The sequence below is a fragment of the Macaca mulatta genome, chromosome 13, assembly GCF_049350105.2.
Source record: "Macaca mulatta isolate MMU2019108-1 chromosome 13, T2T-MMU8v2.0, whole genome shotgun sequence".
Taxonomy (NCBI): domain Eukaryota; kingdom Metazoa; phylum Chordata; class Mammalia; order Primates; family Cercopithecidae; genus Macaca; species Macaca mulatta.
The window spans coordinates 93,345,458-93,489,636 of NC_133418.1; the positions used below are offsets into that span (position 1 = coordinate 93,345,458).

The following is a 144,179-nucleotide window of genomic DNA, read 5'->3' on the forward strand; positions in this document are numbered from 1 at the left end:
GGACGCGTGCGGGGATGCAGAGAGAAACCGCTGAGGAATTAGGGCCGGGAGAGACTGGTACCTGCCGGGGGCGCGCGGTGGGGCAGAGCTGGCACTGATGCTGAGAGTGGCTAAGGAGCGCGGCGCCCCAGAGCAGACCAGAGCAGAGGGGCTGGCAGACGCTTAGAGAGCCAGGATGGTTCAGGGTCCAAGGAAGATCATATGCTGTTGGGTGGGAGCTGTAGGGGAGTGAAGGTGCATAAGGAACGGGAGGAGTTGGAAAGACCCTGGCTTGGGTGTTCGAGGGTGGGGCTGCGTGGCAACGGACGGCACAGTGGGTGTGTGTTGGGGCGGAAGAACCACACCAGCTGAATCGTCCCCGTGGGGTTTTCTTCCAGTGTCTTAGTTCCAGAAGTTGCCGCATCAGAGGCTGAGGATTGAGGAACAAGTTATCGAAGGACAGCCTAAGGGGGAGATGAATGTGAAGCGGTGGAGAGGGCGAGCGCGAGGGCGCAGACACCTTGTGGAACTAAGAAGGCCTTCGTTCTCCTCCCGCCCCCCGCGGCTACATCCCTGAGAAAGGGGTATTGCTGAGAAGCCGCGCCAGGGCTGGCCGCGCCGAGGTGGGAGGCAGGATGGAGGGGCGGGAGCCAAGGCCGAGGGGGCGGACATGGGGTGGCGTCTGGCGCTCCATAAAGGGGTTGCGGGGGCCGCGCTCTCTTCTGCTAGGGCAGCGGCCACCGGCGAGGAACACGGCGCGATGCAGGTTCAGTGCCAGCAGAGCCCAGTGCTGGCAGGCAGCGCCACTTTGGTCGCCCTTGGGGCACTGGTCTTGTACGTCGCGAAGCCCTCCGGCTACGGGAAGCACACGGAGAGCCTGAAGCCCGCGGCTACCCGCCTGCCAGCCCGCGCAGCCTGGTTCCTGCAGGAGCTGCCCTCCTTCGCGGTGCCCGCGGGGATCCTCGCTCGGCAGCCCCTCTCCCTCTTCGGGCCACCTGGGACGGTGCTTCTGGGCCTCTTCTGCGTACATTACTTCCACAGGTAGCGTTTTTCCCCTGCGGGCGCCCAGTGCAGCGCACTGCCCTGCTCCCGGCGTCCAGGAGCACAGCGTGGGGCGCGCACCGAGGAACGCCAAGGAGGCAGCGCGCAGCGCTGTGAGAAACGCCAGGCCAGCCTGCGGGGCGCATCTGGCGGGGGCCGGGGCAGGGGCCGGGGCCTGGACACTAGAGAGTTGACAAGCGGCCGCGGGACAGATGCCACCTTCACTCCCCGGACCTCATCCGCTCTCAGCCTCTCCAAATCCTCTGGCTGCTCGAGAGAAAGAGGTCCTGCGGGCGGGAGGCGAGCTGGAAAGCTCAGGTTGGGCAGATCTATTGGACGGGACTGTTCCTTAATCAACTGCGTGCAGTCGGCGGTTACCTGTGGCATCTCGCGCCCCGTCCCGCTTCTCTTTCTTCCTTCACCTTTTCCTTGCAGGGTGGGGACAGGTCAGTTCTGGGATCTTGGGAGAGTCTTACGCGTTTGGCATCTCCCGAGGGAAACTCAGCTCAGAGGTTCTCATCGATTTAGTCTTTGCAGGTCTAAGGAGGAAGGTGGGTAGAGCCCAAATCCAGACTTCACAGATGGGGAAGAGAATATCGTGAGATCCCACTGACTTAAGCGAGGGTCCCGGCTTCTTAGGCCCCTCCCAAAAGCGACCAAGCACACCACCAATTCATCTGCCTTTCTAATTTCCCTGGGACTTTAATTGTGAGTGGGTAACTTAGAGCAAACTGTTCTTCTAGATTTAAAAAATCCGGGTTCAGAAGAACTTTGCCTTCTGCTCTGGGAAGGAAAGACAGGAAAGAGACCAAGGGATGTCAGAGAAAGACCGTCCAGCCTCAGTAAAGTCTCACAGGGAAAGGGAAGAACGAACAGATTGTTAAATTGCCTACCATGCCCAATCGTTTAGTATCTATGGTCTCACTTAACTCTATTGTAACCTTCTGGGAGATATTTATTATATCCACGTTATAAAGAAACTGAGGCTGAGTAAGGTTATGGGACTGAAAAAAGACAATACAGCTGGTGCCTGCTAAGATTCAAATCTGAGCCTGTGAATCTGAAGTTTAAGACCTTTTAGCCTTTTTGAGTAGTCGGATATTCCATGCGAGAACAGAGCCCATAAACAGAGAAAGGTTATCAAACAAAATCAAAATCTCGAAGAAGCACTGCCTTATTCTGAGTAGAAGATTCCTAGGGTCAAAAGATCTAGGAAGTTTGGATTAGAAATTAGGATAAAAATGCCTCTGGCATAATCTCTCTCATAAAAAGAAAGTGATGCCTCATTTCGAGAGGTGTCAGAGACAAATTTCAAACTGTCTTTCTTAATTCCCTCTTATCCTCTGAATCTTCTTTATTGGTCGAGATTTAATATTTATGCAATCTTAACCGAATTCTCACTCTTTTAAAAAGGCAAATGTTGTCAAGTAATAAGAACTAAACTGTATCCTTTCAACAAATATTTACTCAAAGCCTATTGTGAACAAGATTCTTTATTTTACACAGATTTTATTTTACTCAGATTTAGATGGTTTAATTTGCACAGAAAGAAGGATGTTGGATACAGGAGATAAGATATTAGTTCTTTATTTCACTGATTTTTGAACAGACATTTGACAGAGAAATGTGATTTTTATCAACAATTATTTTTATCTTCAAATTAAGTACCGTATGTTGGCAACATAAGCAATATTTTATGAGGTCATTTCATCTTAATGATTAGTGTTTTGTGACAATCCGATTAACATAACATTTAGGCTTGTTTTTGAAATCAAAAGGCACTTTGCACAATAAATTATGACCAGTGCATTAAAAAAAACCCCAAAGGAATAATTATGCATAAAATAAATACATACTGTCCTTCTTCAGAGGAAATTTTAAAGTATTAGCAAAGGACTTGGAGATTCATTCTGCCTGAGGGAAAACTGCCCACTGGAAGTACAACTCTGAGTTACTTGTCCCTGAGGCATCAGGACCTGAAGTTTGTCTTTCCTCTTGTTTGAATTTTTTCTTTGAGGCCACTGGAGTGTTTGATCTATTATTATTTGAGTGCTTACAGGGTGTTACACTCTGTGCCAAACACTCTGAGTAAATAATTTACTCATCCTCATACCAACCCATTTAGGTAGGCACACCCATTTTGCAGGTGGGAAACTGGAGCAAGAAAAGGTTAAATAACTTACTTGCCCAAGGTCACACAATAATGAGGAATCAGAGTTCAAACCCAGGCAGTACGAATCCAGATCTCAGGCGCTTCAGGTATGTTAATAAACTGTTTTATACTTGTTGGATAAATGAGACCTCATTCTTGCTTTTTAAAAACTATATTTATGCTTAAAATTATTCTTAAAAATTTTTTAAATTATAAAAACATTTTTTTTCTAATGAAAAATGGAAAAATACCAAAAGTAGAAAATACTCATAATTACATCTAAGTATATTAAATATTAATGTTTTAGAGAATTTCTATCAAATCTTTTTCCTTAAATTTTCACACATGCTTGTTATGTTGAATACATGGTTTTTTGTTCTGTTTAATTACCTAACATTTTATAGTAAGTATTTTCCCACATTATCATAGATTTCTTAATATCTGCTTATTTCATCTACTGTAAAAATAATAATTTACCTATATATTCATTTTTAGTTGGACAGTTAATTTGTCTTGGGGTGAGGCTAGGTTCATTGAAGCTGTGATGTACATTTTTTGCATCTAAATTCTTTTCAAAGGTTAGGTCTATTTTCTTAGTCAGGATTCCCAGAAGTGGTTCAAAGGTTATGAGCATTCTTTAGGGTCTTGATATAATCATACATGTCTGTTTTGAGGCTTAAGGTGTCATTTGGCTTGATACTGAGGGTGCATTAAGGAACAAACTTCAGGCTGTCTTGGTTTTATCTTGTCTTGTGTGTTGCTAAGACAGAGAAAAAGACGGAGAGAAAAGGAGGAAGGATGGCTCAGGTTTGGCTCAGACTCTTTTGCAAAATGTCCATTGGGGACTGTTCAAAGCAGCAATATGTCCCATCAAATAGAAGTTAAAACTCATTGCACTTTTCTCAATACAAGGATGGCACTCAAGAATGTAGATTCCACAGGGTCAAGGGTTTTTGTCTCACTTTTTTATGGCTGTATCCCCATTGTATACAAAGAGCTGGTACATAGTTGGTACTCACTAGAATTTGTTGAATGCATGAATGAACTCTACTTACAACAACAGTACAGATAGAATTGTAGGAGAGCTAGCAATTACTTGGGAATCATAATTGCTGAGATTGCATAGTTAGGTCAATTCAGATAACTTTCCTCCCTTCCGAATCTATTGTTATGGCTGTTTGGATTCTTTAGCCACATGAAAATGACTGCTGCCTAAGCACTGTTGCCTAATCCCACTGCCAAAGTCATTTGAAGTCAAGAGTTATCTCACCTCTTGTTGACTGTGATTACAGCTGTGGAATGACCCCTTGTCTAAACTCTCTGATTGATCTTCACTTTGCCAAGAAGTCTTGGTGTTCCATACAGTGGTCGGTCACACAACTTCTGCATGTGGTGGCTGATGCCTTTTTCAAGACTTTGATGGGACCTTGATAACTGAATGAACAAGATAAATAAACATTTTTTTTTTTCCCAGAGAAAAAGTGACTACATTGTGAAAAGGTTTAGGGCAGTGTAACTTCCATGATACATATCTAGAAGCAGAGTATAATGCACACATTAGAGTCTGCTTGAATTCAGAGAGATATTCTCTGAGGTTTAGATGCTGACACATTTTTTTAAATTAGCCAAATAAAATGATGGCTTCAATAAGATGCCTATTTGCTTTATTAGTCAGTTGTTCTCCAGCGGAATTTCTCCTCATCCTTCAAGATTCAGGTCAGGCATCATTTCCTCCAAGAAGCCTTGTCTGAGTCTTTTCTTCTCTCTAAATCCAGTTTGTGATGCTGTTCCTTGGGCTTTCATAGTAGCCAGTGTGGCTTTCCATGAGGCATTTCACACACTGGACCACAATTATCTGTTCTAAGGAAACGTAGTTCTCACCTGCCCAGCCTCTTCATTTTACAGAAGCAAAGCACAAAAGGTTGGGTCAGTTAGGGGCAAATCAAGGAGTTGGAACTTGAGTCTCCTCATGAGCCCCTGCCAATGCTTCTCTTATTTCATGAGAGGTGCAGATGTCTCAACTATTCAGAAGTAATCAGATCTCACTAAGGCAACTACTCATTTGCTGAGAATCAGAATGAGAAGTAATGGCTACATTGGAAGCAATAGACAAATCCCTCCTCTTACAGATTAAGAAAAAAAAGCCCAAACAAGATAAGCAACATTCCTGTGATCACTTAATCATGTGTTAAGGATGTTCCTGAGGCATAATTTGAATCAATTAAGATTAACTGAAGGATTTTTTTAGAACGAGAGTCAGCAAACTTTTTCTGTAAAAAGTCAGGTCATAATCTCTATTGCAACAACTCACCCCTACTGCTATAGCAGGAAAGCAGCTACAGACATTATGTAAACAGATGAATGTGGTTGTATTCCAATAAAGCTTTATTTACAAAAACAAGCAGTGGGCCATATTTGGCCTATGGGCCATAGTTTACCAATCCCTTCTTAAGAAAACTATGAATGGCATAGGTTTACATTCAGTGCCCTGGTAATTCTATAATAAAATTTGGTTAAATTCTGTAGCAAAGCAGTGGGCATATTTTAGAAAATTTCTGCTACATGTAAGTGGGGACTTGGTAGTAAATATTGTTTTCTGAGAATTCTTGGGTTCCAAGTTTTTTATTTGATCCTTTATGGGAAAATAGTAGGAGTCTTGGAATTTTCATTCTAAATGGAATGACATCATAAGCACATCTGAAAAATATATAGCTATGTTTGCCAAAAATATAAACCAGCTTTGGAGATCGTGACCATTTCACTTTTACCACATTGAAGAAAGGACCAACTTTTTGCCCATTTAGAATCTAATTTAATGTCTTAAAAAGAACAAACAAAATAAGTAATTACGATTGGAATTCAAGGATTCAGATTGACCAAGTGACAAGTGCCAAGTTACACGGCAAGAAAGGGCAGAGTGAAGCTTGAAGCCAGGTCTCCTGATCTTTATCAGAGTTCTATAAGCTCAGAACTGTGCTAGGTCTCATGGGAGTCATAGGAGTACAATGCCTAGTGCTTGCCCTCTAGGAAGAAGGCAGGAAAGAACCTTCATTGTGTGCTTCTCACTCTTTCTGTTGTGAAACTTGGGTGGCAGCAATGTCAGTCTGAGAGTATCAGGCAGGTGGGAAAATGTAAATGAAGAGGAAAGAGGCCTGGTTAGCACAGGTCCCAGCCAGGCCACTGAACATTCATCTGAGCGGGCCCTAGTGCCTGTCTATGTTTGAATGTGCATGGGACATGCGGCAGATAGGTGGGTAGGTGTTGAGGGGGCCTCAAAATGGCACCCTTCTTCTCCATTCAAGTTCAGAACTAACTGAGAGATCCAGGAATTAGGTAACTGGAGACACATTATCACCTTTTATTACTGGTAAAGCTGGTTTGGGGGAATGTGGCTTTGATTTTTGGATTATGTGGGCCTTCTAACACAGTACCTTAGAAATACTTAGCTATGATCATGGCTGGGCAACCACAGGCCTCTCACAGTGGTGCCTGTTTTGAAAAGACAGCAGAAGGGCTGAGCTGTACACATCCTTTGGCAGGTCCTGCTCCCAGATTGACCCATCAGGTAATTCACGTTTCCTTGCCTGAGGAGCAATGGGTGAGGGACAGTGGAAAGACTTGCAGTGATGCTCTGTGAGGGGCCCTCAGCCAGCTGGAGGGGGAGCATAAATATTTTTTGTTACTAGATGGAATACAGAAGTTGTCTACTTATTGAATTTTGCCACAGCCTGGCAACTTATTTCTGCAACTTGGTGTACCTCCCATTCTGCTGTTGACTCCCTGCCATGTATGGCAAACGGGGACATCAAAGTCTGCACTCAAGTTGTTTAAAAAGTTTCTGTGCTCAACCCAGGAGCCTTTAACGAGACTCAGCTCAACATAGGAGCTCTAAATTTTAAAAAACCCTGAACTAGGACCAACAGTGCAATTTGTCTTCCATTTGGTTATAGAAGGGAGAGAAAGGAAACCAATATTTATTGAGCTCTGGGTGTTCCAGGCATTATATTATGTTCTTTACATTGGCTATCTCATTTCATCCTTGAGGCAATCCCTGTTGTTAGTGCTATTTTACAAGTGCTTGCAGTGCAGAGCATTGGTGGAGTGAGTGGGAGTGAGGATGGGAGACTTGCCCTGGTCCTTGAAGAATGGCCTGTTCCCAGATTTTGGGTGGGGACATGATGTCTGTTGGGAAAAGGGGCCCATTTGATGATCTGTGACTTAAATTTGCCTTATACTCTGTAGACTCAGTCTTGGAATATCTCTCTACTTTTAGATTCCAAACATCTTCTGTAACTGTGCCATATTATCCAGTCCTACTACCCAAGTCTTAAATTAGGCTCTGGGCCACTTTCAATTTTCTTTTTTAATATTTGCTCCATATTGTTAAGGCTGATCCTAGAAGTTACTGTGAAGAAAATAGGGTAATTTGCTTTTGATATTTTTTCTTTCTAACCATGAAACATCCCAAGATCTTTTTGTCATGTACAAACTCTGGTTCTCTTTTGACTCTCTGCCTGCTCTCTTGTATCAGCAGTACATGATCTTACTTCTATCTTTTAAAACTTAACTCTGTGTCTCGTGCTCTCAGTCAATGCTCTTTACTTGCCAAAAGTTACTTATGTGATAAACAAATCTAAGTTCCAGTGTATTGGGTTGTTTGTTTTCTTATTATTGAGTTTTAAAAGTTGTTTATGTATTCTGGATAGAGGTATTTTGCCAGGTATAAACTTAGCAAATATTTTCTCTCAGTTTGTGACTCGTATTTTTTATTTTCTTAACTGTCTTTTGTTTAAAAAAATTATTTTTAGGTTCAAGTTTACATATGCAGTTTTGTTATACAGGTAAACTGCATGTCTCAGGAGTTTGGTGTACAGATTATTTTATCGCCCCAGTAATAAGCATACTACCTGATAGGTATTTTTTCAACCATCACCCTCCTTCCATTCTCTACCCTCAAGTAGACCCTAGTTCTGTTGTTCCTTTAGTATCCATATGTACTTGGTGTTCAGCTCCCATTTATAAGTGAGGATATGCAGTTGGTTTTCTGTTTCTGTGTTAGTTTGCTGAGGATAATGGCCTGCAAAGGACATGATCTCATTATTTTTTATGGCTGCATAATATTCCATGGTATATATGTACCACATTTTCTTTATCCAGTCCACCATTGATGATATTTAGGTTGATTTCATGTCTTTGCTCTTGTGAATACTGCTGCAATGAGCATACACATGCATGTGTCTTTATGGTAGAACAATATATATTCCTTTGGGGATATACCCAATAATGGGATTGCTGAGTTGAATGGTGAGTCTGTTTTAAATTATTTGAGAAATTCCCTCTAGCAGTGTATAGGCATTCCCTTTTCTCCACAACCTTGCCAGCATTTATTATTTTTGACTTTTTAATAGTAGCTATTCTGATTGATGTGAGATGATATTTTATGGTGGTTTTGATTTGCGTTTCTCTAATGATTAGTAATGCAGAGCAGTTTTTCATATCCTTGTTGGCCACATATATCTTCTTTTAAAAAGTATCTGTTGATGTCCTTTGCCCACTTTTAATTGGATTGTTTGGTTTTTGCTTGTAAATTAGTTTATGTTCCTTATAGATGTTGGATATTAGACCTTTGTCAAATGCACAGTTTGCAGATATTTTTTCCCATTCTGTAAGTTGCATGTTTACTCTCTTGGTAGTTTTTTTCCTATGCAGAAGCTCTTTAGTTTAATTAGGTCCTATTTGTCAATTTTTGGTTTCGTTGCAATTGCTTTTGCTGTCTTTGTCATGAAGTCTTTGCCAGGTCCTATGTCCAGAATGGCATTTTCTAGGTTTTCTTCTAGGGTGTTTATAGTTTTAGGTTTTGCACTTAAGTCTTTAATTCATCTTGCATTGATTTTTGTATATGGTATAAGGTAGAAGTCCAGTTCCAATTTTCTGCATATGGCTAGCCAGTTATCCCAGCACCATTTTGAATAGGGAGTCCTTTCCCTGTTACTTATTTTTGTCAACTTTGTTAAATATCAGATGGTTGTAGGTGTGCAGCGTTGTTTCTGGGCTCTCCATCCTGTTCCATTGGTCTATATGTCTGTTTTTGTACCAGTGTCATGCTGTTTTGATTACTGTAGCCTTGTAGTGTAGTTTGAAGTCAGGTAATGTGATGCCTCCAGCTTTGTTCTTTTTTCTTAGGATTGCCTGGCTATCCCAGCTCTTTTTTGATTTCATATGAATTTTAAAGTAGTTTTTTTCTAGTTCTGTGAAGAATGCCATCAGTAGTTTGATAGGAATAGTATTTAATCTGTAAATTGCTTTGGCAGTATAGCCATTTTAACAATATTGATTCTTTCTATCCATGAGCATGGAATGTTTTTCTGTTTGTGTCATCTCTGATTTCTTTCAGCAGTGTTTTGTCATTCTCATTGTAGAGCTCTTTCACCTCCCTGGTTAGTTGTATTCCTAGGTATTTTATTCTCTTTGCTGCAATCATGAATGGGATTACATTCTTGATTTGGCTGTCAGTTTGGATGTTGTTGGTGTATAGGAATGCTAGTAATTTTTGTACATTGATTTTGTGTCCTGAAACTTTATTGAACTTGTTTATCAGACCAAGAAGCTTTTGGGAAGAGACTACGGGGTGTTCCAGGTATAGAATTAAATCATCTGCAAACAGGGACAGTTTAACCTCTTCTCTTCCTGTTTGGATGCCTTTTATTTCTTTCTCTTATCTGATTGCTCTGGCCAGGATTTCCAGTACTACATTGAAAAGGAGTGGTGAGAGAGGGTGTCCTTATCTTGTTCTGGTTTTCAAGGGGAACGCTTCCAGCTTTTGCCTATTCAGTATGATGTTAGCTGTGGGTTTGTCACTGATGGCTCTTATTATTTTGAATATGTTTCTTCAGTGCCTCGTTTGTAGAGAGTTTTTAACATGATGAAGTGTTCAGTTGTATTGAAAGCTTTTTCTGCATCTATTAAGACAATCGTGTAGTTTTTGTTTTTAGTTCTGTTTATGTAAATCACATTTACTGATTTGCATATGTTGACTCAACCTTGTATCCCAGGGATAAAGCCTGCTTGATTGTGGTGGATTAGCTTTTTGATGTCCTACCAGATTCAGTTTGCCAGTGTTTTATTGAGGATTTTTGCCTCGATGTTCATCAGGGATATTGGCCTGAAGTTTTCTTTTTCTGTTTTGTCTCTGTGAGATTTTGGTATGAGGATGATGCTGGCCTCATAGAATGAGTTGGGGAGGAGTCCCTCTTCCTCAATTTTTTGGAGTTGTTTAAGTAGGAATGGTACCAGCTCTTCTTTACACATCTGGTATAATTTGTCTTAACTATGTTTTGAAAAACAGACATTTTTAATTTTGATTAAGTCTAAATTTTCCATTTTTCTTTGGCTTTTGATGTCATATCTAAAAAAGTTTTGCCTAATCTAAGGTCACAGTGATTTTCTCTTATATTTCCTTCTAGAAGATGTGTAGTTTTAGGTTTGAATTTCAAGTCTATGACACATTTTGAATTAATTTTTAAAGTAGGGTTCCAAGTATGAATCAATTTTTTTTTTTTTTGCATGTGGACAGCCAATTGTTTTAGTACCATTTGTTGAAAATACTACTTTTTCTCCAATGAATTGCCTTTGCACCTTAACTTTAAAAATGGGAGAATTATATGAATAGATACCTTGCCAAAGAAAACATATGACTGGCAAATAAGAACGTGAAAAGATGCTCATTGTTAGTGATTAGGGAAATGCAAATTAAACCACAATGGGGTATGACTATGTGTCTGATAGAATGGCTAAATTAAAAAATACTGACCATACCAAGTGTTTTTGAGGATGTGGAAGAACCAGAACTCTCATACCTTTGATGGGAAGTTAAAATGAAAACTACTTTGGAAAATGGTTTGATAGTTTCTTAAAAAGTGAAACATATGCCTATCATATAATCTAGCCATTGCGCTTCTGGTTATTTTTCCAAGAAAAATAAAAGCATGTGTTCATACAACTGATGGTAGCAGCAGCCTGAATGGAGTGGCTGCAGTGGAAGAGGCGCGGGTGGGGCCGCGCACTCCGCGGGGCTGGCAGGTCCAGGAACAGGCATGAACCCCATCCTCTATCAAGTTGGTGGGGCAGAAGCCCAGTGCTCCTGGGCACAGCTGCAGCCACTCAGCCATGGCTCTGGACCCGGGCTTCCCTTTGCTCTCAGGGGCCTGGGAAGCACCCCTGCCCCTGCAGGCTTGGAAGTACCTGCTCCCACTCCTTGGCTTCTTCCCACTCTAGGCACCTGCTCTGGGCAGAGCAAAGTTGTGGCTGAGCCAAGGTGCTGTTGCAACCCGGCCTGGCCTGTGCAAGCTCAGGGCGGCATTGACACACCAACCCCCTGCCTCCTCGGCCCCCTCCAGACTTTGGGTGCTGATGAGGATGGGAGGAGGGGCAAGTGGGGGCTGAGGGTGGCTTGGTGCAGGCCTGCAGGCACCCCTTGGCACTAACAGACTGGGCACCATGGGTGGCATGTGGATTGTGGCAGGAGGTAGACAGGCTCCTGGGTGGAAAGGGGCAGGTCTCGGGCGAAACAATACCTTCAAGCCAGGGATGGCCTGAAGCCTGGGTGCTGGGCTGTCAATTCTGGATGGAGTCAGTGGCCCAGAGTGACAATTTATGGTGCTTTTTCTGAACCTGCTCATGGTCGCCCATGGACCAATCAGCACGCACTTCCTTCTGAGGCTGTAAAAACTCTGGACTCATCCAGCCTTGGGCAGACATCAAGACTACCAGCTGTGGGAAGGAGCTGCCCACTTTGGGTCTCCCAAGAGCTGCTCTGTCACTCACTGAAGCTCCTCTCTGCCTTGCTCATCCTCCAGTTGTCTGGATACCTCATTGTTCCTGGACACAGGACAAGAAATCAGGACTTGCTGAATGTGGGGACTGAAAGAGCTGTAACACAAACAGGTCTGAAACATGCTCCCCTGCTTATCACATTGCAGGCAAAAAGAAGGAGAGAAGAGCTGGGGCCCTTTGGGGAGCCCAGAACTAGGGATGCCCTGAGCCAGGGCTATGACACCCTCTTTGGGGCTCGTGGTTCCTGGCATCTCCAAGCTTCCAGGCACTACCATGTTCCCCTCATCCAGATGTGGGTGCCAACAGTGGGAGCCACTTGGGGTACATCTGGTCCAACCACAGCCTCACATGGAGCCGGCACTTGTGCTATCATCTGGAGCTGCTTGCCCTGCCACAGCAAACGGTGTGCCCAGCTGTGTGCAGTGGCTGCACCCTGCACTCACTCACACACACACCCCTCATCGTTCTGTGCCTGGCTCACCCTTGGCAGGTGTGGGATCCAGGCTGGTAGCAAGAGCCAAGTGCAGCCTGCCAGGCTAAGTGGGCAGATTGAGCCCAGTGGGCATGAGCAATACTCAGGCAGACGGCACTGCTGGCCACAGAGGTTTCCAGCTGGTGAAGTGACACCCCAATGATCCCTTGACACAAAGACTTGTATACAAATGTTTGTAGTAGCTTTATTTGTAGAAGCCAAAAACTAGAAAGAGTACATGCTTTATGATTATGTTTATATAAAATTCTATGAAATTCAAACTAATCTCTGGTGACACAAAGTACACAAAGTGTGTGTGTGTATATATATATACACACACACGAAATTGTACCTTTTAAATATGTTCAGTTGACTATGTAGTAATTTACTTCAATAAAAATAAGAAAACTAGGTAGGCCTGTGAAAAAATTGTATGTATATGTGGCCCTGTGTCACTTAGAATTGTTCAAAGTTTCTGTGAAGTTCATCTGGAAATGTTCAACAAGTGCTGATAAACTGTTTCAGTTTTTTGAGAGGTGAGTAGGAGGAGAGCCAGGAATTCTACTCAAGGGAAATAATCCAAAAGGAAGAAATCAGTCTACACAAAGTTATAGTGTTACTATTCACAACTGTGAAACACTGGAAGTTACCTAAATGCTCTACAATTGGGGATTGGTTGTAATCCATATGATTAAATTACCATATGTACTCCAAAAATATTAGTTGCATGGACTATATCTGTGTATGGAAATAAATATATGAAGCCATTTAGTTAAAGAGTAGCACATAAAGAGTACACGCTAAATTAATCCATGTTGACATGTACAAATGAAAACTGACCATGACTGGAATATAAAGTGATATAAATAGCTGATACTTTAGGTTTGAAATAGCTGATACTTTAGGTTTGTATTTTTTTCTTGTAGTATTATTAAAACAGTTAATTATTTAACTCCTATTATAGCTAATAGAAGAAATAATACTGTATTACAAAATTTTAAGATGTATTTAACAAACTGACCATGCAATTAAATCTCAGCAGAGATACGACACCCCTTAAGTAGTTACTGTTCTGAGGGATTTTAAAAGTCACCCTTCGTGTGTGAGATCTCCCCCACTGAGCTGCTATTACACCACCCACTTATGAAATTGTCATCTTTCTATTTCTCCTTCATAGCAAGATGTGGAAGATCCCTTAACATGCAATCATGTAACCTGGCAAAGTCCAAACTATTATCCTTCTAATATTTTGAATCTGAGAGGATCTCATCTCTTTCATCCTTAATCATGGTAATTTATGTTTTCTCACTTTTTTTCCAGATCTTTTTGACGAGAGCTTTAGAAATTGTATTGATCATCTCAGAACTAGATTTTTATTTCATTGAGTTTCACTATTTATTTTGTTTTACATTTAATTGTTTTCTGTTTTGATCTTTATTATGTTTTTCCTTATGCTTGCTTTGAGTTTAATTTGCTGTCCTTTTTCTATTTTTCTTAAGATGGAAGCCAAGGTTATGAATGGAGACTTTCTCTTTCTTCTAATATGGGCACTTATTGCTTTGAATTTCATCCTCAATATTGTTTTATAGCACATCACAAATTCTAATATGTTGTTACCATTTTCATTTATTTCAAATATTTTAATTTCTCTTTTGATTTATTCTCATATCTAAGGGTTATTTAGAAGGATGTTATTTAGTTTCCAAATGTTTAGGAATTCTCCATACATGTATTCATTTCTAATTTAATTTCACTGTGGATAGAGAGGATACTTTGTATGACATACATCCTTTTAAACTTACTGAATTTAAAACTTGTTTTATGGCCCGGAATTGGGTCTATCAATCATAATAATTGTTTTGTGTAAATATTAAAAGAGCGTGTATACTGCCAAGAGGAGGAGTGTTCTAAAATTGTCCATAGGTTATTTTGATTGTTAGTGTGCTTCAAATTTCTATATCCTGATGATTTTCTCTCTACCTATTCTACCAATTATTGAGAGAAGAGTACTGAGATATCTGATCAAAATTGTAGACTTGCCTTTTTTTCTTACAGTTCTATCAGTTTTTGCTTCAGGTATTTTGAAGGTCTATTACTACATGCATAGAGACTTAGAACTGGTATGTCCTCTTGATGAACTGATCCTTTTATCATGATGAAACAATCTTCTTTATTCTTGGTAATATTTTGCTTTGAAATCTACTTTTGTCTGATATTAAGTTAGCCACTACAGATTTCTTTTTGCTAGGGTTAACATGGTATATGTATCTATGTTTATTCCAACATTGTACTTTTAATCTGTTTCTGTCTTTAGATTTAATGTGTGTGTCTCAAAGGCGGCATACTGTTGAATTTTTCTTCCCCTGCCCCCTGCCTTTCTGACAATCTCTGATTTTTGACTGGGATGTTAGAATGTTTATATTTAATGAGATTGTTTATGTAGTTTGAATTACGTCTATCATCTTGCTATTTGTTTCCATTTGTGTCTCTGTTATTTATTCCTATTTCCTATTTATATTCCATCTTTTGGATTGAGTGTTATTTCAATTTATATTGCTGTCAGTTTATTCATTATAACTCTTTTGTTAATTTGCTTAAAGGTTTATTGCATATATCTGAAATTTATCAGTCTACCTTAAGGTGATATTATACCACTTCAAGTATGGTATAAAAATCTGAAATAATATGCTTCCATGTCTTCCCTCTTGCCCTTATGTTATTGTTGTTTTACTTATATACATGTTGTAAAAGCCTCAACTTATTACTATTATTTTTGTTTAAATAGTCAATTATCTTTTAAACAGTTTTAAATAAAATAATAAAAAACATATATTTACTTATGTGGCTGCCATATTTGATGCTCTTCATTTTTGAGGGTTGATTTATATTTCTATGTGGTATCATTTTTTCCTTTTACCTGAAATCAGAATTTGTATTTCTGAAAGTATTTTTATGTCTTCTTTGTTTTCGAAGATATAAAATTCTAAGATATACCAATCCAGATTGACAGCTGCTTTCTTTCATTAAAGATGTTTCACTGTCATCTTGCTTGCATTGTTTCCAACAGGAAACCAGTTCTTGCCCTTATCCTTGTCCTTTGTATTTAATGTGTCTTCTTATCTTTGCCTACTTTTAACATTTTCATTTTATCACTGGATTTGAGATGTTTGGTTACTGTATTCCTTGGTGTATTTATATTTCTTATTCTGGGGTTCCTTAAACTTGAATCTGTGAGCTTAAGGCTTTCATCAAAATTGGACAATTTTCATACACTATTCTTCACTCCCCCCACCCCACCCCCTGCCCCACTTCTCCTTTTTTTATTCAGGAAAATATGTATGAGACCTACATGTGTATTAAACTGTCCTACAACTCACCGATGCTCTTTTCATTTTTGTGTATTCTTTTTTTTCTGTGTACTTCCTTTGGGTAATTTCTATTGCTATTCTTCAAGTTCATAATCTTTCATTCTACAACGTGTTATCTGTTGCTAATCCCATCTCTGGTATTTTTATCTCAGAGATTGTAGTTTCCATCTCTAGAATTTTGGATTTTGGACTTTTTTTCTATCTTCCACATCTCTACTTAATTTTGTGAACACATGGAATGCAATTATAACAGCTGTTTTAATATCATTGCTAACCTAATAGCTGTGTCATTTAGTGTCAGTTTTGATTGATTGATTATTTTTCCTATTATAGGAAGTGTTTTCACCCCTTTTTGCATGCCTGGCAATCTTTGATTGGAGGGTCAGAAATTGTACCTTGTTGGGTGTTGGATATTTTTGTATTTCTATAAATATTCTTGAGCTTTGTTCTGGGATGCAGTTAAGTTACTTGGAAACAATTTGATCCTTTCAGGTCTTGATCTGTTCAGTGGTTCCAGAAAAGTGTTAGTGCTAGGGCTAATCATCTCCTCTGAGGTAAGGCCTTTTTGAGTATTCTACCCAATGTCTCATATGACCTTTTCTATCTGGCTTTTGGGTACAGGCTCTATTTGTGGGCCATGTGTGATAACTGGATACTGTTCCCTTTAATTCTTTTGGGCAATTCTTTCTTCACACAAATGCACTAATTAACACTCTGCTAACACTTGAGGAAAATTCTCTGCAGGTCTCTGTGTGTCTCTCTCCTTTTCAGCACTCTGTCTTGAAAATTCTATATGTCTTGATTTCTTGAAATCTCAGGGTTTTTTTCCCTCAACTCAGGAAGTCTTTTAGCTTCTCCCTGGGATCCCCTTCCCTGTACCTCAGCCTGGAAGTTTTCTCAAACCAGGAAGCTGGGTCAGTTATGAAGTGGTGTGAGTCATTTTTTTTTCTTGTCACTCACTGTTTTTCATTGCCTAATATCCTGTGTTTTGTAAATAATTATTTCATATAACTTGTCTTTTATTTTCTAGCCTGGAGGAGAAATCCAACTCCTATTATTCCTCCTTGACTGGAAGCACACGTGTCTCCAATGGATTTTAGTATTTATCTTTGCTAATTTGAAAATTTGCAATAGTGGTTGATTTATTGGTTTTAGTGACCTTCACTTGTACTCAATGTCATGTTTTTTTTTCCCCAAACTTTCCATCTTCAGGCTTGACTTGTAATACTTTGGGAAGTATTTTACAAGTTTGTAAGTTTGTAGAAGACTAAGTGGGATAGGAGAATGATGATTTCCTTTACATGAGTCCTGTGGCTCCATGTAGCTGTAGCTGGGAAGGTGGCTGTGGGACTATGGAGTAGGAGATAAAGAGTGGGAGATACCAACAGATGCTTATGAATGATTGGTTTGAAACTTTCACATGGCAAATTCTGTTGCAGAAACCTCAGAATGTGCTTTTGTTCTTTTTTTGTTTGGTCCAAATGAACAATGGAATGGAGGTAGATGTAGGAGGGAGATATGCTGAGGTGGATCAGTCTTTGAATGTTGCCTTTGATCAGGGCTACTGAGTCCCTGGACATTTATTGATTTGTTTTAAAATTTTAATTCGGGGGGTACGTGTGCAGGTTTGTTGCATGGGTATATTGTGTGATGCTGAGGTTTGGGCTTCTAATGATCCCATCACCCAAGTTGTGAACATAGTACCCAATGGGTAGTTTTTCAACCCTTGTCCCTCTCCCTCCTTTCCCCTTTTGGAATCCCTGGTGTGTATTGTTCCCATCTTTGTATCAGGACAATATTTAAATGTAGGTGTAAACTCTTTAAAAGTTCTCAAATTGATGGCAATATCTAGGCTTCATTGCTGCAAAACTTTACAGAACTGTTTGCTTCCAAATAACATCAGAAGATTTGGGATTGTTAATGGGTACATTAATATGGTTAGATTGAATGAATAAGTTCTAGTATTTGATACAGGGTGACTACAGTCAATAATACTTTATTACACATTTAAAAAATAACTAAAATAGTATAATTGGATTGTTTGTAACAGTAAGGATAAATACTTGAGGTGGTAGATACCCCATTTTACCCTAATGTGATAATTACACATTGTATCCCTGTATCAAAATATCTCGCGTGCCACATAAATATATATATTAACTATGTACCCACAAATATTAAACATAAAAATTTTTTAAAAAGGAAAAAAAGACCTGTAAACCTGGGCTGCACCAAGAAGCTAAACAACTGAAATTAGAAAACCACAGTTTTCTTTTTGCAAACTTTGAGAAATAAAGGAGACAAAATTATAGCTCAGAGAAATGGCATATATTAATCCAACAGTGAAAGTGCCTGTTATGTCCTTAGCCTACCTTCATAGGCTTGCTGAGCTTTGTACTTCAAGCTGAAAACCACCCCATGTCAACATTTATATTTTACTGATTTGGTAATGATCAGTTAGCATGAGTGGCTGAGCAAATGCTGCTTCACGATGCCAAAATCCACCCCAAGTGGATCAGTTTATAGAAAAAGATAAACTAGTTATTCAAATAAGTTGATTCAGTTACTCAGGCCAAGAAGTTGATCTGATTCTCTTTGATTTTGATCTTCTGGGGTATTAAATGTTTTTTAAAAGTGGAGCCAGTGGTCAGTAGCATGTCTCTTATAGGAGGTTTCACTCCAATGATCATTATTCTTTCTATCATTCAGGGGACTCCTCAAAGTTTTTTAAAACCTTGGTAATTCATTAGATGTTTCGATTGAACATCTACTTTAATGTAGAGGCAGGAAGAAAGATACTGAGTGGACAGTTCCAAGGTCTCCCAATATTACCAGGACATGCCATAAATACTTAAAAACATAAACAGGGAACTTAAAAGTTTTCTGCTGTATTTTAGATCTTCACAAGCTAATCATCTCAAAGATTTTGCATGATTTAAATGGATCTGCCAGATTAGGACCATTAGATAATTCAAACCAGATAACATTTATTTGCATGGGGTTGACAATGGGATGTGGCTGCCCTGTCTTCCAGCATGGCAGAGTAAGATGGGAAGAAGTCTTAAGTCACTGGTGTTTGGGGAAAATATCATTATATGTCTATGAGCCTTAATATTTCTCTTACTAGAGAAAGTAATTAGGTTAATATTGCTGTGCTAATAGAGTCTTGGAGCCTGAAAACTGGGCTAATCCACACTGTAAATACTGGAGGCTGTGCGTTTCCCCAGTTAGGGCACACTTGGAGAGGAGTCAGGTGTGCTCTTTTACAAATCTCATTGCATTATTATTGAGCTCTTGGAAAGGTGCTGAGCCTTCATTTTAGAAAAAGGGATTAGATGTGGAGGGAATCACTTTGCTTTCCCCAGGGAGGCATTTCTCTATTGCTTTTCTAGGGATGGGATAGGTATATAGAAGGTTTGATTCTAGAATTTATAAAACAACATTCTGGGGACTTCGAGTAATATTTTAGGGAGGGCACCCATCCAGAAAACTAGATGACTTGCTGCCTTTCTCTGCAGCAGCCCTTAGGATACTATATCTTCTGATCTTCCCCCTAAACTTGGTATCCAGTTTATTTTGCTTGTCTTCCTGCAGGCCATTCTTGTGGAGAGACTGAGTAACAAAGTCTTGAAGTAATGTGTGACAAGCTCTGTAGGGCCACAGGATTATAGAGAAGCTACTCAGAGAGAGGGCAAGGGTATGAAGAAAAAGAGTAGGTGCATAAAAAGAACAGGGAAAGGGGAGTAAAAGGAAATGGGAAAAGAGGTTGAAAGGAGATACAACAGTAAAAAGAAGAAAAGCTGGGAAAGGAGAAAGGAAGTGCAGCAAAAAAGATGGAAAAAGAAGAGAGAGTGCTGATGCAGGTTTTCCAGGAGCCTATAAATTGGGGAAAGCATTGAACAAGTTACACCAAAGACCAGGAGCCTGAAATCAGGTGCCTGTTCTCAAATAACATGGGCTTATTAAGAATCAGTGCTACTGCCCAGGACAGTAAAATAGAGATACCAAAAGTGCTGGAGAAGTTCAGGGGAACTGTGAGATATAGAAGGAAAATCAGGGGAAGATGGACAGGAGATGGGAGCTCTAGACACCCTTAGGCATCTTGGTTTCAGGTTCATTGGTCAGAGCTCTCTCCCCATCCCCACAGTCTATCTAGAGGCTTACATCAAAGGCAGTGCTTGCTTGATAGATTTCTAAGTATCAGTAGCAACAAGATGGAAAGAAGAATGGAATGTCCCATTAGAGGATATAGGGCCAGGTCTTCAGAAAGAGTTCATATATATTAATCACGTGTCATAGAATATCCTGGAGCACCTGTCCTCTCACCTACCTAAAATACTTGATTCCCAGTGGTCAATGACTTTTTTTAAAAAAGGAGGGGATTGGTGTGTACATAGATATTGTAGGCACGTACAATTTTTTAAAAAAGTGATGATGAAGTTCTATAAGTACCTTCACAAACCACTCTGTTCTACTTAAATCCTAACAGTTCCCAGAGGAAACTTTGAGATTTCTCTTCAGAGCTGAGTTTGGTGGTTGGGGTGTGTTGTTTGACTTTGTGTGTGTGTGTGTGTGCTGGTTTGTTTACTTTTACTTATGGGCACTGACGTATTGGTTACTAGAAAGTTCATAGTTAAATTTTTGTCCTATTCAATAGACAAACATACCTGACTTTTTGACATAGAGTCTAGGTGCTAACTTCATTAGTCAATTAACTTTATTTTCATATCTTTATTTTCATTTGCCTCCTTTTTCTTTAAATTTTAGGCCATCTTGCAGCACTTTATATGTCTATGTTTATGGCCTTAAATCTCCTCTCTTTTTCTTTTTTTGGAGCAATTTGGGAATAACTAAAATAAAATTGAAATACAAATTAACATTTTTTTGTTTTATGCAAAGGTATGTTAAAATATTCAAAGAATAAAGAGGTTTTTTAAAGAATAATAGTAGGTTCTAGCATGACTCAGTTAAAATACGGTATCACTTAGTAAGAAACACGTTCTAAAAAACAATTTATATTAGCCATCATTAAGAAAAAGAGGGGTATTGAATGAGTCAAAGAGTGGTTTCCAGGGAAGTCTTTCTTTGTCTGGAAAGACACCATAGGATTTTCTGCAGACAGCTTGCTCATTTTTTCTTGATTGAAATCTAGAAAGGAAAACATGCAAGAAAACATTCCATTCTGGACTGGCAGCAGGTCAAGCCAGAGTGGCAACATTTGGAACCCAGAGACCAGTCTGGGTGCTCAAACATTTAGGCAATAGAAGCTGATGGAAGCCAAAAAGCCAAGCCACAGGTGTCTGGTGTCAGAGTAGCTGCTGGGGGAGATCTGGCCATGGTGGTGGGGCCCAGCCATATAAACAAGTTCAGAGGTAGGACTGGAGCTGTGTACTGGGTTGAAACGTGTGTCTCCTAAATTCATGTTTTTTCTAGAACCTTAGATTATGACCTTACTTGGAAATAGGTTCTTTGCGATAACACACATTGCTTAACATTGTGGATACATTCTGAGTAATGTCTTGTTAGGTGATTTCATGATTGTCCAAACATCATAGAGTGTACTCACACAAACCTAGATGGTATAGTCTACTACACACCTGGACTGTATAATATATCCTATTGTTCCTAGGCTACAAACCTGTACAGCATGTTACTGTATTGAATACTGCAGGCAATTACTGCAGGCAGTTACTGTACTGAATACTGCAGGCAATTGGGGCACAATAGTCTAATGAGACCATAATCATATATGTAGTCTGCCATTGACTGAAATGTCATTATCATCCATGACTAGTTAAGATGAGGCCATACTGGATTAGGTAGGTTCTAAATCCAATGTGACTGGTGTCCTCATAAGACGAGAGAAACAGGCACAAACACAGGGAAACACCGGGAAGATGGCCATCTGAAGACAGAGGCAAACATCGGAGTGATGCAATGACAACCAAGGAATGCCAAGGACTGCAAACCATTGCCAGAAGCTAGGAACACTCAAGGAAGGACTCCTCCCTAGAGCCTTTAGAGGAAGCATGACTCTGCCAGTCCCTTGATCTCATACTTCCAGCCTTCAAAACTGTGAGACAATACATTTCTATTGTTTTAAGCTATCCAGTCTATGGCAAATTTGTTACGGCAGCCTAGGAAATTAACACTAGGCACACTTCAGAGCAGGACAGGTCAAGGAATAACCAAACAGGTCTTCTATTATTAGAATTATTTATAATGTTGGAGTAGTTCTTGATATTTACTTGGCCCTCTCTTGGCAAAGGCTCTTTGTATTTTCCTACACTAAAGGTCTGGCCAAGTAGGGGTTCAGATTCTCTTCAAGTACATAAACTCTCCCCTGATTTTTATGTTTGCTGGCCTTCCAAGTAAGATTTCCATTGAAGAAAGTGGTCCATGGCTAAAAAGCTTTAAAATCCATTAGTATTATGGGCAGATTTAGACTCTGTAGAGCCTAGTTTTTTTAAATTATTATTTTTTTATTATTATACTTTAAGTTCTACGGTACATGTGCATAACGTGCAGATTTGTTACATATGTATACTTGTGCCATGTTGGTGTGCTGCATCCATCAACTCGTCAGCACCCATCAACTCGTCAGCACCCATCAACTCGTCATTTACATCAGGTATAACTCCCAATGCAATCCCTCCCCCTTACCCCCTCCCATAATAGGCCCCAGTGTGTGATGTTCCCCTTCCCAAGTCCAGGTGATCTCATTGTTCAGTTCCCACCTATGAGTGAGAACATGTGGTGTTCGGTTTTCTGTTCTTGCGATAGTTTGCTGAGAATGATGGTCTCCAGCTGCATCCATGTCCCTACAAAGGACACAAACTCATCCCTTTTAATGGCTGCATAGTATTCCATGGTGTATATGTGCCACATTTTCTTAATCCAGTCTGTCACTGATGGACATTTGGGTTGATTCCAAGTCTTTGCTATTGTGAATAGTGCCGCAGTGAACATACGTGTGCATGTGCCTTTATAGCAGCGTGATTTATAATCCTTTGGGTATATACCCAGTAATGGGATGGCTGGGTCATATGGTACTTCTAGTTCTAGATCCTTGAGGAATCGCCATACTGTTTTCCATAATGGTTGAACTAGTTTACAGTCCCACCAACAGTGTAAAAGTGTTCCTATTTCTCCACATCGTCTCCAGCACCTGTTGTTTCCTGACTTTTTAATGATTGACATTCTAACTGGTGTGAGATGGTATCTCATTGTGGTTTTGATTTGCATTTCTCTGATGGCCAGTGATGATGAGCATTTTTTCATGTGTCTGTTGGCTATATGCATGTCTTCTTTTGAGAAATGTCTGTTCATATCCTTTGCCCACTTTTTGATGGGGTTGTTTGGTTTTTTCTTGTAAATTTGTTTGAGTTCTTTGTAGGTTCTGGATATTAGCCCTTTGTCAGATGAGTAGATTGCAAAACTTTTCTCCCATTCTGTAGGTTGCCTGTTCACTCTGATGGTATTTTCTTTTGCTGTGCAGAAGCTCTTTAGTTTAATTAGATCCCATTTGTCAATTTTGGCTTTTGTTGCCGTTGCTTTTGGTGTTTTAGACAGGAAGTCCTTGCCCATGCCTATGTCCTGAATGGTATTACCTAGGTTTTCTTCTAGGGTTTTTATGGTATTAGGTCTAACATTTAAGTCTCTAATCCATCTTGAATGAATTTTCATATAAGGAGTAAGGAAGGGATCCAGTTTCAGCTTTCTACTTATGGCTAGCCAATTTTCCCAGCACCATTTATTAAATAGGGAATCCTTTCCCCATTTCTTGTTTTTGTCAGGTTTGTCAAAGATCAGATGGCTGTAGATGTATGGTATTATTTCTGAGGGCTCTGTTCTGTTCCACTGGTCTATATCTCTGTTTTGGTACTAGTACCATGCTGTTTTGGTTACTGTAGCCTTGTAATATAGTTTGAAGTCAGGTAGCGTGATGCCTCCAGCTTTGTTCTTTTGACTTAGGATTGTCTTGGCAATGCGGGGTCTTTTTTGGTTCCATATGAACTTTAAAGCAGTTTTTTCCAATTCTGTGAAGAAACTCATTGGTAGCTTGATGGGGATGGCATTGAATCTGTAAATGCCTAATTTCTAAAGTGCTTCATAGTGCTGATCTGAAAGTGAGATAGCACTAGCCCTATCAGAGGATCATTCAACCTGAGATTCTGTATCAGAAGGTCAGGTAGCACTGACCTGTGTCAGGCCTGGAGCAGGCTCTGGAAGGCTGCTTTTATGATGAGTTCCTTTTTGTTCAGGAGAATATAAGGAAGTTGGTCCTGTTTTAGAAGCAATAACACCCTTTGAGTTTGCTCTAGGGCATTCCAAAATCAAGCGTCCCCAAGGTGCTGTACTCTGGATTTCTAGATCACAGATACACAGACCAGAGTTGACCAGAAATTGTCCAGAATGGGTTCTGGGGATGTGGATGAATTTCCATTTCTCATCCATTCCTACTCCATCTCCATTTTATCATTTTCCATTCCTACTCCCTCAATACCAAAATTAAAACAACTTGTTGATTACTAGGTAGCCCTTACAATGAGTTTTTCCTATGGTATAACCCTTGAAAAAAATTGATCAACCAGACCATTATAAGAAAAAAAAAATTACAGTTTTACTGAGTTAAACCTTTTACTAGGTTTTGCAGTCCAATTTCTCTGTGTAGACATAGACTTTGGAAAAGCCAAAACATCTAAGCAGTGCACATTTAAACAAATTAATCAAATATGCCACTGGCAGTCATTATGTCATTGGCTTTTAATCTGGCTGCACATTAAAATCATCTGGGGGAACTCTTAAAAATGACTTCTGCTCAAAGTCATGTGTCCAAGGTGGTGATTAATTTGTCTTCAGGGTGATTCCTCCCCTTTAATATTTCTAAAGCCACTTAGGTGACTTGCTTGTGCAACCAGGGGTGTAATCCTCTGATGTGGACATTGACTGCAATAGAGGATAATGCTAGAGAGCAGAAACTCTGGAATCAGTGCCACCTGGATCCCAACTCTGATATCTCGTAACTATCTGACCTTGGGCTAACTTAATCTTGTTGTGCCTCAGGTTCCTTCTCTGTAGAATAGGAATACTAATACCTATCTCCTAGGGTTGTTATAAAGATTAAATGAGTTAATATGGGCATAGTACTTAGAACATTGCCTGGAGCATAGTAAGCAATATATAAATATTAGTTGTCTGTGGTCCTTTGCTGACATTTCCCTTACTGGATGTCTGAACTGAAATTGATCTCAATGGTCTAATATTACTCAAACAAGTTATATTAACTTCCTGTGGCTGCTTAAAACAAAATAAATCTTACTCTTACTATTCTGAAGGCCAGAAGTCTGAAATCAGGGTGTCAGCAGGGTCACACTTCCTCTAGAAGCTCTGAAGGAAAATCTGCTCCTTTTCTCTTTCAGCTTCTGGTGACTATTGCCATTCCTTGGCTTGTGGTCACATCTCTGTTTGCTCTATCTTCATATTACTTCCTCCTCTGTGTGTCTTTCTTCTCCTGGTCTTTCTTGTATAAGAATCCATGTGATTGCATCTAGGGCCCACATGGATTATACAGGATGAGCTCCTTTCCTAGGGATTCTTAATGTGATCACATCTTTTGCCATAGAAGATAATATTCACTTTTTTTTTTTTTTTTTTTGCTATCATAAGGTACTATTCATAAGTTCCTGGAATTAGGACACAGAGATATCTTTTTGGGGCTTACCATTCAACCCACTATACAAGATGGCATAATAAAAAGTAAGCTTGGATGGGATGCATCACTGACTCATTCTGTGTTTAGTGGACTTCACATTTGGCCTGCACATCCCATTCTCTAATATGTCCAAAACCATTACTTACACAACAGGTACTATCCAAATATACAAACAAGTGACTATTTATTGTAAGTGTTTGTGGTTACTTCTCAGCAAGGACCCACAGAAGTGGAGCAAGTGCTCAGAGGATTGGTTGGCCCAATGGCCTCTGGCATATGGAGAGCTCCAACAAGGAAAGGCCTCTTGGTAGTTTTGCTCCAAAGAGAACAATTTTTGAGAAACTCTATTTTGTGCTTCAATGTGTACCCAAAATCTCACCAGTGATGGCTGTTTTTGTTTTTGTTTTAGAGATAGGGTCTCACTATATTGCCCAGGCTGGCCTTGAACTCCTGGGCTCAATAGATCTTCCTGCCTTAGCCTCCCGAGTAGCTAGGACTACAGGCTGCAGGACCATGCTAATTTTGGGTTTACATTCGGAAAATTCTGATGCTTATTTTAAAAGAGAACAGGGTGATGCTACATTATCAGGACATTTTTATGTCCCAAGTGATAGAAAAATCAATCTGAGTAGGCTTAAGTGAAACTCTAATTTATTAACTCTCATAACTGGAAAATTCTAGTTTCAGGTCCAGATTGCAGTGGTTCCAAAGATAATATCAGGACCTAGTTTCTTTCTCCAGCTCTTGGCTCTATTTTTGCTGGCTGTAGTTTCAGAAAGACTGTCCTTAGGTACTGGCAAGACAGCTGTAGTATCTAAGACCTACATTCTCTCAGGTTCAAGGCACATGAAAATAAACAGTCCTAGAAATAAATGTAAGCAAAACCTTATCGAGATTTGTTGGGTTGAATGCTCATGCCTGAGACAACCAATGTGATAGCACCCCCTCCCGTTCTGTTTGGCTGAGGACCTTGGAGAAGATGACCCCTCTTAATACATGGGCTAGGATTGGGAAAGGAGGTAGGTCTGTTCTGAAGAACCAGTGTAGGTACCATCAGAAAGGATAATGAATATTGGGTGGCAAATACAACAGATGACCACTGTAGATGCAATTAGGTCCTTGGACTAAAATGTCTGAAATCCAAACCTTGGTTTTCTTGAAGGGCATGTGGGACTTTTTTTTTTTTTTTCTAATTGTGTATGTTGGTCACAATTTCCCTTTCCACCTGGAAATAAATGAGTTATTTTGAAGCAGAAGACCCACATTTAAATTCCATCTCTGCTGCCCCTTTGTGGCTGTGTGGCCTTGTGCACATTACCTTATCTCTGTGAGCTTTAAATTCTTCACTGGCCTGGCAGTAACATACACACACACACACACACACCCCCCCCTACACCCACACACACACACACACGAGCAGGATAGAGGCCATCTTATCAGGACCATTCATCACCAGGGCACATAAACAGAATAAGCCTACCTGAACACAGTCTAATTGGTACCAAAAAACCATCTGTCCCTGCATTTTTTTCATGGTCCTGAAACATGTTGGAAATTTCTACCATTCGAGTAATAGAAGGAATGTTTAAAGCAACATGTTTCCAGAGAGCCAGGTAAAAAATGCAAATCGAGAGAGAGGTTCCAAGATGGCTGAATAGGAACAGCTCCAGTCTGCAGCTCCCAGCATGAGTGACACAGAAGATGGGTGATTTCTACATTTCCAACTGAGGTACTGGGTTCATCTCACTAGGGCTTGTCAGACAGTGGGTGCAGCCCATGGAGCAGGGCAGGGCATCACCTCACCTGGGAAGTGCAAGGGGTCGGGGAATTCCCTTTCCTAGCAAAGGGAAGCCGTGACAGATGGTATCTGGAAAATCAGGACACTCCCACCCTAATACTGCACTTTTCCAATGCCTTATTAAATGACACACCAGGAGATTATATCCTGCACCTGGCTCAGAGGGTCCCACACCCACGGACCCTCGCTCACTGCTAGCACAGCAGTCTGAGATTGAACTGCAAGGTGGCAGCAAGGCTGGGGGAGGGGCATCCACTATTGCTGACACTTGATTAGGTAAACAAAGCAGCTAGGAAGCTCGAACTAGGTGGAGCCCACCACAGCTCAAGGAGGCCTGCCTGCCTCTGTAGACTCCACCTCTGGGGGCAGGGCATAGCTGAACAAAAGGCAGCAAAATCTTCTGCAGACTTAAACGTCCCTGTCTGACAACTTTGAAGGGAGTAGTGGTTCTCCCAGCACAGAATTTGAGATCTGAGAATGGACAGACTGCCTCCTCAAGTGGGTCCCTGACCCCAGAGTAGCCTAACTGGGAGACACCTCCAAGTAGGGGCTGACTGGCACCTCATACAGCCGGGTGCCCCTCTGAGACGAAGCTTCCAGAGGAAGGATCAGGCAGCAACATCTGCTGTTCTGCAATATTTGCTGTTCTGCAGACTCCGCTGGTGATACCCAGGCAAACAGGGTCTGGAGTGAACCTCCAGCAAACTCCAATAGACCTGCAGCTGAGGGTCCTGACTGTTAGAAGGAAAACTAACAAACAGAAAGGACATCCACACCAAAACCCCATCTGTACATCACCATCATCAAAGACCAAAGGTAGATAAAACCTCAAAGATGGGGAGAAACTAGAGCAGAAAAGCTGAAAATTCTAAAAATCAGAGCGCCTCTTCTCCTCCAAAGGAATGCAGCTCCTTACCAGCAACGGAACAAAGCTGGACAGAGAATGACTTTGATGAGTTGAGAGAATCCTTCAGACGACTGCTAATAACAAACTTTTCCGAGCTAATGGAGGATGTTTGAACCCATTGCAAAGAAGCTAAAAACCTTGAGAAAAGGTTAGATGAATGGCTAACTAGAATAAACCGTGTAGAGAGGACCTTAAATGACCTGATGAAGCTGAAAATCACAGTACAAGAACTTTGTGACACATGCACAAGCTTCAATAGCCGATTTGATCAAGTGGAAGAAAGGGTATCAGTGATTGAAGATCAAATGAATGAAATGAAGCAAGAAGAGAAGTTTAGAGAAAAAAGAGTAAAAAGAAATGAACAAAGCCTCCAAAAAATATGGGATTATGTGAAAAGACCTACGTCTTATTGGTGTACCTGAAAGTGATGGGGAGAATGGAACCAAGTTGGAAAACACTCTTCAGGATATTATCCAGGAGAACTTCCCCAACCTAGCAAGGCAGGCCAACATTCAAATTCAGGAACTACAGAGAACGCCACAAAGATACTCCTCGAGAAGAGCAACTCCAAGACACATAATTATCAGATTCACCAAAGTTGAAATGAAGGAGAAAATGTTAAGGGCAGCCAGACAGAAAGGTCAGGTACCCACAAACGGAAGCCCATCAGACTAACAGCGTATCTTTCGGCAGAAACTCTACAAGCCAGAAGAGAGTGGGGGCCAATATTCAACATTCTTAAAGAAAAGAATTTTAAACCCAGAATTTCATATCCAGCCAAACTAAGTTTCATAAGTGAAGGAGAAATAAAATCCTTTACAGACAAGCAAATGCTGAGAGATTTTGTCACCACCAGGCCTGCCTTACAAGAGCTCATGAAGGAAGCACTAAACATGGAAAGGAACAACCAGTATGAGCCACTGCAAAAACATGCCAAATTGTAAAGACCATCAATGCTAGGAAGAAACTGCATCAATTAATGAGCAAAATAACCAGCTAATATCATAATGACAGTATCACATTCACACATAACAGTATTAACCTTAAACGTAAATGTGCTAAATGCTCCCATTAAAAGACACAGACTGGCAAATTGGATAAAGAGTGAAGACCCATCAGTGTGCTGTATTCAGGAGACCCATCTCACATGCAGAGGCACACATAGGCTCAAAATAAAGGGAGGGTGAAAGATCTACTAAGCAAATGGAAAACAAAGAAAAGCAGGGGTTGCAATCCTAGTCTCTGATAAAACAGACTTTAAACCAAAAAAGATCAAAAGAGACAAAGAAGGCCATTACATAATGGTAAAGGGATCAATTTAACAAAAAGAGCTAACTATCCTAAATATATAAGCAGAAAAGAGAGAAGAATCAAATAGACACAATAAAAAATGATAAAGGGGATATCACCACTGATCCCACAGGAATACAGACTAACATCAGAGAATACTATAAACACCTCTACACAAATAAACTAGAAAATCTAGAAGAAATGGATAAATTCCCAGCCACATACACCCTCCCAAGACTAAACCACGAAGAAGTTGAATCCCTGAATAGATGAATAACAGATTCTGAAATTGAGGCAGTAATTAATAGCCTACCAACCAAAAAAAGTCCAGGACCAGATGGATTCACAACCAAATTCCACCAGAGGCACAAAGAGGAGCTGGTACCATTCCTTCTGAAACTATTCCAATCAATAGAAAAAGAGGGAATCCTCCCTCATTCATTTTATGAGGCCAACATCATCCTGATACCAAAGCCTGGCAGAGACACAACAAAAAAAGAGAATTTTAGACCAATATCCCTGATGAACATCGACGCAGAAATCTTCAATAACGTGCTGGCAAACCAAATCCAGCAGCACATCAAAAAGCTTATCTACCACTATCAAGTCAGCTTCATCCCTGGGATGCAAGGCTGGTTCAACATATGCAAATCAATAAACATAATCCATCACATAAACAGAAGCAAACACAAAAACCACATGATTATCTCAATGGATGCAGAAAAGGCCTTTGACAAAATTCAACAGCCCTTCATGCTAAAAACTCTCAATAAACTAGGTATTGATGGGACATATCTCAGAATAATAAGAGCTATTTATGACAAACCCACAGCCAATATCACACTGAATGGGCAAAAACTGGAAGCATTCCTTTTGAAAACTGGCACAAGACAGGGATGCCCTCTCTCACCACTCCTATTCAACATAGTGTTGGAAGTTCTGGCTAGGGCAATCAGGCAAGAGAAAGAAATAAAGGGTATTCAATTAGGAAAAGAGGAAGTCAAATTGTCCCTGTTTGCCAATGACATGATTGTATATTTAGAAAACCCCATCATCTCAGTGCAAAATCTCCTTAAGCTGATAAGCAACTTCAGCAAAGTCTCAGGATACAAAATCAATGTGCAAAAATCACAAGAATTCTTATACACCAATAACAGACAAACAGAGAGCCAAATCATGAGTGAACTCCCATTCACGATGACTACAAAGAGAATAAAATACCTAGGAATCCAACTTACGAGGGATGTGAATAGACCTCTTCAAGGAGGACTACAAACCACTGCTCAACAAAATAAAAGAGGACACAAACAAATGGAAGAACATTCCATGCTCATGGATAGGAAGAATCAATATGGTGAAATGGCCATACTGCCCAAGGTAATTTATAGATTCAATGCCATCCCCATCAAGCTACCAATGACTTTCTTCACAGAATTGGAAAAAACTACTTTAAAATTCACATGGAACTAAAAAAGAGCCTGCATTCCCAAGACAATCCTAAGCCAAAAGAACAAAGCTGGAGGCATCACGTTACGTGACTTCAAACCGTACTACAAGGCTACAGTAACCAAAACAGCATGGTACTGGTACCAAAACAGAGATATAGACCAATGGAACAGAATAGAGCCCTCAGAAATAATACCACACATCTACAACCATCTGATCTTTGACAAACCTGACAAAAATTAGAAATGGGGAAAAGATTCCCTATTTAATAAATGGTGCTGGGAAAACTGACTAGCAATATGCGGAAAGCTGAAACTGGATCCCTTCCTTACACCTTATACAAAAATTAATTCAAATGGAATGAAGACTTAAATGTTAGACTTAAACCATAAAAACCCCAGAAGAAAACCTAGGGAATACCATTCAGGCCATAGGCATGGGCAAGGACTTCATGTCTAAAACACCAAAAGCAACGGCAACAAAAGCCAAAATTGACAAATGGGATCTAATTAAACTAAAGAACTTCTGCACAGCAAAAGAAACTACCATCAGAGTGAACAGGCAATCTACAGAATGGGAGAAAATTTCTACAATCTACCCACCTGACAAAGGGCTAATATCCAGAATCTACAAAGAACTTAAATTTACGAGAAAAAAAATCAAACAACCCCATCAAAAAGTGGGCAAAGGATATGAACAGACACTTCTCAAAAGAAGACATTTATGCAGCCAACAGACACACGAAAAAATGCTCATCATCACTGGCCATCAGAGAAATGCAAATCAAAACCACCGTGAGATACCATCTCACACCAGTTAGAATGGTAATCATTAAAAAGTCAGGAAACAACAGGTGCTGGAGAGGATGTGGATAAATAGGAACGTTTTTACACTGTTGGTGGGACTGTAAACTAGTTCAAGCATTGTGGAAGACAGTGTGGCAATTCCTCAAGGATCTAGAACTAGAAATACCATTTGACCCAGCCATCCTAGTACTGGGCATATACCCAAAGGATTATAAATCATGCTGCTATAAAGACACATGCACACGTATATTTATTGTGACACTATTCACAATAGCAAAGACTTGGAACCAAGTCAAATGTCCATCAATGATAGACTGGATTAAGAAAATGTGGCACATATACACCATGGAATACTATGCAGCCATAAAAAAGGATGAGTTCATGTCCTTTGTAAGGACATGGATGCAGCTGGAAACCATCATTCTGAGCAAACTATTGCAAGGACAGAAAACCAAACACCGCATGTTCTCACTCGTAGGTGGGAATTGAACAATGAGAACACTTGGACACAGGGTGGGGAATATCACACACTGGGTCCTGTCATGGGGTGTGGGGAGGGGGGAGGGATAGCGTTAGGAGATATACCTAATGTAAATGACGAGTTAATGGGTGCAGCACACCAACATGGCACATGTATACATATGTAACAAACCTACACGTTGTACACATGTACCCTAGAACTTAAAGTATAATAATAAAATATGAAAATTATGAAATAAACTACCTAGTTTATTTTATAAAGTGGTTACAAAAAACAAAGATGAATGTAGTTTTAAATTTACCTTGAGACTTTGTCTTTGATCCATGAATTATTTAAAATTATGCTGTTTAGTTTCTAAATTTTGGAGAATTTCTTCTTATTTTTATGTCTGATCTCTGTTTTGATTCTATTATGGTCAGGTAACATATTCTATATAATTTTACTTTTAAAAAATTTGTCAAGGGTTGCCTTATGATATAAGATGTGGTCTACTGTGGTATATATCCCATGGCCCCTTGAAAAGAATGTGTATTCTGCTGTTGTTGGATGCTGTGTAATAGAAATGTTGATTATATCTTGTTGAGTTCTTTTATATCCTTGCTGATTTTCTAGTTTTTCTAGTTTTCTAGTTTTCCTATCTATTGTTTAGAAATGAGTGTTGAAGACTTCAGTTTTAATAGTGGATCAATTTATTTTTCCTTTTGGTTTTGCTTCATGTAATTTGCAACTTTGTTGCTTGATGCACACATATGTAAAACTTCTATATCTTCATGGTGAACTTACCATTTTATCATTACATAATGTACCTCTCTAATTCTGGTAATTTTATTTGCTCAGAGTCTACTTTATCTGAAATTAATATAGTAACCCTACTTCATTTTTACTTTTAACATTTATTATTTTTTACTGTGGTAAAATACACATAATAAAACAACATTTGAACAATTTTGAGTGACATTAAATACATTCTTAATGTTGTGCAACCATCACTTCTCTATTCAGCTCATGACTCTTCATCTTATAAAACTGAAACTCTGTAACTATTAAGAAAATAATTCACGCCTGTAATCCCAGCACTTTGGAAGGCTGAGGTTGGTTGATCACGAGGTCAGGAGATCGAGACCAACCTGGCTAATACGGCGAAACCCCGTCTCTACTAAAAATACAAAAAATTATCCTGGCGTGGTGGTGGGCACCTGTAGTCCCAGCTACTTGGGAGGCTGAGGCAGGGGAATCGCTTGAACCTGGGAGGCAGGGGTTGCAGTGTGCCGAGATTGTGCCACTGCCCTCCAACCTTGGTGGCAGAGTGAGACTCCATCTCAAATAATAATTAATAATAATAATAATAATAATTCCCTCTACTTCCAGCCCCTGGAAGCCACCATACCACTTTCTGTTTCTATGATTTTGACTACTTTTAACTACCTATATAAGTGAACCATGTGGAATTTGTCTTCTTGTGACTGGCTTATTTCACTTGCACATTGCTGTCAGGGTTCATCCATGTTATAGTACGTGACAGAATTTTCTTCCTTTATAAAGCCATTGTAAGTATATACCACATTTTGCTTATCCATTCATTCATCTGTCAATGGACACTTGGTTGCTTCCACATTTTAGATATTGTGAATAATGCGTCTATAAATGTGTGCACAAATACTGCTTCAAGACCCTGTTTTCAGTTCTTTTGGATGCATATTCAGAAGTAGATTTGCTGTATCATGTACTAATTCTATTTTTATTTTTGAGGAACCACCATATTGTTTTCCACAGTGGCTGCACCATTTTACATTTCTACTATCGGGGCACAATTTTCTCCACATCTTTGCCAAGACTTGTTATTTTTTGTTTACTTAATAGTAGCCATCTTAATTGGTTTGGTTTGAGATGGTATCTCATTGTAGTTTTGATTTTAATTTCCCTAATGATTAGTGATGTTGAGCATCTTTTCAGGTTCTTATGAGCCATTTGCATAGCTTCTTTGGAGAAACATTTATTCAAGTCCATTGCCCAATTTTGAATCTGGTTTTTGTTGTTGTTGTTGAGTTTTAGGAGAGCTTTATATATTCTGGATGTCAATCTCTTATCAGATATATGCTTTGCAAATATTTTGTGGGTTGCCTTTTTCCTCTGTTAATAGCGTCTTTGATGCACAATTTTAAAGATTCTTCACGAAGTCCAATTTTTCTGTTTTTTCTTTTGTTGCCTGCACTTTTGGTAACATATCCAAGAAATCACTGCCGGATACAGTATTATGATGCTTTTGTACTATGAGGTTTGGTGTACAAATGATCCCATCACCCAGTTAGTGAGCATAGTAGCCAACTGGTAGTTTTTCAGCCCTCAGCCCCCTCTCACCCTTCCCACTTTATTAGTCCCCAGTGTTTGTTATTTGTGTCTGTAGGTTCAGGTGTATTCAACGTTTAGCTCCTACTTATAAGTGAGAATGTGCAGTATTTGGTTTTCTGTTCCTATATTAATTTGCTTAGGATAAAGGCGTCTAGCTGCATCCATGTTGCTGCAAAGGACATAATTTAATTTTTTATGACTGCATAGTATTCCAAGATGTATATGTAACACATTTTCTTTGTCCAGTCCATCATTAATGGGCATCCAGGTTGATTGCATGTCTTTGTCTTTATAGACTTTCATTGTCTATATGCCAGTACTATATTGCTTTCATTACTATGGCTTGTAGTAAGATTTGAAATCAGGAAATGTGAATCCTCAATATTTTCTATTCTTTTTCAAAATTGTTTTGACTTTTTGATGTCTCCTGAGATTCCATATATATTTTAGAGTGGACTTTTATTTCTGCAAAAAAGGAAACGTCATTGGAATTTTGGTAGGGATTGCATTGAGTCAATAGATTGTGTTGGTAGTATGGACATTTGAAAAATATTGTCTTCCAGTCCATGAACATGGAATGTTTTCCATTTTCATATTCTTCTTTAACTTTTTTCAGCAATATTTTATAATTTTTTACTGTACAAGTCTTTCATGTCTTTAGTTAATTCCTAAGTGTTTTATTCCTTTTGATACTATTGTGAATGAGACTTTCTTAATATCCTTTTCACATTGTTTATTGTAAGTGTATAGAAATGCAACTGATTTTTCGGTGTCAACTCTATCCTGCTACTTTGTTTACTTCATCTATTAATTTAACACTTTTAAAAAAAATGTATGTGGACTCTTTAGAGTGTTCTAGACACATGACCATATCATATGTAAGCAGAGATAATTTTAGTTCCTCCTTTCTGATTTGTATCTCTTTGATTTCTTTTCCTTGTCTCATTGCTCTGGCTAAAACTTCTAGTACTATGTTGAATAGAAGTGGCAAAAGCCGGCACCCTTGCCTTGTTCTTGATCTTAAAAGAAGAGCTTTCATCTTTGAGTATGTTTGCTTTGGGTTTTTAATATACAGCTTTTATTATGTTGCGGAAGTTTCCTTCCATTCTCAGTTTGGTGGGTGCTTTTATCATGAAAGAGTGAATTTTTCAAATGCTTTTTCTGCATTAATTATTTGACCTTGTGTTTTACCCTCCTTAAGTCTGACAATGTTATGGATTGCATTGATTGATTTTTGTATGGTGACTTATCCTTGCATTCCAGAATTAAGTCTCACTTGATCATGGTCTATAATTCTGTTTATATGCTGCTGAATTTGGTTTGCTGGGATTTTGTTTAAAAAATTGCTTTGATGTTCACAAAAAATACTGCTGTATAATTTTTTTTTTTCTGGTAGTATCTGTGTCTAAATTTGATGTTGGGATAATGCTGACCTCATAGAATAAGTCAGGAAGTGTTCTCTCCTCTTCATTTTTTCTTTTTTTGGAAAAGTTTGAAAACAATTGGGGTTAGTTCTTTAAATGGTAGAAGTATTTCTACTATTGGTCGAATTCACCAGTGAAACTGTCAGATCAAGGGCTTTTTTTGTTTTCATTGTGAGATTTTGATTTTTGATTACTGATGTAATCTCCTTGCTAGTTATAGGTCTATTCAAATTTTCTATTTCTTCATGATTTAGTCTTGGTAGGCTTAGTATTTCTAGGAATTTGAACATTTCATGTAGGTTATCCAATTTTGGGGGGTACAGTTGTTCATAGTGTTCTCTTAGAATTCTTTTTATTCCTATAGAATAAGTAGTAATGTCCCACTTTTATTTCTGATTTTAGTAATTTGAGTCTTGTCTCTATTTTTCTTAGTCCATCTAGGTGTAGAATTGTCATTTAAAAAATTTTTTTAATGAAGGAGCATTTGAGTCTATTGGGTTTTCTCTTGTTTTTCTATTTATTTCTTTGATATTTGTTCTAATCTTAATTATTTCCTTCTTTCTGCTAGCTTTGGGTTTAGCTTGTTCTTTTCTAGTTCCTTAAGTTGTAAAGTTAAGTGGTTGATATGGGATCTTCCTTGTTTTTAATATAATCATTTGTAGTTTCAGATTTCATGCTTAACACTACTTTTGCTGCATCCTATAAGTTTTGGCATGTTGTGTTTTCATTGTCATTCATATCTAAGTATTTTCTAATTTCCCTTTGCTTTCTCCTTTGATCCATTGATTTTTTTCAAAGAATGTGTTTTAAAATTTTCACATATTTATAGATTTTTCAGTTTTACTTTTGATATTGATTTCTAACTTTATCCTGTTGTGGTCAGAGTTGTTTTGTATATTTCTGTTAGATCTAGTTGGTTTATTGTGTTAAATCCTCTATGTCATTACTTATACTCTGTGTAGTTATTCTGTTCATTTTTGACAGTGTGGTATTGAATTCTTTAACTATTATTGCAGAAATGTCTCTTTTTCCTTCAATTCTGAAGTTTTTGCTGTCTTTATTTTGATGGTCTGTCATTAGGTGCATAAATGCTTGTAAGTTTTCTATCTTCTTGCTATACTGAACCTTTTAATATTAATGTACTTTTTTCTTCCTGTAATCATTTTTAAAAAAATTTAAAGTCTATTTTGTCTGTTAGTACAGCCACATCTGCTCTTTTTTCATTTCCATTTGCATGAAATGTCATCTTCCATTTTTTCACTTTCAAGTTATTTGTCTTTGGATCCAAAGTGAGTCTCTTGTAGACAGTATATATTTGGACCATTTGAAAAATCCATTCTGCTCATCTATATTGGTTGAAGAGTTTAACACATTTTCATTTATGTTATTAGTGAAAAGGAGGAATTTACTTCTATAACTTTTATGTTTGTTTTCTATAGACCTTATAACTCCCCGTCCCTGTTCCCTTTTGTATATATTCTATAGCTATTTTCTTTGCAATTACCTTTGGAATTACATTTAACATCCTAAATTTATAACATTCTAACTTTTAAACCAGTTTAACTTCAATAACATAAAACTCTGCTACTTTAACAGCTCCCTTCCCATCTCTTTTGATTGTTAATGTCATAAAATTGCAACTTTATATATCATGTGTCACAAAACAGAAGTAAATTGAATTGCATTAAACTCTTATATGGAAAAAAATAATGAGTTAGAAACCATAGTTTCAGTGATATTAACTTTTAGACTTTTAAAAATTATTAGTTTCTTAAATCATGTAGAGAACACAAAGTCAAGAAACACTGTTATAATAATACCACCTTTTACAATGTCCCTATATTTACCTTCATTGATATTTTTATTTCTTTATATAGATTCTAGTTACTCTATATTATGCTTTCATTTTAACCTGCAGGACTCCATTTAGCAGTTTTTGCATGGCGGATGTAGGGTAGCAAACTCTCTCAGCTTTAGTTTATCTGGGAATGTCTTAAGTTTCTCCTCACTTTCAAGTTTTGCCAGATGTGGTATTCTTGCTTGACAGTTTCTTTTTTTATATTAGCACTTTGAAAATATCAGCCCACTGCCTTCTGATCTGTAAAGTTTCTGATGAGAAATTTGTAGATAATCTTATTGCAGATGCTTTGTATGTGACAAATCATTTCTATCTCTTGCTGCTTTCAAGATTTTCTCTTTGCCTTTGTATTTGGAAAGTTTGATTATAATGTATATCCATGTGGGTCTCTATGAATTCAGCTTACTTCGAGTTAATTGAGCTTCTTGGAGGTTTATATTCATGTCTTTTTTCAAATTTGAGAGTTTTTCCACCATTATTTCTTCCAATATTCTCTCTACTCCTTTCTTTCTCTCTGCTTCTTCTGGGACTCTCACAATGTGTATGTTGGGCCCCTTGATGATGTCTCACAGGTCTCTTGGGCTCTGCTCACTTTTCTTCAATTTTTTCTTCTTTTTGTTCCTCCGACCTGGTAATTTCCATTGCCTTATCTTTGAGTTCTCTGATTCTTTCTTTTGCCTACTCATATCTTCCCTCAAAGCCCTCTAGTAAATTTTTCATTTCCGTTATTTTAATTTTTAGCTCCAGATGTTCTTTTTAGGTTTTCAAAATCTTTATTTGTATTGTCATTTTGTTTTATATATTATTTTCTTGACTTTATCCACATTTTGTTTTGTTTTATTTATTTATTTATTTTTTAGACAGGGTCTTGCCCTGTCATCCAGGCTATAGTACATGGTTCAATTAACTCACTGCAGCCTCAACCTCCTTGGCTCAGGTGATCCTTCTGCCTCAGCCTGTTGAGCAGCTAGGACTACAGGTGCATGCCATCTATGCCTGGATAATTATATAAATAAATAAATTTAATAGAGATGAGGTCTCACTATGTTGCCTAGGCTTTTATATTTTATTTTTGTGGGTATGTAGTAGGTGTATATATTCATGAGATACATGAAGTATTTTGATACAGGCATAATGATCACTTCCAAGATTCAAGATAAAGCCCTCTTTACTCTTCACTCTAGTCTCCTTAAGCAGATGATGGGAATAAATTTTGTTTTTGTGAGCTGTACTGCCTGGTGTTGCAGGAGGAATGGCATAAACACTTCCTTAGTCACCCTGGCTGGTGTCCCATGTCCACTGACTCTAAGCCCAGCACAGCACTAGGACTTGCCTAGGAATTGCAGTCCTTGTGGCCTAGACTGCCTTTCAAGTTTGTTTAGGATCCCAGAGCACTTTAGCCCATGGTGGCAAGTCTTGTGAAAATTCAAGTTCCAACTGCTGGGATGGTGCTTCTCCTCTGGCTAGGGCTGATCTGTATGCTCCCTGTGCGTGTTGGCATTGGTTGAATTTAGCCCAGTTTTACTTTCCACTGTGACAGGCCAGCACTGAGTTCAGTGCAGAGCCCCACAATCACTGCACTTTCCCTTCCCCAGGTTTACAGATTCTCTCTCTGTGCTATGTGGCTGCTGCCAGAAGGATAGGGGAGGGGCATCACTGGCAATTCAACACTATGTTTCTTACCCTCTTCAGTGCCTCTTTCAGCAATACGAAGTTAAAACCAAGTACTGTGATTGCTTACCTGATTTTCTGCTTTTATGAAAGTGCTTTTTATGTGTGTAGATAGTTGTTAAATTGGTCTTCCTGCAGTGGGGATCATTGTTGAAGGCTTCTGTTTGGCCATCTTGCTCCACCCTCCCTTTTTCAGTTCTTAAAATATCTTCAAGACAGTTATTTTAAAGTCTTTTTTGAGTAGATCTGCTGTTAGGTCTTTTTCAGGGGCAGTTTCTGTTGACTGTTTTTTCCTTTGAATGGGCCATATTTTCCTCTTTTTTCAAATGCCTTGTGATTTTTTGTTGTTGTTTTTGTTGATACTTGGGCATTTGAATTTAATAATGTGATAACTCTGGAATGCAGATTCTTCTTTTTCCTCAAGGTTGTTTGTTTTTTGTTATTGTTTTGTTTGTTTATTAAAATTGCTTTAGTCTGTCTCTGTGCCAAGGATCAGCCTGAGGTGTAAACGTAAAGTCTTTACTGATATTCTCTGAGCTTGCATCCTTCTGTGTTAACTTTATAATTTTTCCCATATATTCAGTTGTTTGTGAATGTCCTTATTTTTAATATCTGGTTCCCAAAAGGAGAAAAAGAAAAAATGAAAAAGGGAGTGGAAATAGGGTGCCAGCCCTTTAAATCCCTGGAAGTCATTTCAGCTGGATGGAAAGGGGTTTGCAACAATGCAATAAAGTGTAACAGCAAAGACCCACCACCTCTTTGTCTGTACCTCTCTGATCAGAAGCAGTAATCATCAATCTAAGCACATATGCCTGATATTTAGAGGACAGGGTCCTTTCTGCTTATCCTGGCTCCTTCAAGCTGTGTGCAAACTGCTGCAGGAATACATGCACAGCTGCCTGCCACAGGGGTGGGGATAGGAAATGGGTAGCTGCTACTGTGCTAAGAGCTAAAATTGACTGAGCTGAAATCAAAATTAACTGCAATGTGCCATCCAAATGTTTCCCTGAAAGTTGCAAGCCTTCGGTAGACTCCAGATTTCCAAAATAGTTATATCAGACATACTCTGTCAGTGCAATTATTGCCTAGTCAGGGAGACAGATTCCTCATGTTTCTTACTCTTCCAGCTCTCCAGGATGTTCTACCTACCTTCCTCTATTTAATGTTTCTATGATACATCTTTTCCCATTTTATTACTTTTACCCAGCCTATATTGTTATATTTGAGTGAGTTTCTTGTCATCAACCTATTGTTTGTTTATATTTTAGTCGACTCTTGTCTTTTAATTGTCTTTAGCCAACCATTGTCTTTATAATGATTTGAATTATTTACATTTATTGTAATTATTAATGTATTAATGCTTAAGTCTGAAATTTTATTTTTTGTTTTATGTTTGTTCTCTCTGTTTTTCTAAGCCTGTTTTCTTTTTTTATGCTTCCTGGTGATTATATGAACATTGTTTAGAATTTCATTTTGATTCCTTCTTAGATTTGATACAAGAGAATCTCTTTCATATAGTTTTTTAGTGGTTGTTCTTGGTGTTAAATTATACATGCACAATTTTTCATAGTTTAAAAGTGTTGTCATTTTACCAGTTTGAGTGCAGAAAACATACTTCCCGCAATGCCACTTTTTTATTCCTCATTTATAGTATAATTGTCTTAAATATTTCTCCTTCGTACATTTAGAATTACATAACACAGTGTATTGGCATCTATTGATTTTTAAAAATTCAGTTTGAGACCTTCTTGGTTCTTGGTATGTTAAGTTATTTTCAGTTGAAACCTGGACATTTTGAAACCTGAATGTAGAGGCTCCTTGTTGCTTTTGTGTGGCGGTGGGAGTTTTGGCTCCCTGCTAGTCCTCCACTGATACTTGTTTGGCTGAGAGAGTTAAGAATGTTTCCTTTCACCTCCCAACTGGTTTCCACTGACACTATGGAATGCAGTGGAGGAGGGAAGGTGGCCTTGTTGTCACTGGGAAACGGTGAATATTCCAGCTCTCCACTAGGGCTTCTCTGATACTACCCAGGCCAGCAGGAGGATGTGGAGTTAAGAAGTCCTGGTTCCCCACGTGGTCTTTATTAACACTGTGCAGAAGTGGGATGAACTTGTTACTTCCCAGTAGGAATTCCTGACTCCCTACCCAGCCTTTTCTGACACCGCCTGGCAAGGGGTTAGAGTGCCTATCACAGCTTGGTAAGGGGGAAGTACAGAAAGTACAGGAGGAAGTCTGATGGAAGCACTTGCATCAGACTTTGCTAGTGGGGTGAGAGTGAGCCAGTTTTTCTGTGGTGTTTGCTATAGCAGAGCAACTATATTCTAAAAGTTTTTGTCTTTCTGGTTTTTCCCTTTTTCTCATTCCTTAGCTAGAGAAAGTAAGATTTTGTTTGGCTTTTTGATCTGTGACTATTCCATTTTATGGTTGCCAACTTCATCAGCTCTAAATCTGGAATATATGAGGCAAAATGAAAACCCAAGAACACACTGCTTTGTTTTTCTTCAAATCCTAAGGTCTCTAGCCCATGTGCCTTGTTCTCACCAACTGTTAGAATCTTCTCATGTTTGCTTTTTAAATAATGTCCAGAGACTCAGTTATATGTAGCAAGAGGAATGTGGGAAAGCATCTCTACTTCACAACCTCCTGGAAGTAAAAGTTATGATGCGTATACAATGAGATAAAATTTGGAGTTCTGCATGCATATGATGTGTGCCACTTATAGCACATGATAGACTTTCTTTCATTCAAAATTCATTCCAGGCCTACTGTGTGCCAGGCACTGTTCAAGGCATCGCACATATAGTGATGAACAAAATAGGTAACATTTCTCTCTTTATGGTGCATACATTCTTGTGGAAAGAAGTGGACAATAAACACAGAAAGTAGAATATGTTAGTAAAACGTGCTACTGGAAAAAGTAAAGTAGATTTATGAGGCTAGTGAGTGCTGGAGCCATTGGAGGTTATTTATTTTACATAAGGTGGTCAGGGAAGCTAACATTTGCGCAGAGTGGCTGCAGTAAGATGGACAAAGATAAAAGTGGTAGAAGAGAGCAGAGATGTAGTTAGGGAATCAGACTGTCTAGGGTCTTGAAGGCAGTCAAGAATTTGGGCTTTTGTTTAGTCACAAAGGAGGTTTTCAGAGGGAAGTAATATGATCCAGTTTACAGCTTTACTTGGTCTGCTGTATGGAGAATAGATTGCCGTGGAGTAAGTGCGGTGGTCAAATGAGGAGGCTTTTACAAATACCCAGGAGAGGTTTAATGAGAGATGAAACTCAGATGGAATAGTGGAGTTGGTGAGATGTGGCCAGATTCTGAAAATATTTTGCAGATAAAGATGACAGAAATTGCTAACAGATTTTATGTGGGGTATGAGAGAGAGAGAGAGAGATCAAAGATGGTCTAAGGTCTTTGGCTTAAGCAATTGGAAGAATCCACTTGGCATTTACTGAGATGGGGAAGACTGAGGGAAGTGCAAGTTTGGAGAAGAATGGGGAATCAGAGGTTTGGGTTTGACTGTGTTAAAATTGAAATATTCATTAAACTAGAGGTATAGTAGGAGGTTGCCCATGTGAGTCTGAGTTTAAGGACTGCAGATATCCTGTCTGGAGATATCAATTTGGGACTTGCTGTTCTATAGATGATTGTTTTTGTCCGTTTTGTGCTGCTCTAGCAGAATACCTGAGACTGGGTAATTTACAAAGAGCAGAAATCTATTTCACACAGTTCTAGAGGCTGGGATGTACAAGACCAAGGTGCCAGCATCTGATGGGGGCGTTCTTGGTGTATTCTCACATGGAGGAAGGCAGAAGGTGAAAGGGCAAGAATGAGCAAATCCACTTCCTCAAGTCCTATTTATAGCAGCATTAATCCATTCATGTTGGCAGAGCCCTCGTGACCTAAACACCTCCTAAAAGGCCCCACCTTTCAGCACTGTTGCATTGGGGATTAAATTTCCAGCACACAAATTTTGAGGGACGCATTCAGATTATAGGAATGATATTTAATGATATGTCTAGATGTGATCACATAGACAGAGACTGTAAATAAAGAAGAAAAAGAGTCCTGAGTTCTGGGGGCACTCTCATATTTAGAGGTCAGGAGGATGAGGAGAAACAAGCAAAGGAAAATGAGAAAAGATCAGTGAAGCAGAAGAACCAAGAGAGTGTGGTGTGCTGGAAGCTGAGTAAAGAAAGTGTTTCCAGAAAGAGGGAGTGATTAATTTGTCAAATAAGAAGAGAGTTGTAAATTGATTCTTGGGTTTGGGAATGTGATCGTCTCTGGTGGACTCACCATGATTTGTTTCCATGGAAGGAGGGGGAAGGAGGAAAGAAGTGGAGGAGAAGACAGAGATGGCAAGCATAGGCAGCTCTCTGGAGTTGCTATAAAGGAAAGCAGGAAAATGGAGTAGTAGATGAACAAGGTTACAGGGTCAAGAAAGGAGTAATTACTATACAGAATAATTAAATATATACATGGAAACTTTGTATTTATATATAGAGTTTGAATTTATTTTGATTGACAATGAGTCTAAAATTTCATATAGTGAAAAGTCTTCAATTGGCTTGATAATCTTAGCAATAGCATTTATATTTGAAGAAGACTTAGTTAAATATGAGTTGGTCTATGCAAGATGTGTAATTTTAAAGCTTTTTTCTTTGGTTTAATTTGGATTTGCAATTTCAGTTAACCCTTTCCAATGAATCCCCCCAAATGAATATTTACTTAGCGATGATAGAAAACTTTATATTTACAGAGTACTTATCAGTCTCTCTATAAGAACAAACCATAAAAGAATGAAAATTTACATTAGAGGTGTAGGAGGTAATTAAAGTGATGTGGTCCCAAACCAGGGAAACTGAGTCTCAGTCATAGGTGGAGCATGGGATCTGAAGGGGAAACTCATCTACAACTCTACAGCACCAACTGCCAGTCTCTTGGGCTAATAGACTCTCTCCCGCTTCTCGTCATTGTCTTTGTCTTTTTCTACAGTGCAACAAGCTTTGAACTACTTCCAGCTTTCCAATAGCAAAGTTATTCAGATTAGATGAACTTTATTTGTTCTCCAGGACTTCTAGCTCTCCAAAGCCTTCTGTCTGTACCCTGTGTTCACCAAACCTCCTTCTTTTTGCTGCTGGGAAACCCAATCAGCTACATTTCCCAGCCTCCCTTGCAGTTGGGTGGGGCCAAAAGAATGAGGGTGGAATTTATGCCACTTCCAGCCTGAAGCATGGTCATTAAGAAAACCTTCTACACAATCCTCCTTGTCCTCTCTCTTCCTTTGCCTGCTGGATAGATGCAGTAGATTCCTTGGAAGGGCCTGGGTCCTGAATGGCTGTGGAGCAGAAACTTGAATAGGATCTTACTGTGGCATGAGCAAGAAATGAGCTTTTATTATGTTGATCTTTTGATACTTCGTAGTTTTTTTGTTACAGTAGTGAGCCTGCCCTGATTAATACATACTTCTACTACAAGTATTACAAAAATACAACTTTTTTTTTTTTTTTAATACCTTTCTGTAGCCTTTCAGGATCCTTTTCTTCTAAGAAGTCACCTTCAGGCTCCCAAAGCGCTCATGGAGTGTGAATGCAAGGAGAAACAAATAGCAACAATCCTGTATCAGTTACTTTTTCCTGCATCATCTTATTTAATTTTTATAGGAATCCAAGGATTCTCATAAAATAGTAGTCCAATGAGTCCAACCTTATAGTCCAATGAGGTTAATAATTAACCTTAGTTTACAGATGAAGGAGTTTGTACAAGATCACAGAGTTATGAAATAGTAAAGTCCTTCAAGCCTGACCTTGTTAACCACAGAGCACTTGCTCTCCCACTACATCTTCACTCTGTTCTTTTTCCCTCTGGGGAAGGAAGAAAAGCTCATTAATCTAATTCACTTATGCACACTCTGGTATTAGAGACTCATTTTCCTTTGCCTTGTTGTGTGTATTTGTGTTTTGAAGGAGGTGAGAAACAGAGAAGGTAATTATTTACTGAAGACATGAATTGCAGGCACTGTTGTGATTGGGTGGGGTGGGAGGCATTCTGCAGATGACATAGTAGACCTGAGTCCAGGTGTGAAGGGGAGAGGGAGACAGCAGATAGCATTTAGTTTCTAGGGAGACAGCACAGGAAGCTAACCTTTCTTTCCCCTTCAACTTTTTAATACAAACACTTAAAGATCCTCATAGTCCATTAACTGGCCAGGAGAGCAGATGGTAGAGGTGAGGAGTTTCAGCATCCTGGGAACACCTGAGCAGCCTCCCTGTTCCAACAGAATTGTCGATGTTCAAGCCAAGAGGAAAGATGTGAAATTGCTGTTGCCAAGGGGGAAAGTGCAGGTCTTCAATACAACCTTGATGTTTTATGTTTATAAAATTTGGCTCAGCTGGGCACGGCGGCTCATGCTTGTAATCCCAGTGTTTTGGGAGGCCAAAGCAGGTGGATCACAAGGTCAAGAGTTCCACACCAGCCTGGCCAATATGGTGAAACTCTGTCTCTACTAAAAATACAAAAATTAGCTGGGCGTGGTGGCGGGCGCCTGTAGTCCCAGCTGCTTGGGAGGTTGAGACAGGAGAATTGCTTGAACCCTGGAGGTGGAGGTTGCAGTGAGCCGAGATCGCCCCACTGCACTCCAGCCTGGGCAACAGAATGACACTCTATCTCAAAAAAAATAAAATAAATAAATTGACTCACACATAGTACAACACCTGTCTGCATACTTTTGCCAGTCACTCCATAGTTTAAAATATGCTTCTTCATAGGAAGCATCAAATTAGATAATTTCATCCTCACAACAATTTTAGGAAGCAACGCTCACATATGATCTAGGTACAAAAAAATGGTGACCCACGTCCCTGACATGAAGCCCAGGGCATTTCTTAGACTTCCTGTTTTTGAGAAGGAGATCTAAGACAAACCTCCCAGACTTTGAAGGATAGGTGTTTCTATCCAAAATACAACTGTGATTATCTGTGGAATCTGCAGATCTTGTCTGGTCTTTCTTGTCTGCAAAAGATCAGATGAATGCTCTGGAGATGTGTGTGGTTGTCTAGCATGAGCGTGTGCGTGTGCATTTGTGCATGTGTGTGTGCGTGCATATGTGAGTGTGTGTGTGTGTAAGAGACAGAGAAAGAAAAATGAATATAAAATTTACAGAATCAAATATCAGTTTTCAAAGCTTCAGGACCCAATTGTCTACATAGGATTATCTGCCCTGCTTAGGAAAGTGTTTTCTGGAGTGGAGCTCCAGCTCTGTGATGAATGTGCCAAACTAGGGGTTCCTTCTCAGAGAGTCATCATGTCCTTAGCATGCCGTGGCTTGAAGAAATCCCACAATGAGTAAATATTAGGTCTTGTCTGATGTTATAGGTCCCAAACTTACTTAACTATGGATTCTCTTTTTTGAATCTGTCACTCATTCGCATACAGTGACAGTACCTCTTTTTGAAAATGCCAATTCTGGAGTAGTTAGAAAGGAATTAATTAAAAAGACAACTGGGATTATCAGAAGACCTAGATCTTGCTCTTACTCTATCACTAATAGGCTTTATAATTTTTGACAAATTATTTTTATTTAGTTCTTTTTCAAGTGAGTATTTTTTTCTGCTTTGAAGGAAACATTTCTTTAAGGATATTTATTGTGCTTATTTAAAATTGTTATTTTGTCGTGGTAATTTCACTTTGTGGAATTATGTACATGGTACATGTACAAGATGGTACATGTACCAACATGGTACATGTACAAGATGGTACATGTACCAACATGGTACATGTACAAGATGGTACATGTACCAACATGGTACATGTACAAGATGGTACATGTACCAACATGGTACATGTACAAGATGGTACATGTACCAACATGGTACATGTTATTCATTATTTATTATGCAAATTATTTATGTATTCTGTGTTGTTGATTATTTCTTAGTGGTTGTACTTTTCAGGTATGGAATTATTTTGGCCTGTGATACACATCCTCCTGGAGAAGATAATTTGTATTGAGTTAAGGCTAAATGGCTGTCTGGTCTTTGTACCTTCTGGTGTGAGCTTAAGAAAGAGGTGGGGATGAGACCATGTTCTTTTTTAACAGTGAATCCTAACCTTTCCTCCCCATGTGTCCCAGGACATTTGTGTACTCACTGCTCAATCGAGGGAGGCCTTATCCAGCTGTACTCATTTTCCGAGGCATTGCCTTCTGCGCTGGAAATGGATTCCTTCAAAGCTACTATCTGATTTACTGTGCTGAATACCCTGATGGGTGGTACACAGACATACGGTTTTGCTTGGGTAAGTGAATCTAGCCACTTCTCACCTACTCCCCAGTTAACAACCCTTCCCACAGTCTACGTCGCCATGGCCTCTCCCTACTGCAATAACCTGCTAATGATCCCATCTTCCCCTCCCTCACCCCTACCCTGGTCTTTTCTCTATATGGTAGCCAGAGAGATTGTTTAAACACATATCATGCCGTTTCCCATTGCAAAACTCTCCAGTAGATTTCCTTTACTCTCAAAATACAAATTCTTTCCCACTGCCTTTAAATTCTAAATGTTCTTGGTGTTTCCAATTTCCCAACCTCTTTTCCAGGCTCGCTGCACCTCCTTTTCTGTGCTCCAGTGCCAGTGGCCTTCCTGCTTTGCCACCAGCTGTCAGACTTGTCCGGCCCCAGTGTTTTTGTGTAGGACTGTTCCCTCTGCCTAGCACAGGGGTGTCCAGTCTTTTGGCTTCCCTGGGATACATTGGAATAAGAAGAATTGCCTCGGGCTACACATATAATACACTAACACCAATGATAGCTGATGAGCTAAAAAGAAATTTCATAATGTTTTAAGAAAGTGTACAAATTTGTGTTGGGCCACATCCAAAACTGTCCTGGGCTGCGGGCTGGACAAGCTTGGCCTAGAAGGCTTTGCCCCCATGTATTCATGGGGGTTGATTCCTCACGTTATTTAGTTCACCACCAATTTGCACCTCCTCAAAGGGACTTTCCCTGACCACCCTATCTAAAATAGTTGAAGACACTGCTGTGTGTGCTAACCCCCTTCCTTCCCCACTCCCCTGCCATCCCTCCCCAGATACCCTTTCTTCCAGGCCAATGATCGTTTGACTAGACAAGGTGGAAAATCCTTGTTTTATATTGTATCAGATAAGGTGAGAACAGACCTGATTGTTTTAACTAAACTATTCTTGCTTTTTGCCTGACGTATTTTGAAAAGCACTAATGTGCTTTGCTGAGAGGTTGGGTTGGACCTTTATGTGGGACGGTGAGTGTTTCTGGGCTATAGTAACACCCTTTGGGATGCAGGAACTAGCATCCCCGATCCTGGCTCTCCTCACCTCAGAACAGGGCCCTTTCTGTACCAGTGGATAGTGTACGTGGAGACACCACTGGGATATGTGGCTGAGTAAAACAAATAAAGATGTGAACAGTGTGTGTAGTATGCTACTTTTAATGTCAGAATGTGTATGTGTGGGGGTGTGTGTGTGAACTGGTAGTGGTGGAAGTCAGTTTGTTAGTGGCCATGCCTCCAAATGAGCTCACATTATTTTTATGAGAGTGGGTGTTTCAGTCAGGAATGCGCTCAGAAAACCAAATAATAGTGACTGGAAGAATTCAGAATTCCTAGTTCTTACATAACAACAAGTGTCGAAGCAGGTGGCTTCTGCGTTCCTGTGGTTGCTTACCGACACCATTAATAACTCAGGCACTTTCTGTCTCCTCTATTCTTAGCATGTTTACCTGTGGTCCTCTTGTTAGTCACTTCATGGTTGCAAGATGTTGACTGTAGCTCAAGGCATTACATCTGGCAATCAAGACAGGAAGAAGGAGGAAGTAGGGGCACCGGTCTTGCCTGCACCTTTTATCAGAAAAGCAAACGATTTCCAAGGAAGTCCCCCCACCAAGACTTCACTTTACATCTTATTGGCGGAACTGGCTCGTGTGACCACCTTTCTCAATTCAGCCTCTATAGTGGGAGATGGCAAAAGAAAAGGGGCTGGAATTGGCTGTTGAGATATGCAACCTCGATTTGACTCTTTGTGAATGAGCTAAAGGCTTACTATTATGATCCGTTCGTTTATTTGTTTATGTATTTAAATACTGGACAATGGTGCTGCCTCCTGCTGTCCTCTCTTTTCCGACCTGTCTCCATCGGTGGTGCCACTGTGCACTTTCAGCCTGAGTCTAGGAAACAGCCCACCCAGTGCTCCCCATTCAGGACCAGGACTCATTGCCCTCCCCACTTTCTGCCGTATCTTAGGACCATTCTTAGATTTAGAAATTAAATGCCCTTCCCTTCATTTTTAGGAATTAAATGGCCCTCCTTTCATTTTAGCTTAGCTTGTGAAAAAGGCACCAAAATCTGGACACATTTTTTAAAACATTTCTCCTTTCTCTCTTCTTTGTCAAGGTGTCTTCTTATTTATTTTGGGAATGGGAGTCAACATCCATAGTGACTATATATTGCGCCAGCTCAGGAAGCCTGGAGAAATCACCTACAGGATTCCACAAGGTAATGTCTCCCCTGCCCCCAGACTCACTCTTCCCTTGAGCCTGCTCCGGGGATGATGCTATGGTAGCAGATGGAGAGGGGACGGTGAGGGCACAGATGATACAATACCTCTCAGCTTGCTTTTGACTTCCCCTGCATACCCAGTCCCATCACAGTACGTCTGCATTTCTGACCTGAACCCAGAAGCTTAAGAGAGCTACCAGGGCCCTCAGTAAGGTGCGAGGCCACAATACCTGGAAGTGGGAGAGAGTGGGAGATTTGAGTAGGGTTAGAATCAGCTACCTACAACCTCATTGCAGTAGGTAAGATTGTCATGTACAGAGGACTGATCCTTTCTAGGTTTGCAAATGATGCTGAATGCTTGGCCAATAAATGTGTCCCCTCTAATTGATCTAGACTTATCTTGTGAGCAGTTAAGGCTAGAACTTGTGTATTTCCTGCCACTTGTATATACTTTTAAAGGTGTAGAGAACTATATTTACTTAATAGAAACTTAGGATGGGAGATCTTACAAGCACAAGTGCATTTTTGGAGATAAAGGTGAGCATGTTTGTAATCCTAACCGTTCCAAAGAAACCAGGGTATGAGAGGCCGGGCGCAGTGGCTCAAGCCTGTAATCCCAGCACTTTGGGAGGCCGAGACAGGTGGATCACGAGGTCAGGAGATTGAGACCATCCTGGCTAACACGGTGAAACCCCGTCTCTATTAAGAAATACAAAAAACTAGCCGGGCGAGGTGGCGGGTGCCTGTAGTCCCAGCTACTCGGGAGGCTGAGGCCAAAGAATGGCGCGAACCCGGGAGGCGGAGCTTGCAGTGAGCTGAGATCGGGCCACTGCACTCCAGCCTGGGTGACAGAGTGAGACTCCGTCTCAAAAAAAAAAAAAAAAAAAAAAAAAAGAAACCAGGGTATGAGAAGGACAAATATATGCAAATGGGAGTGAATCAGTCCAAGTCATCCTTCAATAGATTTAGATGGGTATTTGTGTAAGTCCTTGGTTTCTACCCTTTTTGATGTAAATACAACCCTTTATTTACATCAAAAAATTTCCTCAATTATGACATGATGTTAGTGCACATTAATAGTCATTGGTGTCAAAGTTACTATGAATTCAGTAACATATTCAAATGAATTTGAATGTTGTTAATATCCTAACAGTATCTACATCAAACAGAAATAATTTAGTAGGTTAGGATGTGCCATTTACTGTATTCATAGACAATTTATAGGCCCTTTGCATTAGATCTCTGGTTCCTCCCAGGTCCTAGAGAATCACAGGTTGGGAACCACTGATGCAATCTCATCTTCAAGAAAGATTCAACTCTAAGGGGCTTTGATTTTAAAAACATTCACTCCATAACTAGATAAATAAAGAAGAACAGAGAAAGCACTTAAAAACCAGTTGCCAAGATTAGTTTCCAACTTTTGAATTATAATAGAGAATGATTTAAACACAAAATATTTTTATATAACTATAGAAAGAACAAAATTGTTTTGGTTTAAACATCCCCAGTTTAATGTGGGTAATAAAATTTGAGTGTGGATATATTTAATATCATTAGAAATATGCTGATTTCTAGATACAGTCCTGAGAGAAGAAATACCTGGTTGGATAGAAAATGAAACATTTAAAATCAAGAAGCCGACTTCACCAGCCTCCAGCAGGACAAATACCTGCAGCTCCTACTCTCTAAACATGAACAGAGGAGAGTGCTTTGCAGAAGGGTGGGGAGGGGCAAATCCCATAAGAGAATCTAAATTCCTTCTCCTGTAAGTTCAGATTTTTATTATTTTAATGTAGTGTGCAGTTTCACATTTTGCGACTGTGAATGTGAAAGTGTGGGTGTCCAGGAAAGGAATGGGGAGGTAAGAAGTGGCCCCAAAACCTTTCTTAATAGAACGAAACAAAAGCCAGACCTCCTACACTTCTCCCTTGTCCTACCCAAAGCTAGTGGTCCAGCAGTTGTTAGAGATTTGGAGAGAGCCTGTTAAGCAGTTGAGGCCACTCTTCGTGACTCCAGAATGTTCTCCAGGCAACTGGCTGTTGTTGCTTTGTTTCCCCTTCTCCCCAAGAGGATTCCACCAGACTCCTACGACTATGGAGGGAGTCTCCAGCCCCACATTTGTTCTTGCTGCCTTTGTGTATTTTGGAACAACACAGATGAGTTTAATGTCACAATGATTCAGTTGCAATGATTGACCTTCTGATTCTTCTGCATGCAGGTGGCTTGTTTACGTATGTTTCTGGAGCCAATTTCCTTGGTGAGATCATTGAATGGATCGGCTATGCGCTGGCCACTTGGTCCCTCCCAGCACTTGCATTTGCATTTTTCTCAGTTTGTTTCCTTGGGCTGCGAGCTTTTCACCACCATAGGTAAACTTTTCAATAAAAGCGGCAGCATTCATGTAGCTTTCTTCTTCTCCAAACAGGCTTTTAACCCGCAGAGGAAGATTTAGAAACCGAAGATATTTATCTTTTTAAGGGAAGGTTGATACAATAATCTGGGTTAGCATATTCTGACTTACTGGGCTTGTATTGAAGTTGGAAGTTAGCTGGATGAGAGTAGCAGTAATAAAATTTTTTGAAGAACAAACATAAGTCCATGTAAACTGAGGTGATGGCCGGGAAGGTCCTGTGCCTGTCTTGCTGAAGAAGGCTGTCCAGCGAGAAGTGCCTTGCACCCACATGAGTTAGCTGACCCAGGCTCTGTGCCCACCAGGCAGGCTTACCTGGAGATGGTTAGAAAAAGCCTCAAGAAGCAGAAGAAGCTGCTTCCATTTCCATGCTTCAATTTCATCCCCTCCCACCACATTTCTGGAAATGTGTGCCATAGGTAGGACCATGGCCAGCACTTTCCAAAGCTCCACAGATATTTATTTATTTATTTATTTTTGAGTCAGAGTCTCACTCTGTTCCCAGGCTGAAGTGCAATGGGGCGATCTTGCCTCACTGCAGCCTCCACCTCCCAGGTTCAAGCGATTCTCCCACCTCAGCCTCCCAAATAGCCGAGACTACAGGCCCACCACCATGCCCAGCTAACTTTTTGTGTTTTTAGTAGAGACAGGGTTTCACCATGTTGGCCAGGCTGGCCTTGAACTCCTGACCTCAAGTGATCTGCCCGCTTCGGCCTCCCAAAGTGCTGGGATTACAGGCATAAGCCACCGCGCCTGGCCTCCACAGATGTTCTGAGGCACAGCAGGCTAGAGAGCCACAGGGAAAAAGTACTATTTTGGTGACTATGTGGCTGCTATTTTTAGCTACAAGATTTGGTGCTAACAGTTCAGGTAATCACAGAGCCCTGGAACTCCAGAAGGATTATTTCCCCTGGAATCTCTGCAATGCCAGGGTTTATTTTGGTACTGCCTTCCTTCCCTGACACCCACCCTCTATAAATCATAACCAAGGCCAACCCTGGCTTCCGAGGAAGGTAGGACAAGAAATCGCATGTATGGGGCAATCTTAGGACTGCCCCATCTGCTGGGAAATGCCAGGAATTGCAGGTGTTTCGGAACCCTCCCTCTGAAGGTCTGGCCTAAAGCTTCACTAACCTAGGGTGGAGTGGGGACAAAAGAATTAACTAAAAGTATGGCTGGAAGTGAAAGGTAATATATTAGGTTGTTAACAGGCTTTAAATTACCAAGTGTAAATTTCAGATCCTTTCCCTAAAATGGCTTTTGTGGAAAGAGAAAGCCTATAATTACTGGAGACTATGGATACTCAAACAGGGAATGAATGGTCTTGGAAGCAGGACCCTGGGATTATGACTCAATGCCTAGTTTTGAAGATTTAACTAAGAATGAGTTCCTTTTTTTCTGAGTAGAATTGTTCGAGGACAACGTTCTGAAATGAAGCAACAGCTCATGACCTATTCCTACCACCTCCTAGACTCTGTGAGGAAAGGTGGCAGAGGGTTCCTAGCCCATAAGAGAGTCATAACAGTTCTTACCATTTCAGGCTGGGTCTGCTGCCCACCAGAGGCAGAGCAAGCAGGGGAGAAGAGAAGGCATCACCCAGCACTTGGAGGGCCCCTGGGAAGCGTGGACTCTACCGTGCTTGGTTAGGAGAGGGGCTATAATTCCACTAGACGTTTCCAGCTGCTGCAACAATAAAACCCAAACTGAGGCCTCATTCTGTGATGTCATACCTCCTAGACAAGGGCCAGAAGGCATAGTTTTTAATAGGCTAACAGGACTTTGTGAAGGCTCCTATAAAACAAAGCCAGGCACTCACAGCAGAGGCAGCACTGGCGGAGGCAGCCCACCAGCCTTCTCAAATCACAGTACCGAAAACTAGCCACCTTTTGTAACTTATTATTTGCCCCCTAGTTCAAACTAAGGTACTTTAACAGAGTGTATCATCTTGATTATGCCTTGAGGACTGCCAGTGTCAACTAGTTAGGAGGACAGCCTGGCAACTTAAGGACAAAGGATTCTTATAAGATGCATTTGTCTCCTGTGGCTGCTGCAACACATCACCACAAACTGGGAGGCTTAAAACAACGCAGATTTGTCCTTTCATAGTTCTGGAGGCTGGAAGTTTGAAATCGAGGTGTAGGCAGGGCCATGCCCCCAAGATGGCTCTAGGGAAGAATTTTTCCTTGCCTCTTTTTAGCTTCTAATGGTGGCCGACAGCACTTGGTGTTCTGTGGCTTATAGCTACATCACTGATCTCTGCCTCCGTCTTCACATGGCCTTCTCTCCTGTGGGTCTCTGTCTCTGTCTCTTTGTCTTTTCTCCTCTTCTTTTTAGGACACAGTCACATTGGATTAAGGGCATACCCTGCTCCAGTATGACCTCATCTTAATTAATTTTATCTGCAATGGTCCTAGTTCCAGAAAAAAAAAATTACCCTTTCAGATACTGGGAGTTAGGACTTTAACATATCTTTTGACAAGACAGAATTCAACTCATGATACATGGTGATATTTTGCTAGCATTCCCAGGCCTTATGAAAGGACATTTTCCTGGGAACATTGCTGGTTCTCTTTGCCCATAGTCTTTGGTTCCCTGTATTTCCCAGCTGAATCCAAACAAGTACTTCCTTCCGGATACACTTTTTTTTTTTTTCTGGTAGAATATACATAACAAAAATTTTACCACTTTAGCCATTTTTAAGTGTAAAATTCAGTGGCATTAGGTACATTCAAAATGTTGCACAGCCATCACCACTACCCTCTGCCTATTACTTTTCATTTCCCAGCAAAAGAAGCTTCAACATTTACAAGAAATAGGCTGTGGGAAGGAGAAATAAGAATCATAAATGACTATTGAAATAGTCAGACTCGAGATAACTGTAGGTTGACTTGTAACAAAGATTTGTTAACAGCAAACCTCAGCTGTCAGCCACTGCCCCATTATATGTACAATGATTCCTTTCTTGTCTTTTAGGTTCTACCTCAAGATGTTTGAGGACTACCCCAAATCTCGGAAAGCCCTTATTCCATTCATCTTTTAAAGAAACCAAATTAAAAAGGAGCAAAGCTCCCACAACGCTGATGTAAACTGTCAAGCTGCTGAAACTGCAATTTCCATGATATAATAGTCCTCCATATATATATATGTATGTACATATATAATAGTAGGTCTCCTGGCGTTCTGCCAGCTGGCCTGGGGATTCTGAGTGGTGCCTGCTTAGAGTTTACTTCTACCCTTCCAGGGACCCCTATCCTGATCTCCAATTGAAGCTTCAAAAAGCCACTTTTCCAAATGGCAACGGTTGCTTCTTAGGTATTGCTCTGAGAAAGTACAAACTTCTCCTATTTCTTTCACTGGGCAATCCAAGTACACGTGGCTTCATACCCACTCCCTGTCAATGTAGGACAACTCTGTAATCAAGAATTTTTTGGCTTGAAGGCAGTGCTTACAGACCTTATTAAAGGTATACATTTTGTACGCATACAGAGTAGCAGAGATTTAAACTCTGAAGCCACACAGACCCAGAGCAAACCCACTCCCAAATGAAAACCCCAGTCACGTCTTCCTTTTCCTTGGTTAATTAGGAAAGATGAGAAATTATTAGATAGACCTTGAATACAGGAGCCCTCTCCTCATAGTGCTGAAAAGATACTGATGCATTGACCTCATTTCAAATGTATGCAGTGTCTTAGTTGATGAGTGCCTCTGTTTTCCAGAAGATTTCACAATCCCCGGAAAACTGGTATGGCTATTCTTGAAGGCCAGGTTTTAATAACCACAAAGAAAAAGGCATGACCCTGGATGGCTGCTGGGAGAGTAGAGAACAGCATGATCCTGGATGGCTACTAAGAGGATAGAGAACAGTTTTACAATAGACATTGCAAACTTTCATGTTCTTGGAAACTGGTGGCAATATCCAAAAAAAAAAAAAAAGTAAGCGTAAAACAAAGAGAATTAATGATGAGGTTACATGCTGCTTGCCTCCACCAGATGTCCACAATGATGTGAAGTACAGCAGAAGCCCCAAGCAACTTTCCTTTCCTGGAACTTCTTCATTGTAGTTCTCAGAACCTGTTCAAAAAGGTGTCTCCTAGGGGCAGCTTGAATGCCTCCCTCACATGAGCTGCAGGCAGAGGCTGAAAGTTGCAGACAGAAGGGCACATCTGGGCAGAAAACCTGTTTTGTTTGCCTCAGACTTTTTTTGTTTTTTACAAAGTTTCAAAAACGTAAAAATTAGGAGATTCCTTCATAGAACTCTGGCATTCTAATTTCATTTAAAAAGCTGGAGGATCTGAGCATTCAGAGCCCACATTTCCACACCAGAACTGGAACTACGTAGCTAGTAAGCATTTGCGTTTGCAAACTCTTGTGAAGCGGTCACCCCGGCATGGGTGCTGAGATATGGACTCTAAGGAAGGGGCCGAACGCTTGTAATTGGAATATATGGAAATATTTGTCTTCTCAGGCCTGTGTTTGTGGAATGCATTGTCAATATTTAGCAAACTGTTTTGAGAAATGAGCACCAGTGGTATTAAGTACAGAAACTCACTATATAAGTCACAGAGGAAACTTGGAAGGTCTGAGGATGATGTTGATTACTGAAAAATACAGATTGCAATCATATAAATAAATGTTCTTCTTGTTCATTAAATACCTTAAAAATTATGGATGTTAAGTAATTTTGTTTGAATTAAAATATCCTGGGACTTCTGGAGATTTTCACAAGATATTGAGGTGTGCTTCTCTGTCCCTCCTTCCCCCGTTCCCATTCACCCTGTCTGTAGTGTCGTTTCCTTTCTTCTCTTCTCTCTTCATGAAATTAGGGGCTGTGTGCTGGAAATAAAGAAGTATGACTTATAGAGCCTCTCAGCCACAATTCAGAACTACAAGGAAGTACAATAAACGTGCGGGAAAATGTCCTGAGGATAGACGCCACTCTTGGTGCTGAGGAATACACAGGGAGAATGAATACACTTGGTGAAATAAATCTTCAGGTGTAGCTTGAGCTCTGAGACACAAAAGACTTCCAGTTCTCTCCATGACATTGAAAACCACCTTGCTTAAGTCCTTTATTTTACTACCCACGTAAAACATCCAGGCCGATCGTTGAGATGAAATAAGTGTACAATAAATGGCAGTACTCAGTCTCAGGACAAAACTGCCATTTGGCAATTTCATTTTTTGCCACAAGAGGGCGCTTTCTAAAATAGTATTTAGCCCAACTTTGACTTAATTAGGTAATTAACATACTGGGGGGACCCCAGTCCTCTCGCCTGATGGTGGACATTTCAAGTTAGCATGATTGTGGAACTTCTTCATCTGAATATAGGGCAGGGTAGCGTGAACTCTATGAAAGCTGAAACCTTCCCTTGATAATTCAGGTATTCTCAGTGTTCTAGGGCTGTTGTGTTCAATGACAGTTTGTCATTGTTTAGGGCTAGGATATGTATGTGGATTAAATACAGTAAAGGTCTGAATGTGTGCTCATCTCTAAACATATTTCTTCCCACTTTTAAAAATAGAGTGCAACAAAATTATAGTTAATTGAGGTTTCCGTGGAGTGTTTTGTGGCTAAAACAGTCTAACAGTGTCCTAGCTCACAAGATACTGTCTCTTGGTCTTGCTGAAGCTTTCACGGAAGAGGCGTTTTCCTGCCAACCTGGAAGAAAATGTTGAGTTTTGCTTGTTTTTCAGAATTTAGACTTAAAGAGCTGAAGCAGACCTCAGACATCAGCTATTCCGACCGCTTCATATGATAGGTAGTGACATTGAGACCCACAGAGTTCAAAGGCCTCCTCACAGCTGGTACAGAGCTGGTCAGAGCAGCCATCTCATTTTGTCCCTTTGAGGGTCAGAAGTATGTTTTTTTCTGCTTAAGGCACAGCCTTTAGGGCTGCCATCTGGATTTCTGCAGAGCTCATGCAGGAGAAAAATAGCCAGAGCTTAAGTGCTATTGCACAATTCATTTTGTACACCTATTGTCCCATGCCTGTGTGTGTGAGGCTTCCCTCGCTCTGTGGGAGCATCAGGCTCTGCCCTTTCCTAAACCTATTTGACAGAATAGAGAGTTTTCCTTCATTGGTGTAGTCAAGACAACATGTGTGTTCAGCATGGAAAAAGGTTTCAGGTCATAAACCCCTTTATCCCTAATGCTTACTTTCATAAAGAACAACACTGGGTCCACTGTATTCTAAAAGGAAAACGGAGCTCTAATGAGAAATACGCAATTAAACAGCTATTTAGGCAGCTTAGACCCTTTCAGGAACAAATAAATAAATCCATGGTTTTACAACCCTGAAGTTTGATAATAGCTCTCTTGAATTTTTGTGGTTACCTCATGGCAATCTCACTAAGAAGCAGGGGATCAAGCTCTTGGCACATGAAGGAATAGATTCATGAAGATTCATTTCCTTTCCCGCTTGGCCTTTTGGTTCTCTCATAAGCTGTGAGCTGAGGTCCACCCAGGGAAAACAAGGAGGGTAACGGCAAATGTAAAGTGAATCTTTCTAGAGAAGGGTGCTGATTATTTTATAGCATCTACACTATCCTGTGATGAAAGAAAGAGGCATCGAGCCAGGAGGCAATGTGAGTTCTTGGGTGATTTAATAAGCCATTGAGTGGATTTAATTTCTAAGTAAGAGATTTGTTCATTCTTTGTGCAAGTCCATGGAGTTGTGATCTTAAAAAGTTCTGTGTTATTTGCATTGTGCCTCATTTCTCCCCATCAACCTTAGCTTGAGATTTGGATGAATAAAATAAATAATTGGAGAAGATTAAAGTATGCACCAAGCTGTGTTAGTTTCTTTAGTCTTGTCTTTTTTGGGTTGAGGGTTTGGTTTCGCTCAATGCAGTCACAATCTAGATTCTTTATTGGAGGGATAGCCAATATCCCTTCCGACATGGCAAGCTGGCTGGGAGGAGGAGGACAACAGAGAAAGTGGAGGAAGGGGGGGAGTAATGAGGGAGGGTCCAAGGGAGGGTTGGCATTGGAAGGCCCTTGGGAGAGACGGGCCTCCCACTGACAGAGTGGGCTTCCTACCTTTCCTGTGTCCAGGCTGCACAAGCCTGATCCCTTCTTTATCCTCCCAGGAAAAGACGTCCCTCTGAGAGAGAGAATAAACACTTGTTAGAGCTCCATTTCATAAGAGAAGAAGCTGACTTTTAAAAAACACAAGCCATATGGCTGTGCTTCACCATAAATAATTGTATTTCTGTCTGCTCACCTCGTAAAGATAGTTTTAGTTCTGCGTGGCAGTGACATTGTGAGAAGGAGGTGAAGTAATTGCTCTTAGAGTGTGTGGCAGCATCCAAGTCGGCTGAGGCCAATGGGGAGATGGGAGCATCCAGAGGAATAAGCAACGGCCAGGGTTCCCCTTTTCAAGGCCTTTGTTTTCCTTTACTCCAGACGCACTCCCCCAAAGGATCCTTCCTTCTAGAGATGCATTTTTACAGTGTTGACTAGAAAGCATTACCGTAAAATCAATTAAATTTTGTCAATTCATTAATGCCCTCATTTGTTACAAGTTGCCTTTCAGATACTATTTCATTAAAATAATCCTTTCTGGTGGTTTATAACAGGATAAGCTCTCAACAGATAAGTAAGTGAGGGGAAGTAAAAATAGGAGTAATAAAATAAAATAAAGCCAGAGATAAAGTTAAAATGCAAAAATGCTGTCCGAAAGATCATGTACAGTGGCTAAATCTAGACATAAATTGGGTCCTGAGTCTTCAAAGTACAGAAGGAAATTACTAGTTGCTAAATCCACAACATTCATAAAAGGAAAACAACTTGACCAGGGAAACACAACTATTACTGGTACTAAGACTCATGATACATTTCTACGCTGTGTGATGTGGGGAACTACGTTCATGAGAGCATCTTTACAGTAAATGCAGGGGTCACTTTGTGCAGCTGCTTATAATGTCTTTCCACAGGGCAACATTCTAATGCCGCAGCTCAATTCTTTAGAAGCAAAGGGGATGAGGAGTCTTTTTTTTTTCCACTTAGGATGTAGAAAGCCACCAGATAACCATCCCTACTCTAAAAATGAGAAAAAGCCAGATAGTCTATAAAATTATAACTTTTGAGCCCTTTAATGAACCGAGATAGGAGAGCAACCAGAAGAACTGAATTTCAAAGGAAACACACAAATGGTTTGACTTTCAGCAGAGTATGGAAGGAAGAGGGTAATGGCCGTAAGAGTGGGAAGGAAGAAAACAACAGAAATTTCAATGAATTCCCGACAGCTGAGTGGAACTTAGCGTGAGTTTAGAATCCCTGGGAGACTCAGACACCTGGCTGACCAAGCATCCAGATCTGCCCCAGGATGAGGAGTTTCCCGGGAAACACGACTTTCTGTGCTCAAACTGGAAAGTCCTCGGCAAACTAGGATGACCTGGCCACCTTAGTCTGCTTGCTGGGTCTTTTGCCGGGTCTTTTGCGGGGTCTTTTACCCAGACCTCCACCTGGAGCTTATGAGGTGGATTGGGGACAGGGTAGGAGACCCGAGAGGGTCTTTCTTTGGTGGTGCATAGTCACAAAAGCCCACTGTATTAGTTCGTTTTCACGCTGCTGATAAAGACATACCTGAAACTGGGAATAAAAAGAGGTTTAATTGAACTTACAGTTCCACATGGCTGAGGAGGCCTCAGAATCATGGCTGCGGCAAGAGAAAAATGAGGAAAAAGCAAAAGTGGAAACCCCTGATAAACCCATCAGATCTCGTGAGACTTATTTACTATCACGAGAATAGCATAGGAAAGATCAACCCCCGTGATTCAATTACCTTCCCCTGGGTCCTTCCCACAACATGTGGGAATTCTGGGAGATACAATTCAAGTTGAGATTTAGGTGGGGACACAGCCAAACCATATCATTCTACCCCTGGCCCCTCCAAATCTCATGTCCTCACATTTCAAAACCAATCATACCTTCCCAACAGTCCCCTAAAGTGTTAATTCATTTCAGTATTAACCCAAAGTCCACAGTCCAAAGACTCATCTGAGACAAAGCAAGTCCCTTCTACCTATGTGCCTGTAAAATCAGAAGAAAGCTAGTTACTTCCTAGATAGAGTGTGGGTACAGGTATTGGGTAAATACAGCCATTCCAACTGGGAGAAACTGGCCAAAACAAAGGGGTTACAGGGCTCATGCAAGTCCAGAATCCAGCGGGTCAGTCAAATTTTAAAGCTCCAAAATGATCTTCATTGACTCCAGGTCTCGCATCCAGGTAACGATGATGCAAGAGGTGGGTTCCCATGGTCTTGGGCAGCTCCACCCCTGTGGCTTTGCAGGGTGCAGCCTCCCTCCCAGCTGCCTTCACGAGCTGGTGTTGAGTGTCTGTGGCTTTTCCAGGCACACGGTGCAAGCTGTTGGTGGATCTACCATCCTGGGGTCTGGAGAACAGTGGCCCTCTTCTCACAGCTCCACTAGGCAGTGTCCCATTAGGGGTTTTGTGTGGGGCTTTGACCCCACATTTCCCTTCCACACTGCCCTATCAGACGTTCTCCATGAGGGCCCCACCCCTGCAGCAAACTTGCCTGGGCATCCAGGTGTTTCCATACATCTTCTGAAACCTATGCAGAGCTTCCCAAACCTCAGTTCTTGGCTTCTGTGCAGCTGCAGGCTCAACATCACATGGAAGCTGCCAAGGCTGGGAGTTTTTACCCTCTGAAGCCATATCCTGAGCTGTACATTGGCCCCTTTCAGCCATGGCTGGAACGGCTGGAACATAGGGCACCAAGTCCCTAGGCTGCACACAGTACGGGGACCCTGGGCCCAGCCCATGAAGCCACTTTTTCCTTCTGGGCCTCCAGGCCTGTGATGGGAGGAGCTGTCATGAAGGTCTGTGACATGGCCTGGAGACATTTTCCCCATGGTCTTTCTTGGGGATTAACATTAGGCTCCTTGCTATTTATGAAAATTTCTGCAGCTGGCTTGAATATCTCCCCAGAAAATGGGTTTTTCTTTTCTATCACATTGTCAGGCTACAAATTTTCTAAACTTTTATGCTCTGCTTCCTTTGTAAAACTGAATGCCTTTAATAGTACCCAAGTCACCTCTCAAGTTCAAAGTTCCACAAATCTCTAGGGCAGGGGCAAAATGCCTCCAGTCTCTTTGCTAAAACATAACAAGAGTCACCTTTAGTCCAGTTCCCAACAAGTTCCTCATCTCCATCTGAGACCACGCCAGCCTGGACATTATTGTCCATATTGCAATCAGCATTTTGGGCAAAGCCATTCAACAAGTTTCTAGGAGGTTCCAAACTTTCCCACATTTTCCTGTCTTCTTCTGAGCCCTCCAAACTGTTCCAACCTCTGCCTGTTACCCGGTTCCAAAGTCACTTCCACATTTTTGGGTATCTTTTCAGCAACGCTCCACTCTACTGCTACCAATTTACTGTATTAGTTTGTTTTCATGCTGCTGATAAAGACATACCTGAAACTGGGAACAAAATGAGGTTTAATTAGACTTACAGTTATACATGGCTGAGGAGGCCTCAGAATCATGGTGGGAGGTGAAAGGCATTTCTTACATGGCAGTGGCAAGAGAAAAATGAGAATTATTCATTATCATGAGAATAGCACGGGAAAGACTGGCCCCTGTGATTCAATTACGTCCCTCCCACAACACGTGGGAATTCTGAAAGATACAATTCAAGTTGAGATTTGGGTGGGGACAAACTATATCACCCACCCTCTTCCAGGCCTTTCTGTTACAGAAAGCAAAAGCTGCAAGCCTCCGGGAGAGGGATAGGAAACCCTCCTTCTCTAAGACCCAGGGAAAGGTCCACTGACTCTAGGGGAGGGGATAAAGCATAAAAGAACCAGAAAAGAGGGCATTCAGGAAACTGCCCCATCTCCTGCTATATTGTCACTGAGAAAGGAGTAGAAGCAAAAACTATTTCTTCTAAGGGGGTGGGTGGGGAGCAGGCCGCAAATCTACCAACTCCCACCAGGAGCCTTGTGCCAAGTAGCAAGCATTAGCAGGCCATCAGGAAATGGCTCCAGTCTCAGGCAATGTTACACTGACGCTCTGATGCTGATGGTGGGGTAGACGCAGAAGCTGTCTGTCCTCAAGGAAAGGACAGGAAACCCAATCAGGACAGAAGCCTGTAGAGCTACAAAGAAGAGGTCTGCATCACTAGGGGTCCCTCCTGACTAAGTCTCCCCCACAGTCCAGCATTTGGCTGCAGAGTGTGGGATATGGTGCAGGAATGCTGAGAATTTCCCACCATAGTGGCCTGGCCCCTTAGGACTCACCTAAGACTGAGGCTGGAGTAGGGGCACCTAGAAACTAGGAACTATACTAAGTCCAGCACACACCTCACACCCAATAATGAGCAAGAGCAAAGAAGAAAAGAAGGGAAATTTTGACAAATTGTCAATAGTTGAGTGGGGCCTAGCATGAGTGTTCAGAATCCCTGGGAGCCTCACATACTCAGTTGACCAAGCATCCTGTTCTGTCCCGGACTGAGGGGTTTCCTGGGACCCAGGACTTTCCATGCTTAAACTGGAAAAGGTCCCCGCAAACTGGGGTGAGTTGGTCTCTACTGCTGGGGAGCACACAAAGAGAACCACCCATGTGGCACAGGCATGCTGAGAGCTGAGAGTAGACAAGAAACAAGGAATGGCCCCTCTGGCCCTCCAGGCCTCCCAGTAAGCACAAGGCGGCAGCAGCTCATCATAGAAAGAATCTGAAGAGTGTGGTGCGTTACAAGTTAATTCAGTAAAACAAACCCCAAATCTAGCCTGTTCCCCCAACTCCCAACTTATGATCTGGTAGAAAAGGCAAGCTTAATTCTGGGTATAAATACTATTTACCTCAGTCTCTACTGTTCCTTTATGTTTGACATTGAATAAAAAGTATGAACACACATACACATACATAAAACAAGGCAAAAAACAAAAAGATAATCCACTGTGAAGAGATAAAGCAGTCAACAGAATGAGACAAAGAAGTGGTCCAGATATTAGAACTATCAGATGGGGACATTAAACTAATTATGATTAATATATAGAAGGATCTAGAGGAAAATGTGGGCAACATGCATAAGCAGATGAAGAATGTCAGCAGAAAGACAAAAACTAAACAAATTCCAAGGGAAATGCTGACAAATTTCCCCACAATATCAAGAAATAAAGAATTAATGGGCTTGGCAGCCTGGATACAGTAAAAAAATCAGTAAACTTGGAGATAGATCAATAGATTTATCTGAACTGAAACAAAAAGAGAAAAAAATTTGTGTAATTAGAGTCCCATAAGGGAGGGGTGGGGGAAAAAGGGGAGAGGGGAGAGAGAGAGAGAGAGAGAAAGAAATTGAGAGAGATTTCTTAAGCAAATGCATAAAGAGAAAGCAGAGAGTTAGTCCTCATCTGGAAAACTGTGAAGTGGGTGAAATCTAATGTGAACAAATGATTATCCTCTTTCTTCTGGCATCATACTTTCTGGTGTGTCTCGGGCGTTGTCGGCGTCGTGGGGGAGGCACGTCCTCTCCCCGCGTGGCGTTGCCCCGGTCGACGCGTGTGTGCACCCGAGCGCGGCCCGGTGGTCCCTCCCGGCCTACTTTCTGGTGTGATGCCAGAAGAGCTGTTAAAAAATCTCCAAACTGTGTTAGCTGTTGACAGCACAAGGTCTGATTGTGTCCAGGGGATATTTGCATTTCACTGAAGGAACATTTGCATAAAAATGGAAGGTCTTCAAGGTTCACATTAATGAATTTATGGTGAAATACCACACACAACTAATGGGACTAATTCGAGGTCCAGACCTTATCTAAGACCACTCATATACATCATTCGAAGTGGTACTTACATTAAACCTTCTAGGATGAAGGCTGGACTTTTATACCCATTGTTTCAGTTGTGGCTCAAAGGGGTCCAGCCACAGGGCAGAGAGGGGCTGGAGCTGTGAGCCTGATTCCTGGGTTACTACTTTTGTTTCTGTGCTCTATGAGACTGATGCACAAACTTGGAGGCTCAGGACTGTGACAGTCCTCAACACCAGACAGTCTAGCAGAGCACCTAGAGCCATGAACTTTCCCTCCAACAGTTGCCCTACAGTCGTGCTTTTCAAAGTATGGTTTCTGGACCCCTTCATCAGAATTGCCAGGGTGCTCCTATTCTGTCTGATCTACTTTGACATTTAGTCAGGTTCTCACCACACTTTATCCCACCTTTTCAGAGCCACCACTATCTCTCAGAATTGTCATAAAAGTTTCTCAACTGATCTCCCCACTTCCATACTTGCTTCCCCATAGTGTATTCTCAATACAGCAAGCAGTCAGAGTGACACTTTTACAAGTACTTGTAAACCTTTTCGCATCACCTTGAAAACAGTATTTGGGCTCCCATCTCACCCAGACCAAAAAGTAAGTCTTTGCAGTGGCCTACAAAGCTCTACAGAACCTGGGCCCCATTACCTCTCTGACTTTATCTCCTGTTGCTCTCCATGTGGCCCACTGTCCAGTACCATGCTGACTTCCTGGAAGATCCTGAAAACCCCCACAGCCCCAGGATCTTTGCACATGCTCACTCCTCTGCCTGGAATGCTCTTCTTTTAGAAACTCCCGTGGCTCACCTCTCACTTCCTTCTGGTGTCTGCTCTAATACCACCTTGTAAGAAAGGTCTTTCCTGCCCATCCTGTTCAACATAGAGCCCCGCTCCTACCCTTGGTACAGTTTCTGCCTTATCCCTATAATGGTTTTCAAAGCACTTACCACCGTCTAACACACAAGATAGTTCCTAGTATATGTGTTAGTTCTCTGTCTTTCCCCACTGGACTATAAGCCCCCTGAGAGGAAGGACTGGTGTGCTTCGTTCTCTCATGTGTCATCAGTATTTGCATGGGTACCTGGCATAAAATGAGAGCTTAGTAAATATTTACACTATGGGAAGAGCTAGAAGCAAATTTTGCTTTCTCTAAATAAGGGGGTACTTGGAGAGAAAAGAACTCCTAAACATGGCTAAAACATGTGCAAGCTTTAATGCTGCTTCCCATCATCCTGAGACCTGCGAGGAATAAAAGAAAGAATGTCAAGGTGAATGGGTTTTTTTTTTTTTTTTTTTTTTTTTTTTTTTTTTTTTTGAGACGGAGTCTCCCTCTGTCGCCCAGGCTGGAGTGGCCGGATCTCAGCTCACTGCAAGCTCCGCCTCCTGGGTTCACGCCATTCTCCTGTCTCAGCCTCCCGAGTAGCTGGGACTACAGGCGCCCGCCACCTCGCCCGGCTAGTTTTTTGTATTTTTTAGTAGAGACGGGGTTTCACGGTATTAGCCAGGATAGTCTCGATCTCCTGACCTCGTGATCCGCCCGTCTCGGCCTCCCAAAGTGCTGGGATTACAGGCTTGAGCCACCGCGCCCGGCCAGAATGGGTTTTTAAAGGCTGGATAGATCTTGACATTCCAGGTAATTAATACATGACTCCTGTTCATGACAGAGAAGGTAGTGGTGTTTGCATCGTCGTATGGGTCTCCAAGGGGGCTGGGCCTGGTCTCATCCAACCAAGCATAGAGCAGAGTGTCCAAGCAGGTCCTGGCAGGTGTGGTGGAAGATTGGCAGTGGCCACTGGATGAGGTGCATGTTCTGATGCCTTAGGCAGTCCTGGACAGACGGTCATTTGGCTCCTTTTTAGGATAGGTTGGCCACTTGTCAAGTGTGTCTAGGCCTTCAGGCTGGGCTGCTTAGTCATAAGTAATACACTAACCCTTTAAACACACACACACACACACACACACACACACACACACACACACACACACACAGTTCCACATTTCAGCTCTCATTCTGGTGCCTCAATTCAACTTGTCCTACGATTATGTTGCATTTTCAGCTTTATACTTAAGGTCTACACATAATTCCACTACATTAGGAAACAATCTTGTGACAAAAATTCTCATTACAAGTGTCATTTTCTTGAGGAACTCCCATAGAGGGTGATATGGTTTGGCTCTATGTCCCCAACCAAATCTCATGTCGAATTGTAATCCCCACACGTCGGGAAATGGGCCTGGTGGGAGGTGATTGAATCATGGGGATGGATTTCCCCCTTGCTGTTCTCATGACAGTGAGTGAGTTCTCATGAGATCTGTTTGTTTGAAGGCATGTGGCATGTCCCCCTTCACTCTTTCTCTTGCTTCACCATGGTAAGACGTGCTTGCTTCCCTTTCACCTTCCACTATAATTGTAAGTTTCCTGAGGCTTCCTGGGCATGCTCCCTGTTAAGCCTTTGGAACTGTGAGTCAATTAAACCTCTTCTCCTCATAAATTACCTAGTCTCAGGTAGTTCTTTATAGCAGTGTGAGAACAGACTAATACAGAAGGAATTGTCCATGAATCTTAATTAAGAAGCCAGATGCTTCCTATGCACATTAAACACTGAGGACAGGGTCGTTGGCTTATATCTTGTAAAAGGCTAACTTTCTACCTCTCCTTGCAGTTTGATTCAAAGAAGTCTAAAAGAGTCCTATGACACAAATGTCTTCCTTTCTAGCCACCGGTGAGGTCAAAAATTCCTACCCTGGCACTCTTTTTGGGAGACAGCCACTTTTACGTAAGTTAAAGCACCAGGTGACCTGAAATTGCTCTAAACTAAATGTGACTTGGCAAGGATTAAATGGTTTGGTTGATCCCTTGTCCCAGGGCAGAGAACAAGGTGAGGAAACAGAAGCAGGGGAGAAGCCTGCAGAGGGAAGGGGCTGAGTGGTACTTGGGGTGCCCTCTGGTAGTAGGGACTGCTTAGGTGCACAGATGGGAACATGAGCAAGTGGGATTGAGGTTTGAACTCTGGGCACCCCAGAGACTGGGGAGGCCAGGAAGGTAACAAGGAGTAAACTTCAGAGGAGAGATATTTAATTAACTGCAAAGAAGACAACACACTTGATTGTGAACTTCTCATCACTGGAGTGTTCCAGAGAGCCTGGAAGATGACTTGCTGGGGAAGCTCAGGTTGAACAGAGGCCCGAGTTTTGACTTGGGCTCTCTAAGGCTCCTTCTACATGCCAGGCATTGAATATAAAATTTGTAACTCTAAATGCCAGGCATTGAATATAAAATTCCTGGTTCGCCAGTTTGCCTGGGCCAACCTGGCCTGTAGGTTCATGTGGTTTATGGGAATCTATCCCGGTCTGTGTAGAATTTTCTGAGGCATCAATAATTCAGTTGCATTAAGCTCCGAGGCAGAGCCAGTAACATCTGAATATGAGTCAGTAAAAAAATGCAGGACTCAAGAAGTTTAGTTCAAATCAAAGGAAAACTGTACCTCCTGGAGCACTAACTTCCAAATTCTGGGCCACAGCTCTTCTAGGAGTCAAGTGTGGTGAACATATCACCTTGGCGACACAAGGAAGCATCTTTGGGGAGAGCTGGCTCTTTGGGGTAGGGGGATGGACAGTGCCCACAGAAGTGGGGTCAGTGCTCAAACACTTTATTCACATTCAAGGGAGCAGGTGAGGGAAAAAAGATGAAACTATAATAGCTGGTCAGAAACTCTAGAAGGGTCATATATCAATGACTTCCTTATGCAAATCACTTCATTAGACAGAAAAAATTTTCTGTTTCATTTACTTTTAGGAGAAAGAAAAACATTATAAGAGAGAAAAATGATAGTAGAAATATCTTTATTTAATCTACTTGATAAGAAATTATTTATTTACAATAAACTGCATCTATTTCAAGTATACAATACAATGAATTTGACAGTTGTATACACTCATGTCACAACCACTACAATCAAGATACAGAAGATTTCCTTACCCTCAAAAACTTCTTCATAGCACAGTCCATTCTTCCCTTCACCCATGGTTATAGACAACCACTGATTTTCTTTTCTTCAGTACATATGCGGAGTCTTCAAAGAATTCATAGAAAACGCATATTATGGAAAACCTGTGATGGATTTAAAATATTTTTTTCCACCAAAATAAACTTGTACTAGCTAGTTATAACATACCTGAACAGGATCTAGTTTGAGGCACCAAGAAGGATAAGAAAGACATTGATTGGAAAGACCCCTTATCACAGCAACATGAATTCTGCTAAAATTGAAGCAAGAACAAACATCCATTTGATGCTGAAGCTTGGGTGGAAGAAGGGTGAAATCACTGATGCTTCACAAAATGTTTAAGGAGGCAATGCCCCAAAGAAATCCACAGTTATAAATGGATAACTCATTTTAAGAAGGGACAAGATGATGTTGAAGATGAAGCCTGCAGTGGCAGACTATAACATCAATTTGTCAGGGAAAAAAATAATCTTTTTCCACTCTAATTGAAGAGAACCAGTGATTAACAACATGAACAATAGCCAACACCATAGACATCTCAATTGGTTCAGCTTACATATTCTGACTGAAAGATGCCACATAAGCTGGAGCCAAGAGCAGAGCTTTCAATGGGCATTTTAAACAATGGGATCAAGATCCTGAAGCATTTCTTTGAAGAATTATAATAGGAGATAAAACGTGGCTTTACCAGTATGATCCTAAAGACAAAGGACAAGCAAAATTATGGCAGCCAACAGGTGGAAATGGTCCAGTCAAAATAAAATTGGACCAGTCAAGAGCAAAGGTCATGGCAATGGTTTTTTTGGGGGATGCTCAAGACATTTTTCTTGCTGAGTTTCTGGAGGGTCGAAGAATGATAACATCTGCTCATTATGAAAATGTTTTGAGAAAGTTAGCCAAAGCTTTGGCAGAGGAACACCCAGGAAAGCTTCACCAGAGAGTCCTTCACCACGACAATGCTTCTGCTCATTCTTCTCATCCAACAAGGACAATTTTGCAAGAGTTTTGATGCGGAATTGTTAGGCTTACAGTCCTGATTTGGCTCCTGACTTCTTTTTGTTTCCTAATCTTAAAAACGTCTGTAAAGGATACGCATTTTTCTTCAGCTAACAGTGTTAAAACAAAGCAAAACACAGCATTGACATTGTTTAAATTCCCAGGACTTTCAGTTCTTTAGGGATGAACTAAATGTCTGATACCATCACATACAAATGTGTCATGACTTTGATGGAACTTATGTTGAGAAATAAAGTTCATATTTTCTATTTTATCTTTTCATTCAGTTGTGTTCACAAACTTTTCAACTCCCTCTTGTATTAGTTTGCATTTTACCTAAATGGAATTTTAAGAATGCACTCTATTATATGTGAATTCCTTCACTCGCCATAAAAATTCTAAGATTAATTCATGTAATTGAATGTGTCAGTAGTTTATTCCCTGTTTTTCGAAGTACTATCACATTTAATATCTCAAAGTATACCACATTTCATTTATTCTTTCACATGCTGATGGATATTTGAGTTGTTTCTAGATTTTGACAATTATAAATAAAGCTTGTACAAATATTTGTTTATAGGTTTTTATGCAAACATACATTTCATGGATAAATAAATAAATTTCTTGGGTCAATACATAGCGGTGAGATTGCTGTATTACAGTATGCGTATATTTCTAAGAAACTACCAACATGTTTTTCCAAAGTAGCTGCATAATTTTCCATTTCAGTCAACAATGTATGAGAGTTCTCATTGTTCTGCATATATTTTTTTAATTTTTTAAAAAATTTATTTATTATTATTATACTTTAAGTTGTAGGGTACATGTGCATAACGTGCAGGTTTGTTACATATGTATACTTGTGCCATGTTGGTGTGCTGCACCCATCAACTCATCATTTACATCAGGTATAACTCCCAATGCAATCCCTCCCCCTCCCCACTCCCCATGATAGGCCCCTGTGTGTGATGTTCCCCTTCCTGAGTCCAAGTGATCTCATTGTTCAGTTCCCACCTATGAGTGAGAACATGCGGTGTTTGGTTTTCTGTTCTTGTGATAGTTTGCTAAGAATGGTGGTTTCCAGCTGCATCCATGTCCCTACAAAGGACGCAAACTCATCCTTTTTGATGGCTGCATAGTATTCCATGGTGTATATGTGCCACATTTTCTTAATCCAATCTGTCACTGATGGACATTTGGGTTGATTCCAAGTCTTTGCTATTGTGAATAGTGCCGCAATAAACATACGTGTGCATGTGTCTTTATAGCAGCATGATTTATAATCCTTTGGGTATATACCCAGTAATGGGATGGCTGGGTCATATGGTACATCTAGTTCTAGATCCTTGAGGAATCGCCATACTGTTTTCCATAATGGTTGAACTAGTTTACAATCCCAACAACAGTGTAAAAGTGTTCCTATTTCTCCACATCCTCTCCAGCACCTGTTTTTTCCTGACTTTTTAATGATCGCCATTCTAACTGGTGTGAGATGGTATCTCATTGTGGTTTTGATTTGCATTTCTCTGATGACCAGTGATGATGAGCATTTTTTCATGTGTCTGTTGGCTGTATGAATGTCTTCTTTTGAGAAATGTCTGTTCATATCCTTTGCCCACTTTTTGATGGGGTTGTTTGTTTTGTTCTTGTAAATTTGTTTGAGTTCTTTGTAGGTTCTGGATATTAGCCCTTTGTCAGATGAGTAGATTGCAAAAATTTTCTCCCATTCTGTAGGTTGCCTGTTCACTCTGATGGTAGTTTCTTTTGCTGTGCAGAAGCTCTTTAATTTAATGAGATCCCATTTGTCAATTTTGGCTTTTGCTGCTGTCGCTTTTGGTGTTTTAGACATGAAGTCTTTGCCCATGCCTATGTCCTGAATGGTACTACCTAGGTTTTCCTCTAGGATTTTTATGGTATTAGGTCTAACATTTAAGTCTCTAATCCATCTTGAATGAATTTTCGTATAAGGAGTAAGGAAAGGATCCAGTTTCAGCTTTCTACTTATGGCTAGCCAATTTTCCCAGCACCATTTATTAAATAGGGAATCCTTTCCCCATTTCTTGTTTCTCTCAGGTTTGTCAAAGATCAGATGGCTGTAGATGCGTGGTATTATTTCTGAGGACTCTGTTCTGTTCCATTGGTCTATATCTCTGTTTTGGTACCAGTACCATGCTGTTTTGGTTACTGTAGCCTTGTAGTATAGTTTGAAGTCAGGTAGCGTGATGCCTCCAGCTTTGTTCTTTTGACTTAGGATTGTCTTGGAGATGCGGGCTCTTTTTTGGTTCCATATGAACTTTAAAGCAGTTTTTTCCAATTCTGTGAAGAAACTCATTGGTAGCTTGATGGGGATGGCATTGAATCTATAAATTACCTTGGGCAGTATGGCCATTTTCACGATATTGATTCTTCCTATCCATGAGCATGGTATGTTCTTCCATTTGTTTGTGTCCTCTTTTATTTCACTGAGCAGTGGTTTGTAGTTCTCCTTGAAGAGGTCCTTTACATCCCTTGTAAGTTGGATTCCTAGGTATTTTATTCTCTTTGAAGCAATTGTGAATGGAAGTTCATTCCTGATTTGGCTCTCTGTTTGTCTGTTACTGGTGTATAAGAATGCTTGTGATTTTTGCACATTAATTTTGTATCCTGAGACTTTGCTGAAGTTGCTTATCAGCTTAAGGAGATTTTGGGCTGAGACAATGGGGTTTTCTAAATATACAATCATGTCATCTGCAAACAGGGACTGTTTGACTTCTTCTTTTCCTAACTGAATACCCTTGATTTCTTTCTCTTGCCTAATTGCCCTAGCCAGAACTTCCAACACTATGTTGAATAGGAGTGGTGAGAGAGGGCATCCCTGTCTTGTGCCAGTTTTCAAAGGGAATTTTTCCAGTTTTTGCCCATTCAGTATGATATTGGCTGTGGGTTTGTCATAAATAGCTCTTATTATTTTGAAGTACGTTCCATCAATACCGAATTTATTGAGCGTTTTTAGCATGAAGGGCTGTTGAATTTTGTCAAAAGCCTTTTCTGCATCTATTGAGATAATCATGTGGTTCTTGTCTTTGGTTCTGTTTATATGCTGGATTATGTTTATTGATTTGCGAATGTTGAACCAGCCTTGCATCCCAGGGATGAAGCCCACTTGATCATGGTGGATAAGCTTTTTGATGTGTTGCTGAATCCAGTTTGCCAGTATTTTATTGAGGATTTTTGCATCGATGTTCATCAGGGATATTGGTCTAAAATTCTCTTTTTTTGTTGTGTCTCTGCCAGGCTTTGGTATCAGGATGATGTTGGCCTCATAAAATGAGTTAGAGAGGATTCCCTCTTTTTCTATTGATTGGAATAGTTTCAGAAGGAATGGTACCAACTCCTCCTTGTACCTCTGGTAGAATTCAGCTGTGAATCCATCTGGTCCTGGACTTTTTTTGGTTGGTAGGCTATTAATTATTGCCTCAATTTCAGAGCCTGCTATTGGTCTATTCAGGGATTCAACTTCTTCCTGGTTTAGTCTTGGAAGAGTGTAAGTGTCCAGGAAATTATCCATTTCTTCTAGATTTTCCAGTTTATTTGCGTAGAGGTGTTTATAGTATTCTCTGATGGTAGTTTGTATTTCTGTGGGGTCGGTGGTGATATCCCCTTTATCATTTTTTATTGCGTCGATTTGATTCTTCTCTCTTTTCTTCTTTATTAGTCTTGCTAGTGGTCTGTCAATTTTGTTGATCTTTTCAAAAAACCAACTCCTGGATTCATCGATTTTTTGGAGAGTTTTTTGTGTCTCTATCTCCTTCAGTTCTGCTCTGATCTTAGTTATTTCTAGCCTTCTGCTAGCTTTCGAATGTGTTTGCTCTTGCTTCTCTAGTTCTTTTAATTGTGATGCTAGAGTGTCAATTTTAGATCTTTCCTGCTTTCTCTTGTGGGCATTTAGTGCTATAAATTTCCCTCTACACACTGCTTTAAATGTGTCCCAGAGATTCTGGTATGTTGTATCTTTGTTCTCATTGGTTTCAAAGAACATCTTTATTTCTGCCTTCATTTCGTTATGTACCCAGTAGTCATTCAGGAGCAGGTTGTTCAGTTTCCATGTAGTTGAGCAGTTTTGATTGAGTTTCTTAGTCCTGAGTTCTAGTTTGATTGCACTGTGGTCTGAGAGACAGTTTGTTATAATTTCTGTTCTTGTACATTTGCTGAGGAGTGCTTTACTTCCAATTATGTGGTCGATTTTGGAGTAAGTACGATGTGGTGCTGAGAAGAATGTATATTCTGTTGATTTGGGGTGGAGAGTTCTATAGATGTCTATTAGGTCTGCTTGCTGCAGAGTTGAGTTCAATTCCTGGATATCCTTGTTAACTTTCTGTCTCGTTGATCTGTCTAATGTTGACAGTGGAGTGTTGAAGTCTCCCATTATTATTGTATGGGAGTCTAAGTCTCTTTGTAAGTCTCTAAGGACTTGCTTTATGAATCTGGGTGCTCCTGTATTGGGTGTATATATATTTAGGATAGTTAGCTCTTCCTGTTGAATTGATCCCTTTACCATTATGTAATGGCCTTCTTTGTCTCTTTTGATCTTTGATGGTTTAAAGTCTGTTTTATCAGAGACTAGTATTGCTACCCCCGCTTTTTTTTGTTCTCCATTTGCTTGGTAAATCTTCCTCCATCCCTTTATTTTGAGCCTATGTATGTCTCTGCATGTGAGATGGGTCTCCTGAATACAGCAGACTGATGGGTCTTGACTCTTTATCCAGTTTGCCAGTCTGTGTCTTTTAATTGGACCATTTAGTCCATTTACATTTAAGGTTAAGATTGTTATGTGTGAACTTGATCCTGCCATTATGATATTAACTGGTTATTTTGCTCATTAGTTGATGCAGTTTCTTCCTAGCCTCGATGGTCTTTACCTTTTGGCATGTTTTTGCAGTGGCTGGTACCGGTTGTTCCTTTCCATGTTTAGTGCTTCCTTCAGGGTCTCTTGTAAGGCAGGCCTAGTGGTGACAAAATCTCTAAGCATTTGCTTATCTGTAAGGATTTTATTTCTCCTTCACTTATGAAACTTAGTTTGTCTGGATATGAAATTCTGGGTTTAAAATTCTTTTCTTTAAGAATGTTGAATATTGGCCCCCACTCTCTTCTGGCTTGGAGAGTTTCTGCCGAGAGATCTGCTGTTAGTCTGATGGGCTTCCCTTTGTGGGTAACCCGACCTTTCTCTCTGGCTGCCCTTAAGATTTTTTCCTTCATTTCAACTTTGGTGAATCTGGCAATTATGTGTCTTGGAGTTGCTCTTCTCGAGGAGTATCTTTGTGGCGTTCTCTGTATTTCCTGGATTTGAATGTTGGCCTGCCCTACTAGGTTGGGGAAGTTCTCCTGGATGATATCCTGAAGAGTGTTTTCCAACTTGGTTCCATTTTCCCCCTCACTTTCAGGCACCCCAATCAGACGTAGATTTGGTCTTTTTACATAATCCCATACTTCTTGCAGGCTTTGTTCATTTCTTTTTCTTCTTTTTTCTTTTGGTTTCTCTTCTCGCTTCATTTCATTCATTTGATCCTCAATCGCAGATACTCTTTCTTCCAGTTGATCGAGTCGGTTACTGAAGCTTGTGCATTTGTCACGTATTTCTCGTGTCATGGTTTTCATCTCTTTCATTTCGTTTATGACCTTCTCTGCATTAATTACTCTAGCCATCAATTCTTCCACTTTTTTTTCAAGATTTTTAGTTTCTTTGCGCTGGGTACGTAATTCCTCCTTTAGCTCTGAGAAATTTGATGGACTGAAGCCTTCTTCTCTCATCTCGTCAAAGTCATTCTCCGTCCAGCTTTGATCCGTTGCTGGCGATGAGCTGCACTCCTTTGCCGGGGGAGATGCGCTCTTATTTTTTGAATTTCCAGCTTTTCTGCCCTGCTTTTTCCCCATCTTTGTGGTTTTATCTGCCTCTGGTCTTTGATGATGGTGACGTACTGATGGGGTTTTGGTGTAGGTGTCCTTCCTGTTTGATAGTTTTCCTTCTAACAGTCAGGACCCTCAGCTGTAGGTCTTTGGAGATTGCTTGAGGTCCACTCCAGACCCTATTTGCCTGGGTATCAGCAGCAGAGGCTGCAGAGGATAGAATATTTCTGAACAGCGAGTGTACCTGTCTGATTCTTGCTTTGGAAGCTTCCTCTCAGGGGTGTACTCCACCCTGTGAGGTGTGGGGTGTCAGACTGCCCCTAGTGGGGGATGTCTCCCAGTTAGGCTACTCAGGGGTCAGGGACCCACTTGAGCAGGGAGTCTGTCCCTTCTCAGATCTCAACCTCCGTGTTGGGAGATCCACTGCTCTCTTCAAAGCTGTCAGACAGAGTCGTTTGCATCTGCAGAGGTTTAGGCTGTGTTTGTTATTGCCCTGTCCCCAGAGGTGGAGTCTACAGAGACAGGCAGGTTTCCTTGAGCTGCTGTGAGCTCCACCCAGTTCGAGCTTCCCAGCAGCTTTGTTTACCTACTTAAGCCTCAGCAATGGCGGGCGCCCCTCCCCCAGCCTCGCTGCTGCCTTGCCGGTAGATCACAGACTGCTGTGCTAGCAATGAGGGAGGCTCCGTGGGTGTGGGACCCTCCCGGCCAGGTGTGGGATATGATCTCCTGGTGTGCCTGTTTGCTTAAAGCACCGTATTGGGGTGGGAGTTACCCGATTTTCCAGGTGTTGTGTGTCTCAGTTCCCCTGGCTAGGAAAAGGGATTCCCTTCCCCCTTGCGCGTCCCAGGTGAGGCAATGCCTCGCCCTGCTTCAGCTCTCACTGGTCGGGCTGCAGCAGCTGACCAACACCGATCCTCCGGCACTCCCCAGTGAGATGAACCCAGTACCTCAGTTGAAAATGCAGAAATCACCGGTCTTCTGTGTCGCTCGCGCTGGGAGTTGGAGACTGGAGCTGTTCCTATTTGGCCATCTTGCTCCGCCGAGGTTTTCTGTTCTGCATATTCACAAGCACTTGATATTGCTGTTTTCTTTAGCAAGTCTTATAGGTATGTAGCAGTAATTTTTTGTTTTAAATTTGCATTTCCTTAATGAGTAATGATGTTGGGCATCTTCTCATATGCTTATTTGCCATCTATATTTCCTAATTAGTGAAGTGTCTAGATCTTTCAACATTTAAAAAAAATTGTGTTTTTTCTTATTGTTGAAATTTTGTGTTTGCTTGTTTTGACAGGGTCTCACTCTGTCACCCAGGCTGGAGTGCAGTGGCACAATCATGGATCACTGCAACCTCAGTCTCCTGGGCTCAAGAAATCCTCCCACTCTTGAGTAGCTGGGACTACAGGTGTTCACCACCACATCTGGCTAATTTTAAACATTTTGGTAGAGACAAGGGTCTTACTATGTTGCTCAGGCTGGTCTTAAACTGGGCTCAAGAGATCCTCCCATCTCAGCCTCCCAAACTGCTGAGATTAAGGGCCTGAGCCACTGAGCTCAACCTACTGCTGAGTTTTGAGAGCTATTTACATATTTTGAATACAAATGTTCAGTCAAATGTATCTATTGAAAATATTTTCTACCAGCCTGTGCCTTGTCTTTTCACTCATGTAAGAGTGTTTTTAACAGGTAAAAAATTTTAATTTAAATGGAGTCTAATTTATTAATTTATTTCTTTTATGGATCATATTTCTGGTGCTATAGCTAAATAACTCTTTGTTTAACTCAAGGTTATAAAGATTTTCTTATTTGTTTTCTTTTATATGCTTTATAGATACACTTTTTAACTTTATTCTATGGTGCATTTTGAGTTAATTTTTGTGTAAAATGTAAGATACAGATTGAGGTTAACTTTTTGTTCTTGTATTTTTACTGATGACTATCTAATTGCTTCAGCATCATTTGCTGAAAAGAGGAACTCCCCTGTATTGATTTGCTTTTGCACATTTGCCAAAAACCTGTTGACTATATTTGTAGAATCTATTTCTGCATTTTTTATTTTATATGACTGGTCTATATGTGTATATTTTTACCAATAGCACAATATACTGATAACTTTAAACTTATGAGTTTTGATATTAAGTAGTGTGGGTGATTCAACTTTTTCTTTATCAAAACTGTTCTGGCAGTATTAGTTCCTATGTCTTTCCATGTAAGTTTTAGATTCCGCTCATTATTATCTATGAAATAGACTTTTGAGATTTTGATTCATATTGCATTATAACTATTGCTCAGTCTGGGGAGAAGTGACATCTTATCAAGATTAAATCTTCCATGAACACTGTATGTCTCTCCATTTATTTAGATCTTTTTTGGTTTTTTTATCAATGTGTTATAGTTTTCTGCATACAGATTCTATACATATTTTGTAGGATTGACACCTAACTAGTTCATTTTTTGTATGTTATTGTAAGTGGCACTGTTTTGTAAATTTTGACCTCTATATTTTGGAATTCTGTGCTAGCCAATAGAAATGCAATTGAGTTTTGTACCTTGATTGTGTATCCTGCAACTCCTACAAACTCACTTATTAGTTCTATGAACTTTTTAAAAATAGATTTTTGGAATGTTTTAGAAGAAAAATAATGTTTTCAGAGTGAGTTTTATTTATTTTCAATCATCTTTTAAAATAATCTTACTACATTGGCTGGAGTTTTTGTAAAATACTGAATAGGAGTGGTGATGGAGGCATCATTACCTTGTTTCTAAGCTTAGGATAAAAGTACTTAGCTTTACAACATTAATAGCTATATTTGTTTGTTTGTTGTGCCATTTATCAGTATGGAAGTTTCTTTATTTTTTTAGATTCCTGAAAGGTTTTTTTAAAATCATAAATAGATGTTGAATTTTACCAAATTTTTTTTGGTATCTATTAACATAATCATATGGTTTTTCTTCTTTAGTCTGTTAATATTGTGACTTACATTGACTGATTTTTGAATGTTAAACCAAACCTGGTGTAAACTTCCATTGGTTATGATATATTATCATATGTAGTTATTGCTGGATTTGATTTCCTAATATTTTATTGAGGATTTTTGCATTTATGTTCATGAGGGATATTGGTCTATAGTTTTGTTTTCTAGTAATGTCTTTGTCTAGTTTGAGTATTAAGGTGAAGCTGACCACATAAAATTAGTTAAGAAGTTGTCTCCCTTAGAGTTTTCTTGAAGAGATGGTTTACAATTAGTATTACTTCTTCCTTAAATGTTTTGTAGAATTCACCAGTGAAACAATCTAGGCCTGTAGTTTTCTTTGTTGGAAGGTTTTTAATTGCAAATCCAATTTAAAATAAATATAGTATTATCTGAGTTATTTATTTCTTCTTCAGCGAGTTCTGGTAGTTTATATCTTTCAAGACATTGAACTAATTATGTAAATTATCAAATTTTTGGACATAGAATTGTCTGTTATATCTTCTTATTTTTCTTTTAATGTCTTTGTGTTTTCTTTTTCCTCCCTTGGTCAGTCTTGCTACAGGGTCATCAATTTTATTGATCTCTTCTAAGACCAACTTCTTGTTTCATTGATTTTTCTCTATTGTTTTTCTGTTTCTGTCACAGAAATGATTTTTTGGACTTGACAAAATGAAAAGACAACTTATATAATGGAAGAAAATATTTACAAGCTATGTATCCAATAAGGAGTTAATATCCAAAATATATAAGGGACTCATATACCTCAATAGCAAAAGAACAAATAACCCCATTAAATAATGCACAGAGGACTTAAATAAACATTTTTCCAAAGAAGACATAAAAGTGGCCAAAAAATATCTGAAAAGATACTCACCACCACTAATCACCAGGAAATTGCAAATCAAAAGTACAATGAGATATCACATTTTGTTGATTTCTTTTGTCTAGTTGTTCTATCAGTTCCTGAGAGAGGAGTGTTATATTTTCCTACTATAATTTTTCTATTGTCTATTTTTGCCTTAGTTGTATCAATTTTCACTTCTTGTATTTCAAGTCTCTATTTTTACATGTATACACATTTTTGATTATTAAATCTTACCAGTTAATTGAGCTAAAAAGGCCCCAATAGATAATGCTATCATTATGAAGCACTGTCTTTATCTTTGATAATACTGTATTTTTTACTCTTTATCTGAGAGTCTGTTTTATCTGATTTTAATACATCAATTTCAGTCTTCTTAAGCTATTTACATGGTATTTCTTTTTTCTTCTATTTACTGTCCATCTTTATATTTAGTCTATGTCTTCATATTTAAAACATGTTTCTTATAGACAACATAAACTTAATCTTGCCTTTAAAATAATCCATTCGGATAATCTTTGGGATGCTTAGTACATTAGCGTTTAATGAAATTACTGACATGATTGGATTTAGTCCTACCAATGTATTATTGATTTGGTTGTTCTCTTTGCCCATTTTTCCCTTGCTGTTCTTTCTTCTTTCTTTTGCATTATTTGTATGTATTTTAGAATTCATTTTTAATGTTCTATATTAGATTTTTAGGAATATTTCTTGGTGTAATCTTTCTAGTTGATGTACTATGGTTAGCTTTTCATACTGTGAGTTAATTTAGAGTTAGTAATTTAAAGTTAGTTTTATACCACTTTATAGAAAATATATAATCCTTGCAATTATTTAGGTCTATTCATTTATGCCTCTACCATGCTCTATATTATGGTTACTATATGTATTACATATGCATACATTGTAAATTCTATAAGGCAATGCTAAAAGTTTGTCTCTAAACAGTAATCTGTATTATAAATAAATTGAGAGAAGAAATAGTGTTTTATAAGTATCCTTATGTTTATTCTTTTCTGAATTTTCCTGTGGTATCATTTCCCTTCAGCCTAAAAAACTCAGTATAACATTTCTTGTGGTACAAGTCTGGTGGCAATGAATACCCTTAGTTTTTCATTATTTGAAAATATCTTTATATCAGCTTCATTCTTAAAAGACCTTTTTGCAGAATATGAAATTCTTAGCTAATAGGGTTTTTTTTTTCTACCGATGCTTTAAAGTTATTGTTTTACTGTATGCTTCCTTGGTTTCTGATGAGAAGCCATCATTATTCAAATACTGTTGAATACAGTGGGTCATTTTCTTGGGGTGATTTCATAATTTTCTCTTTATCTTTGGTTTTCAGCTGTTTGACCACGATGTGCCTAAGCATGATTCTTTTCAAGTTTATCCTGTTTGAGATTCATGGAACTAGTTTAATGTGTAAATTTAAGTCATTAACCAGATTTTGGAAATTTTTGGCTATGATTTCTTGAAATATGTTAACTGTCCTATTATTTTTCTCCTTTCCTTTATTGACTACATTTCCACTATGCTAGATCTTTTGAAGTTGTTCCATAGATCAGTGAGGCTCTGTTCTTTTTTCCTGTTGTTCAGATTCTATGCTTCTTATTGATTCATCTTCTTGTTATTACCTTCAGAGGAAAGCCACATAAAGTGAAAACTCATTGTGTTCCATGGTGTTCCTTGCTGCAGGCTTTAGCTCTCCTCCAAAAACTGCCTGCTTTTGTTCAGTCTCCAGAGTCTTGTGTAGTTGTTTTTGTATTTTGTCTAGATCTTATGACTCCTGTTGGCAGCAAGGTCAGTTTTTTAGATGCTTATTTCCCATACAGTAAAGGGTATTGTTTTTACCCTGAAGTCAGCACAGATTTAACACAATTCCTTACAATTTATGCAATCATATTCACAGACAGTTCTCGATTAATTTGTAATTATAGTTACCTAACGTTTGTAAAAAATAATTAAAGGTTAAAAGCTATTCCTTATACCACACTTAATCATACAAGAAAAGAATGGATACACTCACAACATTATTCATTCATTTATTCCTAATTAGAAAGATCTTGCTGACTCTCAACGCCTTGGTTTCTTTATCAGTCAAAAAATAGTAAAATATATTAGCTTGTCCTGAAAAATATTCTAAAGATTTTCCTTGCAAAAACGTGCGGTTAAATGCATTTGGGATATGTAGCACTGAAAAGAGTTGAATAGAACTTTTTGCAGTACTTTTCAAAGCCCTTAATATACTAATATGTGTTTTGAGTTTCCAAAAAGAGGACAAAGTTAGTATTACTTAGCTTTCCTTTTTTCTCAGGCTTTAATATGGCTTAGCTTGCCACTGTTACTGATGCTGTCTTTGTTTACAATCTTGATATTTTATTAATTATGAATTTTCTACATGAATTTTATCTTTTAAATGCTGCATTAAAACACTGTTTATCTCGATTATTGAGTTTTATGGTGCTCCTTTAAATTTTGCACTGGAGGCAAGTACTTTGTTTACCTCACCTGCCTCACCTGATCCTGCACTCTCAGTAGCTGAATGGATAGACTTATTAATACAGTGTTGCATTTCTTAACACATTAAATCAAACAAACTCATCAGCTTACAAGACCCTCCATGGTTTGGCTCTTATCTTATGAACCTTGTCTCACCCTTTCTCTACTTCCTTCTTGTCACATGAACGTTTTGCACTCACTCTTCCCTCCCAAGCTTTTGTTCCTTTTCCAACCACAGCAAGAATGTCTCCCTCTCTCCATTTCTTCTCCTCAGCTAATCCAAATCCTTTTTAAGAATGCTTCTTAAGTCTCACTCCCTCCTTTAAAGCTTCCCTGATCTCTGGAGGAAGGCCACAGACTCTCTCCCTTTGCTGATTTGTTGTTAATGTATTCATCAGCAATCACACACAACTTGGTCCTGAATTATGCACTGCCTAGCATGATTTCTTGATCTTCTCATGGGTGCATGTCTTGTCCCTTCTGTGGTCCAGGGTCCATGTCTCACACTTAGGAATCCTTTAACGCAAAGCATTGGGTGGAGCCACACAGGGCTAAGTAAATACTGTTAATTTGATAGGTTGCTCCAGAACTCCTTGAACTCAGTCTTGTTCTCTTGATCTTTGCTCTTCTCTTTTTCTTACCCTTAAATCATGGCAGGATCCATAATCTCAGGTTCGGTTGAATTTGGGCTAAACTTATATCCATCAGCTTTGAACTCAACTCTAAATTCTAGGTGTAAACATAGGGTGAATTCCTGAAGGATTTGCAAATTTATGGACACTTTCCTGCTAACTACATATAGATCTAATACCTGTGGTAGACTAGGCCTCAGTATGCCTCCCACAGGTATAAACAGCAGAGCTGTTCCCTTCTGGAAATGTAGGACTGAACAAGACTATACCCAATGGGGTAGTGAGTGGGATTATGTGTGTTCTTGTAACATGTTGTCTGTCTTGTATAAGCTGAGTTGTTTTACCTTCTCCTTCACCAAGAGCCTAAAATCATGCCAGGCTTACTGCCCCTAACTGTATCTCTGTACCAAGTTAATTGTCTGTCTTATCTGCTCAGAATATTGCAACCAGGAGGGATGGATGTTCAAAGGCTCTTCATGGCTTACTGAAGGTTTTCTCCAGCATATATCTGAAGCTTCTGTGGAGAGCAAAGGATCTAATAAAGGGAAATCTGACATAACCCTCTCAGGCTTCTTTCTACTGAGTTGGTCTTCAATACCAGAAATTGAATCCATATTTTGTGCAAAGAAAATTATAATCAATTGGACAACTAATTGATTCTCCAAGTCTTTCTATTGGTCATAACCATTTATCAATGGATGCCTCATTCTGATGTAGCCTGAAATAAAGAGTAGTCTAATGCTGGTTTGCTCATTGATCCTCTTCAGAAGGGTCAGTTTAGGGCTTTTGAATGGGCAAGAGATTGCCTAATCCAATGCCTTCTGGGGTAGACAAGAGAAAAAATGTGCTTTGGAAGAGAGCCGGACAACTCTAAGGGGCTTGGGGCATGGCATTTTTGTCCTCATAGTGTTTGTATTGTAATAATGAACATGAGACTAGGACAGCTGTTTGTTCGACTGTGATGATCTTTTGCCAGCTCCCAGGATCTCTGAAGGTTAGCCACTTGGACTATCACATGTAACTATACAGAGAAAAACTCCAGACAAACACGTTGTATGTACTATTCCAGTTTTTCTCTCAAATACTTGGTGAGCTGGGCTGATTGCTCAGCTTCAGACAGGGCTACTTCTGACAAGCAGGTAGAGGAGACTTTTTGATCCCCTTGGCTTGGGCGACTCACTATTTTCAGCCTCCTAGGTGAGAAAAGGTGACAAGAGATAAAGTCAAGGAAGAATACATCAAAGGCTAAGAGATGAAAGGATTTTCTTGTTGATATCTGGCTCAGACGTCACCTAAGTCAATTTATATGTATGTTATTATCATGGTATCCAAACTTTTCCAGCTGGTTGGGGGATAGGAAATGGGGATTTCCAAACAAGAGGAAACTCCGGGATGACCTTACAAGCCAGACAAAAAATGGACTCACAAGACAATGAATACCAAAACCCAAGAAGGATGGTAGAAATGGAGAGCTTGTATTCAAAGTTGCTAAAGATGTGACCAGTTATACGCTGCCAATGCAGATTCACACAGGTATAGAATTATATACAGATTCATCCATGTGCTTGTGTGTACAAGTAATTCATTATTGTTTCAATGATGCATATTATTTTATGGTATGATACACCACAATTTATTTATCTTCTTTTATTTGTTGATGAACATTTGAGTTGTCTTCCATTTTTGACTACTGGGAGACAGAGCAGCTATGGACATTTTTGGAAAAGTCTTTTTGTAAATATGTTTACATTTCTCTTAGATTCATACTTCTAGATAAGAAGAAAGGCAAGCATTTATCTTTACTAGAAATCACCAATGAGTTTTCCAAAGTGAATGTACCATTTTACACTCTCATCAGCAGTGTATGAGAATGCTGCTCCACATTCTCAACATTTGTATTGTCAGTCTTTTTACTATTAACCATTCAAGTGGGCTAGAAAAGGCATCTCATTATAGTTTTTAAAAATAAGCTTATAAAGGTTTAATTCACACATAATAAAATACGCTAGTTTTAAGTGTACAGTTTGATGAGTTTTGAAAATGTATGTACCTATGGAACTACCACCATAACCCAGATGATATGGTTTGGCTGTGTCCCCACCCAAATCTCACCTTGAATCGAAGCTCCCACAATTCCCCTGTGTCATGGGAGGGACCTGGTGGGAGGTAATTGAATCATGGGGGCAGGTCTTTCCTGTGTATTCTCATGATAGTGAATAAGTCTCACCAGGTCTGATGGTTTTATAAAGGGGAGTTTCCCTGCACAAGCTCTGTTATTCTCTCTTGTCTGCAACCATGTAAGATGTGCCTTTCACCTTGTGTCATGATTGTTAGGCCTCCCCAGCTGTGGAACTGTGAGTCCATTAAGCCTCTTTTTCCTGGTAAATTACCCAGTCTCAGGTATGTCTTTATCAGTAGTGTGAAAACAGACTAATACATCAGATATGGAATATTTTCATCACTCTCTTACCCTTTGCCACTAAATAATGACCCCATCCTCATCTCAGCTTCAGAAAATCATTGATGTGTTTTTGTTACTCTTGATTAGTTTGTCTTTTCTGAAATTTCATATGAATAGGATCATACGATAAAAGCTTTATTTTCACTTAGCAAATAGCATAATGTTTTTGAGTTATGGCTATATTGTTGGGTATATTAATAGAGTTTTTTTACATGTGTAGTATTTCAATGACAAATTGTGATACCATAATATGTTGTTCATTCACTTGTTGATGGGTGTTTGAATTGTTTCCACATTTTGTCTGCTACAAATAAAGTTGCTACTGATATTTATGTAGAAGCCCTGTGTAAACACAGAAAGGAGGAAATAATTAAGTAATGAATTATGAAAATAAATAAAACTTAGGCTTAACAATACTAAAAATCAGTTATTTGAAGAGAAAAACTAGACAAACCTTAGGCAAGACTGACTGGGGGGGAAGTAAAAGATATGTGTATATATATATATATTTTATTATTATACTTTAAGTTCTAGGGTGCATGTGCACAACTTACAGGTTTGTTACATACGTATACATGTGCCATATTGGTTTGCTACACCCATCAACTCATCATTTACATTAGCTATTTCTCCTAATGCTATTCTTCCCCCTGCCCCCTACCACTGGACAGGCCCTGGTGTGTGATGTTCCCCACCCTGTGTCCATGTGTTCTTACTGTTCAACTCCTACCTATGAGTGAGAACATGCGGTGTTTGGTTTTCTGTTCTTGTGTTATTTTGCTGAGAATGATAGTTTCCCAGCTTCATCCATGTCCCTGCAAAGGACATGAACTCATCCTTTTTTATGGCTGCATAGTAATCTATGGTGTATATGTGCCACATTTTTTTAATCCAGTCTATCACTGATGGACATTTGGGCTGGTTCCAAGTCTTTGCTATTGTGGATAGTGCCACAGTAAACATACGTGTGCATGTGTCTTTATAGTAGCACGATTTATAATCCTTTGGGTATATACCCAGTAATGGGATCTCTGGGTCAAATGGTATTTCTAGTTCTAGATCCTTGAGGAATCACCACACTGTCCTCCACAATGGTTGAACTAATTTATACTCCCACCAAAGTGTAAAAGCATTCCTATTTCTCCACATCCTCTCCAGCATCTGTTGTTTCCTGACTTTTTAATGATCACTATTCTAACTGGTGTGAGATTGTATCTCATTGTGGTTTTGATTTGCATTTCTCTGATGACTAGTGATGATGAGAATTTTTTCATGTGTTGGCTGCATAAATGTCTTCTTTTGAGAAGTGTCTGTTCATATCCTTTGCCCACTATTTGATGGGGTTGTTTTTTTCTTGTAAATTTGTTTAAGTTCTTTGTAGATTCTGGATATTAGCCCTTTGTCGGATGAGTAGATTGCAAAATACTTTTCCCATTCTCTAGGTTGCCAGTCCCCTCTGATGATAGTTTCTTTTGCTGTGTAGAAGCTCTTTAGTTTAATTAGATCCCCTATGTCTATTTTAGCTTTTGTTGCCATTGCTTTTGCTGTTTCAGTCATGAAGTCTTTACCCATGCCTATGTCCTGAATGATATTGCCTAGGTTTTCTTCTAGGGATTTTATGGTGTTATGTTAGGTCTTATGTTTAAGTCTTTAATCCATCTTGAGTTAACTTTTGTATACAGTGTAAGGAAGGGATCCAGTTTCAGTTTTCTACATATTGCTAGCCAGTTTTCCCAGCACCATTTATTAAACAGGAAATTATTTCCCCATTGCTTGTTTTTGTCAGGTTTGTCAAAGATCAGATGGTTGTAGATTTGTGGCATTATTTCTGAGGCCTCTGTTCTGTTCCATTGGTCTATATATCTGTTTTGGTACCAGTACCATGCTGTTTTGGTTACTGTAGCCTTGCAGTATAGTTTGAAGTCAGGTAGCATAATACCTCCAGCTTTGTTCTTTCTGCTTAGGATTGTCTTGGCTATGTGGGCTCTTTTTTGTTTCCATATGAACTTTAAAGTAGTTTTTTCCCAGTTGTGTGAAGAAAGTCAGTGGTAGCTTGATGAAGATAGCATTGAATCTATAAAAAAGTATGACCATTTTCATGATATTGATTCTTCCTATCCATGAGCATAGAATGTTCTTCCATTTGCTTGTGTCCTCTTATTTCATTGAGCAGTGGTTTGTAGTTCTCTTTGAAGAGGTCCTTCACATCCCTTGTAAATTGGATTCCTAGGTATTTCATTCTTTTTGTAGTCATCGTGAATGGGAGTTCACTCATGATTTGGCTCTCTGTTTGTCTGTTATTGGTGTATAGGAATGCTTGCGATTTTTTCACGCTGGTTTTGTATATCCTGAGACTTTGCTGAAGTTGCTTATCAGCTTAAGGAGATTTTGGGCTGAGACAATGGGGATTTCTAAATATGCAATCACGTCATCTGCAAACAGAGACAATTTGATTTCCTCTTTTGCTAACTGAATACCCTTTATTTCTTTCTCTTGTGTGATTGCCCTAGCCAGAACTTCCAACACTATGTTGAATAGGAGTGATGAGAGAGGGCATTCCTGTCTTGTGCTGGTTTTCAAAGGGAATGCTTCCAGTTTTTGCCCATTCAGTATGATATTGGCTGTGGGTCTGCCATAAATAGTTCTTGTTATTTTGAGATATGTTCCAACAATATCTAGTTTATTGAGAGTTTTTAGCATGAAGGGCTGTTGAATTTTGTCAAAGGACTTTTCTGCATGTATTGAGATAATCATGTGGTTTCTGTCATTGGCCTGTTTATGTGATGGATTATGATTATTGATTGGCATATGTTGAACCAGTCTTTCATCCCAGGGATGAAGCCAAGTTGATCATGGTGGATAAGCTTTTTGATGTGCTTCTGGATTTGGTTTCCCAGTATTTTATTGAGGATTTTTGCGTCGATGTTCATCAGGGATATTGGTCTAAAATTCTCTTTTTTTGTTGTGTCTCTGCCAGGCTTTGGTATCACGATGATGCTGGCCTCATAAAATGAATTAGGGAGGGTTCCTTCTTTTTCTATTGGTTGGAATAGTTTCAGCAGCAATAGTACCAGCTCCTCTTTGTACCTCTGGTAGAAGTTGGCTGTGAATGCATCTGGTCCTGGACTTTTTTTGGTTGGTAGGCTATTAATTATTGCCTCAATTTCAGAATCTGTTATTGTTCTATTCAGAGATTCAACTTCTTCCTGGTTTAGTCTTGGGAGGGAGTATGTGTCCAGGAATTTATTGATTTCTTCTAGATTTTCTAGTTTATTTGCATAGAGTTGTTTATAGTATTCTCTGATGGTAGTTTGTATTTCTGTGGAATCAGTGGTGATATCCCTATTATCATTTTTTATTGCAACTATTTGATTCTTCTCTCTTTTCTTCTTTATTAGTCTGGCTAGTGATCTATCTATTTTGCTAATTAAAAAAAAAACAGCTCCTGGATTCATTGATTTTTTGAAGGGTTTTTCATGTCTCTATCTCCTTCAGTTTTGCTCTGACTTTGTTATTTCTTGCCTTCTGCTAGTTTTTGAATTTGTTTGCTCTTGCTTCTCTAGTTCTTTTAATTGTGATGTTAGGGTGTCAATTTTAGATCTTCCTGCTTTCTCTTGTGGGCATTTAGTGCTATACATTTCCCTCTACACACTGCTTTAAATGTGTCCCAGAGATTCTGGTTCATTGTCTCTTGGTCTCATTGGTTTCAAAGGACATCTTTATTTCTGCCTTCGTTTCGTTATTTACCCCAGTGGTCATTTAGGAGCAGGTTGTTCAGTTTCCATATAGTTGTGGGTTTTGAGTGAGTTTCTTAATCCTGAGTTCTAATTTGATTGCACTGTGGTCTGACAGTTTGTTGTGATTTCTGTTCTTTTACATTTGCTTAGGAGTGTTTTACTTCCAATTATGTGGTCAATTTTAGAATAAGTGCAACGTGGTGCTGAGAAGAATGTATACTGTGTTGATTTGGGGTAGAGAGTTCTGCAGATGTCTATTAGGTCCACTTGGTACAGAGCTGAGTTCAAGTACTGGATATCCCTGTTAACCTTCTGTCTCGTTGATCTGTCTAATATCGACTGTGTGGTGTTAAAGTCTCCCATTATTATTGTGTGGGAGTATAATTCTCTTTGTAGGTCTCTAAGGACTTGCTTTATGAATCTGGGTGCTTCTATATTGGGTGCATATATATTTAGGATAGTTAGCTCTTCTTGTGGAATTGATCCCTTTACCGTTATGTAGTGGCCTTCTTTGTCTCTTTTGATCTTTGTTGGTTTAAAGTCTGTTTTATCAGAGACTAGGATTGCAACCCCTACTTTTTTTTCCTTTCCATTTGCTTGGTAGATCTTCCTCCATCCTTTTATTTTGAGGCCATGTGAGTCTTTGTACATGAGATGGGTCTCCTGAATACAGCACACCAATGGGTCTTGACTCTTTATCCAATTTGCCAGTCTATGTCTTTTAATTGGGGCATTTAACCCATTTACATTTAAGGTTAACATTGTTATGTGTGAATTTGATCCTGTAATTATGATGTTAGCTGGTTATTTTGCCTGTTAATTGATGCAGATTCTTCATAGCATTGATGTTCTTTACAATTTGGCATGTTTTTGCAGTGGCTGGTACCGGTTGTTCTTTTCCATGTTTAGTGCTTCCTTCAGGAGCTCTTGTAAGGCAGGCCTGGTGGTGACAAAATGTCTCAGCATTTGTGTGTCTGTAAAGGATTTTTTTTCTCCTTCACTTATGAAGCTTAGTTTGGCTGGATATGAGATTATGGGTTGGAAATTCTTTTCTTTAAGAAAGTTGAATATTGGCCCCCACTCTCTTCTGGCTTGTAGTGTTTCTGCTGAGAGATCCACTATTAGTCTGATGGGCTTCCCTTTATGGGTAACCCAACCTTTCTCTCTGGCTGCCCTTAACATTTTTTTCTCTTCATTTCAACCATGGTGAATCTGACAATTATGTGTCTTGGGGTTGCTCTTCTTGAGGAATATCTTTGTGGTGTTCTCTGTATTTCGTGGATTTGAGTGTTGCCCTGCCTTGCTAGGTTAGGGAAGTTCTCCTGGATAATATCCTGAAGAGCGTTTTCTAACTTGGTTCCATTCTCCCCATCACTTTCCAGCACATCAATCAAACATATATTTGGTCTTTTCACATAGTCCCATATTTCTTGGAGACTTTGTTCATTTCTTTTCACTCTTTTTTTTTTTCTAATCCTGTCTTCTTGCTTTATTTCATTAATTTGATCTTCAATCACTGATATCCTTTCTTCCACTTGATCAAATAGGCTATTGAAGCTTGTGCATGTGTCACGAAGTTCTTGTACTGTGATTTTCAGCTTCATCAGGTCATTTAAGGTCTTCTCTACACGGTTTATTCTAGTTAGCCATGTCTAACCTTTTGTCAAGGTTTTTAGCTTCCTTGTGATAGGTTAGAATATGCTCCTTTAGCTTGGAGAAGTTTGTTATTACTGACCTTCTGAAGCCTACTTCTGTCAACTTGTCAAACTCAATCTCCATTCAGTTTTGTTCCCTTGGTGGTGAGGAGCTGCGATCCTTTGTAGGAGAAGAGGCTCTCTGATTTTTGGAATTTTCTGCTTTTCTGCCCTGGTTTCTCCCGATCTTTGTGGTTTTATCTACCTTTGGTCTTTGATGTTGGTGACCTACAGATGGGGTTTTGCTGTGGACATCCTTTTTGTTGATGTTTTGTTTGTTAGTTTTCTTTCTAACAGTCAGGCCCCTCAGCTGCAGGTCTGTTGGTTTGCTGGAGGTCCACTCTAGACCCTGTTTGCTTGAGTATCACCAGTGGAGGCTATGGAACACCAAATATTGCTGCCCGATCCTTCCTCTGCATCATCCCAGAGGAGCACCCACCTGTTTGAGGTGTCTGTCGGTCCCTACTGGGGGGTATCTCCCAGGAAGGCTACACAGGGGTCAGGGGTCCTGTTTGAGAAGACAGTCTGTCTGTTCTCAGAGCTTGAACACCATGCTGAGAGAACCACTGCTCTCTTCAGAGCTGTCACACAGGGATGTTTAAGTCTGTAGAAGCTGTCTGCTGCCTTTTGTTCTGCTATGCCCTGTCTCCAGAGGTGGAATCTAGAGAGGCAATAGGCCTTGCTGTGCTGCAGTGGGCTCCACCCAGTTTCAGCTTCCCTTATGCTTTGTTTACACTGTGAGCTACTCAAGCCTCAGCAATGGCAGATGCCTCTCCTCCTGTCAAGCTGCAGCATCACAGGTTGATCTCAGACTGCTGTATTAGCAGTAAGCAAGGCTCCAAGGACGTGGGACCCACCGGGCCAGGCATGGGAGGGTATCTCCTGGTCTGCCGGTTGCTAAGACCATGGGAATAGCACAGTATTTGGTCAGGAGTGTACCGTTTCTCCAGTTACAGTCTGTAACAGCTCCCCTTGGCTAGGAAAGGGAAATCCCTCCTTGCTTGGCAATGCCCCACCTTGCTTCAGCTTGCCCTCCATGGGCTGCACCCACTGTCCAACCAGTCCCAGTGAGATGAACCAGGTACCTCAGTTGGAAATGCAGAAATCACCCACCTTCTGCATCGATCTTGTTGGGACCTGCAGACCGGAGCTGTTCCTGTTCGGCCATCCTGCAAAAATATGTATATTTTTTAACAATAAAAAGAGACATAGTTACAAATTACAAAGTAATATGACAAATAACAAAAAAGCATTTAGGCCAATAAATATGAAACATTTTAAATAAAAAAATCAAAATTGTCTCAAAAAGAAAGAAGATTTAAAAATGAATAATAGGGTCCGAGTGCAGTGGCTTACGCCTGTAATCCCAGAACTTTGGGAGGCTGATGTGGCAGATCATGAGGTCAGGTGTTCGAGATCAGCCTGGCCAATATGGTGAAACCCTGTCTCTACTAAAAATACAAAAATTAGCCGAGTGTGTTGGCACACTGCTGTAGTCCCAGCTAGTTGGGAGGCTGAGGCAGAAGAATAGCTTGAATCTGGGAGGTAGAGGTTGCTGTGAGCTGAGATCATGCCACTGCACTCCAGTCTGGGTGACAGAGTGAGACTCCGTCTAAAAAAAAAAAAAAAAAAATGAATAGGATGGGAGCGGTGGCTCATGCCTGTAATCCTAGCACTCTGGGAGGCCAAGGCAGGTGGATCACTTGAGGTCAGGAGTTTAAAACCAGCCTGGCCAGCATGGTGAAACCCCATCTCTACTAAAAATACAAGCAAATTAGTCACACATGGTAGTGTGCACCTGTAATCCCAGCTACTTGGGAGGCTAAGGCAGGAGAATTGCTTGAACCCAGGAGACAGAGGTTGCAGTGAGTTGAGATCATGCCACTGCACTCCAACCTGGGCAACAAAGCAAGACTCTGTCTCAATAATAATAATAATAATAAGTAAAATAAAAATAAAAAATAAAAATGGTGTAGAGTAGGTATAAATGATGAAACTGAGGCCCAGAATGACTAATATAGTTACATTGTTTATAATGGCCAAAGCTGAAACACTGGCAATGACCATTATTTAAATGAATTGCTAGTTAAAATCTCTGCACCCAAAAGATATCATACCCAGAAGGATTTACAGGCAAGTTTTACTGAACTTTCAAGGGACAGATGATTTCTATCTTATGTAAATTGTTTTAAATGAAATACTACATAACTCATTTTATAATGCTGGAATAACCTTGATATTAAAATTGTAAATAGTCAGCTTATAGGTATAGGTGCAAAAATCTCAAGATGTTTGCCTACCATATATTTATAATACTATATGCAGTCAAAGTCTATTAATGTAATCCTTTACATTAACAGATTAATAGAAATGCTATATGATGGTGTTAAAACATACATAAAAAGCATTTGAAAAATTTTAATACAGATTAATGTCTAGAAAGAAACTCTTACTAAACTAGGAATGAAAGGAATTTTCTTAACTTGACAAATAATATCCTTTAAATACTACATCAAGCATCATATTTAATAGCTAAGACTCAGAAGTAAGAAAAGTGTGCTTGTCTTTACAATTTAGTATAGTATTAGTCATAGTAAATAAAATAGGACAAGAAAAGGTACAGGAATTGAAATAAAAAATACAAAATGATCTTTATTTTTAGGTGTATTATTGTATACATAGAAAATTCAAAAATATTGAAAGCAAATAAGTGGAAATAAAAAATGAATTCATCAAATTTGTTGGTTAAAAGATTTACATACAAAAATTAATAACCTTTCCTTGCACTAGCAGCAATCAACATGTAGTAGAATTATATGCCATTCACAATGGCACGAAAACTGAAAAGGTATTTAGGAATAAATTTTATTAAACATGAAAAACGTACAAGCCCTTTATAGAGAACATTACTAAACATATTGAAGGCCAAATTATTCCTGAATAAATGGAGAAACATACTGTGGTTTTAGATGAGAAGACTCAATAATACAAATATGTCAAGTCTGTACATATCCCTTCATAAATTCAGTGCATTTCTGAGAAAAACCCCAGCAGGATATTTCGTGCGACTTTATGAGATGATCCTAAAATTCACAGGAAACACAAAAGGTCAATAAGAGCAAAGATAATTGTGAAGAGTCTAGAGGTATTTTCTAAGCAAAAATACAACTTATTTTGAAGGTATAGATCTTAAGATAAACATACTATTGACTTAGAAATAATGATGTTGCTGGAATAGAATACAGACACTGAAACAAATAACAAATTCATGATGATGACGAGGAAGTCATCTCAAAATGGCAGCTCTTACAAGACATGGGGGAAAAATATGTACTACAGTATATTTTTCTGGGACAACTGACTAACTGTGCACTTGGGAAAAAGCTAGAATAATAACACTTCCCACAAAAATGTAAGTTACAGATAGATTAAATTCCTAAATGTGTGAAAGGTGATTTTTAGAAAAAACTATAGAATATAGTCTGCCAGTTGTGCTGGTGCGCACCTGTAATCCCAGTTACCTGGGAGGTGGAGGCAGTACGATCACTTGAGCATAGCAGTTTGAGACCAGCCTGGACAGCATAGTGAGACTCTGTCTCAAAAAATAAAAGAATATATTTGTGACTTGGAGATATGAAAGAAGATGGCTTACTAGGAGCAGCTAGTGTGTGGGCTCTCTTGGAGAAGAACGGAAGGGGTGAGTAAATACAGCAATCTCAACTAAAATATCCAGGTACAGGCATTGGAACTAATCAAGGAAACAAGTTCACCCATAGAGAAGGAAGAAAATCAAGGCAGGATGATGGCTCACCCGGGAGCAACGCGGAGCCAGGGCAACCTCCCCTACCTAGGGAAGTGGTGAGTAAATGTGCGACTCTGGGAACCCACACATCTCCCATGGATTTTTGCAACCCTCGGTTCAGGAGATCCCCTCGTGAACCCACTCCACCAGGGCCTTCAGTCCGACACATGGAGCTACGTGGAGTCTCAGCAGAGCAACTGCTCAGCCTTAGAGACCTGGGAGCCTTAGAGACCTGGGCTTTGTGGGTTTCCCTGCAAAAGCAGCTGCCCTCTGGAAAAGTGGGAGGTTAGACTCCTCATGTACCGCTAGGAAAGGGACTGAATCCAGGGGGCTGAGCAGTGACAGTCTGCAGGCCCCACTTCCACGGCACCTCACAGGATTAAGACCCACTGGCTTGGAATTCCTGCCGGCCAGGAGTAGCAGTGTTGCACCTCTCTGAGACAGCACTCTCAGTGGGCGGGGCAGGAGGCCATCTTTGCTGTTTAGGCAACTTAGCTATTCCAGCCTTCAGGCTTTGGAGAGTCCAAGGTGAGCGGGAGGCGGAAGCAGTACCTCAGCACAGTGCAACTGCTTTACGAAAACGTGGTCAGACTGCTTAGTTTAAACGGGTCCCTGATCTCCTTCCTTCTCACTAGGCGGAACCTCCCAACTGGGGCCTTCAGTCATCCCTTCCAGTGTTTTTTGGCCAACAGAGTTTTGAAACCTTCCTGGGACGGTGCTCCCAGAAGGAGGGACAGGCCATCATCCTTGCTGTTTGGGTGACTTAGCCATCCAGCCTTCAGGCCTCAGAGAGTCCAAGGCAACTGCGGGCAGAAGCAGTCCGTTAGCACAGCACAGTTGCTCTATGAAAATGTGGCCAGACTTTTTAAAGCAGGTCCCCATCCCATTCCTCCTCACTGGGCAGGAACTCCCATCCCAACCAGGGTCTCCAGCCACCTCCTATGACTGCGTTTGAGATGGCAACAGGTCCATATCTCCCTGGGATGGAGCTCCCAGATGGAGGGGCAGGCTGCTATTTTTACTGCTTTGCAGCCTTCACTGTTGTTACCTTCAGGTACTGGAAAGTCCAAGGTGACTAGGGACTGGAGTGGTGTCCAGCATATTGCAGCAGCTCCATGGAAAAGTGGCCAGGCTGTTACACGGATGCCCATTCCCATATCTCCTCATCAAGCACGTCCTCCAGGTCTGGGCCTCCAGCCACCTCTGACCAGAGCTATTGAGTCAGTAGCAGTGTGGCAACTCCCTGGACAGAGCCCATAGGGGCACCTGAAAGTCTCTTTGCCACTGCCTCTGCAGTGGAACTGCCTCGCTACCCTCAGACTAATGAAGAAGCAAATACCCTAAGTGCCTTATCCACACCTCCAACAAACTGCAGTCAACCCAAGGAGAGGAGGCAAGTCCATGCCCCGTGGGTCTCACCCCCACTGCTTGTCACCAGACAGGGAACTCTTAGCTTGGGCCCACAGCACAGACCCTCCATCCTGGCTGATTGCACTGAGCAGTTGCTGACCTGCATTTCCTTGGGGTGGAGCCCCCAGGAGACAAGCAAATGACCCTTGGCCACAACCATTACTAAGGTCGCTTCCTCTGCTGCCTCCAAGTTAGGGAAGGAACATGAACACTGAGATTGCCCCAGAGCTGCTGTGGGCAGCCCAGGAACACCAAGCTGCAACCTACAGCCAGCACTCAAGGGAGAGAGGAAACCACACTTTCAGAGCATTGAGAGGAAACATGGCTGCAACTGTGAGAAACACAGGTGGAGGTACACAACCAAGGAAGAGTCCACCAACGGACTCATACACCTAAGTGCCACCTACTGGATCCCATCACAAAGCTTCAACACCAAAAATACCTTGCTACCATACCCTCCTCTAAAGCCAAAGACGGAAAGTCAGCTTCAAATAAAGATCCTGCCCAAAGCCTCGGCCCTGAGAAAATAACCAGAAAAGAAGTCTGTTGACTGTACTCAATCTACATGCAGTTAAAAAGACACCCACACAGAGAGATGAGAAAGAACCAATGCAAGAACTCTGGTAACTCAAATGGCCAGAGTATCATATGTCTTCCAAATGATTGCACCAGTTTTTCGATAAGAGTTCTTACCCAGGCTGAACTGGCTGAAATGACAAATAGAATTTGGAATATGGATAGGAATGAAGATCATCGAGATTCAGGAAGATGGCAAAACCCAATTCAAGGAAACTAAGAATTACAATACAGCAATATAGGAGCTGAAGGACAAAATAGTCGATATAAAAAAGAATCTAATTAATCTGACAGAGCTGAATAACACAAGAATTTTTCAATGCAATCACAAGTACTAACAGTAGAATAAATCAAGTTGAGGAAAGAATCTCAGAACTTGAAGACTGGCTTACTGAAATAAGACAGCCACACAAATATAAAAAGATTAAAAAGGAATGAACAAAACCTCCTAGAAGTATGGGATTATGTAAAGAGGCAAATCTATGAATCGCTGGCATCGCTGAAAGGGCAGGGGGAGAAAGAAAACAACTTGGAAAACGTATTTCAGGATATCATCCATGAAAACTTCCCCAACCTTGCCACAGAGGCTAGCAGTCAAATTCAGAAAATACAGAGAACCCCTGTAAGATTTTATATAGTAAGATCATCCGCAATACACATAACTGTGAGATTTTCTAAGGTTGAAATAAGGGAAAGAATAAGAAAGGCAGCTAGAGAGAAAGGGCAGGTCATCTACAAAGGGAACCCCATCAGGCTAATAGCAGACCTCTCAGCTGAAATCCTATTAGTCAGAAGAGATTAGAAGCTTGTATTCAACATTCCTAAAGAAAAAAAATCTTCAACCAAGAATTTGGTTGAAGCCTAACTAAGCTACCTAAACAAAGGACAAATAAGATTCTTTTCAGATAAACAAATGTTGAGGGAGTTCGTTACCACCAGACCTGCCTTACAAGAGATTTTAAAAGTAGTGCTAAATATAGAAAGGACAGGATGCTACCAGCTAATAAAAAAACACATGTAAACATGCAGACCAGTGACACTGTAAAGCAACCACACAAACAAGCCCATATAATAACCAACTAACAACACAATTACAGGATAAAATGCACACATACCAATACTAATCTTGAATGTGAATAGGCTAAATGCCCCACTTAAAAGGCAAGGAGTGGTAAGCTGAATAAAAAAGAAAGACACAATGGTATCCTGCCTTCAAGAGACTCTTCTCATATGTAGTGACACCCCTAGGCCCACAACAAAGGGATGGAGGAAAATTTACCAAGCAAATGCAAAACAGAAAAAGAGCAGGGGTCACAATCCTAATTTAAGACAAAACAGACATCAAACCAACAAAGATCAAAAAAGACAAAGAAAGGCATTACACAGTGGTAAAGGGTTCAATTCAGCAAGAAGACCTAACTATCCTAAGTATATATGCACCCAAAACAGGAGCACCCGGATTCATAAAGCAAGTTCTTAGAGACCTACAAAGAGACATGGTCTCCCACACAATAATAGTGGGAGACTTCAACACTCCACCAACAGTATGTGACAAATCATCAAGGCAGAAAAGTAATGAAAATATTTAGGACCTGAACTCAGCATTGGTCCAAAAGGATCTGCAGAACTTCTGCAGAACTCTCCACCCAAAAACAACAGAATATACATTCTTCTCATCACCACATGGCACATACTCTAAAATCAACCATGTAATTGGACATAACCCAATCCTCAGCAAATCCAAAAGAACCAAATCACACCAAACACACTCTCAGACCACAGCATGACAAAAACAGAAGTCAAGACTGAAAAAATTGCTCAAAATCATGCAATTACATAGAAATTAAACAACATGCTCCTGAATGACTTTTGGGTAAATAACAAAATTAAGGCAGCAACCAAGAAACTAAAGAGAACAAGGATACAACATACCAGAATCTATGGGACACAACTAAGACAGTGTCAAGAAGGAAATTCATGGCACTAAATGCCCACATCAAAAAGTTAGAAAGATCTCAAATTAACAACTTAACATCACAGCTGAAAGAATCAGAGAAGCAAGAACAAATCAACCACAAAGCTAGGAGAAGAAAAGAACCAAAATCAAAGCTAAACTAAGGAAACAGATAAAAAAAAATTTCAAAACGTTTAAAATAAAAGCAGGAGTATGTTTTTGTTTTTGTTTTTTTTAAATAATAAAATAGGCCACTAGCTAGACTAATAAAGAAGAAAAGAGAGAAGATCCATATAAACACAATTAGATATAATGTAGGGAATGTTGTCACTAAGCACACAAATAAAAATAACTATCAGAAACCACTATGAACACCTGTTTGCACACAAACTAGAAAACCTAGAAGAGATGAATAAATTCCTGGACACATACATCCTCCCAAGATTGTACCAGGAAGAAATTTATTCCCTGAACAGACCAATAATGAGCTTCAGAATTGCATCAGTAATAAGTAGCCTACTAACCAACAAAAGCCCAGGACCTGGTGGATTCACAGCTGAATTCTACCAGATGTACAAAGAAGAGCTGTTATCATTCCTACTGAAACTATACCAAAAAAGAGAGGAGGAGGGCCTCCTCTCCAACTCATTCTATGAGGCAGTCACCATCCTGATACTAAAATTTGGCAGGGACACAACAAAAAAAGAAAACTTCAGTCCAATATCCTTGATGTACATTAATGCAAAAACTCTCAACAAAATATTGGCAAACTGAATCCAGCAGCACATCAAAAAGCTAATCCACCATGATCAAGTAGGCTTCATCCCCTGGATGCAAGTTTGGTTCATCATATGCAAATCAATAAATGTGACTCATGACATAAAGAGAACTAAAGATAAAAACCACATGATTATCTCAAGAGACACAGAAAAGGCTTTCAATAAAATTCTACACCCCTTTATGTTAAGAACTCTCAATAAAAAATGTAACTGAAGGAACATATCTTAAAATAATAAGAGCTGTCTATGATAAACTTACAGTCAACATCATATTGAATGGGCAAATGCTGGAAGCATTCCCCATGAAAACTGGCAGAAGACAAGGATACCCACTCTCACCATTCTATTCAACATAGTACTGGAAGTTCTGGCCAGAGGAATCAGGCAAGAGAAACAAATAAACGGCATACAAATATGAAGAGAGGAAATCAAACTATCTCTGTTTGCAGATGACATGATTCTATATCTAGAAAATCTCATAGTCTCTGCCCAAGAGCTGCTTCAGCTGATAAACAACTTCAGCAAAGTTTCAGGACACAAAATCAATGTAAAAAAATTACTAGCATTCCTATACACCAACAATAGTCAAGCCAAGAGTCAGATCAGGAAGGCAATCCCATTCACAATTGCTACACACACACACACAAATGGCTAGGAATACAGCTAACCAGGGAGGTGAAAGACCTCTACAATGAGAATTACAAAACACCACTGAAAGAAATCAGAGAAGACACAAATAAATGACAAAATATTCCATGCTCATGGGTAGGAATAGTTAATATCATTAAAATGGCCATACTGCCCAAAGAAATGTACAGATTGAATGTTATTATCAAAGTACCAATGACATTCTTCACAGAAATAGAAAAAACTATTTTAAAATTCTTATGGAACCTAAAAAGAGTCCGAATAGCCAAAGCAATCATAAGCAAAAAGAACAAAACTGGAGGCATCGTGTTATCCAACTTCAAACTATACTACAGGGATCCCATAACCAAAACAATGTGGTACTGGTACAAAAACCAGCACATAGACCAGTGGAACAGAATAGAGAGCCCAGAAATAAGGCTGGACACCTATGACCACGTGATCTTCGACTAAGCTGACAAAAACTCTCAACAAAATATTGACAATAGGGAAAAGACTCCCTATTCAATAAATGGTGCTGGGATAACTGGCTAGCCAGATGCAGAAAATTGAAGCTGGACCTCTTTATTATATCATACACAAAAATCAACTCAAGATGGATTAAAAAACATAAATGTAAAACCTAAAACTATAAAAACCCTGGAAGACAACCTAGGCGATACCATCCTGGACATAACAATGGGCAAAGATTTCATGACAAAGCCTTCAAAAGCTATCACAACAAAAGCAAAGATTGACATGTGCGATCTATTTAAACTAAAGAGCTACTGCACAGCAAAAGAAACTATAAGCAGAATAAATAAACAACCTACAGAATGGGATAAAATATTTGCAAACTATGCATCTGACAAAGGTCCAATATTCAGTATCTATAAGGAACTTAAATTTATAAGAGAAAAACAAACAACCCCATTAAAAAGTGGGCAAAGGACATGAACAGACATTTTTCAAAAGAAGACAAACATGCAGCCAAGAAGCATATGAAAAAAATACTAACATCACTAATCATTAGAGATATGCAAATCAAAACCACAATGAGATGCCATCTCACACCAGTCAGAATGGCTATGATTAAAAAGTAAAAACAAAGCAAAACATATACTGGCCAGGTTGCAGAGAAAAGGCAACACTTACACACTTGCTTGGAGTGTAAATTAGTTCAACCATTGTGGAAAGCAGTATAGCAATTCCTCAGAGAGCCAAAAGCAGAACTAGTATTTGACTCAGCAATCCCACACTCAGAGGAATAAATCATTCTACATGCACATGAATGTACATTGCAGCACTATTTACAATAGCAAAGGCATGGAATCATCTAAATGCCCATCAATGACAGAGTGGATGCAGAAAATGTGGTACATATGCACCATGGAATACTCTGCAGTCATAAAAAAAAAGAGATCATGTCTTTTCTGGGAACATCGATGGAGCTGAAGGCCATTATTCTTAGCAAACTAATGCAGGAACAGAAAACCAAACACTGCATGTTCTACTTATAAGTGGGAAGTAAATGATGACGACCCATGAACACAGAGAAGGGAACAGCAGACACTGGGATCTAATTGAGAGTGGAGGATGGCAGGAGGAAGATGAGTAGAAAAGATAACTATTGGGTACTGAGCTTAACACCTGGTTGATGAAATAATCTGTACAACAAACCCCCATGACATGAAATTACCTATATAACAAACATTCACGTGTACCTAAAATAAAAGGTTTTTTAAAAAAGAGATATGCAAGAATTTCTTTCAAGAATCACTAAAAATTGACAAGAAAGGATATCGTTGATAACACTATCTCTAAAAACAAAGCTTCTGTAGAAAAAAGAATACCGTAGAGAAGGTAAATGTAAGCCATAGTCTGAAAGGACCTCTTTGCAATACATGTGTCCAAAACTCCTACAAACTGATAATTCCAAAATGGCAAAGAACTTGAATAGGCAATTCATGGAAGGGGAATACTGAATGTACAATTAATATGTGATGAAAGGCTCAATCTATTAATCAGGGAAAAACAACTTAAAAAAATAAGATATTTCATACACTTCAAATTTCCAAGAATTGAAATATCTTTCAATAACTTAGTTGTGTGGTAAGGATGCAGAGAAGTGGAAACTTTCACACATTCCTGCTGGGAGTGAAACTGGGACAACCACTTTGAAAGTAATTTTATAATACTTGGTAAAGTTGTCACTTTGCTTGCATTGCAACTCAACAATTCTTTTAGGTATGTAGGCTGTAGTTACACTACCTGTTATAGTGGCTTCTAGCTACTTGTAGTTATAGAGCAATTGAAAAATTAAAATGTACTCTGGGTATAAAAAGAACACTAGATTTAAAAGAAAAATATTTTCTTTTACAAGTTTCAATTGGTTATAATTTTCTTAGTACAAGAGAAAGAAATTTTCTTAGTATAATATCTGATTCATAATTTTATGTTGGTTACTTATTGAAATGGTAGTATTTTTAGATATGTTGTGTTAAGTAAAATGTAGTATTAGAATTAAAAATTCTAATTTTAGAACTCAAATTTTACCTGTTTCTTTTTCTATTCTAATGTGGTTACTAGAATTTTAAATTACATATGTGGCATGCATGATATTTCTATTGAACAATGCTTGTCTTGAGAAACACACTTACTCTGGAGGAAATGCACAAGAATCCTTGTGGTAGTATTGTTTGCAATCACAAGATTAGACACAATCTCTTTGTTCATTAACATGATAATGAATAAGTTGTTTCCATGAAGTTCTATACAGTGGTTAAAATAAATAAGTTAGAGCTACATATACAAGCATGAAAACATCTCACATATATAAGTTATGGAATATTATGTGGAATATGTTAAGCAAAATACACAGGTTATAGAATATTGCATAAAGTGTGATACCACTCATTTATTGTTCTAAAAACTCCTCAGAAAAATAACAAATGCTTATGTATATACGTGTTTAGTAAGACTATGATACAAACAGAAATGATGCAAACCAATTTCAGAATAATTATTGTCTCTGGGAATGGAAGGAAGAAAATGAGATTAGGAAGGGGTATATTAGATATTTCAATTATGTTATTAATGTTTTATTTTTTCAAAACAAAAGATTGGGAGCAAAAATGGTAAATTGTCAGACTTTGTTATATACAGCTTGCGTTATTATTCTCTATAGTTAAAAATGTTCTCTAAGTTAAAAATAGTTCATCACAAAAAGTAAATGAGAAAGTTACATTTGTGAGACAGTTTTTAAAAAGACTGAGTTTCAAAGGCTCCATAAATATATTGCACTCTAATAAAGTACAGGGAAGGTGTTCTACTCACACCCATGAGCTGCAAATACAGTCTGGTACAGTGGGAAAGGCTGAGGCTTTGAAGTAATATGTCAAAGATTCAAATCCTAACAGAGCTGCTTTTTAGCTATGTAACTTGGAGCAAATAACTCAACATCATTAGATTTTACATTTGTAAAATAAGGATCACAATATTTGCCTTACAGTGTTGGTTTGAGGGTCGAAGTGACATTGTAGACATCAAGTGTGTGGCAGAGTCGGCACTTCATAACTGTAGGCTTACGTGCATTAGCGCAGATTTTCCTTCCCTTCCTTTATACCTCAGAACTTCTAGGTCCTCTCTGCTTTTCTCCTCTACTTCAAAGCTAAAAAAAGAGATCTGTCTGAATAAGAACAAAATTATAAACACAAGTAATTGTTTCTGAGAAAAGTGAAAGGTTACTAACATAATGAATATACATGTTTCACAGAATGAAATTTAACCAAAGCTTTTTTGAGTTATAGTAGGAACACTTGCCCAGCCACAGGGGTCTCTGAAACCAGGAACTGAAACTGCAGACATATTGGATCTTCATAATTAGAGTGCCTTAAACCAGTTCTCAATCATGACAGTTGTCAGAAAATAATTTTCAATAATATGGAAAATAATCTTCAGTGCAATCGTTTAGTCCCAAGTGTTCCCTACAGATATGAAAAAACGAAGTAACATATTCCTAAGGTATACAGCATTTTACTTACTTGAGTACTTCAAGGACAGGCAAAACTGCCAGAGTGTCTTTCTCCATTGATCAGCTCACACATCCGTCTATACAAACAGCCATTCATCCTTCCAACCAATCAAAAGGGAAGGCAGAAGTTAAAGGAGAACCTACTATGCATCAAGTACTACATCAAATGCATTTTACATACCATGTGTCAGACAGAATACTATATGCTAGGTGCTATGCCAAGTATTAAGAATACCAAGGTCAATGTAGCTTGGCCTCTGAGTCAGAGGTGTTGATAGAGCAACTGGGGCATTATTATAAGAAGATAAGTGACTAAAAAAAAGACACAATGCAAAAAATAAGAGGCACAAAGAAAACACTACAGGAATTAGAGACAAGAGATGTCAAAACAAGCAGGCAGCATTAGGAAACAAAGAATGAAGTGTGTGACCTCTGAACTGGTTACAATTTGACCATGCAGAGCCTAGCATACCAGGTAGAGGAAAACATTAAGCAAAAGCATGAAAAGATTCAAAGTTCAGGCTGGGAGGGAATTATCCCAAAATCCAAATTGACGGCATTGAAATCATGGGCCCATAACTTTTACTGAAGGACTTAATTGTAGTTCTCATAGGGTCCTTCCACGTTCAGTAGCAAACCACACCAGAACAGCATGTCTCTTACGCTCTGACACTGTATGAAATTCTAGCTTTGATCACATGAAATTAAATGCCTAATTTTTTCAATCTGCTCATCTGACAAAAGGCTAATATCCAGAACCTATAAAGAACTCAATCAAATTTACAAGAAAAAAACAACCCCATCAAACATGGGCAAAGGATATGAACAGACATTTCTCAAAAGACGACATTCATACAGCCAACAGACACATGAAAAAATGCTCATCATCACTCGTCATCAGAGAAATGCAAATCAAAACCACAATCTCACACCAGTTAGAATGGCAATCATTAAAAAGTCAGGAAACAACAGGTGCTGGAGAGGATGTGGAGAAATTGGAACACTTTTACACTGTTGGTGGGATTGTAAACTAGTTCAACCATTGTGGAAAACAGTATGGCGATTCCTCAAGGATCTAGAACTAGAAATACCATTTGACCCAGCCATCCCATTACTGGGGATATACCAAAAGGATTACAAGTCATGCTGCTATAGAGACACATGCACATGTATGTTTATTGCGGCACTATTCACAATAGCAAAGACTTGGAATCAACCCAAATGTCCATCAGTGACAGATTGGATTAAGAAAAAGTGGCACATATACACCATGGAATACTATGCAGCCATAAAAAAGGATGAGTTCATGTCCTTTGTAGGGACATGGATGCAGCTGGAAACCATCATTCGCAGCAAAGTATCGCAAGAACAGAAAACCAAACACTGCATGTTCTCACTCATAGGTGGGAATTGAACAATGAGATCACTTGGACACAGGAAGGGGAACATCACACACTGGGTCTTATTGTGGGGAGCGGGGAGGGGGAAGGGATAGCATTAGGAGATATACCTAATGTAAATGATGAGTTAATGGGTGCAGCAAACCAACATCGCACATGTATACATACGTAACAAACCTGCATATTGTGCACATGTACCCTAGAACTTAAAGTATAACAATTAAAAAAAAAAACCACCTTATATAAGTACAGAGCAGGCACCTGGTTATGACAGAAAACCTAACTGTGATTCTAATACCGGTGCTTGTTACCTTGATAAGTCTCGGAATCTGTGAGCCTCACGTTCCTTCTGTGTTTACATGGTAAATAATTGCCCTGCCTCCCTCAGAAATGTTTGGAATTAGGTGAGAACACTCAAAAGAATTTACAAATTGCAAGACACTGATGCAAATGTAAGGTGTTATTATTAAATCTCTCTCGTCTTAATGTGAACAACAACAAAAAAAGAAATTAAATGCCCAAAACATAATCGAAGTGTCCATATTGTGAGTTCATTCCTGTCTTACAGTTTGATATCCAAGGCCCCTGGCTGGACAGTTAGAAGCACCTAAGAGTTCTTGGAACTTGAAAAGACTAGGAAACTTAGAGATAGTGTGTTTACAGAATGACCTAGAGCCAGCAAGAGATAGAGTCATAAATGCTGGAGCCATTAGTGTTTCACTTCTTCCCCTCCTACTGTTTCAGTAACCCGCACCATCCTATCCCCTTCCTCATTACTGTGATGGCATCAGCATCAAGATCCCCACAGGATCTTTATCTTCAAACCCTATTATCTATTGACTTTTTCCTCTCAAAGTAAAAATATGGTTTCCATTAAAGAACAAAAACAATCAAACTCTTCCCTGGTGCCAAATCCTTGCTATTTTTGTCATTACTCATAAATTCCTCACAATCAAGATTTATGAAAGAATTCTACATTTCCTTTTCCCATTTCCTCTTTTCTAAATCACTATTTAGCCCAATGTGTCTTGGATTCCACCCCATTGCTCTACTGAAATGGCTGTTGCTGTATTAGGTGTCTATTGCTATGTAACTAATTACCCCTAATACTTAGCAATTTGCAATAACAAACATTTTCTGAGGATCAGGAATTTGGGAGAGACTCAGCTGGGTGGTGCTGGCTCAGGGTTTCTCACAAGCTTGCAATAAAGCTGCCAGTTGGAACTACAACCATCTCAAAGTTCAACTGGGGCTAGAGAACCACTTTATCTGGAAAACCACATTCCCTCACCTGATCACTCCCTCCTTAATCCCTTCTTCTACTTTGGTGTCCGATTTTTCTCTCTCTTGGTTTGCCTTCTACTTCTTGGACTATTAATTCTCAGTCTCCACTCCTCTTCCTATTTGCCTCCCAACTATTGGTGTGACCCACAGGAAAATGTCCTTGAGCTGCTCATTTTCTCTCCAAAACTTGGTGGCCCCAAGGCGAGCTCATACTCCCTTTTTCATATTTTGTGCTCCTGTTTTGACCATGTCAGTGACTGGTGTGGGACCACAGCTGCTCCCCAACTTCGGGGTCTCAGGGGCGTGCTTAGCTTTTTTGTTATTCTCACAGACTGTGTAGTAAGGTGTGCCTTAGAGTTGACATGCTGATTTTTTAAATGTTGCAGAATTATTAATTGCATATACCAAAAATATACATACACATTGTGATAGTATAGAAAGTGTGGACTTTACATTTCTCCAAATCAACCTCTGAGTACAGGAAAATGAAGTCAAGTTCCCCATGACTGAAGACTAATTCCTTTTAGTATCTCTGTTAGCTCTCTCTGTCCCCTGCTGTTGTTAATTACCAGCATGGAAAATAAGCTGCCTGATTAGTTTGTACTTACACAGTATTTAGAAAGAGAGCTTATTTAGCAAATATTTAGTTCAAGGACCATGAAAAAACCCCATGGGTGCTCAATTATTGAGTCACCCACATATGCATAGTGATTTTTGCTCTCTTGGTCCAGCTCATTTGTTTGAGTCAGATGAGTGGTTGCTGAATAAAGCTCTGCAGGTCATTCGTTTTGATAGGAACTGTGTGTCACTGTTCTACACCACAGACTTATTCCAGTGGGAGTACAGTCAAGCCCCGAGAAAACTTTCTTGGAGATTCATCTTTCTTGGAGATTCATCTTTCTTGGAGATTCATCTTTCTTGGAGATTCATCACCTTCCTGAGCTGCGCCTGCAGGGAAGAGATGGTGCCAGGCTTTGGAAACATTGATTACCATTTGGCAGTCTCAGCCTTTCCTATAACAGGGACCCCAAGGCTACACAATCTGAGCCTGAAAAAAACAGAAAACTGTGTTTTTGAAAACCTCACACAAAAAATTATTATATTTCTAAATCAGGGAATGAATAACATGTAGGAATAGATTATAAAAGAAGAAAATTGCTATTAAATGGTAGATGATCTGTTTAATCTCTCAGTTCACTAATAACAGTTTGCAGTTGTAATCAGGATTCCACTTTGATAAAACTAGGACACAAATCATCCCAGCCACCATGTCTGCCTGCAACTTTCTGGTTGTAGTTACAATCATATTTGCTAGATACAAAGGTCTCCAGGAACCTAATTTCTTCAGGTCTTCATTCCCTTGCCAAAGTTTACCTACTGCTCCCCGGTTTCCTATCATAAAATGAGGAACACATTTTAAGAATAGATTTCTTTTAAAAGGTTCACACATAGTATTTTTTTCTCTTCTCCACTATACTAAACTATATTGCAGAAATAAATATATGGTGTGAGCCAAATACATTCCTATTTCAACAAAATAGAGTTTCTCCGCAGGCACTGAAGTTTAAGTATCTTATCAAATGAAATCAGCTCCACACTGAATTCACCTCTCCGAGCCACCATATTTTAGAGATCTCATTTCTTTTGGCAACAGAAGAAATTGGTCATCTTATATTAACTTAGGCTGGACAGGTAGGGGAGTACCAATCAGGTCTCCTCAACTCAAGAGAAGCCAAAGAACCAAGCTGGCCTCAAACAGCACAATTTGCTGCTTTAACCTGAGAGTCTCCATTCACATCATTAAAAGCAAGGTTTGAGAGTCTCTAAACAACTTGGGCATCCACTTCAATTTTCACTTTATTTGGACAAGATCTCCTTTGTATGAATGTACACAAAGTTGACTCTGATCCAAGAAGAAAGGGGGATAAAATAAGAAGAAAGAAAAAGTAAATAAATATTAGGGGAAGGGAGTGGGAAAGGGAGTAGGGAAGGAAACAAGAAAGTTATTTATGGAGAACTGACTATAATCACATATTTGTATATCTTATCGCATTTCATGCCATAAAGTTTGAGAATTATGACCAATTCAGGGCTATTGAGAAACTGGTGCAAGGGAGGTGTGAGGTTCAAAGGGCTAAGAAGATGAAAGGCTAAGAAATATCTGTTTAAAAGGCTGATAATCAAACCTGGGGCCCGAGGAGATCTGCAGACCTCCTGAAGGCCAGGGCTTATGCTTTGATAATTTTGAAGAGTTTAGCAGCCTTTTTTTGTTGTTCTTTGCTTTAGCCAGATGCCAGTGGTGAGTGATGGAGAGGCAATATGTTCCATATAGTAAGGAGGGGGAGTGGAAAGACACCAGACATGACCTGACTTCTGTTTTAAAAGAACAACTCTGCTTGTTGTGTGGACAATAGAAAATCAGGGCTCAAATGTAGAATGAAGGAAATCAGCCAGACAGCTAGGGCCGTGGTAGTTGAGGCAGGGTGGTGGCAAGAACCAGGGTGGTAGCAATGGGGAGCATAAAAAGTGGTTGGATTTAGATTATGTTTTAAGGTAGAGCTAATATTATTGCTGATGGATTGGGTGTTATATGTGAGAAAAAGAGAGAAGTCAAAGATTATGTCAAGACTTTTTTTGACCTGAGCAATTGCTTGAAAGGCTATCAATTTACTGTTATGGAGGAATATCAGAGGAGGGAAAGTTTTGAAAAAGTAGAAGAGAAACAAGTTCAGTTTGAAGTAGAATAACTTGGATATGGTTATTTGAGTAAAACATTTGGGAAGACAGTTGGATCTACAAGTCTAGAGATACTATATATGAATTGGATATCATGAGCAGAGGTAAATATACAGAAATGTATGGCATTAAAATCATGAAATTGGGTGATATCTCTATGAGTATGAGTGTAGAGAGAGAAGAGAAGAGGTTCATGGACCCAGGCCACTCTAGCTTTTGTGTTAGGAATTGCTCCTCCTGTACCCTGTATCTAATTTATCAACAAATCCCTCTGCTAACTGCTTCCCCAGCTATCACCCTGCTTCCAGCCACCATGATCACTCACCTTGATGATTGCAGTAAGCTTCTAACTGCTCTGGCCCTTGGCCGCTTTATGGCCCATTCTTAGCATAAAACCCATAGTGGTTCTTTAAAAATGTAAGTTAGATCATATTACTGTTGTTAAAACCTCCAATGTCTTCCCTTGTCACTCAGCTTAAAAGAAAAGCAATCCTTACAATGGCTTATAAGTAGAGTGGTTATGTCTTGATTGGTCTGGGATAATTTGCATTATGCCTGTTGTCCCAGTATAATTATTAGTAGCACCACCTCCTTCATTCTCATTCTCAGAATGTTTTGGTTTGTATGATAAATTATATTGTCACTCAAGTTACAAGATCTTTCGTGGTCTGGTCCCCCAACTATCTCTCTGATTTCATCTCTTACTACTATTCCTTGTCCATTCCATTCCAGGTACACTTGTTTGAGTCTTCTGGATTTTTCAAACTAATAAGACTGATTCCACCTCAGTGGTTTGCAACTGCTAGCCCCTCTGCTGGAAATGCTCTAGCTTTGTGTCTTGCTCAGCTTGCTCCTATGTTCTTCAGGTTTCTGCTTTACTGTTATGTTTTTGGGAAAGCTTCTGTGCCAGACACTCCCTGTTTGTGCTCAGATGCATGCTGCCCTTCTGTGTTCTCTCCTGTGTTGCAGGGGCTGCAAGTCAGATTCTGTTGCCAGCAGACTTACAGCTACATTCTGCCAAGGGAGGGAGTCATGCAAGATTACAAGCAAGGAGAAAGAAGCTACCCCATTTTTGGCAGTGATGGCATCTCCAGCAGAGTCACTCTTGGAGGTGGCTCCAGAATGCCACGGGCTGTGATCTCACCTATGACAGCACTGACTGTTGACTCCTATGCACCTTGGTGGCATTAGTGGAAGTAATAGATTCCTGTAGAAAGAGCACAGCAGCATGGAGAGAGAGAGAAGCCTGGACTCTGATAAGTGTGGATTCCAGGGAGCTTTGAATGGCTTTCCAGACTTCTGTGGAGATGGAACTCAGACCAGTACAGTCTCCCATAAGAAAGAGTGAGTTGTGAAGCAGATTTCTGTGGACTCCTTCAAGGGTTATAGACTGAATTGTGTCCGCCAAAGTTCACATATTGCGGTGTAACCCCTGCTATGTCAGAATGTGACTGTATTTGGAGACAGAGTCTTTAAGGAAGTGATTAAGTTAAAACGAGGTCACTAGAGTGGGCCCTACCTCAGTATAACCGATGTCTTATAAGAAGAGAAAATTTGGTTGCAGATGTGTACAGAAGGAAGACCAAGAGAAGATACAGGGAAAAGATGGCTTTGATGGTAAATTTCATGTGTCAATTTGACTGGATCATGGGGTGCCCAGGTATTTGGTTTAACATTATTCTAGGTGCATCTACAAAGGTGTTTCTGGAAGAAATTAACATTTGAATCAGCAGACTGAGTAAAGCAGATTTCCCTGCCCAGTGTAGATGGGCCTTACGCAATCTACTGAAGGCCTGAGTAGAGCAAAAGGTGGAGTAAAGGAGAATCCACTCTTGGCTTGACTGCCTTTGAGCTTGGACATCAGTCTTCTCCTGCCTTCAGGCATAGACTTGGGCTGGAACTTACACAGTTGCATAAGTTCTCGGACCTTTGGACTTGGACTGGAACAAGATCATCTGCTTTTCTGGATCTCTAGCTTGCTGACTGAAGATCTTAGGGCTTCTCACCCTCCACAGCCATGTGAGCCTATTCTTTGTAATCTCTTTTTCTCTCTCTCTATTAAACTTTTCATCCATCCTATTGGTTCTGTTTCCCTGGAGAACTCAGACTGATACAAAGACCATCTACGAGTCAAGGAGAGAGACCTCAGGAGAAACCAACCCTTGATCTCAGACTTCTGGCTATCAAGACTGAGAGAAAATAAATTTCTGTTGTTTAAGCTACCCAGCCTGTGGTGCTTTGTTATGGCTGCCTTAGGAAACCACAGGTGGTAGTAGCTTCTTGCAGCACCTGCTCTCTGGGTGGTGGTACTTCTCTTTCCTTCTTTCCATTTTGTTTCTCTAGTCTTTATTTTATACTTTAAAACAATATCCATGGTATTAAATTACTTTGTGCTTAGAATATCTAAGATGGTTTTCTTCTCCTGCCTAAATCCTGACTGATACAGTACTAGCTACCAAGGATAATAGCACATAATGCTGGATCAAACCACATTTATTGAAATTGATTCAATTGCCAGAACTTTTGAAATCTATGCATTATTTTGAGCAGCTGAAGTGGTTACTGTCAGTTTGTTTGTTTAGTTGACTGAAATCTGGAGCTGACAGTAGCCTAATTCCATGAAGTTAAGGTGTCATAACTTTTCTAGTATAATGGAAAGGAAAGAATCCAAAGGCTTTGGGAGAAGAATGGTGAAATAAATTTCTCAAGTGAAATTTCCTTCATCGTGTCTGCAGGAAGGCCTAGAGTATTAAGAAATGTAGCCGGGTGCACTGGCTCACGCCTGTAATCCCAGCACTTTGGAAGGCCGAGGCAGGTGAATCACCTGAGACCAAGAGTTTGAGACCAGCCTGGCCAACATGGAGAAACTCCATCTCTACTAAAAACACAAAAATTAGCTGAGTGTCGTGGTGTGTACCTGTAATCCCAACTACTCAGGAGCCTGAGGCAGTAGAATCATTTGAACCCAGGAGGCAGAAGTTGCAGTGAGCCAAGGTCGCGCCACTGCACTCCAGCCTGGGCAACAGAGCAAAACTCTGTCTCAAAAAAAAAAAAAAGGGAAAGAAAAAGAAATGCATTGACAAGAGAAGCATAATCATTCCATAAAGCTCTGTAGTGTCCATCTCCTGCCAGCTGCAAGTGAAAGTGATATATGCCACTATTACAGGACACCCCAGAGTGGCTGAGACCTTGTGGCAGCACTTAAGTACTGGGGACAACATTGGCTCAGTTACTGAAATGGTTAGAATGGTGGAGCAGGAATCAGAATACTGTGACCCAATGTGGCTATTTGGTCAGTGTCTTTAGGACCCATAGATGGGCAACCAGTTGGAGTAGTACTAATAATCAGAAATATTTGCAATCTGGACAACAGGCATTGATAGTGTCAGCTTGTCACCACAGTAGAGTTGTGTCCTATCACCCTAATCTCTGGCAAGCCAATTCAAAAACTTTAAGTCTTTTGAGTGAAGGAGAGATGGAACCTCTTTGAGGAGGTGCTTAACGATGCCACCACAATTCTCTAGTGTAAATATTCCTGCAAGATTCCCCCAAAGGACCTGCATCCACATATCGGGATGACAATGACTTGAAGAAGGGGAAATACGACATCTTTAGGAATTGCAGATAATACATTTGAATTAATGTTAATCTCTGGTGACCTGAAATGCATCCATGATCTGCCAGAGCTGGGGCTTATGGAGGTGGGAGACAGATGGAGTTTTGGTCTAAATCCATCTCACGGTGGGTCTAGAAAGTCTTTGAGTCTTCCTCAGGGTTACTTCCAAAGTTTTTGAATGCATGATTGGAATTGGCCTATGGGTAACTGGCAGAATTATTATGTTGAGTCCCTGATTTATGGACTAAGGACAACTGAGGTAGAAAGATTCAAGCAAAAGTCCCTGGGATGGTAAACCAAAGTGAATGTCATACACCTGATGAACTACAAGAGTCAGTGCCCCAGCCAAAGACTTGAAAGATGCAGGGATGATGATTCCTTCCATATCTCCTCTTATTGTGCCTATTGACCTGGCCAGAAGGCAGATGGGTCTTGCGGAATGACTACACATTTTTAAAAATGTGATCAGATGTGATGACAATCACAGCAGTCCTCTAGTGGGAGCAGGTACTGCTGGAGACTGAGCCAGCTGTTCATCCAACTTTCTACTCTTTTATGGTATGCTGCTCTGGATGTCCACCACTGTAACCTGGGCTTCAGATAATATCCAGCTAATAATGAGCAGCAGTGATTGAATGGCATTGGGTTCTGTGGTCAGGCATTTAGTCTCAACTAGAGCTCAGCAGTAAGCTGGAAGCTGTTTCTCAAAGGATTATTTGAAGAGGATCACATGACTTTGCTTTAAAACCTTAGAGGTTTGTACTACTACTAGGGTTAGCCAGAGATTCCATACAGTGTCCTTATCTGCCACAAACACAGTGTGTATCACTAAATCTTCCAGATTATACGACCCAAGTGGCTGGACAGCTTTCACTGATTGGACTAATTGCAGCGTCTTCTCTTGCTCTCAGCCTAATTCACATCTGGACTTACAGGTTTCTTGGTAAATGAGTTAGAGTTACACACTTATATGTGGTACATGTGGAACATGACCTCACATTTCAATTTGCCATCAAAACAACAACAACAAAGGCCAAAAAAATCCCCCAAAATAACCAAACAATTTTCCCATGCTAGTCCTAGTTGATTACAAAAGATAAAAATCTCAACCAACCAAGCTCCTGAATGTTTTATTCCTCTGGACACACATTTTCACTCTTACAGAGATCTTCATCATTGGATGCCCTGGATCAAAAAGAAAAAAACAAAAAACAAAAAAACTGACTCTTTTATAGAACTTCAATATGTTACTCTCTTGGACAAATACTGTGAACTTTTATAGATATTTAATATTTATTGGGCAAACATGTAACCTCTTTTGAATGTATGTTTTCAGTTCCCATTTCAAATAGCCTGTTTGGAAAGTATCTAATATTTATGGTGGCAAAGTCTAATCTCACCTTTCTGTTGAGTATCAAGAAGTTTCATCTCTCCTTCTAGGGCTTCCTCCCTCGATGACTTCAAGGAAATTCTCAGAGAATTCTTGGATTATATTTATACAGGAATGAAATGTTGATGTACTGAGGGTGTAGTAGTTGTATTAGTCTGTTTTCATGCTGTTGATAAAGACATACCCCAGACTGGGCAATTTACAAAAGAAAGAAGTTCAACGGACTCACAGTTCATGTGGCTGGGGAGGCCTCACAATCATGGAAGAAGGTGAAAATCACATCTCACATGGCAGCAGACAAGAGAAGAGAGCTTGTGCAGGGAAACTCCCCTTTATAAAACCATCAGATTTTGTGAGACTTATTCACTATCATGAGAACAACATGGGAAAGACTCACCCCCATGATTCAATTACCTCCCACCAGGTCCCTCCCATGACATGTGGAAATTGAGGGTGCTACAATTCAAGATGAGATTTGGGTGGGGTCACAGCGAAACCGTATCAGTAGTCAATGCCCAAAGCTGGTAAACACGTATCATCTTCCTTCCTATAAAGCAGTTTTTGTAAATAAGAGTCTTATTCTTAAATTTCTACAATAATCTCCACCTCCCATTTCCAAATGCTTTTCTAAGCCTAGAGAATGGAAAATCTGTTAAAGAATTAAATGTAAGGATCCAATTTATTGGTACATTAGTTAAAGTCATACATTGGTCCCCACTCTATTGCCATTTTTCCCACAGACAGAAGAAAGGATGTAGATATGGAGACCAGAGGCGGGTTACAATGAATGGAGAGAAGAAATCCTGGAGTGGTGGGAATTTGTAGGAAGGGAAAGTGATGGAGAAAGGGTAGGGAGAAAAGCTCCTGAAACTTAAGCCATCCTGATCCTATTCTACTTGAAGAGCAGGGCATTAGAGAATAAAATGACTGGTTTGAAGGAAGCACACCACCTACCCTTGACAGGAAATCAGACCCAGGCTGGGTGTGTGTGGGCTGTTCTAATTGCTGTCCTACCACAGCAAATTGCTTGGTGACATTAAACCTGTTTTGCTGGCTCTTGTTCTCACTTCCCAACACTGGATCATCAGCCTCCTGAAAAGCACCCACCCAGCCCTGCAGGTTTCTTGTCTGTCCTTTCTGTGACTCTAATATCCTCCTATTTCTTCTTTTCCTTATCTGATTTCACTCACTGCTTTCTGTGGCTGGAGCCCCGTTGGCCTAAGGGCTTTGAAAAGCCACAGCCATGGCTTCTGGGGCCTTTGGACCTGTCCCCTCCATCTCTGCCACCCCTGCTGAAGTTGAGTTGCATTAATTCCCATATACCAAAGCCAGCACCATGCAGAGACATATGGGTGCCTGGAGCTAAAGAAAAAATGTGCATCCCATCAATATGTTCTCATCTGTCTTTGATGATATTTTATTTTAGAATACTAAAGAAGTTGAAAAATATTGAAAAGTTGATAGACAAATATATTAAAACTTACAACATTGTTGCAAATTTAAATATTTTATTTGTATTCCAAAAAGAATCTATTATAATTTGACTTTCCTGCCTCTGATGGAAGCAAAAACATCAATAGTATCCCTAAAATTTACTTCTGGAAAAATACCAATCATTAAAAAAGTAAGGCTTGGCATGGCCCTGTTGGATCCTGTCTTTATTTTTAAATTCTGATATTTTGTTTATCTTGGATTTTTTCCTTTGATTTTGTTTTTCTAAAAAAGAATTGCATTAAAATAATTTTTGTCTTAATTACTAAATTTTGGGGGCAACCCCTCAAATTTTAGGCCCAAGGCAAGCGTTTCTCCTACCTCATCCTTATCCTGGCACTGACAAAGCTATGCTTGCATTCTATTTTTTATTATTATTTTTTTTAGTTACAGAGTCTTGTTATGTTTCCCATGCTGGTCTTGAACTCCTGACCTGAAGCGATCCTCCCAAAGTAGCTGGGATTACAGGCAGTGCTGTGTTCTACATCAGAGTGAGCAGAGGGCTTGCCCGCTGATGTTAGCAGAACACCTGGATGGATTACTCCAACAGGCAGATAAAACACATGCTTGAGGCACCTGCAAAGTAGGCACATCAAAACCCCTGGTATGATGGGGGTGGTAAGGAAGGCTCAGGGCTGATTTAATTTATAGGAACATGGGTGGGAAGGGCCACTGCATCATCAAACATTTTCTGCAAAGGGTCAGATAGCAAATGTTTTGGACTTTACTGCCCAAAAGTGGGAGATACTCATCTCTGTCTCTGTATCACTAAAGTATGCATAGACAATACATTAATTAATGGGCATGTCTCTATATTCCAATAAAATTTTATTTACAAAAACAGGTAGAGGTCAAGATTTGGCTTGTACGCTGTGGTTTGCTGACCCTTGTCCTAGAATACCCTAAATCAAACAAAATCCATCATCACAAAAATTAATTTTCTTCCAAAAACTTACCTCTGACCTATCTCAAAAACCCCACTAGCACAATTCTCTGACCATATCAAGATCCACTGACTCTACCACTTTTCCACTTTTCATCCTCCCTCTCCCCTCATGGACTCACTTCCCTCCTCATCCCACATGGTTCCATGAACTGTCAATAACACTGTAAATATAATAGTTCCTTGCTCACACTGGTAATTCTCTTGTTATGTCCCCCTCACCCCATTTACATATCTGGCAAACCCTCAGCCCTTGGTAAATCTGACATTTGGCTTTCTCTGAGTGTTTACACTACCTTGCAGACTTGTCTTGCTCTAAATTGATGTCTACACATTCAAATAGGCCCCCATTCACTCTATTGCATTTCCCTCATCAATTGCTCTCCTACTCAGAGTCAACTTGTCCTCATCTCCCCCTTGGCAAACCTCTACCCCTGACTCTCTGCCCAGTCTCCACTGATGACATCACCTCTTATTTCAGTGAGAAAATAGAAGCAATACAAAGAGAACTGCCTCATCTTATCACCACCAGATCCACCAACCAACCTGCAGGAGCCTCTTTTCTGCCCCAGGGTGAGCAACCCCTGCTTCCATACAAGGATCATTCCTGTTAGAAACCCTCCTTGGCCCTACACCAATTCTAGTTTATGATCCATGTCTGTGTCTTCCTTAAAAGCAACTCTCCTAGAAAGGCTTGTCTATGCTTTATTTCTGCATATCTTCACTTCCTGTTCTGTCCTCCACCACCTCCATTCCATCTTGCTATCATCAAGAGTCAATTCTCTTTCACTATCTGACTCAACCCTCAACAACACTTCTTTCTTCTCAAAACTATGTCTTCGCTTTGATTTTGGAATACCACGCTCTGTTTTTTTTCTCTTACCTCTCTGGCCACTCCTTGTTAGTTTCTTTTTTTGCTCCTGTTATTAAATCCTGGAGTTCTCCAGAATTCAATCTTAAGATCTCTTTTCATTTTCCAAGTGATCTCAAATAATGGCTTGATTTTAAATATCATCTGTATGCTGGTATCTCCTAAATTTATATCTCAAGTCTTGACATCTTCCCCTACTTCCAGACTTGTAAATCTGTCTACTCAATAGGTAAGCTTGAATATTTAATAAACATTATAAATTTAGCAGGTCCAGGTCAGAACCTGGTCAACCACCACTTTCCAAACCCCTTCATCTCCCATTAAATGATATTACCATTTATCTGGTTGTTCAGGTCAATATTTTGGAGGCATTTTAACTCTTCTCTTTCTTTCATACCTCACATACAATTATTCAACTATGTCTTCAAAATATATTCCAAATCTTTTTATTCACCCTAATCTCCACTGTTAACCATCTTATTCTGTGCCACTTGTGGTTGTTTTCAAATTTGAAAATTATTTGCTTCTCTTCCTTCAAAATTTGGGTTTTAATTCTCATGCTGTTGAATGTGAGTTATACTTAGTGATTCATTTCTAATGGATGCAATGTGGTGGAAGTGAGGCTGTGAAATCGCTTGTTCTGGGGAAAACCAGCTGCCATGTCAGAACGACGTGCAAGCAGCCCTTTGGAGAAATCCAATTGTGAAGAACTGAGGCTTTCTGTTAACAGCTGTGTGAGTGACCCATCCTGGAAGTGGATCCATCAGCCCAAGCCAAGCATTCAGATAATGTCAGCCCTGGCTGACCCCTTGACTGTAGCTTCATGAGAAACCCTGAACCAGAGTTACTCAGCTAAGTGACTTCTGGAATATAAATATGTGAGATAATAAATGTTTATTATTTTAAGCTTTAAATTTTGGGGATAATTTGTTATTTAACAATAGAGAAATAATATACTTTATTAGTTTCCTAGGGTTGCCATAATAAATTACTACAAACCAGATGGGTTAAAAAAAACAGGAATTTGTTCTCAAACAGTTCTGGAGGACAGATGTCTGAAATAAAGATGTTGGTAGGGCTACACTCTCTCTCTGAAAGATCTAGGGAGAATTCCCTCCTGCTTCTTCCAGCTTCTGGTGGGTCTAAGCATCCCTTGGTTGTAGCTCTGTTACATCATTCTCTGCTCCAATCTTTACATGGCTTTCTCCACTGCCTCTGTGTCTTCTTCTCTTCCATCTCTTATAAGGACACTTATCTTTAGATTTAGGACCTACCAGGATAATCCAGAATGATCTCACCTTGAGATCCTTAACTTGATTACATCTGCAAAGACTTATTTTCCAAATAAAGTCACGGTCATAGGTTGCAGGAGTTAGGATGTAGACATATCATTGGGACGACCACTTTTAAACCCACTGCATACACCATCGTCATTTCTTATCAGGATGGCATCTTAACAGGTCTCTGTATTTCTATTTTTACACACACACACACACACACAGACACACACACACACACACACACACCCCACATATGGTTTCTTCTGTATACAGCAGCCTGAATGGTCTTTTCAACATGTAGTCATATCATGACACTCCCATCTAATGAATTCTTAACACATTTAGAATAAAATTCAAACTCCTTCTGTGGCTAGCAGGGTAGGTAGATTTGGCCTAGCCTATCTCTGGACTAATTTGTTCAGAGGGTCATAGGTGACCCTCAGGCAGACAAGAACAAGGGCCAAGAAAGTTATCATGACAATGGAAGGTCAGTCATTCACAGGAGGAGTATGTGAATAACACACATCCAGAGGCTTAAGCTGAAATCAGTATGTAAGTTTCACGGTGGTTGGAAGGAATATATAGGGAATGGAATGGCTGAAAATGCTTTCAGGGGTTGAGACTCAGCAGGATGGGAAAGAGTAGATATCAGAGGGAGAAGTCAGAGATACACCTGTGGAGTTTAGCATAAATGATTGAATCCATGGAGGAGGCATAGCATTGTTACAACCACTGGTATTAGTGCATTCATTCCTCATTCCTCCTCTGCATTCCTGGATCCTGCACAAGTGTAGTGATACCAGGAAGATGTAAGACTCCACAGAGGATTGCAACTGAACTTCAGCAGTTACTCCGGGTTCAGAATATAAGGACTTTTGAAAAAATGAATTGCCCAGATATGTGAATATTAGAGTGATGGAGTAAAATAAATATGAGTTAGACTTCTATTTTCAAATCCCAATTCTTCCACTTACTAGGTATGGACTTGTTTAAGTTACCTGCCCTCTTTGACTCTCATTTTCTGCAAAATGGGGATAATAATACCTGTGCTGAATGCTCTGGATTGGGCCGCTCGGCCTCCATTTCAGCAGTCTTCTTATGGAGAGGTTGAAAAACTAGAAACCACATTTCCCAGATTTCTCTGTGGCCAGAGTTTAGGATGTGAATTCAGTTCAGCACTTATATGATTTTTAGAAAGTTAGAGGTGAAATGTAAGTGAAATTTTCCTGCAAGAAGGTTGTAGAAACCTATGACACTCCTACAGATTGCTCTAAGGTTCCAGTCCCCAGCTTCCTGGAGGGAGAAGAAGTGGTAGTGTGCACACTACTTCTCCTCATTTTTACAACTTTTTTCATTTTTAATTTTTGTGGCTACATAGTAGGTGTATATACTTACGGGGTCAATGTGATGTTTTGATATAGGCAGACGATGTGTAATAATCACATCATGGAAAATAGGGTATCCATCGCCTCACACATTTATTCTTTGTGTTACAAACAATCCATTTATACTCTTTTAGTTGTTTTAAAATGTACAATTAAATTGTTATTGACTATACTCTGCTGTGTTATCAAATATGAGTTCATATTTATTCTTTCTATTTATTATACCCATTAAACACCCCTCTCTCTCCCCACCCCACCCAACAGCCCACTACTTTTTCCAGCCGCTGGTAACCATCCATCTACTCTTTATCTCCATGAGTTCAATTGTTTTGATTTTTAGATCTCAAGAGTAAGTTAGTACAAGTGATGTTTGTCTTTCTATGCATGGCTTATTTCCCTTAACATAATGACTTCCCATTCTATCCATGTTGCTGCAAATGACAGAATCTCATTCTTCTCATGGCTGAATAGTAAGTACTCCATTGTGTATATTTACCACATTTTCTTTATTCACTCATCTGTTGATGACACTTAGGTTGCTTCCAAATCTTGGCTATTGTAAACAGTGCTGCAACAAACATAGGAGTGCAGCTATCTGTTTGATAGACTGATTTCCTTTCTTTTGAGTTTTTACCCAGCAGTGGGATAGCTGAATCACATGGTAGCTCAATTTTTAGTTTTTTGAGGAGCCTCCAAACTGTTCTCCATAGTGGTTGTACTAATTTACATTCCCACCAACAGTGTATAGGGTTCACTTTTCTTCACATCCTTGCCAGCGTTTGTTATTGCTGTCTTTTAGATTAAGTCATTTCAACTGGAGACAGATTATATCTCACTGTATTTTTTATTTCCATTTTTCTGATGATCAGTGATGTTGAGCACATTTTCATATGCCTATTTGCCATTTGTATGTATTCTTTTGAGAAATGTCTATTCAAATTTTTTGCCCATTTTTGATTGGATTATTGGACTTTTTACTATAGAGTTATTTGAGCTCCTTCTATATTCTGTTTATTAATCTCTTGTCAGATGGGTAGTTTGCAAATATTTTCTCGCATTCTGTGAGTTGTCCCCTCACTTTGTTGATTGTATCCTTTGCTGTTCAGAAACTTTTCAATTTGTTGATTCCATTTGTTCATTTTTGCTTTGGTTGCCTGTGCTCATGATACTTTTGCCCAGACCGATGTCTTAGAGATTTTCCCCAGTGTTTTCTTGTACTAGTTTCACCATTTAAGGTCTTAGATTTAAGTCTTTAGTCCATTTTGATTTTATTTTTGTATATGATGAGAGATAGGGGTCTAAGTTTCATTCTTCTGCGTATGGATATCCAATTTTCTCAGCATCATTTATTGAAGAGACTATCTTTTTCCCAGCATATATTCTTGGTACCTTTGTACCAAATTCACTGCAGGTGTGTGAATTTGTTTCTGTGTTCTCTATTCTGTTCCATTGATCTATGAGTCTGTTTTTATGCCAGTACCATGCTCTTGTGGTTACTATAGCTCTGTAGTATATTTTTTAGTCAGGTAATGTAATTTTTCCAGTTTTGTTCTTTTTGCATAGGATAGTTTTGGCTATTCTGGGTCTTTTGTGGCTCTGTGTAAATTTTAGAATTGTTTATTTGTGTTTATATGAAGAACGTCATTGGTATTTTATAAGAGATTTGCACTGAATCTGTAGATTGCTTTGGACTTTTTAACAATATTGATTCTTCCAATGCATGAACATGGAATATCTTTCCATTTTTTGTGTCTTCTTTAATTTATTTCATTTGTGTTTTTTATTCATTGTTGATATCTTTCACTTCTTTGGTTAAGTTAATTACTAGGTATTTAATTTTATGTGTGGCTATCAGAAATTGGATTACCTTTAAAATTTATTTTTCAGATTGTTCACTATTGGGATATAGAAATGCTACTGATTTTTGTATGTTGATTTTGTATCCTGCAACTTTACTGAATTTGTTTATCAGTTCTAACAGTTTTTTGATGGAGTCTTTAGTTTTTTCCAAATATAAGATTATATCATCTGCAAACAAGGATAATTTGACTTCTTCCTTTTCAATTTGGATGTCCTACATTTCTTTCTTTTTTCAGATGGCTCCAGCTAGGACTTTCAGTACTATGTTGAATAACTGTGGTGAAAGTGGGCATTCTTATTGTGTTCCAGCTCTTAGAGGAAAGGCTTTCAGTTTTTTCCCATTCAGTATGATACTAGTGGTGGGTCTGTCATTGATGGCTTGTATTATGTTGAGGTATATTTCTTCTATGCCAAGTTTTTCAAGTGAATTTATCATGAAGGGATGTTGAATTTTATGAATGCTTTTTCAGCATCAATTGAAATGATCATATGGTTTTTGTCCTTCATTCTGGTGATATGATGTATCACATTGATTAATTTGCATATGTCTAACCATTCTTACATCTGTGGGATAAATGCCACTTGGTCATGATGAATGATCTTTTTGATGTATTCTTGAATTCAGTTTGCTAGTAGTTTGCTGAAAATTTTTACATCAATATTCATCAGAGATATGGCCTATAGATTTATTTTTATGATGTATCTTTGGTTTTGGTATTAGGGTAATATTGCCCTCGTATAATACGTTTGGAAGTATTCCTTCCTTATCTATTTTTTGAAATAGTTTGAGTAGAATTGGTACTAGTTCTTCTTTAATTGTTTGGTAGAATTCAGCAGTGAAGTCATTAGGTCCCAGGCTTTTCTTTACTGGGAGACTTCTTGTTATGGCTTCTATCTTGTTACTTGTTATTGGTATGTTTAGGTTTTGGATTTCTTCATGGATTTCTTCATGGATTTTTTCAACCATGAAGAAATTCAACCATGGTAGGTAGGTTGTGTAGGTTGTGTTTAGGAATTTGTCCATTTCTTCTGGATTTTCCAATTTATTGGCACATAGTTGTTCATCGTAGACACTAGTGATCCTTTGAATTTCTGTGAAATCAGTTGTAATGTCTCCTTTTTCTTTTCTGAGTTTGGATGTTTTCTCTTTTTTTCTTTATTAGTCTGGCTAAATGTTTGTCAATTTTGTTTAACTTTTCAAAAAAATCAACTTTTTTCCATTGATCTTTTGTATTATTTCCTTCATTTCAATTTCATTTATTTCTGCTCTGATCTTTATATTAATATTAATTTTCTTCTATTTTTTGGTTCGGTTTGCTCTTGCTTTTCTAGCTCTTTAAGGTGTATCATTCTATTGTTTATCTGAAGTTTATCTTCTTTTTGAAGTAGGCACTTACAGCTATAAAATTCCGTCTTAGTACTGCTTTTGCTGTATCTCACAGGCTTTGGTATGTTGTGCTTCCATTATGATTTGTTTCAAGAAAATTTTCAATTTTCTTTTCAATTTCTTCATTGACCCCACTGGTCATTCAGGAGCACATTGTTTAATTTCCGTGTATTTGTGTAGTTTCCAAAATTCCTCTTGTTGATTTCTAGTTTTATTGCATTGTGGTCAGTGAAAATGCTTGATATTCTTTCAATCTTGTTTAATGTTTTGACTTGTTTTGTGACCCAACACTGTCAAGGATTTGTCCTTGAGGATGATCCATGTGCTGAGGAAAAGAATGTGTATTTTTTCAGCCATTGGATAAAATGTTCCATAAATATCTATTAGGTCCATTTGGTCTATAATGCAGATTAAGTCCAGTGTTTCTTTGTTGGTTTTCTTTCTGGAAGATCTTTCCAATGCTGAAAATGGAGTGTTGTAGTCTTTAGTTATTATTGTATTGAGGGCTGTCTTTCTCTCTAGCTCTAATGGTATTTGCTTTATATATCTGGGTGATCCAGTGTTGGGTGCACATATATTTAAAATTGTTATATTCTCTTGCTGAAATGACCCCTTTATTATTGATAGTGACAGGAGGCAGTCAAATGCCTAGGCAGGTAGGAGCAGGTCTTCAATGAAACGCCACCTCCAAGCTGAAGACAGCTTAAAGCCTGAAAGCCAAGCTACAATTTAAATCCATGGACTGATTGAGAACCTGTCTTTCCATTTGGCATGCTTTCCTCTGATCTCCACCCTTCACCTATTTTACATATACCTACCCTTTCCTAATTGGTTTTCTACACTGTTGTGCCCACCTTTGAGTGGTGTCTTTGCTTTAAACATTTTTGCATGCTCACAAACCAATCAGCACATGCTCCCTGTTCTGAGTCTATAAAAAGCCCCAGACTCAGCCACACTGAGAGGGAAAAAACCCACCTGACTGCAGGGGTGGGGTACCACCCCCCAACATCCCCTCTCCGCTGAGAGCTATTCCGTCACTCAATACAATTATTCTCCACCCATCCTCACCTTTCAGTCATCAGCATGACCTCATTCTTTTTGGATGCTGGGTGAGGGCTCAAGACCCACCCAGTGTGGGTACCTAGAAAGGCTGTCACTCTGGCCCTTTGCCCTTGCCAGAGGGCAGCTGCCCCATGCAATGGATCCAGGGGCCAACTGAGCTGCTAACATGTCACTGTCCCTTGGGCTGTGGATGGCAGAACTAAAAGAGCTAATTAGCATACTAACACCCACTCTGAGGCTTCAAAATCGTGAGCACCCTTGTCTGGGTGCCACTGTATTGCCCTCAAGGTGACATGCCTGATCTGGTTATGGGACCCACATGGAGCTTGCTCCTGTGTCAGTGCTCAGAGTGGTGGGCCGGATCCTGCACTTGCTCGCTTATGTGCTCCCTTCTGCAAGAAGCTGAGCATGGTGGGCCAAGTAGATGAGGCGCCCCTGCTGTGAGTCTGGCAAAGGGGCCAAGAAAAATCCTGTGTTATTTAGGGAGCTTGCCCAGGATTCCCAAAGGATGAGTAAATGCAAACCAAGATGCTTCACTTTCCCTGAGGCTTCTTGTCCTCAGACTTTTTTCTGAAGGCAGATGAAGCACTGAACCTCTGGTGTAGCTAGTTAAGAGTGAATGGCACTTTTTCATGTGTCTGTTGGCTGTATGAATGTCTTCTTTTGAGAAATGTCTGTTCATGTCCTTTGCCCACTTTTTGATGTTCCTCAAGGATCTAGAACTAGATGTACCGTATGACCCAGCCATCCCATTACTGGGTATATACCCAAAGGATTATAAATTATGCTGCTATAAAGACACATGCACACGTATGTTTATTGCAGCACTATTCACAATAGCAAAGACTTGGAATCAACCCAAATGTCCATCAGTGACAGATTGGATTAAGAAAATGTGGCACATATACACCATGGAATACTATGCAGCCATAAAAAAGGATGAGTTTGAGTCCTTTGTAGGGACTTGGATGCAGCTGGAATCCATCATTCTTAGCAAACTATCACAAGAACAGAAAACCAAACACCGCATGTTCTCACTCATAGGTGGGAACTGAACAATGAGATCACTCGGACTCAGGAAGGGGAACATCACACACCGGGGCCTATCATGGGGAGGGGGGAGGGGGGAGGGATTGCATTGGGAGTTATACCTGATGTAAATGACGAGTTGATGGGTGCAGCACAGCAACATGGCACAAGTATACATATGTAACAAACCTGCACGTTATGCACATGTACCCTACAACTTAAAGTATAATAATAATAAATAAATTAAAAAAAAAAAAAAATAAGAATGTGAAAATGCAAAAAAAAAAAAAAAAAAAAGAGTGAATGGCACAACTACACAGGACAGGATGCTGGAGAGGACCCTTCTGTCACTCTTGGGAGTTGGAAATGTCAGTCTCATTCCAATCCAGTCTTTTCTATGATATTTTCCTTCTTGTTTTTGGGGCTGTCATGGCGCCTATGTTGTCTTTTACAATGTTAAGAGTGTTGTTGCAAACTACAGAGATATTACTGAGTAGAATAGGTGTTGGGTCCAGTCATCAAAAATGTAATTCAGAACAACATGGTTTCTGTCTGTTCTTAGAGGCAAAAAGGGTACAGTGTTTAAGAGTTTTTTCCTATATTAGAAACTCATTTGCATATAGCAAAAGTCTTTCCCCCCCAAGCACCTACCCCACCCCACACTTAAGTTGTCTTTTTCTTTTTCTCTACCATGTGGGAAGTTAACACAGCCCTGCAAATACAGGGAGCTTTTCTATGTGAGAGTTTTTTTTTTCCTTTTGAAAGGCGTCTTTTTTCCTTTTGAAGGGCCAGGTCCCCCTTTCTCTCCCTTGTTTGAGGAGGACTCAGTTCCACAGCTTTACCTTAGCATTCAGCTTATGATAAGGAGGCAGCAAAGGAGCAGCCCCATTGGCTGCTGTTGCAGTCTGGCAAGGGCCACCAGGGTCTTAATTTAATGAGTCCATGCACCCTCCTGAGGCAGTTATTTGTCCCAAACTCAATTCTGAGCTTCAAGTTAAAGCCCTAGAAAGGAAAACTGGATCTGAGGAATCCAGAAGCATATGGCAATGGAATTCAAGGGACACAGCACAGGTGAGCATTACTAATTCCTGCCAATGAGGCCCCCCACCATTTCATGGATAGAGGTCATGCTAGCATCAATGGCATAGATGAGGTTACCGATCGCAGGGAGAACAGACAATGTGTAGGTGAATGCAAATAATTCTTACTCTCTAGGATACCCGATTCCACGTGGGTGAAAGTCACATTGGCACCCATGGGTAGCACCCTGCTGAGTTCGCTGGGACTCAGGGATACAAAGACAGAAGAAAGAAGATGCCTTTTCTTTCTCTCCCTCACATGCCCTGGGTATTTGCTTGGGGAAAAAAAGGCACTAAAGGACACCTTTTCCCCTCTTTCCAGAAGGATAACCAACCATCTTCAGCTACTCTCCACACCACAGGACACTCCTCTCAGATGCATCCCAAAACTGGGAAAAGTTAATTTTCCCAAATCTTTAACTTTTTGGCTTAACAATGAGCCAGGAAAAATTACAGGTCTAACTGAGCAAATCTCTTTAGGAGGGACAATTTTTATAGTATGCAAATAACCTCTTTGTCTGCTCCCCCTTTACAAGACTCCAGAGTCACAAAAGGGCTCCACAGATAAGGGAAGGGAGCCCAGAAGCCTGACATACTGGCAAAAGGGTAAAAGGTTGTTTTTTTTTTTAACTAGCCAGACTTCTGGCCTTCCTCTCCCTGTGCAAACTGGTAGAATGAATGATAAAAATCACTGTTTATATCCTCTGTAAAGTTTTGATTAATGGGAAAAAGGATGTGTGAGGCTAATCTTAAGCTGTAACAAATCTGTTATACTTTGTGCTAAGAATTTATCTTTCTGTGTCTTTCTATCAGAAAGAGGGGTACCTTAGGATAGAATGCATGTCTAGGACCCCATAATCCCACTTTTCAAACCATCCCAGCAAACTGGTCAGTAACAAACTTCGCTACAGGTCTCTGAAGGGAAAATAACTGAATGAGGTCTCCATCTTTTTTATGTCCTTGGGAGCTTGACCATGTAACCATGTGGCAGTACTGTCTTTTGGTGTCTGCCATTTTACAATTGTGGCTCAGGTTCAATCTGGCTTAGGGAATGAGTACTTTCTGGCTAATATCTGTGTGACTTTTACAATTTGCTGATTCTCTTTCCCTCCCTTAGCTTCCAGCTTCCTTTCTTAAATCTTCCTTTCTGTGAGCTACCTTTAAAGATTCTAGATTTTGTAAAAACTGCTTACCAGCTCTTTGAAAATACCTCGTACACTCACCGTTAAATCATAACCTTAGTTAAGGCTTGTTGGTTTCACCTGTGAGGTTACTTTTGATAAAGTTCAAAAGCCAGAAATATTGGCCACTTGGTGTGGCTAAAGTCAGGTAACAAGGGATTTAAAAGGATTTTCTTAAAGAGTGCTATGGTTAAAAGTCAGCTTAATTAAAAGTGGATATTCACACTATAGGTATATTTAAAAGGCTTTTATGTTTTTCTCTTCTTGGATCTTGTTTCACTGAAAAAGAGTTTTGTTCTTCTCAGCCAACTGAATTATTTTTCTCAATTTTGTCTTGCCACTCTTAATGCATGCACGAGAGGCCCTAAGATAACTTCTGATGGCCTGGGACTTCCTGGAAAAAAAACAGAGGAGGCACTATTGACCCTGTTTTGGGAAAAAAAAACTTTCGTTTTCCTCATGGATCCCCAAGAATTAAAAATCCCTCTCATATTTTGAGAGGGATTTAGCTATATCTGCTTTTAGCTATATCTGCTTATTAGGCCCTAGAAACTGCATGTTTTCTTAACCCTGTTTGTTGAAGGGCTCCACCCTGAGGCCAATAATCTAATTAGGAGATTGGCAAATGAAAAAGCTTACAACTACTGGATCTTCTGTCTGTCTGTGTAGTTATATATGTGTTATGTGTGTGATGTTTATATAAAAAAGAGCTTTAATTAATTGGCTTAGAGAAAAACATGTGCTTAGATTAAATATTTTTTGATGTAAAAAGAAAAGCTGTAATGCCTTTTAGTTCATGTGACTTTAATTTTTGAGAAATAAAAACAGTTTTAAAGATTGTTAATAAAATACAAATGTCTTCAAAATGTAAATATGTGGTCTAAATTATGTAGGTCAGATACTGGGCTTGTTAAATGCTTTAAGGTTATAAACTGCTTCTTTGGCTTTTGAAAATTGTTCAACTTGCTTGCTTTATGGTTTAGTAAGACCTGGGGACATATGGGATTAAAAATGTCCCTAACTGTGCTGGAAAGAGTTAGACCCTATCTACGCCTATTACATAATTAAAATAACTTACCATGTTTTACATTAAAATTAAAAATTGCTAAGAGTTACCATTATAATACATAACTGAGACTACTGAACATAGATTTACATGTAAGGTGTGTAAGGAAAGTAAAATCTGTTTTTAGTACAAGATTATAACAAGGCATGGGAATGTAAATTTTTGTCTAGTTCATGGGGTTAAAGGAGTGTTTTAAACGGGATAAAGACAAAGCTGAAGGTTTAAACAAGTTGTGTAAGGTTTGTAAAAATTAGTCCTGCAAAAGAAGTTTTGTATGTGAACATATTGACTAAATTCAAAAGAATATTATATGGTTTTTCCCTAAGTTGAGCATTAAAATAAAAGAATAAAACAAGGTTTTCTTAGGGCACCGATCTGCTCTTTAACAAAAATTTGTAAAGTGTTATAAAAGGCTTATAAGAATCTCACCTCATGATCAAACTGGTTAAGACTGGATAGAATTATCTATAATATTTCATTAGAAAATTGGGGTTGACATCAATAATAAACTAATGAAAGGGTGAAATTTGGCTTTCTCTCCCTTGAATGAGATTTTCATGTAATAGTAAAGGATAATAAAATTTTTTGTTTGCTTTGTGAATCAACTACTGAAAAAAAATAAGGAAAAGACACGAGACAGATTGTTTGGAAAGCTAAGTCTTTTCTCTTAATGAGTAAAGGTTTTTGTCTTTAAAATAAATTTTGGGTAATTATTTTGGCTAACTAAATGATTTATGGAAATCTGGAATTCTATTTCATAATATGAAATGTTTTAAGCCTCTAACATATTTAACAGGCTTCCCAAAATCAAACTTCAGTTTCAAGGTTGTTTTCTCTGACCCTTAACTTTTGAATGCTACAGAGAGCCCCTGGGTCATCCAAAAAAGAGGTAAACAGGATTATTTGATGTGTTTAGTTATGTGGAATTGCCAAAATAAAAATAATGTTTAATCTTCTTCAGGTTATATTTTACTAAGAAATATTAATATATGTTCCAAAATGGTATGGGATTTCTAAAAAGTTCTAATGTTTGAGTATATGCTATCAATAACAATTAAGGTTATTATGTTAAGTTATTGTAAATCACAGAAATAACTAAATTTCTTTGTCAATTGTGTTTTGACTGTGACTACCTGAAGACGTTTTATTATTTGTTTTTTTGTTTGTTTTGTGGTCTTCTCTTCCTTCTTTCTTTCCTTCCTCTCTCTTTTTTAGTGAATCATATCTCTGGTGATATGCTTTAGTTTCTTGGTTTTTAATCCTTTGTGTATTCATTGTATGACATTTGTTTTGAAGTCACCATGAGGCTTGCAAATACTTTCTTATAACCCATTATTTTAAGGTGGTAACAACTTAATACCGTTTATATAAGCAAAGAAACAAGTCAAAAGAAAACTAATAACAACTCTACATCTTAAATTTGTCCCCCTGTTTTTCAAGTTTCTGTTGTTTTTGTTTATATCTTAAGGTATTGTCTATGTCCTGAAAAGTTGTTGTCGTTATTATTTTTGATTGGTGTATTAGTTAGTCTTTCTACTTAGGACAAGAGTAGTTTACAACCTGTAGTTACAGTGTTAGAATATTCAGTGTTTTTCTGTGTACTTACTATTACCAGTGAATTTTGTATCTTTAAATGATTTTTTATTGCTCATTAATTTCCTTTTCTTCCTAATTGAAGTACTCTCTGTAACATTTCTTATAGGATGTGTCTGGTGTTGACGAAATCCTTCAGCTTTTGTTTGTCTGGGAAGATTTTTATTTCTTCTTTATATTTGAAGGATACTTTCCTATATGTACTATTCTAGAATAAAAATTTTTTTCTTCAGCCCTTTAAATATGTCATGCCACTTTCTCCTGGCCTATAAGCTTTCCACTAAAAAGTCTGCTCTGAGTTCAAGCTCCATTGTATGTTATTTGTTTCTTTACTCTTGCTGCTTTTAGGATCCTTTCTTTATCCTTGACTTTTGGGAATTTAATTATTAGATGGCTTAAAGTAGTCTTCTTTGGGGTAAATCTGCTTAATGTTTTATAACCTTCTTGTGCTTGAATATTGATATATTTCTCTGGGTTTGAGAAATTCTATATTATTATCCCTTTAAATAAACTTTATACCCCTGTCTCTTTCTCTATCTCCTCTTTAAGGCCAATAATTCTTAAATTATTGAATTTTGAAGCTTTTTGAGGCTATTTTCTACATGTTGTAGGTTTCTGTCACTGTTTTTCATTCTTTTTTCTTTTGTCTCCTTTGACTGTATATTTTCAAATAGCCTGTCTTCAAGCTCACTAATTAATTCTTTCTTCTGCTTGATCAGTTCGCTATTTAAAAACTTTGATGCATTTTTCCATGTCACTTTATTTTTCAACTCCAGAATTTCTGCTTGTTTTTGTTAAATTTATCTGATAGAATTCTCAATTATTTCCCTGTATTATCTTGAGTTCCTTTGAGTTTCCTCAAAACAATTATCTAGAATTCTTTATCTGAAAGATCACTTATCTCTGTTTCTCCAAGATTATTCCTGGTGCCTTATTTAGTTTATTTGGTGAAATCGTGTTTTCCTGCATGGTCTTGATACTTGTAGATATTCATCTGTGTCTGAGTATTGAAGAATTAGGTATTTATTGCAGTCTTTGCTGTTTGGGGTTATTTGTACCCATTCTTCTTGGGAAGGCTTTCCAGATATTCGAAAAGACTTGTGTGTTGTGATCTGAGCTGTATCTGCTTTAGCAGACATCCCAAGCCCAGTAATGCTGTGGTTCTTGCAGACTCATAGAGGTACTACCTTGATGGTCTTGTACAAGATACAGAAGTATTCTCTGGATTACCAGACATAGACTGTTGTTTTCTTCACTTACTTTCTCCCAAACAAATGGAGACTGACTTTCTTTCTTTCTTTCTTTCTTTCTTTCTTTCTTTCTTTCTTTCTTTCTTTCTTTCTTTCTTTCTTTCTCTTTCTTTCTTTCTCTCTCTCTTTCTTCCTTCCTTCCTTCCTTTCTCTCTCTCTCTCTTTCTTTCCTCCTCCTCCTCCTCCTTCTTCTTCTTCTTCTTCCTCTTCCTCCTCCTTCTCCTCCTCTCCTTCCTTCCTTCCTTCCTTCCTTCCTTCCTTCCTTCCTTCCCTCCTTCCTCCCTCCCTTCCTTCCTTTCTTCTTTTTTTCCATTCTTTTTCCTTTCTTCTCTCTCTCTCTCTCTCTCTCTCTCTCTCTCTCTCTCTCTCTGTCCCTCCCTCCCTCCCTCCCTCCTTCTCTCCCTCCTGAAGCTGGGTGTGGAGTGACATAAGCATCTCTATGGCCACCACCACTAGGACTGTGCTGGGTCTGACCTAAAGCCAGTACAGCACTAGGTCTCACCCAAGGCCTATTGTAATCATTATCTCATTACTGCTTATGCTTGCTCAAGGCCTTAAGGCTCTGTGATCAGCAGGTGGCAAAGCCATCCAGGCCTGTGTCCTTCCCTCCAGATGGCATGTTACCCCAGGCCTCAGGCAGGTCCAGAGGTGCCATCTGGAAGCCAGGTCAACAACTTTAGAAGTCTATCTAGTGTTCTGTTGTACTGTGGTTGAGCTGTCACCCAAACCACAACATACAATTCTTCCCACTCTTTCCTCCCCTTTCCAAAGGCAGAGGAGCCTCATCCCATGGCCACCACCAACATAGACACACTGAGACTGCTGCCAGACTACCACCCATGTTCCTTTAAGACCCTATGGCTCTTCAGTCAGCTTGTGGTGAGTGATGCCTCGCCTGGGACTCACCCGTCAGGGCAGTGGGCTCCCATCTGGTCCAGAGAAGGTCCAGAAATGCCATCCAAGTCCCAGGTCCTGGAATTGAGGGCTCCAAGAGCCTGCTTCGTGCTCTACCCGCCTATGGCCTAGCTGGTACCTAAGGTGAAAGACAGAGTTCCCTTTATTTTTCTCTCCACTTTTCTCAAGCAGAAGGAGTCTCGCCTCATGGCCACTACAGCTCAGAATGTGCTGAGTCTCACCTGAATCCAGCTAGTCTCAGAGTCTCACCCAAGGCCCATGATGTACTACCTGGGTATTACTGGTGGTTATTCAGGGTCCAAGTGCTCTTCAGTTAGAAGGTGATGAATCCTGCCAGAAGTAGGTCCTTCTTTTCAAGGCAGTAGGTCCCTTTCTGGTGTAGGGTATGTGTAGAAATGTCATCTGAGAACTAGGACTTGGAAAGGGTGTCTCATGACACTGACCAATGCCCTATCCTGCTGTGGCTGAGCTGGTATCCAACATGCAAAACAATGGCTTCCTCACTCTTACCTCTCCTTTCCTCAAGCAGAAGAAAGGGAGCTCTTTTGGAGCCATGAGCTGTGCAGCCTGGGGTTAGGAAAGGGGTGATGCCAGCACTCCCTTAGCCACTCTGGCTGGTGTCTCAGTAGGTCATGTTCCCACCCCTCCCCTATCCAGTCCCTATCCAGTACACAGGCACTGGGCCTAGTTCAGCACTAGGACTCATCTAGTAGTTTCAGACTTTGTTTCCTAGATTGTCATCCAAGTTAATTTAGGGCCCCAGAGCCCCAGAGCACTTTAGGCCATGATGAAGAGGCTTGTGGGAACTCAAGTTCTGACCACTGGGATTGGTGATTCCTCTCTGACTAAGGTCTGTTTAAATGTTAACTCAATGGGTGGGTGTCAACTGAGTTTGGTCCAATTTTGCTTTCTGCTATAACAGGGAAGAACTGAGTTCAATGTCTCACAAATGCTGCACTCTCCTTCTCCCCAACATAGAATCGCTCTCTGCATCATGCTGTCACTGCTGGGTATAGGGAAAGGGTGGCGTTGGTGATTCAGTACTGCTTTTCCTACCTCTTTGGTACCTCTTTCAGTGATGCAAAGTTAAAGCCAGGTACTGTGAGTGCTCACCTGCATTTTGATTCTCATGAAGGTACTTCTTTGGTGTGTAGACAGTTGTTAAATTGGTGTCCTTCTTGGAGGCATGATTGATGGAACCTTCTATTTTGACATCATATCCCCATACTACCTCCTCTGTGACTTCTAATCTTAATTACAGCTTGGGGTGTCCACTGTCCAATTTTCTGGGCATGAGAGGCAGCCAGAAAGACAGTGACTTTTTGTATCCATAGCTACAGTGTCAGTCTCAAAGGAGTCATTTCCATGATGGACCGGTTCTATATTCCTGGGGATTATTCCAGGAGGACCAGTCTAGAACCTGATCCTTAAATCCCTATAATGATTTTGAAAATATCTAATTCTCTGAATTAAGTCCTTTCTTGCTTAAAATTATCAAAGTAGTTTCTACTTTCTGAACTGAAGAATGGAACCCATAGAAAGACATAAGAGGTGTTGCCTGGGAAAAGCCAATTGACCCGTCATGAAGAAGCTTCACATTGCCAAGTGGCATTTACTTTGGTGAATGCACTGAGTTCCAGTTAAGATCCTTGGCTTGCCATCTTAAGGACCCAATATACTGGAGTTGATGGGGGTTAGATGCTCAGTAATGCTAACAGAGCTATCAAGAAGAGGATTTATAAAACCCAAATGCTGTTTTAATTATTTACAATGAGGGATGTGCTATGAGGAAGACTAGAAGCGTACTGGCCTGACCAGCAATTTTGCTGATTGTGATCGAGACACAAGAGAACTCAAATTTTCAAAGGATTCTCATTGAGTACGTGTATTAATCTGTTTTCATGATGCTAATAAAGACATACCTGAGACTGGGAAGAAAAAGAGGTTTAATTGGACTTACAGTTCCACATAGCTGGGAAGGCCTCAGAATCATGGCGGGAGGTGAAAGGCACTTCTTACATGGTGGGAGCAAGAGAAAACGAGGAGGAAGCAAAAGCGGAAACCTCTGATAAACCCTTCAGATCTCATGAGATGTATTCACTATCACGAAAATAGCATGGGAAAGACCTGCCCCTATGATTCAATTACCTCTCCCTGGGTCCCTCCCACCACACATGGGAATTCTGAGAGATACAATTCAAATTGAGATTTGGGTGGGCACACAGCCAAACCATATAAGTAGGCAATGGAAGCAAAAGAAGAGCCACCACAGGGAAGGACTTGCCCCCTGGACCAGACTAACCAAGGGTCCTGGGCACCCTCTCCCCTGGTGAGTGCTTGAATGCATTTTCCAAAATGATGACTCTGGGCTCCTCTTTTTTTGTGCTTTCAAAGCATATCCATTTCCCTTCTGATCCTAAACATAGAGGTGCAGGCAGGCAAGGGAATAAATTGCAGTGTGAACACTGATTGCGCCTTCCTACATAATCTGCCAACGAGAGACTCAATCTGAAGAGTTTACTCCTCAAACAGGACTTTGGCCTAATTTCTGTTTAACCCTCATTATCTTCAGAAAGGTATGCAACAGCTGAGCTAAGGTCAGCTCTGGTCAGGAAGACTAGGCTGAATGTTGACAAACAAGAAATAAACTCTACGTCTTTAAGAAGAGGCTGTATTTAACAAAGCATCTGGGTGTGATATTTTTTGACATGAAAGAGTAGCCCTTGGATAATTTCCTAGATTGGTTGGCATCAGTCAAAGAAGACTAAATCATTCTTCACAAATAATAAAAGCAAAATTTTGAGTGTTCAAGGGCAACTTCGAAGCAGACAAGGTGAGGACAGCACCCCTCCAACCCCACCCTGCCTCATGATTCCTTCCATCTTCTTCCCCTCACCAAAGACACAAGGAATAACCTAAGATAGAGGGTGTGTTGGGAAGTGGTCCTAGCAAGATGCACAAAACAGAGAAGAGAAGGCAGATGAGAAGTTCTATGTTCAATCTTGGGGAGTTTGTCAGGACTGTGACTTCTCTGCTAGTATTCCAAGATCTTCAATACATCCCTACTCTTCATATCTCCCTGTATGAATGATGCTTGGGAAAATGTTTTTAAAAAGGGACTGAGCTCCAGGTTTGGGTTTATGTAAGGTAGAGAAGAAAAGAGCTGCAAGAGGGAAGATATAGCAGAGAACAAGAATTCTGTGAGAGGAGAAAGTTGGACCAAGTGATGACCAGGAGAAATATTAACATAAGTCTCTAAGAATTCCTAGCAACCATAGTGGAGGAAGGGTGGAGAGAAATTGTCATAAGCATAACAGGGTCATTTAATCCACTTTTGCTTAAATCTCAAAGGATAGGGCAATTGGGATGGCCTGGAAAACTTGGGCCAGAATCATTGCAGTCAAAAACCTGGGCCAGAATAAATGCAGTTAAGGGAGAAGGAAGGGGTTAAGTAGAAGATAATGTAATGTAGAGCCTTGTGTCTTGCATGTAGAACAGATATTTCACCTTATTAAAATTCTTCTTATCCACTTGAAAATTGTCAATAACTTGACTTTCCAGAAGCCAGAGGAAAAGCTTTTCCTCTGGCATTTCTTAGACTCTTGTCATCCATCCCATGTTTTCTGACTGGCCAATGTGGTTGCCTTCTAATTTTTAAAAGCATCCCTGCACACTCTTCTCATTGTACATGAAGTCACGTCAATTCATGCTTCTCTGACTTAAAAAGGCACGGTATCTCCTCTTTGTTCTTTAATTCTTAAAAGAATTCTGATGGAGAGCAATAAAATTTCAGCCCAGTAAAGATATTAATTACAGAGTTTTAAATACTTGATGCAAGGCCCTTTCCCTTGATAGGAGAATATCTTCTTCCAGTTAGAAAAAAACAAAACAAACAGATTCTCAAGGTTAAGTCACGTAGCTTCTTGCCTGGTGCCCACATGAGAGCTTCTATGGACTCGTGTGAGTGAAATCCTGTGGTATAAATGATTTCTTGTTACAGAAGAGGACAAAGCTGAGCAGGAGGAGTGGTAATAGTCAGATAACTATGTGTGCTCTCTGGAAAGTTTTAAGAGGTTGCCAAATGCTTCCCCTGAAAGAGTAAGACAGAATGCCTATGAGAAATCATGACACCAGGCTGTCTAAAGTTTTTAAGTGCCTTAGTTAAAGCCAAAAATTCTTATTCATCAGAAAGGATTTTGTGGGTGAAAGGAAAGTTTTGGACTAAGTTTTTTAAACTTCTTGAATAGGGCCAGAGTGAAATTTATAGTAAATAAAGCTTAGTGACTTATAGCAGCATTTTCCACAATAGCCAAAAGTGGAAGAAACCAATGTGCCCATCACAGATACATGCCTGAACAGAATATGGTATATCCAAATGAGAGATTATTCAATCTTAAAAACGAAGAAAGTTCTGACATGTGCTGCAATATGGATGAACCTTGAGGACATTTCACTAAGTGAAAGAAGTCAGTCACAACAAAAGGACAAATATTGCATGACTCCATAGAGTGGTAAAATTCATAGATACAGAAAGTAGAATGATGGTTGCCAGGAGATAGGAGGAAGAGGGAATGAGAAGTTATCATTTAATGGATACAGAGTATACATTTGGAGAGATGAAAAAAGTTCTAGAGATAAATGGATGATGGTGATGGTTGCACAACAATGTGAATGTACTTAATGCCACTCAACTGTCCACTTTAAAATGGCTAAAATGGTAAATTTTATGTCATGTATACTTTACCACAATAAAAAAGCTTAGTGGGAATAATATTGTGTTATTTTGTAAAAGTTTGCATGTTAAAAAATCATATTTTTGGGGAAGCACTCATGAGAAAAAGGTTCCGTTGTTTGAATCAACCAAGAAACGCTTCACACGAAGCACATTAATCACAGAAAAGTCTCTGAGAAGACCTGCATTGAAATTATACTACATTGTTTAACCTAGCATTTCATATGTGTATTTGACTCTAGGACACTTCTTTCCAAAGATTTCTTAAACACCCATCAGAACTGGTATTCTGCAAAATATCAGTTTGGAAAGCACCATTTTAAATTATCCTCCTATCTGTATAGTAACTGTGTCTAGACAGTAATGAGAGATTTTCTTCATGGACTTTGGAAGTGCAGTTCTTTATAGAAATACCTCATGAACTTTGTGACAACAATTAGAGATTAATTATTTTATTGTTTTGTTGTTTCAATAAAGAGACCACAAGAAAAAGCTCTCCGTGAGTTGAAAGGTCCTTTGGCTACTACGTGAAAATTTTTAGTTGTTAATTCAAACAACTATTCAAAATTCAACTATTAATGAACAGTTGTTTAATTTTTGCTGATAATGGAGGCACCACCACTGTCACCTTAGTGGCAGCTACATGGATTGTAGGCATGTGACCTGCAAATACAAATCAGTCAATTGACAGTAACCATCACCCAAATGGCTTTCCTTATCTGCCAGGGCTTCCCTTCAAGTTGCCTGTTGCGAGGTGCCTATAGGTCCTGCTTGGATGGAGAGGTTTATGTGAGGAACAGTCTCATTCTCATAGTTATTATTTTACTCTTAGATTTTTCCCTACATCTCAGATCATGAATAGTTGCAAAAAAGAAATTCTCTCACAGTGTATCTCATACTCACGAACCAACATTTTGAACAAATTATTTTTACTTTCTGGAAATAAGGAACTTCGACTAGATTAAAAAAGTCCCTATTATCTTTTTAAAAATCACTTTTTTTTCAGATAAAAGCATGATTTTCCTTCTTGGCAAATCAATATTTCTTTATCTTACTAAAATTTCAGACCTAGATATTTCTTGTTTTATAAGAATTAGTGTTTTGAATACAGTGGTTTTTTTCAAGTTAAAAAAAATCAGTATTGTTTAATGTCTACAACAATACTGTGTTTATTGAATTTTTAAAAATTAATTTTTTGTGGGTACATAGTAAGTGTATGTATTATGGGGTACATGACATGTTTTGATACAGGCACGTGGTGTGGAATAAGTACATTGTGGAGAATGGAATATACATCACCTCAAACATTATCCTTTGAGTTACAAACAATCTAATTACACTGCTTAAGTTATTTTAAAATAAATACAATTTATAATTGCAAATAGTATTTACAGTTAGGTTATTATGGTACAGTTAGGTTATTATTGAATATAGCTACCCCATTGGGCTGTCAAATAGTAGATCTTATTCATTCTTTCTATTTTTTTTGTACCTGTTAACCATCTCCACCTCCCCCCACCACACCCCTACCCTTCCCAGCCTCTGGTAACTATCCTTCTACTCTATACATTCGTGAATTCAATTGTTTTGATTTTTAGATCCCACGAGTAAGTGAGAACATGCAATGTTTGTCTTTCTGTGTCTGGCTTATTTCACTTAATATAATGATCTCCAGTTCCATCCATGTTGTTGCAAATGACAGGTTCTCATTCTTTTTTATGGCTGAATAGTACTCCATTGTGTGCCACATTTTATTTATCTATTCATCTGTTGATGGACACTTAGGCTGCTTCCAAATCATAGCTATTGTAAACAGTGCTGCAACAAACATAGGAGATCAGTATATCTCTTCAATATACTGATTTCCTTTCTTTTGGGTTTACGCCCCGCATGGGATGCTGGATCATATGGCAGCACAATTTTTAGTTTAGAAACTTCCAAACTGTTCTCCATAGTGGTTATAATAATTTACATTCCAACCAACAGTGTACAAGAGGTCCCTTTTCTTCACTTCTTACCAGCATTTGTTATTGCCTGTCTTTTGGATATCAAGACACTCGCCTCAATCTACCCAGACTCAAAGAGTTGTGGGTATTTCCTTTTCTCTGCAACCTCGCCAACATCTGTTATTTTTTGACTTTTTAGCAATAGCCATTCTGACTGGTGTGATACTGTTGGTGAGAGTTTAGTTCAATCATTGTGGAAAGCAGTATCGTGATTCCTCAAAGAGCTAAAAGCAGAATTACCATTTGATCCAGCAATCCTGTTACTAGGAATATAAATCATTCTACAATAAAGACACTTGAAAGTGAATGCTAATTGCAGCACTATTCACAATAACAAAGACATGGAATCAACCTAAATGTCCACCAATGATCGATTGGATAAAGAAAATGTGGTACATAGACACCGTGGAATACTATGCAGGCATGAAAAAGAATGAGATCATGTCTTTTGCAGTAACATGGATGGAGCTGGAGGCTGTTATCCTTAGCAAACTAATGCAAGAACAGAAAACTAAATACTACATGCTCTCACAAGTGATAACTAAATTATGAGAACTCATGAACACAAAGAAGGGAACAACAGACATTGGGGTCTACTTGAGGGTGAAGGGTAGGAGGAGGAGGTAGTCAAGCAGAAAAGAAAACTATTGGGTTCTGGGCTTCATACATGGGTGATGAAATAATCTGTACAACAGATCCTGGTGACATGAGTTTGCCTATGTAACAAACCTTCATGTGTACCTCCAAACCTAAAATAAAAGTTTAAAAACTAAAAATAAAAAATAAAACATAATGAGTAAAGAAGATTTACTTCTTCCAAGAGCTTACATACTATCTTATTGAGGAATGTAGATTGTATAAAACATACTTGAATTCATTAACTCCTTTGTTGCATCCTCAAGGACTCTATAAAGTAGATAAGGTAGATTTTAAAGATAGAAGTCTCAGATAAGAAAGACAAAGATTGGATATTTATTGATGAACTAATTCTATTATTGGATCATATTCCAGGCACCATGAGATATAGTTTGGATATTTGTCCCTGCCCAAATCTCACATTGAATTGTAATCCCCAATGCAAGAGGTGGGGCTGATGGGAGGTGTTTGGGTCTGGGGGTGGATCCCTCATGACTTGGTGTTGTCTTCACAATAGTGAGTGACTTCCCAGAAGATCTGGTCATTTAAAAGTATGTGGCAACAACCCCTGCACAATCTCCCTCTCTTGCTCCTGCTTTCACCATATGATACACCTACTCCCTGTTTGCCTTCCACCATGATTGTAAGCTTCCTAAGCCCCCCCAGAAGCTGAGCAGATGTTGGCACCATGCTTCCTGTAAAGTCTGCAGGACCATGAGCCAGTTAAACCTCTTTTCTTTATTTAGAAAAAAAAATACAACTTTTCGTTTTGTTGATCTTTTGTATTCTTTTTTCATTTTAATTTCATTTATTTCTGCTCCAATCTTTATTATTATTGTTCTTTTTCTAATTTTCAGTTTGGTTTGCTTTTGTTTTTCTAGTTCTTTAAGATGCATCATTAGATTATTCATATGAAGATTTTTCCTCTTTTTTTGATGTAGGCACTTATAGCTATAAACGTCCCTCTTGGTACTGCTTTTGCTATATCTGATAGGCTTTTGTATGTTATATTTCCACTATCCTTTGTTACAAGAAAATTATCAGTTTCCTTCTTAATTTCTCCGTTGAACCACTGGTCATTCAGGAGCATATTGTTTAATTTCCATGTGTTTGTATAGTTTCGAAAATTCCTCTTGTTACTAATTTCTAGTTTAATTCCACTGTGGTCGGAGAATGTGCTTGATATTGTTTCAATTTTGTTGAATGTTTTAAGATTTGTTTTGTGACCTAATGTGTTGTATCCATGTGCTGAGGAAAAGAATGTGTATTCTGCAGCTTTTGGATGAAATGTTCTGTAAATATCTACAGGGCTATTTTATCTGTAGTGCAGATTAAATCTGATATTTCTTTGTTGATTTTCTGCTTGGAAGCTTTTTCCAATGCTTAAAGTGGGGTGCTGTTGTTTCCAGCGATTATGGTATTAAGAAGGCCTATCTCTCTCTTTAGCTCTAATAATATTTGCTTTATACATCTGGGTACTCCAGTGTTGGCTGCATATATATTTAAAGTTGTTATATCCTCTTGCTGAATTGACCCTCTTGCTATTATGTGGTTGCATACAGTGTTTATATCTCTCATATTCACAGAACATTTTTCTTAACACAACAACAGTTATGTTGTTCTTTTGCCACACTTTTGTCACTGGTTTTTGACAAATTGCTCTTAGAAAAGGCAAAAATGTTAAAAGCTCAGCTATTTCAGAAGTGAACAGAACATTTAAATGAAACAAAGTGAAATTTCAAAAACACCTATAAGTGGTAACATTCGAAGACAATCAATAAAATAATTGAAGAAGAGTGTAAAACTTCCAGACCAAACATGCCACGAATGGAATACTTTTAAAAATGAGAAAAGAAAAATCATAGGAAAACAAAACAAAACAAAACAAAGTAGAAGGGTAGAAACAAGCCCAAATATTTTAATAATCAGTAAAATGAAAATGAGTTAAACATGCCAGTTAAAATAGACTTAGACTGGATTTGAAAACAGTAATACAAAATTCTTCCCTGCGCTTTTATGAAAACATGCCTGAAGCTTAAAGGCCTGAAAAGGTTAAAAGTAAAAAGGCTAGAAAAAGATAAAATACCTACATCCTAAACAAAAAAAGCTGACAACAAGATATTAATCTCAGATAAAATAGACTTTAAGACATAAAACATCTTTAGGAATAAATAGGTCTCTATGTAATGTTTAAAAAGCTTTAATACCTAAAAGCTACCTTAAAATATTTCAAAAATATAAAGCAAAAATTGATAAGGTACCTAGAATTACCATGAGAAATGAACAAATTCAGCATCAGAATGGAGGATTTTAATTTTAAAAAGTTCAATTATTGAGAGGTGAAACAGACAAATATAAGGTGTAGTTATGATAAACTGATAATGTGCGTCATTTAGCTTTTTAATTTGATAGAATGCCTATTTAGTGCTAGGCACTATTCCAGACATACAGATATGGTCCCTGATCTCATGGGACTGACAGTCCAGGTCCTAGGGCTGATGGAGAAGGATGTTCATGACACCCCCTCACCATGACATGGAATTTGGAGGTATAGTTTAGTGGTTAAGTTTGCACACTTTGAATGGAGATCTTTTTGGGCCTTGTCTCTAGCACACAGGAATTGCATGGTTTGGGACGGTCATTTAATCTCTGTCTACTCATGTATAAAGCGGATGCAATGCCTATCTCCAAGTGCTGGTGAATAATACTATATAGGGTATTTGAAGCTCTTAGCACAATGCTTGACATAAACTCTCAGTAATTGATAACACTTATCATTACCTGTCATTTTGCTAAAAGCTTTGAATCAACAGTTGCTGCTGAACCATATGGTCAGGCTTTAATAACACCCTGATTGATAAGTAATGGTATTTTGTGGATGAGTATTGAATGAATCAACCTGTTTTCCCACAAATCCTAAGTTTCCAGTTTTTTATTCTTTTTAGCCAACTTCATAGTTTTGTGTATTTGGGACTTGTGGTTGGTGAAACTGAATGCTATGGTTGCTTTTTTTTTTTTTTTTTTTTTCCCTAGATGGAATCTTACTCTGTTGCCTAGGCTGGAGTGCAGTGACACGATCTTGGCTCACTGCAACCTCTGCCTCCCAGGTTCAAGCAATTCCCCTGCCTCAGCCTCCTGAGTAGCTGGGATTACAGGCACCTGCCACCACACCCGGCTAATTTTTTTTGTATTTTTAGTAGAGATGGGGTTCACCATATTTGCCAGGCTGGTTTCAAATTCCAGACCTCAAGTGATCCACCCACCTTGGCCTCCCCAAGTGCTAGGAATACAGGTGTGAGCCACTGCACCCTGCCTATGGTTGCTTTTGACAGTTCTTTGTGTGCTCAGAACCTAAGAATCAGATTACGCATGTGTCTTACTTAGCATCCTGGTCAAAATGGCCACTTTCCGCCCCTCTCCACATGACTAGACATTCTAACATTATGTTTGCATAAAACTCAGAATAGGAAACTACTAACTTAAAAAAACATTCTTTTATCAGTGGCTACCTGGTTATGAGCTCCTACTTCATTTTAAGGGATCAGCACCAAATATGGCCAGGAATCACAACAGAGACCTTAGTGCATTTTTGTCATGTGTAATTCCTTTAATATACCAGTAAATATTTACTAAATGCTTCTGAAATGTCACACTCTTTTTTATTTCAGAAATGGTCGAGAATACAACTATGAATGAGTTGTGATTCCTACTCTGGAGAATCTTACTGTTTAGGGGGAGGAATCAGGCAGATATAAAAAATAACTCTGCTCC

The 144,179-nt window shown here is 39.5% G+C and overlaps 1 protein-coding gene across 1 annotated transcript; it reads left to right on the forward strand.

Annotated features, from left to right (window-relative positions):
- Positions 1-587: 587 nt before the first annotated feature.
- SRD5A2 (steroid 5 alpha-reductase 2) lies at positions 588-59,312 on the forward strand. The gene is made up of 5 exons (XM_001105329.5): positions 588-1,020; positions 47,719-47,882; positions 50,006-50,107; positions 52,329-52,479; positions 55,494-59,312. The coding sequence occupies exons 1-5, from the start codon at positions 650-652 to the stop codon at positions 55,558-55,560; spliced, it is 855 nt and encodes a 284-aa protein (XP_001105329.2). The 5' UTR covers positions 588-649; the 3' UTR covers positions 55,561-59,312.
- Positions 59,313-144,179: the final 84,867 nt, after the last annotated feature.

Coding starts and splice junctions, on each gene's coding strand:
- SRD5A2 (XM_001105329.5), top strand. CDS start 650: ATGGGGTGGCGTCTGGCGCTCCATAAAGGGGTTGCGGGGGCCGCGCTC. Junction 1,021..47,718: donor TGCGTACATTACTTCCACAG/GTAGCGTTTTTC, acceptor CATGTGTCCCAG/GACATTTGTGTACTCACTGC. Junction 47,883..50,005: donor AGACATACGGTTTTGCTTGG/GTAAGTGAATCT, acceptor TTCTTTGTCAAG/GTGTCTTCTTATTTATTTTG.